This window comes from Ranitomeya variabilis, chromosome 3 (genome assembly GCF_051348905.1).
Source record: "Ranitomeya variabilis isolate aRanVar5 chromosome 3, aRanVar5.hap1, whole genome shotgun sequence".
Taxonomy (NCBI): domain Eukaryota; kingdom Metazoa; phylum Chordata; class Amphibia; order Anura; family Dendrobatidae; genus Ranitomeya; species Ranitomeya variabilis.
Genome location: NC_135234.1, coordinates 666,915,910 through 667,060,088, shown reverse-complemented (window position 1 = coordinate 667,060,088; position 144,179 = coordinate 666,915,910). Strand labels below are relative to the sequence as shown.

General features: G+C 44.9%; 1 protein-coding gene across 2 annotated transcripts; it reads left to right on the top strand.

Annotated features, from left to right (window-relative positions):
- The first annotated feature begins 27,647 nt into the window (after positions 1–27,647).
- Positions 27,648–108,368, top strand: ENDOU (endonuclease, poly(U) specific). 2 transcript variants are annotated; one of them, XM_077297899.1, is made up of 14 exons: positions 27,651–27,677; positions 29,634–29,879; positions 60,470–60,541; positions 63,697–63,741; positions 63,883–63,930; positions 74,750–74,794; positions 74,935–74,982; positions 76,695–76,865; positions 78,836–78,983; positions 81,317–81,516; positions 95,460–95,573; positions 100,727–100,833; positions 102,203–102,345; positions 107,269–108,363. In XM_077297899.1, the coding sequence occupies exons 2-14, from the start codon at positions 29,804–29,806 to the stop codon at positions 107,378–107,380; spliced, it is 1,329 nt and encodes a 442-aa protein (XP_077154014.1). In that variant the 5' UTR covers positions 27,651–27,677; positions 29,634–29,803; the 3' UTR covers positions 107,381–108,363. The 2 variants fall into 2 exon arrangements, with proteins under 2 accessions (XP_077154015.1, XP_077154014.1); XM_077297900.1 differs by lacking the exon at positions 76,695–76,865 and having other exon boundaries at positions 27,648–27,677; positions 107,269–108,368.
- The last annotated feature ends 35,811 nt before the right edge of the window (positions 108,369–144,179 follow it).

Genomic DNA, 144,179 nt, shown 5'->3' with positions numbered 1-144,179 from the left:
TCGGACAGAACTTCCGCGGTGTGTCTGTTGTCGCCCAAGCACTTCATAGCCAATACAGCCTGCTGACGCTTGGCAGTAGCTGGCCCATAATGGGACAACTGGTGTGCAACAGTGTCATCTGCCGATGGAGTGGTTGGCAGACTGCGTTCTGTGGAAGAGCTGTAGCTTCTGCAGGAGGACGAGGAGGAGGAGGAGGAGGGGGTGCGAACGCCTACAGCCAACTGTTTCCTAGACCGTGGGCTAGGCACAACTGTCCCTAAATTGATGTCGCCTGTGGACCCTGCATCCACCACATTCACCCAGTGTGCCGTGATGGACACATAACGTCCCTGGCCATGCCTACTGGTCCATGCATCTGTAGTCAGGTGCACCTTTGTACTCACAGATTGCCTGAGTGCATGGACGATGCGCTGTTTAACATGCTGGTGCAGGGCTGGGATGGCTTTTCTGGAAAAAAAGTGTCGACTGGGTAGCTCGTATCGTGGTTCAGCGTACTCCATCAGGGCTTTGAAAGCTTCGCTTTCAACTAACCGGTAGGGCATCATCTCTAACGAGATTAGTCTAGCTATGTGGGCGTTAAAACACTGTGTACGCGGATGCGAGGATAAGTACTTCCTTTTTCTAACCAGAGTCTCATGTAGGGTGAGCTGGACTGGAGAGCTGGAGATCGTGGAACTTTCGGGTGTGCCGGTGTACATGCAGACTGAGAGACGGTTGGAGACGGTATTGTTTCCGCCGGTGCCCTAGATGCAATATTTCCTCCTACAAAACTGGTGATTCCCTGACCCTGACTGCTTTTGGCTGGCAAAGAAACCTGCACAGATACTGCCGGTGGTGCGGAAAATGGTGGCCTTACAGTGACGGAAGGGATGTTGCGTTGCTGACTAGCTTCATTGGCCGAGGGTGCTACAACCTTGAGGGACGTTTGGTAGTTAGTCCAGGCTTGAAAATGCATGGTGGTTAAGTGTCTATGCATGCAACTAGTATTTAGACTTTTCAGATTCTGACCTCTGCTTAAGCTAGTTGAACATTTTTGACAGATGACTTTGCACTGATCAGTTGGATGTTGTTTAAAAAAATGCCAGACTGCACTCTTCCTAGACTCGGATCCCTTTTCAGGGATTGCAGACTGAGCTTTAACCGGATGGCAACGCTGTGCTCCAACAGGTTTTGGCTTTGACACGCGTTTTGGGCCAGATACGGGCCCGGCAGATGGAACCTGTTGCGATGTTGATGCCTGCTGCGGCCCCTCCTCCACCTCCGCTTCTGAACTACTGCCGCCTGCACCCTGTTCCCCCAATGGCTGCCAATCGGGGTCAATAACTGGGTCATCTATTACCTCCTCTTCGAGCTCGTGTGCAACTTCGTCTGTGTCACTGTGTCGGTCGGTGGTATAGCGTTCGTGGCGGGGCAACATAGTCTCATCAGGGTCTGATTGTGGATCTGTACCCTGAGAGGGCAATGTGGTGGTCTGAGTCAAAGGAGCAGCATAGTACTCTGGCTGTGGCTGTGCATCAGTGCACTCCATGTCAGAATATACTTGTAATGGGCATGGCCTGTTAAATGTTTCACTTTCTAAGCCAGGGACGGTATGTGTAAAGAGCTCCATGGAGTGACCCGTTGTGTCGCCTGCTGCATCCTTCTCTCTTGTTGTAGTTTTTGCTGAGGAGGACAAGGAAGCGACTTGTCCCTGACCGTGAACATCCACAAGCGACGCGCTGCTTTTACATTTACCAGTTTCGGAAGAGGAGGCAAAAGAGCTAGAGGCTGAGTCTGCAATGTAAGCCAAAACTTGCTGTTGCTGCTCCGCCTTTAAAAGCGGTTTTCCTACTCCCAGAAAAGAGAGCGTTCGAGGCCTTGTGTAGCCTGACGACGAAACTGGCTCCACAGCTCCAGACTTAGGTGGAATATTTTTATCCCCACGACCACCTGATGCTCCACTACCACTACCATCATTACCAGCTGACAATGAACGCCCACGACGACCTCTTGCACCAGACTTCCTCATTGTTTTAAAATCTTAACCAAAGTAACTTTATTTGTTGCTGTCAAACAACTTACACGGTGAGCTATAACTTCAGTATGATTTCAATATCCCTTAACAGGTTGGTGAGACCACAAGGAAAATCAGGCACAATGTTACACACTCTGTTTTCTGTGGCACAAAATCACAGAGATGACACACACGCAGGACTGTCACTCAAGCACTAATGTCAATATTAATCTCCCACCTAATTTATTTTTTTTTTTTTTCAGGGAGACTTTAGAAACCAAATAATAAGAAAAAAAATAAATAAATAAATAGGCTTTCTATAGCCCACTGAATGAGAGATAGCACACACAGCAGTGGCACACAAGCCCTGACTGAGGCCAATATTTTTCTCCCACTGATTGATGTAGTGTTTTTGTGTTGAGGTAGATTTTAGAACACAAATCAAGGAAAAAAAAAAAATGCTTTCTTATGGCCCACTGAATGAGAGAGAGGTGGCACACCCAGGAGTCAAGACTGGCACACAAGCTGAAAGGGCAATATTACTCTCCCACTGTTTTTTTATGTATTTTTTTTTTTTCAGGGAGACTTTAGAAACCCAATAATATTTAAAAAAATAAATAAATAGGCTTTCTATGGCCCACTGAATGAGAGGGAGAGAGGTGGCACACCCAGGAGTCAAGACTGGCACACAAGCTGAAAGGGCAATATTACTCTCCCACTGTTTTTTTATGTATTTTTTGTTTTTTAAGGGAGACTTTAGAAACCCAATAATATTTAAAAAAAATAAATAAATAGGCTTTCTATGGCCCACTGAATGAGAGGGAGAGAGGTGGCACACCCAGGAGTCAAGACTGGCACACAAGCTGAAAGGGCAATATTACTCTCCCACTGTTTTTTTATGTTTTTTTTTTTTCTCAGGGAGACTTTAGAAACCAAATAATATTAAAAAAAAAAAAAAAAAAAAGGCTTTCTATGGCCCACAATTAGAGGGAGAGAGGTGGCACACCCAGGAGTCAAGACTGGCGCACAAGCTGAAAGGGCAATATTACTCTCCCACTGTTTTTTTAAGTTTTTTTTTTATTTCAGGGAGACTTTAGAAACCAAATAATATTAAAAAAACCAAAAAAAAAAATAGCCTTTCTATGGCCCACTGAATGAGAGACAGAGGTGGCACACCCAGGAGTCAAGACTGGCACACAAGCTGAAAGGGCAATATTACTCTCCCACTGTTTTTTTATGTATTTTTTGTTTTTTAAGGGAGACTTTAGAAACCCAATAATATTTAAAAAAAAAAAATAAATAGGCTTTCTATGGCCCACTGAATGAGAGGGAGAGAGGTGGCACACCCAGGAGTCAAGACTGGCACACAAGCTGAAAGGGCAATATTACTCTCCCACTGTTTTTTTATTTTTTATTTTTTTTTCAGGGAGACTTTAGAAACCAAATAATAAGAAAAAAAATAAATAAATAAATAGGCTTTCTATAGCCCACTGAATGAGAGATAGCACACACAGCAGTGGCACACAAGCCCTGACTGAGGCCAATATTTTTCTCCCACTGATTGATGTAGTGTTTTTGTGTTGAGGTAGAATTTAGAACACAAATCACGGAAAAAATAAATAGGCTTTCTATGGCCCACTCAGTGAGAGATGGCACACACAGGGATGGCACTGTAGCAGAAATGCCAATCTTAATCTCCCACAAAAAAAACAAAAAAAAAACAGGGACTGTCCTACAATTACTATCTCCCTGCAGTAATGTAAGCCAGGTATGGCAGGCAGCAATAGGAGTGGACTGATGCACAAATTAAATAAAAAGTGTGGACAAACAAAATAGATAGCTGTGCAGAAAGGAAGGAACAAGAGGATATGTGCTTTGAAAAAAGCAGTTGGTTTCCACAGTGGCGTACACACAGCAATACAGCTATCACGGAGCCTTCTAGGGCAGCCCAATGAGCTACAGCGCTGAGGGGAAAAAAAAAAAAAATAGCTTCCACAGTCCCTGCACTCCGAAGGTGGTGTTGGACAGTGGAAATCGCTGCAGCACAAGCGGTTTGGTGGTTAGTGGACCCTGCCTAACGCTCTCCCTGCTTCTGACGAAGCGGCAGCAACCTGTCCCTAAGCTCAGATCAGCAGCAGTAAGATGGCGGTCGGCGGGAACGCCCCTTTATAGCCCCTGTGACGCCGCAGACAGCAAGCCAATCACTGCAATGCCCTTCTCTAAGATGGTGGGGACCAGGATCTATGTCATCACGCTGCCCACACTCTGCGTTCACCTTCATTGGCTGAGAAATGGCGCTTTTCGCGTCATTGAAACGCGACTTTGGCGCGAAAGTCGCGTACCGCATGGCCGACAAGCACAGGGGTCGGATCGGGTTTCATGAGACGCCGACTTAGCCAAAAGTCGGCGACTTTTGAAAATGATCGACCCGTTTCGCTCAACCCTACTCATTAGAGATGATGCCCTACCGGTTAGTTGAAAGCGAAGCTTTCAAAGCGCTGATGGACTACGCTGTACCACGCTACGAGCTACCCAGTTGACACTTCTTTTCTAGAAAAGCCATCCCAGCCCTCCACCACCATGTTAAAGAGCGCATCGTCCATGCACTCAGGCAATCTGTGACTACAAAGGTGCACCTGACAACAGATGCATGGACCAGTAGGCATGGCCAGGGATGTTATGTGTCCATCACGGCACACTGGGTGAATGTGCTGGATGCAGGGTCCACAGGGGAAAGCAATATTGGGACAGTTCTGCCTAGCCCACCGTCTAGGAAACAGTTGGCTGTAGGCATTCATCCCCCCTCCTCCTCCTCCTCATCCTCCTGCAGAAGCGAGAGCTCGTCCACAGACCACAGTCGCACAACCACTCCATCCGCAGCTGCCACTGTTGCACACCAGGTGTCCCATTATGGGACAGCTAGTGGCAAGCGTCAGCAGGCTGTATTGGCAATGAAGTGTTTGGGCGACAACAGACACACCGCGGAAGTTATGTCCGAGTTCTTGCAGAAAGAAACTCAGTCATGGCTGGGCACTGTACATCTTGAGGCAGGCAAGGTAGTGAGTGATAACGGAAGGAATTTCATGGCTGCCATAGCCCTTTCCCAACTGAAACACATTCCTTGCCTGGCTCACACCTTAAACCTGGTGGTGCAGTGCTTCCTGAAAAGTTATCCGGGGTTACCCGACCTGCTCCTCAAAGTGCGCAGACTTTGCTCGCATATCCGCCGTTCGCCCGTACACTCCAGCCGTATGCAGAACTATCAGCGGTCTTTGAACCTTCCCCAGCATCGCTTAATCATCGATGTTGCAACAAGGTGGAACTCAACACTGCACATGCTTCAGAGACTGTGTGAACAGAGGCGTGCTGTTATGTATTTGTGGGAGGAAGCACATACACGGGCAGGCAGTTGGATGGCAGACAAGGAGTTGTCAGGTGTGCAGTGGTCGAAGGTACAAGACCTGTGTCAAGTCCTTCAGTGTTTTGAGGAATGCACACAGCTGGTTAGTGCAGACAACGCCATAATAAGCATGAGCATCCCCCTAATGCGTCTGCTGATGCAAAGTTTGACGCACATAAAGGAGCAGGCGTCTGCACCAGAGGAAGAGGAAAGCCTTGATGACAGTCAGCCATTGTCTGGTCAGGGCAGTCTACAGGACGAGGTAGCGGGCGAAGAGGAGGAGGACGAGGAGGATGATGGGGATGAGTATTTTTTAAATGAGGAAGCTTCTCCGGGGCCATTGGAAATTGGTGGCGTGGCAAGGCCGGGTTCAGGTTTTTTGAGGGAGACAAGTGACGTAGATTTGCCTGTAACTGCCCCTCAAACCAGCACAACCGCAGATTTGACAACTGGAACTTTGGCCCACATGGCGGATTATGCCTTACGTATCCTCAAAAGGGACCCACGCATTATTAAAATGATGACCGATGACGATTACTGGTTGGCCTGCCTCCTTGATCCTCGCTATAAAGGCAAATTGCAAAATATTATGCCACATGAGAACCTTGAACAAATATTAGCAACCAAACAAGCAACTCTTGTAGACCGTTTGATTCAGGCATTCCCAGCACACAGCGCCGGTGATGGTTCTCACACGAGCTGCAGGGGGCTACAGGGCAGAGGTGTTAGAGGTGCACAAATCAGAAGTGGCATTGGACAGAGGGGTTTTCTGACCAGGTTGTGGAGTGATTTCGCAATGACCGCAGACAGGACAGGTACTGCAGCATCTATTCAAAGTGACAGGAGACAACATTTGTCCAGTATGGTTACTAACTATTTTTCTTCCCTTATCGATGTTCTCCCTCAACCGTCATTCCCATTTGATTACTGGGCATCAAAATTAGACACCTGGCCTGAATTGGCAGAATATGCGTTGCAGGAGCTTGCTTGCCCAGCAGCTAGTGTGCTATCAGAAAGAGTATTCAGTGCTGCTGGTTCAATATTAACCGAAAAAAGGACTCGTCTGGCTACCCAAAATGTGGATGATCTCACCTTCATTAAAATGAACCACTCCTGGATTTCAAATTATTTTGCCCCACCTTTCCCGGCTGACACCTAGCTTTCCTATAAAAAGGTCTTGCTTGTGGACTGGTCTTACTGAGTGTTCCAATCTGTTAATTTGCAGCAGCTGTTTGTCCAGCATACAACATGTTTACACCTCCCCCAATGGGAAAAATCCCCTCACGGAGCCGTTGTCTCGCCACTTGGCGCAAGCACCCGTTACAGTGCTGATTGTCTGAAGAGGTGGGTGTGCCCACTTTTGGTCGACGGCACTGCGACTGGGTCCCTCATAGTACAATAAAGTGTCTCTGGCGGTGGTGGCGCGCAACCAACGTCAGACACACCGTTGTAACATGAGGGGCCCTGGGCCTGTACCGCCGGCCACAAGAGAGTTCCCCTCTCCCCTCTCCCCTCCACAGCTCAAACTGTGCTCTACCACGTGCAAAATTATCTCTCACAGCTCCAACAATGTTTAGTCTATGCGCTGACATCCTTCAATGCCTGGCACTGACAATACCAATTTGTTGACATGTATGATGCTAGTTAAAATAGTCAGGGTCAGTGTCCTATATTGACACCAGTAAATACTTAGTGCCAAATTACTATGTCTGAAACTCAGCAGAGGAGCCCACCCCTGTACCTAAGTATGCCACACTTTTGTTTTTTTGTTTTGTTGTTTTGCGAGACATTAACATCTATTTATTTTTTGGGAGTACTAACTGTGTCAGACACTCCTTCCAATCGTCCTCCGCTGACCACACCAATGCTGCCTGTGTACCCATGTAACCTATTTAAAACTGCATAGAGCCTATTTTATTATTTTAGGCCTAGTAAGTCTGTCTGCGGTCCCTCCTTGCAATCGTCCTCCGCTGACCACAACAATGCTGCCTGTGTACCCATGTAACCTATTTAAAATTGCATAGAGCCTATTTTATTATTTTAGGCCTAGTAAGTCTGTCTGCGGTCCCTCCTTGCAATCGTCCTCCGCTGACCACACCAATGCTGTCTGTGTACCCCTGCGAGATAACTCTAAGTGCCTTGAGCCTATTTTATTATTTTAGGCCTAGTAAGTCTGTCTGCGGTCCCTCCTTGCAATCGTCCTCTGCTGACCACACCAATGCTGCCTGTGTACCCATGTAACCTATTTAAAACTGCATAGAGCCTGCTTTTTTATTTTAGGCCTAGTAAGTCTGTCTGTGGTCCCTCCTTGCAATCGTCCTCCGCTGACCACACCAATGCTGCCTGTGTACCCATGTAACCTATTTAAAACTGCATAGAGCCTGCTTTTTTATTTTAGGCCTAGTAAGTCTGTCTGCGGTCCCTCCTTGCAATCGTCCTCCGCTGACCACAACAATGCTGCCTGTGTACCCATGTAACCTATTTAAAACTGCATAGAGCCTGCTTTTTTATTTTAGGCCTAGTAAGTCTGTCTGCGGTCCCTCCTTGCAATCGTCCTCTGCTGACCACACCAATGCTGCCTGTGTACCCATGTAACCTATTTAAAACTGCATAGAGCCTGCTTTTTTATTTTAGGCCTAGTAAGTCTGTCTGCGGTCCCTCCTTGCAATTGTCCTCCGCTGACCACAACAATGCTGCCTGTGTACCCCTGCGAGATAACACTAAGTGCCTTGAGCCTATTTTTATTTATTTTAGGCCTAGTAAGTCTGTCTGCGGTCCCTCCTTGCAATCGTCCTCCGCTGACCACACCAATGCTGCCTGTGTACCCATGTAACCTATTTAAAACTGCATAGAGCCTGCTTTTTTATTTTAGGCCTAGTAAGTCTGTCTGCGGTCCCTCCTTGCAATCGTCCTCTGCTGACCACACCAATGCTGCCTGTGTACCCATGTAACCTATTTAAAACTGCATAGAGCCTGCTTTTTTATTTTAGGCCTAGTAAGTCTGTCTGCGGTCCCTCCTTGCAATTGTCCTCCGCTGACCACAACAATGCTGCCTGTGTACCCCTGCGAGATAACACTAAGTGCCTTGAGCCTATTTTTATTTATTTTAGGCCTAGTAAGTCTGTCTGCGGTCCCTCCTTGCAATCGTCCTCCGCTGACCACACCAATGCTGCCTGTGTACCCATGTAACCTATTTAAAACTGCATAGAGCCTGCTTTTTTATTTTAGGCCTAGTAAGTCTGTCTGTGGTCCCTCCTTGCAATCGTCCTCCGCTGACCACACCAATGCTGCCTGTGTACCCATGTAACCTATTTAAAACTGCATAGAGCCAGCTTTTTTATTTTAGGCCTAGTAAGTCTGTCTGCGGTCCCTCCTTGCAATCGTCCTCCGCTGACCACAACAATGCTGCCTGTGTACCCATGTAACCTATTTAAAACTGCATAGAGCCTGCTTTTTTATTTTAGGCCTAGTAAGTCTGTCTGAGGTCCCTCCTTGCAATCGTCCTCTGCTGACCACACCAATGCTGCCTGTGTACCCATGTAACCTATTTAAAACTGCATAGAGCCTGCTTTTTTATTTTAGGCCTAGTAAGTCTGTCTGCAGTCCCTCCTTGCAATTGTCCTCCGCTGACCACAACAATGCTGCCTGTGTACCCCTGTAACCAATTTAAAACTGCATAGAGCCAACTTTTTTAGTTAACACATACTACCTTTGTCTGTCTGCGCCCCTAAATCACGCTGTCCTCCACTGAAAAAGCTGAGCTTCAACCTTCAGGCTCTCATTGAGTATTTTTTAATGTCACACTGCAGTTGCCCTACTACTTTGGTTGGGGCCTAGTAACGGTGTCTGCCGCTCCTTGGTGTTCTCCTCCACTGAACAAAGCAGTGCCGCCTGTTTAGTCCTGTTACCAATTTTGAACTTCATTTGGCCCACTTAATAACTTGGGCCTACTAACTGGGTCAGCCTCTCATTACAGTTGTCCTCCACTGAACAAATCAATGCCGCCTGGTTAGTCTTGTTACCAATTTTGAACTGCATTTAGCCTAGTTTATTATTTGGCCCTATATCTGTGTTTCCTCCTCATCCTGCCCATTGCCCAGCCACTGCTAGATGAGTCTACTGTTACATTGACCCAGACCACTACATCCCCCTTGCACTCTACTCAGCCAGAATCTGACCCTGTTGAAAGTAAGGTTCCCCTTCCCGCATGCTATACCACCTTACACGGGGACAAAGAGGAAGGTGCAGATGAAAGTGCAGGTTCCTTCATCAGGTGGGGGGGGCATACTCATTGGCGACGTCACTGGCACAGGGCCCCTCATAGTACGCAAAAGTGTCGCTGCCGGTGGGAGGCGCCCCCGCCGTGCAAACACACCGCCGTACTTTGAGGGGTCCTGTGCCAGTGCCAATGCCAAAGAGTGGGCCCCCCCTGCTTGCTCAGGATCACAGCACTTGCAAAGTTGAAATACTTACCTCTCCCTGCGCCACTGCCGTGACGTGGTCCAGATTTCCTGGGCCCACAAAATACTTGAGCCAGCCCTACCCCCAACAACTTTAGCCAAATGACCCCCAATTTCCAATGCCTAACTATTATTATGAGGGAAATTAAGATTGACAAGCTTCATTAACAAGAATGGATGTTTTTGCCATTAAAATGGGCACTCTAGGTGTTTTCCTGGCCCCCACTCACTGCCGATTATGCTGCCCCATTGACTTGCATTGGGTTTCGTGTTTTGGCCGATCCCGACTTTACGAGATAATCGTCCGATTTCACTCGACCCGACTTTTGAGATAGTAGAGTTCCGCGAAACTCGACTCGACCCTAAAAAAGTCAAAGTCGCTCAACCCTAATGCTGTGGCCTTGCTGGTCTTGAGGTCTGTTCTACGCCATTGTCGCCTGAAGGCATTACTCCACTTCCTGAATCTGTCATGAATGATGGTGAAATCGATGAGTGGTGGACCGTCCCTGACACAGTAGGGGGTCCTCAGCCGCACAGAGACGGTAATCCCATGGATGTACCAGTACCGCCATGTGAGGACAAGATCAGACAAGAGCTCACAATGTCTCCTGCAACAAGTGTCCCTCTGGAAGATAGTGAAGCCTTGCCTGACAGCCAAGAGCTTCGGAGATCCCAGAGGTCTAATGCAGGGGATCCACCAGTCCGATACGTAGAACAGTGTGCTCTGTCTATTTTTGCAACTTTTATTGCCTCCTTTCTAGGTGCTGTTTCCGCATTGAATGTTCCTCCATTACACTTTGACCCTGATGCTGTGATGGTCGAGGACGACCATCATTAAGAAGGGAGGCATGTAAGAGGCTGGTGCTGTTATGGACAGTAAGGAACACGCTGTCACTTTAAGAGGCTGCATCCCCTTCTCTGGCATGATGGAATGTTGTGCTTCTCCCCTGCAATAGTCGGTGTGATTAACTGGTCTGGCAGAGTGCAGGTGTGGAGCTGGAGCAGCATGTGTGAGCTGAGGCTTCTGCAGAAAGGACTTTTTGTGCTGATAGCTGAAAAAGAGAAGAACTGTGTCCTGATATAACTGCAAGAGAGCCACGAAGATACAGAGGAAGGGATTTACAGTTTCCAGGAGCATCCCTAGGATCCAGAAGCAAGGAGAAGACCACGCTTCACAGAGCCGACAGAAATCCATGCGCACCACCATATTAGCCTGCTGGGGGCCCCCCCTGGGACTGGAGCTGATTTTCCAACATCACCGTGAGTTTGTTCCTGTTTGGTGCACCTGTTAGGGCCTAGTGTAGGCTTCAATAGTCAGTACACGGGAGCCGTGTGGCCTGCTTAGTAAAGGCCAGGAAGGTTATACGTAGAGTAGCATCATCACCTGTTTATTGTTTACATTTGCTGGTTAGACATATTTTGAGTCTGTAATAGTTGGAGCACCGTGCTATTTTATGGGAAAGATAACGTTTATAACTCTTGTAAATTGTCTTTTGCCATTGTATACCCCTGTTTGCATCTTCCTCATTCACTTCATCCCTTGCCTTCCAATAAATCTACCCTTTGTTGTTTGCACCTTATCTTGTGTACAGTAGTCTTCCTGCACCGTGGTGGTCCCCCGGCCATCGCTTCACTGACATATCAGCTTATATAGTTCAAAGTATCAGATACTGAGCCCCAGGTAAGAAGTCTGAGGCTCATGCTAGCAACATAACTTCCAACTGCACTATACCAAGTACATACCATCATATCGGGCCTGACTCATCAAAACCTGTACACCAGAATTTTGAAGAGTTGCAAAATTTTGGCCCAGCTCAAGGTTGCACTAACATTTTATGACTTTTAGTGTTCTTGTGTCAGTTTCTCCCAGCACCAAGAAAGTGGGCAGGGCAGGGGCATGGCAACCGCCACTTGTCAAATTCATGACCAGTGGCGGCACTTACTGCAACATAAGTACCAGCATGGACTTGTGTAGGATTTGTGGCATGTCGCACATAGAGGAGCACATTACTTGTCAGGCACTCCAGATTAATTGAGGCACTCGAATCTTAATGAATCTGGAGCCTTGCACTCCAGCCCATCCCCTCATCAAGATCGGTGTAAAGATCGGCAATCTAATGATGGTGCTATCACTACTTCTATACAATCCATCATAAAATTCAAGAGGTTACAAGCTTCCTGAGGCAGGCCTTCCCAACCTCCTTCTTCTGGCTCTTCTAGTGCCCTTTTCAGATTCCCCTAGTCTGTTGCCCTGTATCAGCAACTCCATACTTTTGGATACTAATTTGTTACGCTTTAGGATTGCAATTTTTTGTTTTGACCTGAATACTTTGCCACCACTATCACGATTAACCCCTGACTGGTTTGACTCTTTGAAAGCCTAACTTCTCTGTGCCTTTAATTCTGCCTGACCCCCTATACACTGACCCCAGTATACATGACTACTTACTGAATCCAATTCTGTCCTTTTCCCTTATGGTATTAAAAAGTCTTCATTTAATATTTCCAAATGAAGACTTTTTAATACCAGATGAACTGTGTCGCTTGCGCTCCATATGACCGGTCCATTTTAACTTCATCTAGTCTTATCCTCTTCCGCGGCATCCGGACGAAGCTGCAGCGTGCTATCTGCACTAAAAAACTCCCATCACCAGCTTGGCGCTCCTGTGAAGCCTCCTATTCTGACTCTGTTCATTATAAATCATTGGAATCTATGAGGATTTCCGGTAATTGTGATCTGTTGGGCAATAGATCAACTATAGCTGTCATCACTATGTTACTAGTGTGCACAGAGTATTGTATGGCTGAAAATGTGTCCTAGCAGAAATGACTAACATTCAACATTATGTAATGTAAAAATAATAAGAGTTATTATTAATAATAATAATAATAATAATAATAATAATAAAAAGCCTTGTGGATTTCCGGCATTAATCAAATGCATACTAGTAATATTTCTGAAATATGTTGCCGGATGTCATTTGGTCATCTGGAAATATCAGAGACTCAATAATAAATTAGCATTATGCACCCCACTGCAAATCAGCCAGGGAAATGGAGGATTAGAATACATGCACCGCACACAGAAGTTGTCATAATCCCCTGTCAAATAAATTAGGTTAATTAAACAGTATTATATAAATGTGCCCAGGTGACACGGAAATGTATGGTAACTGCAGAGCACAGCGACATATGTCAAGGAGAGATGGGAAAAGATAACACAGCGCATTAGGCAATAAGTATGTAACAGGGGAATTTGGCCGACATCTATTTCCAAGCCCACAAACGCCTTACATAGTGGTCCCTGGGTGCGTGCATGCGGTTGCAATTCGGTTACATTCCATTTCAGCTGGGTTTCTATCCATTTCATTGATTTTTTGCACCCCCCCCCCCCCCCCAGACATTGTGGCAAGATCTGCTGCCAGAAAAAAATCAATTTCCCATTGACTTCCATTATCCTCGTTACTCGAAATGAGCACCGGGGCATTACGAATTGCTCGATTTAAGTATCGAGCACCCTGAGCATTTTAGTGCTCTCCGTTCACTAGTTACCGGTAGATGGCGTTTGATGAACATGGCATGATTGCTGTGCGATCTGGACCCTGCCAGATGCTACTGAGCTCAACTTAAAGCATCAAACGAAAGTGGTTTTAGGTGCTATCAGTTCAGTTCCAGTAGAAACAAGTCTGATCTTTAAACTATAGTGAATAAATGGAAGATTCACTCATTTCTATTCCCCAAATTAGGTTTAGAACCGTTGAATGTGATAAGCAATCTAGTTGTACCAATGTTTCAGATCCTCAAACACCATTAAGATGTGACTATTTCATGTATCATTATCATGTCAGGTGTCCATAATTATACGGTATGAAGAGCAATATGACAGACAAACCTTATGTGAATAATAAGTTTATTAGCATTTCATACCTTGTAATGTGGATATAATAATACAATGTACAGTAATATATCAGAATTGTAGTTATGTCAGTGATAAACTGAGTGCAGTAAGGAAACACCAGCCCTTATGAGCAAGAACCAGTCTGACAGAGGTGCAGTAATTGCAACATATAAGAACATGGGGCATCCAAAGAATACATAAGTCAGGTTTTGGGTGTGTATAAACTGATTGCGTCAACATCATTAATAAGGGCTGAGCCAGTAATATTTCTATACTGTCAAAGCTTACACTATGCAGACAAGTTAGCGGGGTTCTCCAGTATTAGAAAACAATGGCTTTTGTCCTAATAACAGCGCCACACCCTTCTACAGATTGTACCTGGTATTATAGTCCAGCCCCACTCAGTTCTATATACCGGGCACAATCCATTGACAAGAATGGTGCTATTTCTGAATTAAATTTTATGTCCAAAAATCCTTGGCAAAGTTTCAAATCGAAAGCAAAGCACAGGAGCGGAAGGGGATACTCAATTGAATTCTGTCATCAGAATTTTACAGCCCCTACCTATTTATATGAGCATGCAGCTCTTTAAATAACAACTCCAGCGATACTTTTACATGGCCAGTCTATTCCTCTGTTACTGAGAAATCAGTGTTTGAATTTATATGCAAATGAGACTGACAAACTATTTAAAGAAGTGAAGCCTCTGTCACTCCAGCTCTATTCCCCACCCAGTGCTGTCTCCTGCTATTGCCTGCCCTTGAACAACAAATAAGAGTAGGCCAAACACTTTGGGCTTATTCAGATGTCAGTGAATTTTCTCATTCACAAAAAATGGTCTGAACTTTATCAGGGTTTTTTACATAATTTTCATCAGATTTTCATCAGCGAGTCAGTTTTTACCATCAGTGTTTCATTAGTTTTTTGTATGAAAAAAAAAAATGATGAAAGTTTCTCAAACTTCTCTTATCAAACAGTCCGTGAAAAATTAGACAGCACACAAATGGCATAGGAGAGCTGTCCGTTTTTTTTCACAGACCCATACACTAGAATTGACGAGTTTGGTCTATGAATCAGATCAAAATCTGACATTTCTCCTTGTTTTTATGCAGACCACTTGGTCCACAAAAAACAGACATGTGAACAGCCTCATAGATTAAAATTGTTACATGTTCTATCTGTGAAAAACATAGAAAGAACTTGTATGTGAAAACTTCATGTCTGAACAAACCCTTCATCTCCTCACATATACATGAACGCTCCAGAGTACCATTGTCAATTTAAGGGGGGAGAGTGGAACAGAGTACTTATAAGGGGTGATTCAAAGCTTTTTGCCAGATTGCTACTAAAAACAAGTTTGCAATAGTCACATTTTTTTTTCACAATGTGAGGTTGCTGTCACAATTCCTCCCCTCAGTGTGTCATGGGCGATAGCTTTGTCATCCAATTGGGTGCAGGGTCATACTAAGCAATTAGTGTTTTGATTGACAGCTCAGTCATCCAATCAGAGACTTGGAGGTGCTGGGCTTCTGGAAGGTGCTCCCTGTTTCTAATTAATTCCTTGCTACTTAGCTGAGTTCTCAGCCTCTCAGCCCAGATCTCTGCCAATCATAGCATTCGCTCTGTGGTGTTTTTGCCTGGTATTCTGTGGTCTGTTCATTGATTTATTGCTGCCTGACTTGGACCTAATTCTGATTATCCGCTTGCTCAACCCCTTTTCTTTGATCCACTTTTCTCCTGATATTCTGACTTCAGATCTGACCTGACTTTGCTTGTTCCCTTTTGCTGATGACATGCTCTCTTGGTATCTGACCCCAGAACGTTTGACTATTCAGCCTCACAGCTTGTCTGTGAATGGTGACTTGTGTTTTCACTTCATTTTCACCCCAGCTTGAACAAAGTGAATGGACCTGGGGTAGGAAAGTGCTTGGCATCCTCCTTTCATCACAAATCTCACTCCACATAGTGGTGCACGCCACTTTGCACCTTGCCACTCTTAATGAATCAGTAGTATCAAAACCGGTAAGCGAATTGCTGATCTAGAAACCACCAGAGCACTAAGCAGAGGAGGACATGACTTTGGGAGGGGTGGACCTTTAACTCCTGCAGCTTTGTATAGCGGTGCAGACTTTAAGCAAGAGTTATGTTACTTTAAGAGGAAGGAGCACAGTATGTCTGTGCCCGATGTGTTACTGTGAGGGTGGGGCTTATACAGAGGAGGTAACTCTCTGTCTTTCTCTCCCTCTTTCTCTCACCGGGCAAACTTGAGGAAATGCAGCGCCCCAGAGTCCTGGTCGTTGCAGTACTGTGGCTCCGCCACTAAGGGGAGCCATGGTGCGTTCGATGGCACTGAAGGAGTTCCTCCAATCAGGTATCACAGACACCAATATGTTTCACAGCTGGGCCTCCGGGGGGAGCTAAGGGTGCTATTCATTAGGCCACTCCCCACCATAGTGGGTAAACTGGGGGTCAGGCAGGAAGTTAGTAGAGAAAGCTGACTGGATCGAACGAAGCAACACCTAGTGAGAGAGGGTGTTGTGGAGGAAGAGACAGTAGGGTCTCTGCCAGGGGTGGGATCCTGGCAGAGGCTTGGCATTGAAAGAACGTAACGGGACCGTGCCTGCTCAGAATAGCGGCGGTGCCCTAAGAAAGGATTAGAAGCGAGATAGATTGTGCTGAGTGAGAAACGAAATCAAGCAGAAGGAGAATACCAGCAGGGGTTTTGTTGAAAGAGGCAGCACCTTGCTGAGGCGCATTACCGGTGGCCGGAACGCCGAGGGAGTGGAATAATATACAGCTTTAAGCCATACTCCAAACAGCGGCAGGACAGTCAGTCTCAGGTGGGCTGTCTACCACATATCACCTATGAAGTCTTGGGGGGCAATTGCGGGAGAGGGGCGTCTCTAGGGTCCCGGAAGAACTCCAGGCCTACCTGACAAACGGGTGCCGTTCTTACTGTAACATCAGGAAGGGACGGAAGATTAGCAGAAGATCAGTTAATCGAGTTGTGAGGGAACTTAAGAAACAGACACAACAGTTGTGGGGTACTTTCCGTAAGCACAGCAGGGAAGGACTACAACACAAAGCACTAAGAAGGAAGGCACTGATTTCCACCTGTGAGGAGAACTCTGGAAGTGCCATTGGACCGGCCGGACTTGCGCAGCCTGGTGGACCGGATTCTGGACTGAGGACCGAGAGATCTCCAGTAAAGAGGTAAAGAGACTGCAACCTGGTGTCCTCGTTATTTACCGCGACCTGCACCCCACAACTGCACCGCTATACCACCGTTAACAGCACCTATTTGCAACGGACGTCCCCCACTGACAGACACGGACCGGGTCTAGCCACCGTGACAACCCCAGGACTGAGATCCCAGAGGCCCGGCTCCGGGTACCCCTCGGCCCTGCGGCGGTGTGGGGGCGCTCCAAATCTTGGCGTCACGAACAGGATCTACTTAAGCCTGAAGAATCAGGTCATGTGTGCCTAGAGACTGTGATTTGTTGTGCATGAACTGTAGCTTTATTGAGAGACTGTGTGCTACCACTGACCAATAGAAGTTCCCGCCAAAAGCCGCCGCCATTGCTACTTTGGAGAAGAAGGAGGGCGTGCTATGGGAGGAGACTACCAGAATGGCGCGAGAAATGGATACCGCCCTCTGCGCTTCGGGCTGCAAGGAGATGACCTGCCCCAAAGCAGAAGACAACCTCCTGATTTGCGACGGCGGGAAGCAGGAGATGGAGAAGCCCGACCTCGGAGAAATGGCGGAGTCAGGTGCATGCACTGCCACCGACTATCAGGCAGCGATGATGAACAGCAAGTGCCTGAGCGAGGAAGATGCGACTCCGGCTTGCCCCTCTTCACCGGAGACGGACTTATGTCCCCTGCAGCCGGAGGACCTGAAACCCCTGGAACAGATAGCAGAGCTGAGTCCACCAACCCTGACCTTGGAGTCCGTGGAGGAGGAACCACAGCGAGCGGAGCAGCGTTCGGGGGCCGCATCGGAAGAGCCGCGGTCCGAGCAGCAGCCGACTCCAGCGTTCTTGTCAGCGGACCGGATCGACATCGGTGGAACCACATCAGGCGTAGGTACGGAAGACGCCCCTGCTCCCCCTCACGAGTCCGCTTCCACGACCCACCTCCATCTCAGTAAAGGTCGACCCTTCTCGGCAGGGTTAATGGTGTTATCCCCTGGTGACCTGGGGAGGATGGTGCCACCGCTGTCGACTAGAGTGGGAGAGCCCATGGATGTGAGTCTAGATGGAGTAGTTCTTCGGTGGGACAGCCCCTGGGTTGGGACAGATGGATCCCAGGAGAACGGGTCCACTCTTGCGGTGCTTACGTGGGAACAATATAGACAGTGCTTGATTCTACAGTGGAAAGGCCGGAAAGAGGCCGAGCCGATGGGTCCATCGAAAATACAACAATCCCCTCCGGCATGGGATGACAGAGACGTGATAAGGCGGGGCACTGTGTTGGCCTACCATGCAAGAAGGGGGTGGGGCCTCATACACGAGCCGGGATTGGATACTGACGTTTTTGTTGCGCACTGTAACGTGAGGGCTCCCTGCTGTGGCCGAAGTGGAGAACCATTGCAAAAGGGGGATCAGGTGACCTACAGCCGCCACCAGAACCCGCTCGGGTGGTATGCACGGAATGTTCGGCGGTGTATGTTTGGAGCCGCGATCCTTACCACCTCGGACCTGGTCCCAGGAGCACCCGACCTTGTCACCATCGCGACAGTGCACCTGGTAGCGGCCACCGAGTTGGCCAGTCGAGTTCATCTGCACGTTCGAACCGCGGACACTGGCACCACAGTGGCCGGGGGGCAGGAGCCCAAGCCACCTGAGCACGAGTAAACCTCGGAAACCTGAAAATGTAAATAGTTACTGTTTGTTCTTTAAGTTGCTGCTAAACCCGTCCAGGGTAAACTTTAAAAAGGTGACCCCTTTGTTGACCCGGGGTCACTATTGTTGTTTTCTTGAAGTTTTGCACAAAGTTACACAAACTGCGAAATCATGGACTGTGCATGATTTGAACTTTCTTGTAAATAGTTTACACCTTCTTAAAGGTGCTTCCTACTGGTTTTGTTTAAAGACATTTTGCGAAGATACCATTCCGGAGCCTTTACATGGACTGGTAGGCTGAGAAGAAGAGCTACCTCAGAAAGACTTGATCTCCTCTTAAAGGGGAGGTTAGAATTGAACTTGAAAGTGATACTGTTTTAGAACAGTAATGTCAAGATAATGCTTTGAAGGAAATGTAACTGTTTTTCATGGAAAAGTTATGTGTGTTTAATTTGTTTAAAATGTGAAACCTAGATAATGTTCTTTAAAGAGAAAGATGTAGAAAGCCCGTAGGGGTAGATGTAACTGAAAGTAAAGAAGTAATAACGAAGGTGAGGATAGAAGGTAAACCCTGCGTCCCCATAGAAAGTTAGTTCGTTACTAAGGACAGAAAGTAGACCCGTAGGGGTTAGTGAGTGAGTCCTTATAGGAGCCAAGCAGAGTGTGCTCCATGCTCTCAAATTGAAAGGAATGTTATGTCTATACTATGTATAGTAGAGAAAGGCAGTAGGCCCTGGCTGAACGGGGCGGTCCTGTAAAAGAAAGGAGAGGCAGTAGGTCTGGTGCCATAGGGACAGGCGGTCCTGCAGGTTCAAAGTAGGAGAATGTGAAGTTACCTTGCCCTGTAATGTGATTATAGGAAGGCCTTTGATAAACTAAGAGTGTATGTTTCTTAAAGGCAATGTTAATTTACTGTTCCAGCATTTGCACTTAGTAGAATACCCGGTTGGGTAATGAGAGTTAATTGTAGCCTGTTGCTATGATATTTGATTATGTTTTGTAACGTTAAAGTGTCCTCACCTCCCATAAAGGGAAGCCTGTTCAAGTATGCTTATTGTTTTGCACTCAACAAATTTGTATGTCTTTTTGCTAACCTGTATTGTTGTTTTCTTCCCAGTCCCGGAGTACTGTGTTTAACCAGGGGGGAGTGCAGCGCCCCAGAGTCCTGGTCGTTGCAGTACTGTGGCTCCGCCACTAAGGGGAGCCATGGTGCGTTCGATGGCACTGAAGGAGTTCCTCCAATCAGGTATCACAGACACCAATATGTTTCACAGCTGGGCCTCCGGGGGGAGCTAAGGGTGCTATTCATTAGGCCACTCCCCACCATAGTGGGTAAACTGGGGGTCAGGCAGGAAGTTAGTAGAGAAAGCTGACTGGATCGAACGAAGCAACACCTAGTGAGAGAGGGTGTTGTGGAGGAAGAGACAGTAGGGTCTCTGCCAGGGGTGGGATCCTGGCAGAGGCTTGGCATTGAAAGAACGTAACGGGACCGTGCCTGCTCAGAATAGCGGCGGTGCCCTAAGAAAGGATTAGAAGCGAGATAGATTGTGCTGAGTGAGAAACGAAATCAAGCAGAAGGAGAATACCAGCAGGGGTTTTGTTGAAAGAGGCAGCACCTTGCTGAGGCGCATTACCGGTGGCCGGAACGCCGAGGGAGTGGAATAATATACAGCTTTAAGCCATACTCCAAACAGCGGCAGGACAGTCAGTCTCAGGCGGGCTGTCTACCACATATCACCTATGAAGTCTTGGGGGGCAATTGCGGGAGAGGGGCGTCTCTAGGGTCCCGGAAGAACTCCAGGCCTACCTGACAAACGGGTGCCGTTCTTACTGTAACATCAGGAAGGGACGGAAGATTAGCAGAAGATCAGTTAATCGAGTTGTGAGGGAACTTAAGAAACAGACACAACAGTTGTGGGGTACTTTCCGTAAGCACAGCAGGGAAGGACTACAACACAAAGCGCTAAGAAGGAAGGCACTGATTTCCACCTGTGAGGAGAACTCTGGAAGTGCCATTGGACCGGCCGGACTTGCGCAGCCTGGTGGACCGGATTCTGGACTGAGGACCGAGAGATCTCCAGTAAAGAGGTAAAGAGACTGCAACCTGGTGTCCTCGTTATTTACCGCGACCTGCACCCCACAACTGCACCGCTATACCACCGTTAACAGCACCTATTTGCAACGGACGTCCCCCACTGACAGACAGGGCCACGGACCGGGTCTAGCCACCGTGACAACCCCAGGACTGAGATCCCAGAGGCCCGGCTCCGGGTACCCCTCGGCCCTGCGGCGGTGTGGGGGCGCTCCAGAAACATCACCCGTCCTGTTATAATCACTGTCCTAAAACACTTTATTTAACCATTACTTGTATAATGATGAATGCTTTATTGTATTTGTCCAATGTTATCATTACTATAAAGAGTTATCATTAGCATTAACCTCTAAGCCCAAGGGAAGGGCAGTCCTTTAGCCATGGTTCTCTAGAGGTTTCTTCCACAGGGTTTTTTTCCTCTTCTGAGCACTGTAGGATGACTCTTTGTGAGTCGGAGGTTTGCCAAGTTTAGTCCCCTTAATTGTTTTGCAGTGACTTCTACGTTAGAAGTTTACTAAAGTGATGTATAAAAAAAAGAATCGCTAAAAGTGTCAAATGTGACCCATCACAGATTCGTGGTTTAGGAGTCAGGTGGAAGTTGCGGACAAGTTAAGGTAGACTTGTTTTAACTAACAGAGGATGTAAAACCTCATGGTGGTGAACAGGCTCGGCTTTGGAGGCCAGCCTTAAGGATATTGTAATGGTAACGTCAATTAGGGGAGGACATGGTGGTTAAGCACAAGAGTGAGGATAATAGGGTCACTGGTGCCATGAAAGTTTACTGGCTCTGCTTGAATGGCCCCCAGTGCGTGCCACTCCTTTATGGCTGTCTGTCCTGGTGCTATATGTCAGACAGCTGGGGATATCACAGTACTTTTGAATCCCAATGTACTAGCACTTCACCTGACTCCTACTGTGATTGTTTTAATCCTGTGATTAAATAAAGCTGTGGCCATTTTGACAACCAAAATAATGTGTTTAGTGTATTTATTCCAGTGTCTAGGTTTACTGTAGTTATGGTTGTTTTTAGATGGAGTTGGGGGTCCGTCCCATATCCAAAAGTCATGATTAATAACCCTCATAGTATATTTGATTGTTGGCTTATCCTGATGCAATCAGTGTGTTTGGCTATAGTCATTTAACAAGTTTGTTCATGTAAACAGATGCTCACTGAATTTGATGTGTGTGGGTTTGGGTTAAGACATCTGAAGGTTGATGGTTGTCAGAATGAGATCAGGTGAGTTAGCTAGGAATTACATACTATGGTAACTGCCTAGTAACCTGGTGTCAACATGTCATCTGCACAGTCTCTATGTGTAAGTGTAATTAATCTCGTATGATGCAGCTAAAATACCTCAAAGACTGAAATTCTGTGTATGAAACATATTTGACTAGTTCAATGTTAGGGGCCTAAAATGTAACATGAAGGTGGAGCAGAGTTGTAGAGTTCTATTGTTTGAATGAAGGTTAAATGGTCACTTTACTTTCAGAAAATTTGATCTCATTCAAAAGATAATGTGATACATAGACAATTAACAATTAACAAATTACCTTATTTAAAAATGTCAGCGATGCCTCGGTACTCATCGTTAATTGGTTCTGGGAGGTTTGACATGTACCAAAAATTACAAGAATCAAACATAATTTTCTAATAAGTAATAATGTTAAGAAATGTAATGAACTATCAAACCAAAGACAATGAATATTTTAAGGCAATATATACACATAGAATTGTATATCATTTCTTGAGAAATAAACATTTATAAGTGCTTAGAATAAATGCAATTTTAAACGTTACTTTACCTATACTGAGAAGAGTCCATGTCCTAATGGGATGTCGGGAGGAAAGTGGTGACAAGGAGCAGTTACAAGGAGTGTTACTCCCCCTCCTATGGAACATCGGACACTTGCACTTTAGGTATTTTTCTCTTTTCTGCCATTTTTCAATTTGCAACACAGGCTCTGATGCACTTTCTCACCTTCACTAAAAAGTGAGGTCTGCTTCTGTTTGTTTTCATAATTCCTCAAAAATATGAAATTGGTTAGTCAATAAATTCACATTTCTGTTTATCAGAGCTTAGTACAGATTGTACTTCTCTATAAGAGAACCTCTGCCCATTTGCAGACATTTCTTTTATTAAGGTGCTCTTATCTCCTTCTCACCTGAAGGAATCTCTTCAGCAACCTCTTGTTGCTATTCCTTCTGTATTTCTGGCAGATAGTACTGAGCTCTTCATAACGTTCCTCTACGAACTCCTCAACATCAGCAGCATCGACCTCCACCAATGGATTGGCTAACAAATACAATGTCACATCTGTACCCTCTGTAATTGCAGGCTTATGGTTGTAGGCAATGAAGGGTGTCAGCTCACCAGGTGCGGTATCTGCAATTAGCTGCAGAAGGAGACTTTGCATGGACCAGCCAGGGTAGCTTCATTGAACATGGGTACTTGAAAAGAATATCCAGCAAGAGGAGCTCTACAATAAAACTTCACATTAATTAGATGCAGTTAAAACTCCAAGGATAGATGAATAGAACCTAACTATACTAACTAGTGATGAGTGAATATACCCGTTACTCGAGATTTCCCGAGCACGCTCAGATGTCCTCTGAGTATTTTTTTAGTGCTCGGAGATTTAGTTTTTATTGCTGCAGCTGAATGATTTACATCTGTTAGCCAGCATAAGTACATGTGGGGGTTGCCAGGTTGCTAGGGAATCCCCACATGTACTTATGCTGGCTAACAGATGTAAATCATTCAGCTGCAGCAATAAAAACTAAATCTCCGAGCACTAAAAAATACTCGGAGGACATCTGAGCGTGCTTGGGAAATCTCGAGTAACGAGTATATTCGCTCATCACTAATACTAACCCTTCAACATCAGCAACATCAACCTCCACACCAATGGATTGGTTAAAGACATAATATCCTGCACATCCGTAACTTCTGTACCTGCAGGCTTATGGTCGTACACAAGGAAAGGTGTCAGCTCACCAGGTGCGGTATCTGCAATCAGCTGCAGCAGGAGACTTTGTATAGACCAGCCAAGGTGTCTTCATTGATCATAGGTACGTGAAAAGAATGTCCAGACAGAGGAGCTCTACAATAAAGCTTCACACTTATTAGATGAAGTTAAAACTCCAAGGATAGATGAATAGAACCTAACTACACTAACGCTTCAACATCAGCAACATCGACCTCCACACAGATAGATAGTTTAAAACTTTAACAAACCCTCAAGCACTTCGTAGTCTTTAAATTCACTGGCAAATTCATCAGCAGCCGTTTTATTAGCACTCACTGCCAGGACATGACTCACAATACTACTGGTCCTCCTTTTAAAATTATCAAACTATCCATGTCTGGCCTTAAAAACTTCAAAAAACTTCAAAACTCTCATCACTCAATCCCAGTTTGTTTTTCCAAAGATTGGCATGCAACTCTTTCCCTTTATCACATATCATGGCTTCAGCTAACTGCTTTTCATTTGCCCAAATTGACAGCTTTTCAACTTGAGTGTTTGAGAATGCTGCTTTATTACTGCTTTAAACACTTTCACAACTTCTGTCTTTTTTTTAGCTTTTTGATTTTTAATGATGGTTCAGACCATTGTACTAGACATAACGTATTCTCTAGCAAGATCAGTATTGCGTATACCACTCGCTAATTTGCCTGTTAGTTTTTTTGCTCAGTGGTGGTGTGAAGCAATTTTCTTTTCTGCTCAGCACTATCACTGTTCATTTTCTTAGTACCCATGAGCAGAAAAAAAGCAAAAATACACAAAATTACTATAAAGCTAAAAAAAGACAGCAATAATTCTGTAAAAAGTACAGTGATTGGACTTCAGAGGAGTGGGGTAAAATTATTTTCTAGGAAGCCCCCTTCAGAATGTTTGGAACAACTAGTAGAATGATTATCAGGAGAAGTAAAAGTGAGCACTACTGTAAGTCCTGTGTCATGCCAATAGTAAAACATCCTGGGACTATTCATGTGTGGGGTTGCTTTTCAGCAAAATTTTGCCTAAGAACACAGCCATGAATAAAGAATGGTATTTTAGCATCCTCCAAGGGCAATTTCTTCCAAAGATTCATGATCAGTTTGATTATAAAAAAATGCTTTTTCCAGCATGATGGAGTAACATGTCACAAGGAAAAAATGATAACAAAGTGACTTGATAATCAAAAATTGAAATTTTCGGTTTAAGATCTGGAAAGTCCCCAGATTTCAGTTCCATTTAGAACCTCAAAAAGTGGATATAAAAACAAAAACACAACACTGGTGATAGACTCCCAAGATATAGAGTCTTTATATAAATTTGAAGTATTTGTCTATAAAAGTTTCAAAACATGACTTTGAAATGCTTTTAATCTTACTAAATGCAGATGAAATGCTTATACTGATCACGGAAGCTGCAAACTTGGTAAAAAAACAAAATTTGGATCAGTCTCAAAAGTTTTAGCCTCCACTGTATGTTGTCTTACCTCTGAAAAATCACACTAAAGTGCTGACCATTAAGTCTCTCCCCTTTGTGCAACTTGCTGTCCACTGCCTGTTGTCAAGTATAATCCGTCACTACCAATGGAGATGCTAAGGCCTCTTTCAGACTTCAGTCTTTTGGCGTCAGTTTGAATCCACCGTTTTCTTTAAATAGCGGATCCGCCATTTTTTTTGGCGGATCCGCTATTTTCCCATAGACTTGCATTAGCAACAGATTGTGGCGGATGGTCGTCCGTTCCATCCGCCATGTGACGGATCCGTCGAGATTTGGCGGATGTCATCTAGACATAGACGAACATTGGAACGTTTTTTGTCTACGCCGAACTGGCAGTTCGCGGTGGATCCGTCGCGTCCGTCATTCCATAGAATGGCCGCCTATGGGCGACGGATCCGTCTCGACCGTCATATCAGCGGATCCGTCGCCCCAATCCGCTTTTTCAATTGCGCACGCTCCAAAAAGTAGATACTTTTCCCAGACAACCCCCAAGTAACGGATCCGTCAAAAAAACGGATCCGTTAGAACCGTTTTCTCAACAATTGTGACGGATCCATCGATCCGTAACGATGTCGGAGCTGACTGATGCCAAACAACTGAAGTGTGAAAGAAGCCTAAGATGGATGACAGGAAATGGGTTTTGTCTTTGTTTCTCAGTTCCTGCTCTCCTCCTGTTTCTGTGCTTTCAGTTCTAACTAGGTAAAGTCTCGGACAATGGTAAGCGCAATGCATGCTGTGAAGAAAGGGCATGGTAGATTCAGCACCTATGGTGTTGGCAGAACATTAATGAAGAGAATCCACTCACTAAAAGAGGAGATGGGAAGTCACTGAGCATGAGATTCAGGACAGCTCCTACATATAGCAGACTGTTATGTGAACCAAAACAGCTTTTCATTTGTTGTGGGGATTGAGGCAGACAGGACCATGCATTTTCTAGTTTGGGGTGCAAAGACTGGCACGCTTCAATATTTCATTGAAACTAAAATTGATTTTATTCCTAAATCTTTATCTATTTAATTGCATACCTTATATACTCGAGTAAAAGCCGACCCGAGTATAAGCCGAGGCACCTAATTTTTGCCACGAAAAACTGGGTAAACTTATTGACTCGAGTGTAAGCCTGGTATGCATTGTCCCCTCATCCCTATCCTGGTATGCATGGCTCCCCCGTCCCTGCCCTTGTATGCATGGCTTTCCAGTCCCTGTCCTTGTATGCATGACTTCCAGGTCCATGTCCTTGTATGCATGACTTCCAGGTCCATGTCCTTGTATGCATTGCTCCCCTGTCGCTGTCCTTGTATGCATGGCTCCCCATCCCATCCTTGTATGCATGGCTCCTTATCCCCTATCCTTGTATGTGTAGAAATCGCAGGAACATGGGATGTCATCACGGACAGGAGGCAAATCAAGAGTTAAAAGTTTTATTTAACAATAAGTGCACTCCATGCAGGGAGTGATAGGTTGCAGGATTGTGATAGGGAATGGTACAGAACTGGAAGAGTGGCAGGTTAGGACAGGGGCAAACAATAGTTCAGTAATTAAAGAGGTGAAACTTATCAGACTGTAGTATTCTTGTGTGCAGCGTCTCAGGGTTCCAATGGTGGCACCGACACGTGACGTCTCAATGAAGTCTGTGATGGACGGTGATCCAACGGTGGCACAGACAACAGGGGCGGCACGTGACGTCTTGAGGAGAGAGTAACTTTCCTGTGCCCACATGTGTCTGGCACGGTGCTGATTCCAATGTGTGAGACTGCAGGAACAAGACTTCCCTTCGTGGTGTACACGAATCCTGGGTAGCAGAGCACTGGTCTAGCCGTCTGTCTCTCACGGTGTCACACACCCGGTGAAGTCTCCGGCATCAAGTCTGAGTCACATCCAGGCTCGGAGGATAGCGGGGGATTGCCGGTTAGTCGTCCACCAAAGGTGGACCTGTATGCAGGGGTACTGTCGAGTCGGCCTGTGCAAACAGATTGCTCTGCCCTCACAGCGGACACAGAACCCGATTCATCACTCAGCTTTCCCACCCGAGCTCTGGCTCTTTTCCCGCACACAGCGCTAATTATCTTGGCCCCATCTACTACAGTCACATGCAAGGGTTCGTCCTGGAATGAAAGTCTTTCCCCCTGCAACATGGGTGATAGCCCCGGCAGTTCCGGAACCGCCGTTGGAAAGGTACCCCCCGTTCTGGTTCTTCCTCTTACATATGCATTGCTGCTTATCCCCTATCCCTGTATGCATGGCTCCTGTAAAAAAAAAACCATCCTAATTACTTTGCCTGCGTGCCCTCGCTGCATCTCGTTCCAGCGCCAGCAGCTCTTCCTGCTGAGTGATCACATGGCCACGCTCATTAAGGTAATGAATATTAACTCCACGCCTATGGGAGTGGAGAGGCATGAATATTCATTACCTTAATGAGCAGAGCCACATGATCGCTCGGCCAGAAGAGATGCTGGTGCTGGAACAAACGAGATGCAGCGAGAGCACGCAGGGAAGGTACGTAGGATGTGTTTTGTGCTGGAAGCTGCGTCTGTAACTGCGCGCTATAAGAGAAATGAATATTCACTGCCAGCGCAGTGAATATTAATTTCTCTTTAGCAGCGACACAGGCTTTAGCCACAGCCGCCAGGTCCTGCCTCTATGACCCACTGCTCCCCCTCCCCTGCTGTCTTTCTGGGACAATTGACTTGGGTATGAGCCGAGGGGGGTGTTTTCAGCACAAGAAAATGTGCTGAAAAACTCTGCTTATACACAAGTATATATGATAATCTAATCTATTTTCTAATATATTTACAGGTAAAAAAAATATTACCCTGATAGCCAATGCACCAAGGCAATCCGGAAGAGCTGGGCAAAGTGCCAGAATTGGCACATCTATAGTGATGCACCAATTCTCGGGCGACTGTGGGCTGGTATTTTTAGGCTGGGAAAGGGCTAATATACATGGACCTTCCCAGCCTGATAATATAAGCCCCCAGCTGTCTGTTTTATCATGGCTGGTTATCCAAAATAGGTGGGACCTTACGTTGTTTTTTTAAACTATTTCATAGGTTTAAAAAAAGGTTAAAAACACCCTTTACTGCCACATGAAAGGCACTAAAGGGTGCAACTTTATAATATTTATTGGTGGGGGGTAGACATTAATCTAAGCTCTCCCTCCTATAGCAACTCTCCCTGTACAGTGGACAATCCCCATATGTTTATTGGCTGTCTAACAGCCACTAAACATGTGGGCTGGGAACTCGAGTATGGCGCTTAAGCACCCGCAATACTTGAGCGAGTAACAAGCATGCCCGAATATCGAGCAGTGGTGAGCATACTTGCTCATCACTATAGATTGTGACATTAAATAGATAAAGATTTAGAGCTGAAATATTTTATTAACCAAGCACGTTAAACAAATTATAACCTCCGATCTATGTACTGCAGCATAATCAGGTCAATTAAATTCCTCTTCATTTGGAAATAGTCATTTTACCCTTTTATGTGAATTGTTGATTACTATAATTTCCTGTTGCTTTTGTAGAGCTAATTTATCCGGCACCGCTGTACAAAGATTGGCACCATTCTCATCAGCCCTTGTTCCCAGTGTTGCTCAGAATCTATTTCCCTTACCTAAAGGTACCGTCACACTAAGCGACGCTGCAGCGATAGCGACAGCAATGCCGATCGCTGCAGCGTCGCTGTGTGGTCGCTGGAGAGCTGTCACACAGACCGCTCTCCAGCGACCAGCGATGCCGAGGTCCCCGGGTAACCAGGGTAAACATCGGGTTGCTAAGCGCAGGGCCGCGCTTAGTAACCCGATGTTTACCCTGGTTACCAGCGTAAAAGTTAAAAAAAACAAACAGTACATGCTCACCTGCGCGTCCCCCAGCCTCTGCATCCTGACGCTGACTGAGCTCCGGCCCTAACAGCAGAGCGGTGACGTCACCGCACCGCTTTCACTTTCACTTTAGGGCCGGATCTCAGTCAGAGCAGGAAGCAGACACTGGGAGACGCGCAGGTGAGTATGTACTGTTTGTTTTTTTAACTTTTACGCTGGTAACCAGGGTAAACATCGGGTTACTAAGCGCGGCCCTGCGCTTAGTAACCCGATGTTTACCCTGGTTACCAGTGTAAAATATCGCTGGTATCGTCGCTTTTGCTGTCAAACACGGCGATACACGGCGACCTAGCGACCAAATAATGTGCAGACCTTCTAGCAGCGACCAGCAATTTCACAGCGGGATCCAGATCGCTGCTGCGTGTCAAATACAGCGATATCGCCATCCAGGTCGCTGCAACGTCACGGATTGCTGGCGATATCGCCTAGTGTGACGGTACCTTTATACATAAACTAGGGGCAATTCCATAAGAAGCCAATTACCCCATCAGTATGATAATGGTAGTCATCCTCAGGAATATGGTGTATGTACTTAACACCATCCTACTTGCTCTCAATTTTCATTACAGCCAGAAGAAGAAATGCAGGCAGGAAGAACCTATACAGGTCATGTCTTGATTATAACCTTCAGAGTCTCTCCTCTTCGACAAATTAGCATAGCAGACACACCCGACCTTATAATGATCATCTCACTATAACTCGGAATCAGAAGAAGACTGGTACAACCTTGTCATCCACTATGAAGACGCTGCTCATTGCACTTTTGCTGCATGGAATTGTAGTCCTTCACGCCTTCGATACCTGCTCCAGTCACAGTAAGTAAACAGGTTAATTTCAGGCTCGCTTTGCTGTGGTCCTGTCTTATTGCAAACTATTGTGTCCAGATGTGAACATTTACAGTAGTTTTGTTCTATAGTACAAGGTAAACTCTATGTAATTAACATATAACACAAAGAATATTTTTTCGATAATTGAAGTTAAATTGAATTCTTTTTGCAAAAATACAGGACTTAATGAATGGTGCAAAATAAAAAAAATACTGGGTATTGTAATACCACTGACTCAAATATAATAAATTGTAATAATGATATTCATTAATTATTGGAAATTTTAGTAGTAGTAATAATATGTCTCCTGTACAAACATTTTCTTATTTATTATATTATTTTTATAATAACGATACAAGAAACCAGAATGCCACTGATTTACTAGCTAGCGGAATTTACAATGACATAGATATATGAAGGGTGCAGAGGTCGACCAAAGGACCCCACATAAGTAGTAGCAGATGTTTTCGGGGGACAACTTGCTCAGTAAAAAAGTCACAATTTATTTCCTTACATGTACAGTTAAAAAAAACATTCTTAGCCAAAACGTTTTTATGGATAGTTTTCAGAACTGTTGAGATGGGAGCAAAAAAAGTTAAACCCTTGTCCATTTGAGCAAATTATCACATTATGTTTTGATTCTCTCACTCTCAGCAGGATTTACTAATGGACACACAATCTGGGCACAATTTATTAGCTCTTGTCACACTATGTTCTAGGTCAGCACATAAATATGTCATCAACAAATAATACTTGATGGTCATTATCATGTGATGAGTGATGTGATAAATGTTTTCATGCATATCATTATTAGATGTTATCACATAACCCGAGTGTGGATGTTTATTCCATTAAGGAGATGTGTAGTTCCAGGGGAATAATGAGTGTCACTATACATCAATCTTGTTTGGTGAGCTTGGATGCGCTGTGTATAGACAACTTTAGCTCTAAACACCTCCAAAATCTGTTGGCCTAATTTAAGTTACTTTTCTTGCTGCACCCCCCACTCCATACACGTGTGCTTATTGAAGAGGGGGATAAGATGCTGCCACATTCTCCAATGAGAACAGAGGATTGGATATGTTGAAATCCAATATACCTAATTCTTCTTTCCCTTAATATTATCTGGTAAGAAAGAGTCAGGAGTAGAGATGAGCAGATTGCTTCTCGCAACCCCGGTACATGGTCATCATGCCAGTTAGAGGAATTAAAGAAGCACTCCCATCAAAGTTTTTTACTTAATACATTGCAATAATCCTAGTATACAGCACTGTGTACTTACAATTGTTCATTTTGCCCTTCAACCCAGATAATTCTTCTCTTTTTCATTAGGTCTATGACATCACGTGATTAGCTGAATCACTTTAAGCTCTACAAAGAAACAGGAAGTCATCATTAGAACTACAATTATACTCATTGAAAAGTCCTTGATAAGGAGGAAAAGTGGAGCAGCTGGGACAAAAGAGGTGGCGTAGAACTGGGCTTTCAGGGACATTCCAGTCATATGTAATTGTTCCAATGATGACTCATGCAGAGAAAAGAGACGTCTTGTTACTACATAGAGCATAGAACGATTTGGCTAGTCTGTTTTTAATCACGTGATGTTATAGACCTAATGGAAAAGAGAAGAATTAGCTGGGTAGAAAAGCAAAGTGAGCAATTGTAAGTACACAGTGCTAAATAATAAGATGGGAGTGCTTCTTTAAACGCCGTCCCAGGGGACCCAGAAACTCAGAAAATTCGTACCGCTACTGTCTATAACTAGAGAGCACTGATCTGAACCGTGGAAAGGAGTTGAGCGAAGCAATCTTCTCATCTGTAAGGAGGATCCGCCACACATGATACAATCAGCAGGTCCTGTCAAAAACAGTTCAGATGACTGTGGCCTTACTGTGAATACGTTTTTTGTACATCTGTTCGGAGCTCTTCCTCCTGAAGAATAACATTGTTAGGATACCTAGGAAAAGAAAATAAATAGGTTCAGAGGTCACATTCCAACAAAAGATCATGCTAGGTGCTGCATTACAACAAAGCTGATTTTATTATGTGCACTGATAACCCCTCTCCCCTATGTACAGTATTCAGTAACTATGATATTTAAGAGAAAACAGCCTTCAAGATGTCATACTCGATATTATTTGCAATTTTGGAAAATGAGACGCTTAAATGATTAGAATAAACTTTGCTCATATGTTTTACAAAGTATCCCAATTTGTAAACTTTGGAAAAGCCACCCTATAACAGATCACTTTTATTGCTTAATCCCTTAACATATTCAGTTTTTCAACAAGCAGTGTAATAAATACTAGTAACTATCTTGTAAAATTAGATTATGTCAACAATAGGGATTTAGAATCTGTTGTCATATGTGTCAGAGCTTTCATTGTCCAATATGTCTCAATAGTAAAACATTTTGGCTCATATTTTAACAAAGCTACAAGTGGGAAGATGAAAGGCTTAAATGAGATATTAATGGATAGATTCATACTTATATAGTGAGCTAACAGGTAAAAGAAGGTATACAGTACTACCTAGATTCCTAGAATGAGTCAGTGGACATCAACTATTAATTCATATTTGTTTCCCATACTTATTTTACCCATACAGTAGGAAAGCATATATACATATACAGTGGGTACGGAAAGTATTCAGACCCCTTTAAATTTTTCACTTTTTGTTTCATTGCAGCCATTTGGTAAATTCAAAAAAGTTCATTTTTTCTCATTAATGTACACTCTGCACCCCATCTTGACTGAAAAAAACAGAAATGTAGAAATTTTTGCATATTTATTAAAAATGAAAAACTTAAATATCACATGGTCATAAGTACTCAGACCCTTTGCTCAGACACTCATATTTAAGTCACATACTGTCCATTTCCTTGTGGTCCTCCTTGAGATCGTTTTACTCCATCATTGGAGTCCAGCTGTGTTTAATTAAACTGATAGGCCTTGATTTGGGAAGGCACACACCTGTGTATATAAGACCTCACAGCTCACAGTGCATGTTAGACCAAATGGGAATCATGAGGTCTAAGTAATTGGACAAGGAGCGGAGCTCAGAGACAGAATTGTGGCAAGGCACAGATCTGGCCAAGGTTACAAAATAATTTTTCTACAGTACTCAAGGTTCCTAAGAGCACAGTGGCCTCCACAATCCTTTAATGAGAGAAGTTTAGGATCACCAGAAGTCTTCCTAAACCTGGCCGTCCAGCCAAACTGAGCAATCGTGAGAGAAGAGTCTAGGTGAGAGGTAAAGAAGAACCCCAAGATCACTTTGGCTGAGCTCCAAACATGCAGTAGGGAGATGGGAGAAATTTCCACAAAGTCAACTATCACTGCAGCCTTCCAAAAGTCAGACCCTTAGGGCAGAGTGGCCAGATGGAAGCCTCTCCTCAGTGCAAGACATATGAAAGCCCGCATAGAGTTTGCTAAAAAACACATGAAGGACTCCCGGACTATGAGAAATGATATTCTCTGGTCTGATGAGACGAAGGCAGACCTTTTTGGTGATAATTCTAAGTGGTATGTGTGGAGAAAACCAGGCACTGCTCATCACCTGTCCAATACAATCCCAACAGTGAAACATGGTAGTGGCAGCATCATGCTATGGGGGTGTTTTTCAGCTGCAGGAACAGGACAATTGGTTGCCATTGAAGGAAGCATGAATGCGGCCAAGTACAGAGATATCCTGGATGAAAACCTCTTCCAGAGTGCTCTGGACCTCAGACTTGGCCAAAGGTTCACCTTTCAACAAGACAATGACCCTAAGCACACAGCTAAAATAACAAAGGAGTGGCTTCAGAACAACTCTGTGACCATTCTTGACTGGCCCAGCCAGAGCCCTGACCTAAACCCAATTGAACATCTCTGTACAGATCTGAAAATGGCTGTTCACCAACATTCTCCATTCAACCTGATGGAACTGGAGAGGATCTGCAAGGAAGAATGGCAGAGGATCCCCAAATTCAGGTGAGAAAAACTTGTTGCATCTTTACCAAGATTCATGGCTGTACTAGCTCAAAAGGTGCTTCTACTCAATACTGAGCAAAGGGTCTGAATACTTATGACCATGTGATATTTCAGTTTTTCTTTTTTAATGAATTTGCAAAAATTTCTACATTTCTGTTTTTTTCAGTCAAGATGGGGTGCAGAGTGTACATTAATGAGAACAAAAATTAACTTTTTTGAATTTACCAAATGGCTGCAATGAAACAAAGAGTGAAAAATTTAAAAGGGTCTGAATACTTTTTGCACCCACTGTATATTACACACACATATATATATATATATATATATATATATATATATATATATATATTAGTATGGAAGGTAGATGTGTCGGTAATGTAAACTGCACCAGTAAGGCCGGGGTCACACTAGACCGTAATACGGACGGTGCTATGCGATAAAAAATCGCATAGCACTCGGCCCAATGTTAATCTATGGTTCAGCTCCCATCATCCGATATTTTCTCCACCGTATTTCGGATCCGAGGGAACTCGCAGCAGGCTGCGATTCTCAGCGTATCTCGGCCGAGACTCACCAATGCAAGTCTATGGGTGCGAGAAAAAATCGGATTACACAAGGACCATGCGTGTGCATTGCGAGAAATACGCAGCGGTGTTCTCTAGAAAAGCCGGTAATTCAATTGCCGGCTTTGCATTTCTCCTTCACAAACCCGACAGGATATGAGACATGGTTTACATACAGTAAACCATCTCATATCCCCCTTTTTTTTGCATATTCCACACTACTAATGTTAGTAGTGTGTATGTGCAAAATTTGGCCGCTGTAGCTGCTAAAATAAAGGGTTAAATGGCGGAAAAAATTGGCGTGGGCTCCCGCGCAATTTTCTCTGCCAGAATGGTCAAGCCAGTGACTGAGGGCAGATATTAATAGCCTAGAGAGGGTCCATGGTTATTGGCCCCCCCGTGGCTACAAACATCTGCCCCCAGCCACCCCAGAAAAGGCACATCTGGAAGATGCGCCTATTCTGGCACTTGGCCACTCTCTTCCCACTCCCTGTAGCGGTGGGATATGGGGTAATGAAGGGTTAATGCCACCTTGCTATTGGAAGGTGACATTAAGCCAGATTAATAATGGAGAGGCGTCAATTATGACACCTATCCATTATTAATCCAATTGTATGAAAGGGTTAAAAAACACACACACACATGATTTAAAAGTATTTTAATGCAATAAACACAGCGGTTGTTTTAATAATTTATTGCTCTCTCAATCCATTTTCAGACCCTCGCTTGGCAAAACAATAAACACACAATATACATACCCTCTCTGATGTCCTATCACGTCCCACGAGGTAATCCATCTGGAGGGGTTAACTAATATTACAGGCACGAGCTGCGATAAACCACTCGCTCGTACCTGTAATCCCCGGGTGCTGAAAGGAAAGCCGTGATCTATACTTACATTCAGTCGCGGTGATGCGCCCTCTGGTGGATGTTCTCATGAACTGCAGCCTGGGAACTTTTTCCCACGCTCCAGGTCATATGAGGACATCCACCAGGGGGCGCATCACCGCGACTGAAGGTAACTATAGGTCATTGACCTACATTTCCTTCAGTCGCGGTGATGCGCCCCCTGGTGGATGTCCTCATATGACCTGGAGCATGGGAAAAAGTTCCCAGGCTGCAGTTCATGAGAACATCCAGCAGGGGCGCATCACCGCGACTGAATGTAAGTATAGATCACTGCTTTCCTTTCAGCACCCGGGGATTACAGGCACGAGCGAGTGGTTTATCGCAGCTCGTGCCTGTAATATTAGTTAACCCCTCCAGATGGATTACCTCGTGGGACGTGATAGGACATCAGAGAGGGTATGTATATTGTGTGTTTATTGTTTTGCCAAGCGAGGGTCTGAAAATGGATTGAGAGATCAATAAATTATTAAAACAACCGCTGTGTTTATTTCATTAAAATCCTTTTTAATAATGTGTGTGTGTGTTTTTTAACCCTTTCATACAATTGGATTAATAATGGATAGGTGTCATAATTGACGCCTCTCCATTATTAATCTGGCTTAATGTCACCTTCCAATAGCAAGGTGGCATTAACCCTTCATTACCCCATATCCCACCGCTACAGGGAGTGGGAAGAGAGTGGCCAAGTGCCAGAATAGGCGCATCTTCCAGATGTGCCTTTTCTGGGGTGGCTGGGGGCAGATGTTTTTAGCCACGGGGGGGCCAATAACCATGGACCCTCTCCTGGCTATTAATATCTGCCCTCAGTCACTGGCTTTACCATTCTGGCGGAGAAAATTGCGCGGGAGCCCACGCCAATTTTTTCCGCCATTTAACCCTTTATTTTAGCAGCTACAGTGCTGAAATTTTGCACATACACACTACTAACATTAGTAGTGTGGAATATGCAAAAAAAAGGGGGATATGAGATGGTTTACTGTATGTAAACCATGTCTCATATTATGTCGGGTTTGTGAAGGAGAAATGCAAAGCCGGCAATTGAATTACCGACTTTTCACAGATATCGCGCTGAATGAAATATAAATACAGAATATATATATATGTGTCTCAATGACATATATATATATATATATATATATATATATATATATATATATATATATATATATATATATACTGTATATATGTTTTCCCGAACATTTGAGCACATACAGTAAATCCATTAGATGTCGGTTTTGCAAGCTTGCGAGAAAATCTCGGCATACGGATGACACACGGATGTCACACGGATCATTTGATGCGAGGAAATCGCATCCTCGCACTGCACACGGATCACTGTTTTTGAAACATTTGTGCGATTCTCGGCCGTGAAAAACGGACCTTTTTTTATACGTTAAGTGTGTCCCCGGCCTAACACTAGATTACTGAGAGGGTTTAAAGAGGTACTGCATTAGGTATGGGTTTCAGAATATCCAAAAGAGCTTGGCTGGGAAAAGTCTATCCTCTGATCCCATGCGGGGTTTACAGGACTATTAAAAGCAGCTCGGTTAGTTCAGCAGTGTGGAGTGTGTTGAGAGTGAAGAAAGGCAGAGCTGCTGATTAGTTCACTCTGCTAAGTGAGGTGTGCTGAAGCCAAACAGAGAGGTGTTTGGTGAACACATTTAATACAAGTGTGAGCTGCTACTGGGAATACCGAGGTTGGCGAGGCTGCTACATTTATGTTATTTCATTCTGCCTGAATAAAAGGACTTTTTATGTTATACATTGATACTGAAGAGAGGTTGTTTTCGTTTCAGATATATAACATTTATGATGGACAATAAACTACATGCTGTTTTGATAAAAACCCTGCGCACGAGTATGTCTACTGATGTAGGAGCATGTGACCAGATGTGTCCATCAGCCACCTTCAATTAAAGACAGCTTTTCTATGTGCAGTGTTTTTTAATTGGAGCATGTTGAGGGTCGGGGTCTGGTCATACGTCCCTCCACCAGGAGCCATTTTGAGAAAAGGAGCAGTCCGTGCAGTCCGTGAGGATGGATGCACTAACAAGTGCAGGAAAAGAACCTGGAATACTAATTTATATATGAAAATCAAAATCATGCCCCCAACACTATTTGTTAAAATAAAGTTAGAGGCCAACCCCTTTATGTACCCAATTAACCAAAGTAAAGGCTTCCATACATATTAAACTTTTTGAGTTTTTCCAAGGAGTAAAAAATAAATAAAAATTATTTTCCAAATAAGTACTTAAAACTGAATTGGAAAAGGGAATACACTGGCGCTCGGAAGACAAAAGTAAGGGGGAAGGGCGGGGGAAAAAAAGAGTGGTAGCTGCTGGTGATGAGAGCGGGGTTTGTGCGTACCCTGTATACTAGAATAAGAGAAACAATGATAAATCACCTGCGCTTGTATGTGGGGACTATCAGTTCCCCTGCGAATTGTGCTACAGCGTGAATAGTAGGCAAATACAGGGCTTGCAGGATTGTTGTACTTACTGCGTGCCAGTAAGGTGGTGTGGCTGCAGGTCCTCCTGTTGCTTTGGAGTCCGGTTCACTGCTGCAAAGTTTAGGGGCTCAGGGGAGCTCGACTAACTGCGCGCGAGGTTTGCTAGGAGGACGCAGGAGTCAGATGGAAGCCGCTCACTTCTGGCGTGCCCCGGCCGGAAGCAACGCTGAAGCGGTAGCGGCGTTGAGAAGGGGCGTGGTAAGCAGCGTGACGTCACAGCTAGTGGGCGGGCGCGTATGTGGATTAACCAATCCAACGCGTTTCGAAGGATACGATCCTTCTTCGTCAGGGCTGGAGTCCTCATAGAGCCCTGCCTCCTATATAGCCACTGCTGTGCCATCCCCTTCTAGAAAAAATGCCCAGCGTCCTTAATTTACGTGACTCGCAAAGGGTATTTGAAGTTGCAGCATCGATTAGTGTACTGATTAGTCAAATGTAATTAACGATGTATTACTTGAATGGTGCAGACTGCATTGAAGCCATATGTAAAACTGACATTATAAAGAGGGTTTACATGATGGGGGTAATGGTTGGAGACCCTATTGTGGCATTGCCAGAAAAGAATAATACAATATATACAAATAGATAAAAACTCCGACAACTTTATTAATGGAGTAATAAAATATAAAATATAGAAATGGAAAGAAAACCGTTCCATTTTAATAACATTTTTAAAAGGAAACACAAACTCGAACCTAAAATTGACTGGAAGGATGACTAAAAATATAGATTATAAACATACGCTCAAAAATAGAGGGCGAATTAGGTGATTAATAACCCAGGATGGAATAAAACTGTAAATAGGTCACTAAAACAATCCTATATAAAAAGGGGGGTTTTTAAAGGGTTGATTAAAAAGCATATAGCTCAATTTCATAATTAAGTCCTTTTGGGGCCAAGCTGTCCAGCATATAAATCCATTTGGACTCGACCCTGGACATTGCTTTAAGAAAATCTCCACCCCTTGGATTTTGCTGGACTATTTGAATTCCAAAAAAGTGAACACCTCCACACGATTTGTTGTGTTTATCTAAAAAGTGGCGGGAAAGAGGGTGGCCTTTGAAGCCCTTCTGAATATTATCTAGGTGCTCCTTGATCCTGACCTTAAGAGGTCTTTTAGTACGACCCACATAGATCTTATTGCAGGGGCACTGCAGTATATAGATTACTCCTGTCGATTCACATGTTATGGAGTTTTTGATATGAAATTGCATGGTGCCACTGGAGTCTGTAAATGTGGTTTGGGCTAGCTTGCCACTAGATGTACGTTTGCAGCATGAACATCTGCCACATGGCCTAAAACCCCACCTTAGGGGGTCTGATGATTTCGCAAGTGCCCCTTGTCTAGCGAGAACTGGTTTTGTTGTTGGCGCTAAAAGAAGGCCCAAATTCTGCGCCTTCGTATACACAAATCTGGGGTTGTTGGGTATTAGGTCCCCAATGCTCTTGTCGCATTGAAGAATGGGCCAGTATTTTTTGACTATATTAATAAATTTATTGTGTCCTGCATGGAATTGGGTAATTATGGGTAGATTCTTTATTTGTGTTTGGATATCTTGAGGATTGTTGGTGCTTCTGGTTTTATGGATGAGACTTTCTCTAGGTATGAGGCTAACGGTATGTTGAGCCGTATTAAGGGTTTGTGTGTGATAACCTTTGGCTTCAAACTGTTTAGTAATATATGTGGACTCCTCATAATAGTCCTTCAAGTCGGTACAGTTTCGCCTAATGCGAGTATATTGTCCTCGAGGAATGTTCGTTAGCCAAATTGGGAGATGACAGCTTGTTAGGTGTATAAAGCTGTTTGAATCCACTGGTTTGCGGAAACACCTGGTTTTCAATTGACCGTGTTCCACATAAATTGTGAGACCCAGGAAATTGACCTGGGAATTACTGATGGTAGGGGTGAATTCTAGACCGAATTGATTAGTGTTTAGATTTGTGATGAAGGAATTCAGATCGGTTGTAGATCCCTCCCAAATGAACAGGATGTCGTCAATAAAACGACGCCAGAATTTTAGTCCTGGGTGTAGTGTGCCTTCCTTCATTATATGTTGGTGCTCCCAATACCCCACGTACAGGTTGGCGTAACTTGGCGCAAAACGTGTGCCCATCGCGGTGCCCCACGTTTGCAGGTAGTACTGTTTTTCATATTGAAAGAAATTATGTTCTAATATGAACCCAATGCTATCGATTATGAATTTAATCTGGGGTTTTTTGTATGTTCCCAGGGTATGTAGGAAAAAATTAGCCGACTCACACCCTTTTTTATGGTTAATTATTGTATAAAGGGATTTGATGTCCAACGTTCCCAGGATATAATTACTTTGCCAAATAACGGGTTCCAGAACTTGTATGGTGTGAGTGGTGTCCTTCAAATAAGCTGGGATTAAGGACATGCATTTTTGTAAATGTAGATCAACATATTTGGACAAATTGGCGGTCAAGCAATTGATACCCGATATAATTGGGCGGCCTGGAGGATTGGTCGCATCTTTGTGCATTTTAGGTATATGGTAAAACATGGCTGTAGTTGGTGTTTTATTATTTATAAACTGAAACTCTTTCTTATTCAATATACCTAGGGTTTTGCCTTTTTGGGCTAGGATATTTAATTGTTTTATGTAATTTACAGTGGGATTAGTGTTATGGTTCTCAATGGCAAGAGAACATAGCCCAGCATACATAGGAACTAGCTCTTGGAAGGATGGAAACTTAAACTGACCATGAACTAAACCTGCCGCACAACTAACAGTAGCCGGGTAGCGTAGCCTGCGTTTTATCCCTAGACGCCCAGCGCCGGCCGGAGGACTAACTAATCCTGGCAGAGGAAAATATAGTCCTGGCTCACCTCTAGAGAAATTTCCCCGAAAGGCAGACAGAGGCCCCCACATATATTGGCGGTGATTTAAGATGAAAATGACAAACGTAGTATGAAAATAGGTTTAGCAAAATCGAGGTCCGCTTACTAGATAGCAGGAAGACAGAAAGGGTACTTTCATGGTCAGCTGAAAACCCTATCAATACACCATCCTGAAATTACTTTAAGACTCTAGTATTAACTCATAACATCAGAGTGGCAATTTCAGATCACAAGAGCTTTCCAGACACAGAAACGAAACTGCAGCTGTGAACTGGAACAAAATGCAAAAAACAAACAAGGACAAAAGTCCGACTTAGCTGGAAGTTGTCTGGTAGCAGGAACATGCACAGAAAGGCTTCTGATTACAATGTTGACCGGCATGGAAGTGACAGAGGAGCAAGGTTAAATAGCGACTCCCACATCCTGATGGGAACAGGTGAACAGAGGGGATGATGCACACAAGTTCAATTCCACCAGTGGCCACCGGGGGAGCCCAAAATCCAATTTCACAACAGTACCCCCCCCTCAAGGAGGGGGCACCGAACCCTCACCAGAACCACCAGGGCGATCAGGATGAGCCCTATGAAAGGCACGGACCAGATCGGAGGCATGAACATCAGAGGCAGTCACCCAAGAATTATCCTCCTGACCGTATCCCTTCCATTTGACCAGATACTGGAGTTTCCGTCTGGAAACACGGGAGTCCAAGATTTTTTCCACAACGTACTCCAACTCGCCCTCAACCAACACCGGAGCAGGAGGCTCAACGGAAGGCACAACCGGTACCTCATACCTGCGCAACAATGACCGATGAAAAACATTATGAATAGAAAAAGATGCAGGGAGGTCCAAACGGAAGGACACAGGGTTAAGAATCTCCAATATCTTGTACGGGCCGATGAACCGAGGCTTAAACTTAGGAGAAGAAACCCTCATAGGGACAAAACGAGAAGACAACCACACCAAGTCCCCGACACAAAGCCGAGGACCAACCCGACGCCGGCGGTTGGCAAAAAGCTGAGTCTTCTCCTGGGACAACTTCAAATTGTCCACCACCTGCCCCCAAATCTGATGCAACCTCTCCACCACAGCATCCACTCCAGGACAATCCGAAGATTCCACCTGACCGGAGGAAAATCGAGGATGAAACCCCGAATTACAGAAAAAAGGAGACACCAAGGTGGCAGAGCTGGCCCGATTATTGAGGGCAAACTCCGCTAAAGGCAAAAAAGCAACCCAATCATCCTGATCTGCAGACACAAAACACCTCAAATATGTCTCCAAAGTCTGATTCGTCCGCTCGGTCTGGCCATTAGTCTGAGGATGGAAAGCAGACGAGAAAGACAAATCTATGCCCATCCTAGCACAGAATGCCCGCCAAAATCTAGACACGAATTGGGTTCCTCTGTCAGAAACGATATTCTCCGGAATACCATGCAAACGAACCACATTTTGAAAAAACAGAGGAACCAACTCGGAAGAAGAAGGCAACTTAGGCAGGGGAACCAAATGGACCATCTTAGAGAAACGGTCACACACCACCCAGATGACAGACATCTTCTGAGAAACAGGAAGATCCGAAATAAAATCCATCGAGATGTGCGTCCAAGGCCTCTTCGGGATAGGCAAGGGCAACAACAATCCACTAGCCCGAGAACAACAAGGCTTGGCCCGAGCACAAACGTCACAAGACTGCACAAAGCCTCGTACATCTCGTGACAGGGAAGGCCACCAGAAGGACCTTGCCACCAAATCCCTGGTACCAAAGATTCCAGGATGACCTGCCAACGCAGAAGAATGAACCTCAGAAATGACTTTACTGGTCCAATCATCAGGAACAAACAGTCTACCAGGTGGGCAACGATCAGGTCTATCCGCCTGAAAATCCTGCAAGGCCCGCCGCAGGTCTGGAGAAACGGCAGACAATATCACTCCATCCTTAAGGATACCTGTAGGTTCAGAATTACCAGGGGAGTCAGGCTCAAAACTCCTAGAAAGGGCATCCGCCTTAACATTCTTAGAACCCGGTAGGTATGACACCACAAAATTAAACCGAGAGAAAAACAACGACCAGCGCGCCTGTCTAGGATTCAGGCGTCTGGCGGACTCAAGATAAATTAAATTTTTGTGGTCGGTCAATACCACCACCTGATGTCTAGCCCCCTCAAGCCAATGACGCCACTCCTCAAAAGCCCACTTCATGGCCAAAAGCTCCCGATTCCCAATATCATAATTCCGCTCGGCGGGCGAAAATTTACGAGAAAAAAAAGCACAAGGTTTCATCACGGAGCAGTCGGAACTTCTTTGCGACAAAACCGCCCCAGCTCCGATTTCAGAAGCGTCGACCTCAACCTGAAAAGGAAGAGCAACATCAGGCTGACGCAACACAGGGGCGGAAGAAAAGCGGCGCTTAAGCTCCCGAAAGGCCTCCACAGCAGCAGGGGACCAATCAGCAACATCAGCACCCTTCTTAGTCAAATCAGTCAATGGTTTAACAACATCAGAAAAACCAGCAATAAATCGACGATAAAAGTTAGCAAAGCCCAAAAATTTCTGAAGACTCTTAAGAGAAGAGGGTTGCGTCCAATCACAAATAGCCCGAACCTTGACAGGATCCATCTCGATGGAAGAGGGGGAAAAAATGTATCCCAAGAAGGAAATCTTTTGAACCCCAAAAACACACTTAGAACCCTTCACACACAAGGAATTAGACCGCAAAACCTGAAAAACCCTCCTGACCTGCTGGACATGAGAGTCCCAGTCATCCGAAAAAATCAGAATATCATCCAGATACACGATCATAAATTTATCCAAATAATCACGGAAAATGTCATGCATAAAGGACTGAAAGACTGAAGGGGCATTTGAAAGGCCAAAAGGCATCACCAAATACTCAAAGTGGCCCTCGGGCGTATTAAATGCGGTTTTCCACTCATCCCCCTGCTTAATTCGCACCAAATTATACGCCCCACGGAGATCTATCTTAGAGAACCACTTGGCCCCCTTTATGCGAGCAAACAAATCAGTCAGCAGTGGCAACGGATATTGATATTTAACCGTGATTTTATTCAAAAGCCGATAATCAATACACGGCCTCAAAGAGCCATCTTTCTTAGACACAAAGAAAAAACCGGCTCCTAAGGGAGATGACGAAGGACGAATATGTCCCTTTTCCAAGGACTCCTTTATATATTCTCGCATAGCAGCATGTTCAGGCACAGACAGATTAAATAAACGACCCTTAGGGTATTTACTACCCGGAATCAAATCTATGGCACAATCGCACTCCCGGTGCGGAGGCAATGAACCAAGCTTAGGTTCTTCAAAAACGTCACGATAGTCAGACAAGAATTCAGGAATCTCAGAGGGAATAGATGACGAAATGGAAACCAAAGGTACGTCCCCATGCATCCCCTTACATCCCCAGCTTAACACAGACATAGCGTTCCAGTCGAGGACTGGGTTATGAGATTGCAGCCATGGCAATCCAAGCACCAACACATCATGTAGATTATACAGCACAAGAAAGCGAATAATCTCCTGATGATCCGGATTAATTCGCATAGTTACTTGTGTCCAGTATTGTGGTTTATTACTAGCCAATGGGGTGGAGTCAATCCCCTTCAGAGGTATAGGAGTTTCAAGAGGCTCTAAATCATACCCACAGCGTTTGGCAAAGGACCAATCCATAAGACTCAAAGCGGCGCCAGAGTCGACATAGGCATCCGCGGTAATAGATGATAAAGAACAAATCAGGGTCACAGATAGAATAAACTTAGACTGAAAAGTGCCAATTGAAACTGACTTATCAAGCTTCTTAGTACGCTTAGAGCATGCTGATATAACATGAGTTGAATCACCACAATAAAAGCACAACCCATTTTTTCGTCTAAAATTCTGCCGTTCGCTTCTGGACAGAATTCTATCACATTGCATATTCTCTGGCGTCTTCTCAGTAGACACCGCCAAATGGTGCACAGGTTTGCGCTCCCGCAGACGTCTATCGATCTGGATAGCCATTGTCATGGACTCATTCAGACCCGCAGGCACAGGGAACCCCACCATAACATCCTTAACGGCATCAGAGAGACCCTCTCTGAAATTCGCCGCCAGGGCGCACTCATTCCACTGAGTAAGCACAGACCATTTACGGAATTTTTGGCAGTATATTTCAACTTCATCTTGCCCCTGAGATAGGGACATCAAGGCTTTTTCCGCCTGAAGCTCTAAATGAGGTTCCTCATAAAGCAACCCCAAGGCCAGAAAAAACGCATCCACATTGAGCAACGCAGGATCCCCTGGAGCCAATGCAAAAGCCCAATCTTGAGGGTCGCCCCGGAGCAAGGAAATCACAATCCTGACCTGCTGAGCAGGATCTCCAGCAGAGCGAGATTTCAGGGACAAAAACAACTTGCAATTATTTTTGAAATTTTGAAAGCAAGATCTATTCCCCGAGAAAAATTCAGGCAAAGGAATTCTAGGTTCAGATATAGGAACATGAACAACAAAATCTTGTAAATTTTGAACTTTCGTGGTGAGATTATTCAAACCTGCAGCTAAACTCTGAATATCCATTTTAAACAGGTGAACACAGAGCCATTCCAGGATTAGAAGGAGAGAGAGAGAGGAAGGCTGCAATATAGGCAGACTAGCAAGTGATTCAATTGAAAGCACACTCAGAACTGAAGGAAAAAAAAAATAAATAAATTTTTTCAGCAGACTTCTTTTTTCTCTCCTTTCTCTGCCAATTAATTTAACCCTTTGTGGGCCGGTCAAACTGTTATGGTTCTCAATGGCAAGAGAACATAGCCCAGCATACATAGGAACTAGCTCTTGGAAGGATGGAAACTTAAACTGACCATGAACTAAACCTGCCGCACAACTAACAGTAGCCGGGTAGCGTAGCCTGCGTTTTATCCCTAGACGCCCAGCGCCGGCCGGAGGACTAACTAATCCTGGCAGAGGAAAATATAGTCCTGGCTCACCTCTAGAGAAATTTCCCCGAAAGGCAGACAGAGGCCCCCACATATATTGGCGGTGATTTAAGATGAAAATGACAAACGTAGTATGAAAATAGGTTTAGCAAAATCGAGGTCCGCTTACTAGATAGCAGGAAGACAGAAAGGGTACTTTCATGGTCAGCTGAAAACCCTATCAATACACCATCCTGAAATTACTTTAAGACTCTAGTATTAACTCATAACATCAGAGTGGCAATTTCAGATCACAAGAGCTTTCCAGACACAGAAACGAAACTGCAGCTGTGAACTGGAACAAAATGCAAAAAACAAACAAGGACAAAAGTCCGACTTAGCTGGAAGTTGTCTGGTAGCAGGAACATGCACAGAAAGGCTTCTGATTACCGGCATGGAAGTGACAGAGGAGCAAGGTTAAATAGCGACTCCCACATCCTGATGGGAACAGGTGAACAGAGGGGATGATGCACACAAGTTCAATTCCACCAGTGGCCACCGGGGGAGCCCAAAATCCAATTTCACAACAGATTAGAGTTTAATTTTTTATAAGTGACAGTATCATTCAAGAGTCTCAGTGATTCGTTGTGGTATGTAGTACTATCCAAAACTACAATTGAAACAATGGTTACAGCAGATCTTAGAAAATTTTACACAAACAATCCCAAACAAATGTCATACAATCTTAGTTTTAGCGAAAAACAATCCATCATAAATCTCCAAAAAAATCATGCCATTGTTATCCGCCCAGCCGATAAGGGTGGGGGAATTGTAGTTTTGGATAGTACTACATACCACAACGAATCACTGAGACTCTTGAATGATACTGTCACTTATAAAAAATTAAACTCTAATCCCACTGTAAATTACATAAAACAATTAAATATCCTAGCCCAAAAAGGCAAAACCCTAGGTATATTGAATAAGAAAGAGTTTCAGTTTATAAATAATAAAACACCAACTACAGCCATGTTTTACCATATACCTAAAATGCACAAAGATGCGACCAATCCTCCAGGCCGCCCAATTATATCGGGTATCAATTGCTTGACCGCCAATTTGTCCAAATATGTTGATCTACATTTACAAAAATGCATGTCCTTAATCCCAGCTTATTTGAAGGACACCACTCACACCATACAAGTTCTGGAACCCGTTATTTGGCAAAGTAATTATATCCTGGGAACGTTGGACATCAAATCCCTTTATACAATAATTAACCATAAAAAAGGGTGTGAGTCGGCTAATTTTTTCCTACATACCCTGGGAACATACAAAAAACCCCAGATTAAATTCATAATCGATAGCATTGGGTTCATATTAGAACATAATTTCTTTCAATATGAAAAACAGTACTACCTGCAAACGTGGGGCACCGCGATGGGCACACGTTTTGCGCCAAGTTACACCAACCTGTACGTGGGGTATTGGGAGCACCAACATATAATGAAGGAAGGCACACTACACCCAGGACTAAAATTCTGGCGTCGTTTTATTGACGACATCCTGTTCATTTGGGAGGGATCTACAACCGATCTGAATTCCTTCATCACAAATCTAAACACTAATCAATTCGGTCTAGAATTCACCCCTACCATCAGTAATTCCCAGGTCAATTTCCTGGGTCTCACAATTTATGTGGAACACGGTCAATTGAAAACCAGGTGTTTCCGCAAACCAGTGGATTCAAACAGCTTTATACACCTAACAAGCTGTCATCTCCCAATTTGGCTAACGAACATTCCTCGAGGACAATATACTCGCATTAGGCGAAACTGTACCGACTTGAAGGACTATTATGAGGAGTCCACATATATTACTAAACAGTTTGAAGCCAAAGGTTATCACACACAAACCCTTAATACGGCTCAACATACCGTTAGCCTCATACCTAGAGAAAGTCTCATCCATAAAACCAGAAGCACCAACAATCCTCAAGATATCCAAACACAAATAAAGAATCTACCCATAATTACCCAATTCCATGCAGGACACAATAAATTTATTAATATAGTCAAAAAATACTGGCCCATTCTTCAATGCGACAAGAGCATTGGGGACCTAATACCCAACAACCCCAGATTTGTGTATACGAAGGCGCAGAATTTGGGCCTTCTTTTAGCGCCAACAACAAAACCAGTTCTCGCTAGACAAGGGGCACTTGCGAAATCATCAGACCCCCTAAGGTGGGGTTTTAGGCCATGTGGCAGATGTTCATGCTGCAAACGTACATCTAGTGGCAAGCTAGCCCAAACCACATTTACAGACTCCAGTGGCACCATGCAATTTCATATCAAAAACTCCATAACATGTGAATCGACAGGAGTAATCTATATACTGCAGTGCCCCTGCAATAAGATCTATGTGGGTCGTACTAAAAGACCTCTTAAGGTCAGGATCAAGGAGCACCTAGATAATATTCAGAAGGGCTTCAAAGGCCACCCTCTTTCCCGCCACTTTTTAGATAAACACAACAAATCGTGTGGAGGTGTTCACTTTTTTGGAATTCAAATAGTCCAGCAAAATCCAAGGGGTGGAGATTTTCTTAAAGCAATGTCCAGGGTCGAGTCCAAATGGATTTATATGCTGGACAGCTTGGCCCCAAAAGGACTTAATTATGAAATTGAGCTATATGCTTTTTAATCAACCCTTTAAAAACCCCCCTTTTTATATAGGATTGTTTTAGTGACCTATTTACAGTTTTATTCCATCCTGGGTTATTAATCACCTAATTCGCCCTCTATTTTTGAGCGTATGTTTATAATCTATATTTTTAGTCAACCTTCCAGTCAATTTTAGGTTCGAGTTTGTGTTTCCTTTTAAAAATGTTATTAAAATGGAACGGTTTTCTTTCCATTTCTATATTTTATATTTTATTACTCCATTAATAAAGTTGTCGGAGTTTTTATCTATTTGTATATATTGTATTATTCTTTTCTGGCAATGCCACAATAGGGTCTCCAACCATTACCCCCATCATGTAAACCCTCTTTGTAATGTCAGTTTTACATATGGCTTCAATGCAGTCTGCACCATTCAAGTAATACATCGTTAATTACATTTGACTAATCAGTACACTAATCGATGCTGCAACTTCAAATACCCTTTGCGAGTCACGTAAATTAAGGACGCTGGGCATTTTTTCTAGAAGGGGATGGCACAGCAGTGGCTATATAGGAGGCAGGGCTCTATGAGGACTCCAGCCCTGACGAAGAAGGATCGTATCCTTCGAAACGCGTTGGATTGGTTAATCCACATACGCGCCCGCCCACTAGCTGTGACGTCACGCTGCTTACCACGCCCCTTCTCAACGCCGCTACCGCTTCAGCGTTGCTTCCGGCCGGGGCACGCCAGAAGTGAGCGGCTTCCATCTGACTCCTGCGTCCTCCTAGCAAACCTCGCGTGCAGTTAGTCGAGCTCCCCTGAGCCCCTAAACTTTGCAGCAGTGAACCGGACTCCAAAGCAACAGGAGGACCTGCAGCCACACCACCTTACTGGCACGCAGTAAGTACAACAATCCTGCAAGCCCTGTATTTGCCTACTATTCACGCTGTAGCACAATTCGCAGGGGAACTGATAGTCCCCACATACAAGCGCAGGTGATTTATCATTGTTTCCCTTATTCTAGTACTTAAAACTGTACCAAGCCAAAATTAGTAATCCTGAAGTATTTAGCAGAACGCACTTTGCCGTACCAAATGAAATTCCGACAGAGGCAAGAAAAAGTTTCAATCCATTATACTGGTATGGGTTTGAAGGCAAGACTATGAGGTTCTAGAGTGCCACAAAAAGTTGGTGATTGTAGTCAAAGGTTTGATCCGAGTTGATTTAAAAATTTGATTGGCCAATCATGAAATATATTAAAAAGTGCAAGTAAAAGAAATCTAAAGCAGACAGAACTAGATGACAGGGAAGAAAAAAGACAAAAGAACCTAAAGAATAAAAAAACACATGATCAGAATAGCAAGAGTATTTATTAACCCATTGACACAAGAATGATAGAACTGGAGCTGAAACATGGTTAAATAAGGGTACGCTCCCACTTTCAGAAAATGCTGCAGGTTGGACGCTGCGTACATCCGCAGCGTCCAGATGTTATAGCATAGTGGATGGGATTTCAAGAAATACCATGCCCACTATGAGTGCACAGATGCCCGCGTATCACCCTCGGAGTCGGACATGCGGTGTGTCTTTCCAGACCACAACATGTCTATTTATCTTGGGGAGATGCGAGTCTCCACAAGATAAATTTCACCCGTAAAATGTATTGGACGCGGTGAATCCGCGCGGCTTAGTGATCACATGCGGAATCACCTGCGTTCAAAAGCCACCAGCGCTTTGAATGGAGCGGACATGTGCTGCGCCCAAAGTGCTGCCAATTACTGACCGTGTGCACCTACCCTAAGTGTTCAGCACTTACATATTGCTAATGTATATGAACACATTTAAGGGCAATTTTTTTTACATAAATGCATGTTTTTTGGGCTAAAAATATTTTTTGCATTTGGGTTAATTAAAAATTGGGCACTGTTTTGCTTTCACAAGCTTGTTGTTCCACTGCACATTACTGGCTATTAAATGAGTTAACTAAGTTTACATCTGTGAGCTTGTTTGGACAGGATAGTTTGTAACTCTTTTATCTTATTTTGAGCTCCTCTGAGCTGATTTATTTAATGTGTTCTATGGTTATTAGAGGAGCACAGTAAAAGTGTCACATCTCCATCTAGACCAGCTCTAGTGAAATCTGCTTCTTTCCAGTAGCTCAACAGGACTTATCAGCTGCCTACCATGGCCAATGGGGGAGTACCACCTGTGGCGCCCCAGGGTCCTGGTCGTCACAGTAACATTGCTTTCCTCATGGGGAGAGTAATGTTACACTTGGAAGCAATGAAGGATATCTCTTTATCAGGTAACCACAATGCACACAGCATGTTCACACTCCAGGCCACAAGGGGGAGCTTTTGATCCTATTCCTAGGTGACTCCTCTATATATATTGTGGTTTGAAGGGAAAGTCAGACAGAAAGTGCCAGGAAGCAGACTGGAGCAGTCTGAGGCAGGAAGAACGTATGAGGAGCCGTGCAGCCACCAGAAAGTGCTGCAGCTCCTGGACAGAGATAATACCAAAAACAGAACAAATTGTAGCGAGCGTGAAGGAGAGCGAAGCACAGGAGAGTGACATCAGGGGAGGACAGCTGCAAATGAACTATCTCCCTCTGAGGTGCAGATAACCATTAGCCGGAACACCGAGGTTGTAAGGGACTCTAAGACTTACAGCAGAGACCGGCAGGACAGCTGAACTGCAAGTTACCTGTCCACCACACACACCTGAAGACACAGTAACACATAGAGCCTGGGGCATGATAGAGTCCCTGTAAAAAGGCTCGAGTTACCTGTCATACAGGTATTGTCCTATCCTATATGGGGGATAGAGAGAAGAACTGTGAGGACCTTATCTGAAGCCATAGCCAGTAAGTGACTACAACACCACCACGCTAGAGGAAGGCTTTTAACTCCACCTGGTAAAGGGAACTCTGGATTCGCTTCCAAGTCAGCCGGACTCTGCCTGCCCTGTGATCTGGTACCCTGGACTGTGGCTGCCTGAAGTCTTCAGTAAATCAGGTAAAGAGACTGCAAACCTGTGTCCTCATTCTTTACTGCACCATTCACCATCCTCCATCTACACACCGGGAGCCCTGGGGACATACTTCACCTGTGGGAAGTTATACCATCTAGCAGCCAGATGACCCCTTAAAGCAGTGTCGGTCCCTACTGACCGAATACAGGTGGCGTCACGAACATAAACTTTATTCAATATCCCTTTTACATGGGCGCCAGGGCCATGGACCGGGTTGTCACCGTGACATCCCCCTGTGAACACCGGATCTGGTACCGGGTACCCCACGGCCCTGGTGGGCGACTCACCACCCATTACTTATCTCCAAGCATACTGCAAGGAGATGCCAGCTATATTTTCTATTGATACTTGTGATTCTTTACCTGATCCGGTTGCTGGTATTTGTTGCTGGCCCTGGACTGACTTTACCTTTCGCCTGCCTGACGATTCTGCCTCTGATCCCGTCCTCCTGGTTCTCAGCTCGCGACCTCCTGACTTCCTTTCTGCCTACTGATTTCATCATGTATCTGCCCTTTCGGTTTTTTTCCCAGAAAGTCAACGTTTTTGTACCAGCTCGTTCTACAGGCTTTCAGCTTCTTCTAGGATGCAACCCAGGGGACTGTGTTGTAAATACTGATCCCCATCTAGGGGTTTGAGGATGAAGGCTGGGGTTTCTCTGGTGCTTACTAACTTGTGTAAAATGAGTCCGCTGAGACCCTATTCAGATTTGCCTGGTTTCGACATACAGTTTACCATTACAAAAAGGCGATAAAAGAGCTACAGAATTAGCTCACTGATATATTCTTAGGGCTTACTCACACAAGCGTATTTTTGGTCTGTTTGCCAAAGAGACTCCACACTTAAAGCCAAAAATCAATTTAAGTGAATGGGGTAGTTCAGTAGAATGTTTTTACATATAGACCGAAGCATTCACTAGTCTGATACTTTATTCAGATAAAATTTATGCATTAAACGCAATGATTGAATAAAAATCAGATCTCATACTGATGTCGCTGGCAGGGCCGGATTTACACATTTCTATGCCCTAGGACAAAGCACATAATTCTGCGCTCCAACATCAAAAAGTCGACTGGAAATGTATTGATTCGAAAGTTGACACTTAAAAGAACTTCACCATCACGTCTCTCATCAGACTGAGGTTTCCTGAGGATCGAACTTGTTTCATCACGCTCATATACTTTCTTTTCAGACATATTGAGAGCTATAAAGAGCTTTTTCCTCATATTAATGAAACTGTTCTTGTAGCTCTGTGAAGAACTTTTCTAGCGATTGGAGAACTTCAACACCTTCCAAAATATCAATTACCAAGATTTGCACATACTTGTTCACTTGGTGTAATCTGAGCAGCATCGTTCCTCAAAAGTGTGCCATGAACACCATTTTAGCTTGATGAGTATACCACTAGCTTCTGCTTCTTCCTGATTTTGGGGTTTCGGAACTTTTGATATATTTTAGAGAATCTATGATGGCAGTAGATATGTGGAAATCACATGATATGAGCTTAATGCATCACTTGGAACCACTATTCTAATGCCAACTCTGGAATTTTACTTTAATGTTAGTTTACGCTGACTGTTTCAATAGTTCATAGTTTTGAGGTTGACGGTAGACTTAAGTCCATCAAGGTCAACCTATAGCTAAACATGCTGATCCAGATGAAGGCAAAAACCTCACTGGGCAAATATTAATAGCTCCATATTAAGGGAACAATTCCTTCCCGACTTCATATGGCAATCAGACTAGTTCCCTAGATTAACGTTCCATCAGATAATCTGGTGCCCATAACCTGTAATATTATATTTATCAACAAATAAATCCAGACATCTCTTGAAGTTTAGTAGTGAGTCAACCATTACAGCATCATGTGGCAGACAGTTCCATAGTCTTACTGCTCTTACAGTAAAGAATCTGCACTGAGAGAGAAAAAGCAAATGCTTTTTGACTGTGATTGAGCAAGACAGCACAAGCTAAAGAGATGGGAAACAAATGTACCGCTCAATTTATTTAATGTATATGGGTGTAGATTTAATAAACAGCCTTTTATATGGCCTTTTCAAAATAATACTGAAAAATGTGTAAATATTTTGCTGTTATTTCTTCTGTATATACGCCCCCCCGACTGTTGTGCCCTAGGCCATGGCCTAGGTTGGCCTTATGGTAAATCTGTCACCGATCATCGGTATGGCATCAGTTTTAAATGGATCCCATTGCACCTCTTAACATAGAGAACTGTATTTACCAGATGTTATACAGATGACGATATGGATAAAATAATCATTAGGTTTTTCTGGATGAAAAGATGATTTTACATACTCTCGTCTGAACTTGGCTTAATCTTATTCTGCAGCCAGCAATATTCAGGGAAACAAACAACTTCAAAAATCAAATGCTGCAAAACGTTTAATAAAACCCAATTACAAGAATATTTTTTTTTACTTTAGCCTCAAGCACAAATGCATTTGTCTAAATTCTGTAAGCAATACAAGGTGCTAAGGATTTGATTTCCCTTTGGCTACACTTGTTTTTACATTGCACTACTTACATACAGGACCTATAGAGGCAACTGAATTTGCCATATTCGTGCCATATTGGTACCCTATTCATGCTGAATTTATGTTTGATGATCGGTTCCGAACATATTCGTTCATTTCTACTCCCATTGACTCCAGTGACATTCGGCTGTGTTCGGTGAATATTGCAAATACAATATTCACCACCGATCATAATCGGGGCCAAATTTTGAAAAATTCGCTCAACTCTACATACGAGCACTGATGCAAAATACTGACCAAATGCTGACGTGTGAATAAGACCTTAAACTAACAAGCTCGCTATGGCAAACTATTTGGCACAACTGAAGCTAGTACTGTGCCATCTTCAGACCTCATGTGAACCGGCTCATTCACTTACATTGCCCACGGGTAGTCCGCTGTGCACAAGTGCGGCACATGGAGCAAACCCATGTTCTTTTGAATTGTTGCAGAGTAATGTAGGGAACGTGTCTATCAAGTGTTGCCTTTTCCAGTTATCTTAATATGGCACCTGAGATTTATAGGCATAAACATGAGATAATATATTTGCGATAGTGTGCCATTAAAATCGGTTCTCTGCTTTTACGTGAGTGATAAAGGATGGCACGCCTTGTTATACTGGATCTAGTATTGTTTGTAGCCTGAATACATCAGTCTATAATTATTCCGTATTAGGCAAAAAGCAACAGAGGATGCATGTTCATTAACTAATTGTGTTCCCTTAGAGAACAATGTACTGGGAAACAAACGTGTGGAGCGCGCAGGCTCCTCTGCCAATCCCAGGTAGAGCGTCAGAATGTCTTATGTATGGGCTCGCAGCCAAATCCGGAGCCATGCCCTGAGAGGACTCGCTGACTGAGCGCTGCCCTACATTGCTGCACAGCACAGATCCCCAGATGTGTCCGTCCAGCTGTTCTGGCAGATGGGGCCTGGGGTCTCCCTGTGCCTTATGCAGCAGCAGTTAGCGTCCCCCTGTACACTGAGATTTATTATCCTTGATGGTCTCCTCTGTCATAATTCACAATGGGCACTGCTTGTTATGAGCGACATTTCACTTCTAGTCTTTACTAGTTACAGGGTTTTATTCACATCTTCATTGGGATCTTCATTGCTCGTAGCGTAGAGTGATAGATAGAAAAAGACAGAAATATGGCAGATGACAGACGGCCACCAGGGAGTGAAGTATAGAAAACCCAACAGATCCTAATGGCACTCAATGAATCTGAAAGAGAGCATTTCAGAACACAGAAGCCGTGACGTTGTGCAGCCAGGAGGAATAGGTAATGTGCCAGGTAACTGGGTACAAAGACTACTCATAAGTGCAAGAAAACTTCTCAGAAGAGACTCAGAAGCATATAAGTCAGCACTTCGCACTTCATGGCATTCACGGAGGAGAAGCACAATAATTATAGTCAAAATGTATCACAAGAGGAGTTTTTGTGGTTAGTTTTGCCTGTGTTTATGTTACTGATGCCAATTTTTTTAAAATGTTTCACAATGTTTGATGTATTTGTTCCATCTTTAAATACAGAACCAGTAGGATACCAATTACCTGGGTGCAAGGCCTTTGAAACCTAGGGAGTAAGATATTTCCTTCCTAAGATAGAGATATTTTAAGGGAATCTGTCAGTAGGATCAACCTTCCAAAGCCGCCTATATGGGCATGTAGGTCATAGGAAGCTGAATAAAATGATACCTTGATATCTGCAATCCGATGTCTTATTCCAGAGAAATCCACTTTTTTATATGTAAATGAGCTGTTTAGGACTATGGGTCGAATTCTGATCTGTATGAGAGTCTGCCTCCAGAGGTTGTAATAAATGACAGGGAACATTACCAGTGTGAGACATGTAATGCTCTCCTGATCTACACTTTTAATGCCACCTTTCATTTATAACAATCTCTGGAGGCAGGTTCTCAGGAAGCTCAGTGTCAGGTCCATACATCTCAACAGTTCATTTTTTTTTTTTTTAGCAAAGTTTGGAATTTTTTTTCACCACTTACATAAAGAGTAACCTAGACATGTTTGTTGTCTATGAACTCTTAATGACCTGGAGAATCATAATGGCAGGTCAGTTTTAGCATTTAGTGAACCTAGCAAAAAAGCCAAACAAAAAACAAGTGTGGGATTGCAATTTTTTTTTGCAATTTCACCGAACTTGGAATTTTTTTCCCGTTTTCTAGTACACGACATGGTAAAACCAATGGTGTCGTTCAAAATTACAACTCGTCTCGCAAAATATAAGCCCTCACATGGTCATATTGACAGAAAAATAAAAAAGTTATGGCTCTGGGAAGGAGGGGAGTGAAAACCGAAAACGCAAAACCGAAAAAAGCTCTGAGGGTTAAGGGGTTAAAATTTGCTGGGTGTGATGCCGAGTCACTACTCACAGGCAAGCCATGAGACAAGGTACTCAGGAGGTCGAGGTCATTTACCAGGAGGGCTCGTAGTGAGAGGGGTGAGACAAAGATGTTGTCAGGTAACAGTTTGGAGTAAAATGTCAGAAGAGTATGTAAAAACCAGGGGGTACAAAAAAACGGATAGTCAGAGGCCAAGTCCAGGGTCAGATACCTAAAGTTAGAGAGGGTCAAAAGCAGAAGGTATAATCCACAAGAGTAGCTCTACAAAATCCAGGGTGATCAACAAGATTGAAGTCAGGCACAGAGCAAGCATACACATCTAAGGCTACTTTCACACTAGCGTCGTGCACTGCACATCGCTATGCGACGTTGCAGTTCACCAACGCATAGTGTGGAAGCGCCGCACAATGGGGGCAGCGGATGCTGTTTTTCCACGCATCCGCTGCCCCATTCTGAGCTCCAGGGAGGAGGGGGCGGAGTTCCGGCCGCGCAAGCGCGGTCGGAAATGCTGCACACAACGCACAAAAAAAGTTACATGTAACGATTTTTTGTGCCGACGGTCCAACGCAACACGACACAACCATCGCACGACGGTTGCGACGTGTGGCAATGCGTCGCACTGCATCGCTAATTCACGTCTATGGAGAAAAAACGCATCCTGCAAGCAATTTTGCAGGATGCGTTTTTTCTACAGAACGACGCATAGCGACGTGCAGTGCACGACGCTAATGTGAAAGAGGCCTAACTATAGCAAATCTACAACTGACAATCTGCTGCTCACAGCAAGCCAGTTAAATACCTTGCAAATCATTTGAGGACGGGAGGCACCTGAGGAAACGCTTGCAGTGTAAACCAGATTGAACAGCAGGGCTTTCAGTCAACACGCTGACAAGCCCAGCATGCCCTGGGATCAGATTGGATGACTGGACTGTCACTCGCAAAACCGACAGTCCAGCACCCCACGGATCCCATAGGGTGACTGGGCTGTCACTCACAGCGTCCCTAGGCCACAGTCACATGTGAAACCGTGACCCTGGGTTCAGCAGGTTCCTAAAAATTGGACATAAGCTTATCCCTAGAGGTGACAGGTTAATGGGCTTTCTAATTACATTCACAAAGCTCTCAGCATATATCTGTAAATGATCTGTTGCCACCTGTTCACACCATAGTGTCCTCCATATGGCCTCCACTAGACTGGTATCTGTCCTGATATCTGTTGTAGGACTACAGTATTGTATAGAGGCATCTTGCACTGTATACATGACTGAACTGCTGTGAAGAGCAATAGGTTTTTCCTAGAAGATACAAATGAAATAAGAGTTTGTCTTTTGCTTTCTATTGAAATGTTGGGTAACTTTTCAGGACTTGAAATTAATTGGAGCAAATTTATGCACCTCCTTTCAGATTAGATCTATAAAAGAAACAAGTCAGGCCGGTCGGATAACTCCATATCTGGGTAATTATACTTCCCAGAAAGAATTTGGAATTTGATCGAAAGAATTTGGACTGGATTTCCAATATGGAAGGATAAGACTTGATGGAAGGGCTGTCTAATCTTCATTCTCTAAGCATAATATTTCTTATACTTAACAGTTGGGTGATACCTGACGAATGTTAATATTGCATTCAGCATGCTTGTGTCATGGGAAAAGTGTGGTCTTTTAAGGACACTAGTGACAAATTGTTGCCTTTGCTGTTATCTCATCAGACCCTGTAGGACCAGGTTACATTACTAGTTGCGGAGGGCTTGTCTATTGCATAGAAACGTGTTTCCATGTGTTAAGAATACAAGTAGATGAAACTTACTAATATACTAAACTCTGTTTATTTCTTCTCCAGGAATAATCTCTCATTCTCAAAATTCTCCAAAATCTGTTCTTCAGTGAATACAGACTTTCCCATTCCTGATGGCAGTTGGTGCTCATAAAGTTCTATGGAGATTTGTAACTGTCACTTCAGTAGATCTTGTAGCAGAATGTCTGTGTCTGCCTCTAGCGCCTCCTTCTCCCTTCCGACTCCTCTCTCCATAGAATCTTATAAGCACCAACTGTTGTCTCCTATCTCTGTAATGTGAATATCTGTCTTCACCAGATATAGCTTTCGCCCATGAATTGAAAGTAAATTATGCATTTAGGAGAAAGAAGCAGATTTCTCTGATAAGATATATTACAAAGTTGCTTGTTTTCAAGTGTAATATTGATTTAAGAAATAAGAATTAAAACAAAGGTTACTCTTTAAATATGGAGAATATGAGGAGCTTGCTTTCTCTAAACCATCACCCTATAAGAATGCATATAAGTATATAATATATAATAGTATAATAAGTGGTATCACAAGCTGGTGAAGGCTTTTAAGTAACACGTGTTGGAGCACCAATAATTCTGGTTAATCACATCATTTTTTTCTTTTAAAATATATGAAACTTTGCAAACTAAAGTTGGTAATCTGTGGGGTTTACGGTTCAGGGATGTATAAATTAAAAGTTCAGTTACAAAGATTATAAATCAATATCTAACATAAAATGTTTCCAATTAGGTGCAAAAAGTTAAGAACGGTAAAATAAAACTTACACTGTTCTACAAAAAGGGAGTGTGAGATTTCAGAGTTATTGGCTTGGCATCAGATACAGGCGTGTACTAACAGTGACAAGTATCTTATGGGCAGGATACACAGCATTATACACATTGTTATGACTCGGTATATATTACACCACCTTGGAACTGAGCGACAGTGTGTCTGCTGGACCGCTGCTTCATTCATCTCTTCATGGACTGCCGTACAAACCCGTGCACAGCCCGCCACAGTCCCATAGAGAATGAATGGAGCAGCGGTCGAGCATATGCACTGCCAATTCATTCTAATTGAGATGTATGTGACCCCCTCTGGAAATTGATGGGGGCCCAGTATTCTAAAAGTTATGACCTATTTTGTAAATATATGATCATTGCTTTTCACTGGCCAAACCTTTGTAAGTTTTGCTCCTTTGTATTAAGGGGTTGTGCAGTTTCACTGAAAAATGGGGAACATGCAATATTTACTTTTGAAAGTTCCTGCCACTCCAGGGTCTTTGCTTACAGTGATGCAGTGTTACAGTCCCATCTACAACATGTGACTTCTGCAGCTTCTGAGCTCAGCAGTGAGGCCCAGATATCTACTACTAAGTTCAGAGACTGGATGTAGCGGCCATGTATTGTAGAATGGATGTAACTATTCCATCCCTGTCAAGAAAGATTGGCAGAAAGAAGCAATGAGGAAGCTCTGGAGCAGCAATGAGGAAGCTCTGGACAACAGGGAGGGCGCTCTGGAACAGCAGGGAGGGAGCTCTGGAACAGCAGGGAGGGAGCTCTGGAACAGCAGGGAGGGAGCTCTGGAGCAGCAAGGAGAAAGCTCTGGACAACAGGGAGGGAGCTCTGGAGCAGCAAGGAGGAAGCTCTGGACAACAGGGAGGGAGCTCTGGAACAGCAGGGAGGGAGCTCTGGAGCAGCAAGAAGGGAGCTCTACAGCAACAGGGAGGAAGCTCTGGACAACAGGGAGGGAGCTCTGGAGCAGCAAGGAGGAAGCTCTGGACAACAGGGAGGGAGCTCTGGAACAGCAGGGAGGGAGCTCTGGAGCAGCAAGAAGGGAGCTCTACAGCAGCAGGGAGGAAGCTCTGGAGCAGCAAGGAGGGAGATCTGGACAACAGGGAGGGAGCTCTGGAACAGCAGGGAGGGAGCTCTGGAGCAGCAGGGAGGGAGATCTGGAACAGCAGGGAGGGAGCCCTGGAGCAGCAGGGAGGGAGCTCTGGAGCAGCAGGGAGGGAGCGCTGGAGCATAAGTATATTGGCCTCAACAGGTTTAAGAGATATAGTTAATAAAATATACAGTTTGTGTGGTGAAAGCTTGTGACACATCCATCTTAAACACTTAAAAAAAAGAGTAGCTGACAATTGTATTCTATATGAAGTCATATAGTAAAATTACACATAATATGAAGTATACATTTGTAGTATGGTAGCCGGGGGTGACATATGCTGCCATGGGCTGTACAGTGTCATGTGTCAGAGGTATCCATGGAAGGTGGTGTCCTGATGAAGCACCACTGACAAGCATAATCTAGATGCCCCATAATGGGCTGAGGACATTATGGTAAAAGCTATAGAACAACATGGCAATCAGGCCAATTTCCATACTTAGGAATCCCTGAGCCATTGGCTTTATGGAAGTCAAAATTTATGTTCTTGAACCAAACTAATATTTCTTTCCTTTTGTTTCTCAATGTTAAGAATGTGAGCATTCATGTAAAAATCACTGCGAGAGGTTCGGAGACTGCTGTGACGACTACTCCATCTGCTCCTGTAAGTAAAAACCCAACGCGAAATATCCATGTCTGCACTGATACTGGGGGAGAGAGAGAGTGAGACCCCAGAATGGAAATTTTGCATGATTGTATGAAGAATGCATGAAAAACCGGATTCATCAGTTCAGATGTCAGTTTCATCCTTTTATTGCTGGAACCGTTGCTTGGCATTTTTTCGCCGGACAGAAAAAGTGTTACTATGAACGTTTTTTTTTTTTTAAGCTATGTGCACACGTTGCGGATTGGGGTGCAGAATTTTCCGCACAAAATCTGCATCTCCTGGCAGAAAACGCAGGTGCAGATTTGCTGCGTATCTTGTGGGTTTTTGTTGCGGATTTGATGCGGATTTTGTGCGGATTTCACGCGTTTTTTACCACTGCGGATTTCTATAATTGAAGGGGTCAGAAATGCTGCAGTTCCACACAAAAGAAGTGACATGCTACTTCTTTTGATCCACAGCGGTTTTCATGTGGATTTTTCCGCACCATTAGCACAGCATTTTTTTTCTATTGATTTCCATTGTACTGTAAATCGCTTTGCGGGACTCCAGCGTTTCTGCGCAGAAAAAAACGATGCGGATCCGCAGTAAATCCGCATCGAGTTCACACAGCATAGACTTTTCCGGCAAAAAACGGATGAAACTTGTGGCAATCAGGCGCAATCCAGCGGAAAATAAACAGATCTGTTTTTTTCAAAGCTTGCCGGATTGTGCCTGACAGCAAAAACCTGATGTGTGAAAGTAGAGATCAGTGTGTTACTAGACTTGGATGTAACTAAGTTAATAAGTGTTATACAATTCATGATTACCAAGTTTTAAAGGAAATTTGTCATCAGGCTTTTGCAATATAATCTGAAAGCAGCATTGTGCAGGAGCAGAGCCCCTGATTCCAGTCATGTGTCACTTACTGGGCTTTGCTTTGCTGCTTTAACGAAGTCACGGTTTCATCAGAAGGAGATTATCACTACAGGACTAGGTGTCTCGTGCCTGCTGGTCCAGACATGGCCCAGCGCTGATTAGCAGCTTTCTGTCAATATATAGCTACCAATCAGTGCTCTGTGGGCGGAGTTAAACACAGTTTAGCATTTTGAGCTCTACTACATCTGCAGGAGAGAAAACTGTGATTCAATCATAACTGCTACACACAGTAAACAAAATAATACATTACTGAAAATCAGGTTCTCTGCCCCTACATCATGCTGCTGCCAGATTCCACAGCAAAAACTTGCAGAAAGATTCCCTTTAACAATCCCATGATTTCATCCAGGAGCAGAGGCTGCCCATAAGATGAAAAGTTCCCAAAGGGAAATAGAGTTGACAATGGCAGGTTATTGTTTTCTGCCTTCACGTTCTATTTGCTGTGAAATGAACACTGATGAGATTGTACAAGAAGTGACTTTGCAGAAGCATCGAATTCAGTTACTCAAGGAGTCGTCCTCCCTCTAGTGGACAGATGTAGGAACTACAAGCTCTGCATTTTTCTATTTGATAAACTCTAATTGTCACCTAATCTTTGAGCTGATCCACGGCCAGATTGCTGTTTCTTCCTCATTTAGTTTCAGCTTTTAATCATTAATCTTTTTGAATGAAACTACATTTTTTTCATACTGTAGGTGATCTCTGGATTCATCCCAGCATTTTTTACAACCCCATCTAACAATATATTGCACCCTCTTACCAGTACATACTGAACAACAGGTACGGACTGGGGCTGAAATTCAGTCCTGGCATTTGAGATCACACCGGCCCATGCTGTCCCCGTCTCCAAGCACCAGACGGGATATATTACTAATATTACCCTGGATGGAGGAAAGCAAGATTTACTGCAAGACCAATATTTCTAATGATACCGGTGGCATGCTGGGGTAAGTGATGGAGTCAGCGACTTTGCGCTCCATCACAACTCTATATGTATGGATGTCTTGAGAGCATGAATTCTCTTAACAACGTAGCAGACAAGGTGGCCACGACCAGACAGGCCCTTCTGGCATTTGCCAGATGGCCAGTCCAGCCCTGCTGAACAACATTGTTGTTGGCTAAAAAGGATATTTAATTTATCCTGCAAGGGAATACCCCACCCCCTTCCCATCTGAATATGCCTCCTGACATAAACCCATAACACTCCTTGAATATACTAGGTTTGAATTTCTAGTGTTCTACGGTGGGTATAGCAACACACTGTCCTCCCAAGATCCTCCCATTTTGGTGGCGCTGCTTCAAACTGACATGAAAATGCAAAAAGTTGAAAAATTGCTGTAATTTTGGAAAAAAAAATACTTTAATGAATCATCCCCAAAGAGCCCCATTTTGTCTCCTGTCCTAGACAGTGTAACATGACGGCTCTATAACTGGGGTCTGGCACATTCTAAGGAGTTCTTATCTCTCAGAGAGAGTTCATTACAGACATTTTGGCAAATCAGGAGTATACTGCGATCGCATCAGGACTTGGCATTTATAGGCTTACAGAGCGAGTCTATCCAATCTGCAAAACCATGTTAGTATTACTGCCATTATTAAAGGGGATACCCGGGACTATAGAAAAAATGGCATGTAAATGCTAACAGAGGCAGCTACCTGTCTGTTGTATCTGGCGCCGGTCATTGACCGCTCCTGCCAGAGAGTCAGCTACCTGTCAACAGAGCAGCAGTTTCTTTTCCTGTTGACAGAACAGGACTACTGGTGTCATGCTGATTGACAGCTGACTCCTGCTGCCTAATTGTGGGAAACCAGCTGTCCATCAGCATGACACAAGTAGTCCCACCCTGTCAACAGGATGAGAAACTGCTGCTCTGTGGACAGGTAGCTGAATCTCTGGCAGGAGCGGTCAATAACTGGCACCGGATACAACAGGGAGGTAGTTGCCTCGGTTAGCATTTACATGACTTTTTTTCTAAGGCTCGGATATCCCCTTTAACTACAGCATTGGGATTGTTAGAAGGCTGCAGGGAGTCAGTTGTATGTTACAGCGAACACCCACTATGGATGCCACAATCACATCTCTAATCATGTCCTCGGCATAATAGTATGACATCCTGCAAAAAAGAGTTAGTTGTGTGTATAATTTATAATAGCAGTGAAATATTGGCAAACGGTCTTTCGTGACTGTATATATAAAAAAACACTTACTGATTTACTGCTTATTTTATCTTTAACAGACATTGATCCTCAGCTGAATGAAGTAACTCATGATGACGGTCCAGGTAGTGCTGGATTCCTGCTCACAAATACTTATCTGTTATGGTGTTTCTGGTCTTGGGTGACTTGAGCTAAATTGATTGTTTATATTACATATATATTTTATTAAATATTTGTTCCATTTTTTTGCTATTTTATTTCAACAGATACCGATTCTAAGTTACACAAGACTCATAAGAATAATGATAAATCAGGTACTGCTGCATCCTGACTTTTTAACACTGTATAATGTTATGGGCGCCCAGGTCTCATTGATGCATGTGGGGAGCAAATTCCAGTCCATACGGTCCAATTTCACATAAGAGCTAGCGTAACACAAATTGCTGCTAAAGCCCATGGTGGTCATGGTAGAAAGATATCAGAACACACAGCGTGGTGTATGGCAACGAACAGCCTTAGACCAGGGTGCCCACGTCATGAGCTCTGTATAATGCTGAAGCCGGGCACATAAGCATCATATCTGGACCATGGAGCAATGGAACAAAGTGTGTTACTTGGAAACTAGGAGATGGCCCCAGGATTCACCATGGGAAAAATTCCAGCAGGTGGAGGTAGTATCATACGCTGGGCAATATAGCGCTGTGTAACCTTGGGTGCTGGCACATACCACCTACCAATGCTATCCGGCTGCCTTACTGAACATGAAAGTAAGCTTTATCGCTCCAGGTAGCTGCCAGCTTTTAGTTATAAAGGTGTGTTTGGAGCGGTTACTAGGGTTGAGCGAAACGGATCGATCATTTTCAAAAGTCGCCGACTTTTGGCAAAGTCGGGTTTCGTGAAACCCGACCCTACCCCAGCGTGGGATCGGCCACACGGTCGGCGATTTTCGCGCCAAAGTCGCGTTTCGTATGACGCTTTCCCCGCCATTTTTTTCAGCCAATGAAGGAGTGTGTGCAGCGTGATGACATGGGTTCCGGCTTGCTTTGTGCGGCGTCACAAGGGGTAAAACCGCCATCTTAACGTTTGGGATATAGCGATTCCCACAGTGAAACACAAATTTTGCAGGGACGGAGGGGAGAGAGAGAGAGAGAGAGAGAGAGAGAGAGAGAGAAAACACCGGATTACGTACCGGTAATGCTCTTTTATAGAGCCACGACAGCACCCACTGAGAGAGGGGATCCGCCCCTAGGAACAGGAAACCCTACGGAGAGATAAAAGGGGCGGTCCCCCTCGCTCCCACAGTTTGGGTTACAGAGATTGCGAGGAACCGCCCACCAGTATTAGTAGGCAATTTTATATTAACATTTTATCTTAACTACTAATATTTACAAGAACCAACCACCCTTATCCGTGCTCATATGCAAACTAATATATAAGGGAGGGAAGTGAAGGGGTGCTGTCGTGGCTCTATAAAAGAGCATTACCGGTACGTAATCCGGTGTTTTCTCTTCGCCACGACAGCACCCACTGAGAGACTTTCAGAGATAGTTATTTGGGGGGGATTATCGTGTTAAGAACTGATCTACCGAAACACAAGTCAGTGGAGGCAGACAAATCTAGTCTATAGTGACTATAGAAGGTAGTAGGAGACGACCAGGTTGCGGCCTTACATATGAGTTCTATTGGAACCTCTGCTCGCTCTGCCCAGGATGATGCTATCGCCCAGGTGGAGTGTGCCTTTACAGTCTCAGGTGGATCTTCCCCTTTAGACGAATAGGCCAGGTATATCGCCTCCCGAATCCATCGGGATAATGTGCCTTTTCTAACACCAGCTCCTTTCCTTTGACCCTGGAAGGAAACAAAGAGAGCCCTGCTCTTCCTCCAGGGACTAGTCCTGTCTAGATAGGTTATCACAGCCCTTCTCACATCTAAAGTATGGTACTTTTCTTCTTCCTGATTTGTAGGGTTATTATAGAAGGTAGGAAGAAGAATTTCTTGAGATCTATGGAATTTCGTACACATTTTAGGTAAGTAGGAAGGGTCTGTTTTTAGGACAATCCTATCTGGCAATATTGACATAAATGGGGGATCTACTGATAGTGCCTGTATGTCACTTACCCTTCTTGCCAATACTAAGGCGACAAGAAGAGCAGTCTTGAGGGAGACATGTTTAATGTGAGCAGAATGTAGAGGCTCAAATGGGTGATCTGTCAAGGCTTCAAGGACCAGATTAACATCCCAAGGAGGTGAGTGGGGAATATGGACTGGTTCTGCTCTCTGGCAGGCTGAAATGAATCTGGATATCCACCTATCTCCCGCAACGTTGTGACTATACAAAGCCCCTAGCGCAGAAACTTGCACTCTTAAGGTATTAACTGAAAGGCCTAAATCACGTCCTCTTTGGAGAAATTCAAGAATAATAGAGACTGGAATTTCCTTTGACAGGGCTGAGGGATAGAGGCTTAAAATTTTTTTCCATACTTTTACATAGATCGATGTAGTGGATCTTTTCCTACTCAGCAATAGGGTATCAATTACTTTATCAGAGAAGCCCCTTAGTTTTAACAGCTGCCTCTCAAATCCCAGGCTGTCAACCGTAGACCCTTCACATGAGGGTGGTTGAAGGGCCCCTGGAAAAGCAGATCTTGATTCTCTGGGAGAATCCACGGATCCGAGATGGACATGGCTCTGAGCAGGGAAAACCATGGTCTCTTTGGCCAGAACGGGGCAATTAAGATTATATTCGCTCTGTCCTCTCTTATCTTCCGGATTACTGTTGGAAGAAGAATCATCGGGGGAAAGGCATATGCTTTCTGAAACGTCCACGGAATCTGGAGGGCGTCGAGAACATCGGGGTTGTCGGTTCGGAACATTGAGGTGAATGTTTTTACTTGCCTGTTGTCTCTTGTAGCGAAGAGATCTATGTCGGGTATACCCCATTTTAAAGTTATCATTTTGAATATCCGACGATTTAACACCCACTCCCCCTGATGGAGGGTATGACGACTGAGAAAGTCTGCTTTTGCGTTGTCTATCCCTCGGACATGTAGTGCTGATAAGGACAGAAGATGATTTTCGGCTATAGTCAAGATGTTTTTGGTTATAGACATGAGAGTGCCTGATCTCGTTCCGCCTTGATGGTTGACGTAAGCCACTGATGTCATGTTGTCTGAGAGTACCCTGGTATGTGTTCCGTGCAACTGTGGGAGGAATTCACATAGGGCATGATAGATGGCTTTTAGTTCTTTTTTATTAGACGAGTCGTCTAATTCCGTAACCGACCACAGCCCCTGGACAATCTGGTCCCCCAAGTGTGCCCCCCAACCATGAGGGCTGGCATCCGTAAATATTATGTTTGAGGGTTTAACCTCCCAGGGAACCCCGCTAACTAGATGATCTGGTTGTAGCCACCAGGTTAGGGATTGGATTACGTCATTAGAAAGGGAAATTTTACCGTCTAATCGCCCTTGTAATTTTATCTCCTCATGTAAAATTGTATACTGTAAACACCTCGAGTGGAACTGGGCCCATGGAACCGCTGGGATACATGACGTGAAGGAGCCAAGTAAGGACATGCCTTCCCGGAGGGAAATTTTAGGTTTATCCAGTATAGACTGAACTTTATTCCTAACTGTTATTTGTTTAGATTCCGGGAGAAAACATTTTTGACCTATAGAATCTAATATAATTCCCAAAAATACCTGCCGAGTTGTCGGGATCAGCCTAGATTTTTCCCAATTAATTAACCATCCTAAGTTCTGCAAGGATGAAATCATATGACATAATCTTTGCTGACATTGTGAGGGGGATTTTCCCACTACTAGAAGGTCGTATAAGTATGGGATTATGAGGGTGCCTTTTAATCTTAGATAAGACATGACCTCTGACATTAGTTTAGTGAATACCCTTGGAGCAATTGATAGTCCGAAGGGCATTGCCGTATACTGAAAGTGCCGTATACATCCATTCAATACAACCGCTAGGCGGAGAAACTGTTGATGTTCTTTAAAGATTGGTAGATGGTAATACGCATCTTTCAAGTCCAGAACCGCCATAAAGCAATGGGGAAACAGGAGTTTTACTGTGGATCGAATAGATTCCATTTTAAAGGTTTGATTTTCTAAGAAGGTGTTCAGTTTTTTAAGGTTTATGATGGTTCTGAATGATCCATCAGGTTTTGTAATTAGAAATAGCGGGGAATAGAACCCTTTCCCCTCCTGAAGAAATGGAACCTCCAACAAAACTCCTTTGGATAGAAGATTCATTACTTCCTGCTGTAATGCCTCCTGTTGAGACTGTGACTTTAAAGAAGTCAATAGAAATGAGTCCGAAGGGACTCGGGCAAATTTTAACTTTAAGCCAGAGGTGACGAGACTATTTGCCCAAACGTTCGATGTTATTCTTCTCCATTGGTTTGAGAAGGAGGATAATCTACCTCCCACAGGTAGATCTGCTCTAACGGGGCTTGTCTTCAGTTTTAAAAGGGCGCTTCCCAAAGAATGCACCCCTTTGTTTGGCGTCTCTAGGGGTCCAGCGATCTTGGATTTTAAAATCTTTTCTTTTATTAAATATGGGCTTCCGGAACGCTTTCCTATAGAATGGAAGGTAATTATTATTAGGGAAGCCCTTCTTTCTTTCTCCCGCTTTAGTTAAGATTTCGTCCAGCTTGGTACCAAACAGGTACTCACCCTGACATGGGAGGCCACATAATTTGGACTTCGTCTGGGGATCGCCTTTCCAGCCCTTAAGCCATAGGGCTCTGCGTGCCGCATTTGTGAGACCTGCCGATTTGGCCGCCAAGCGTATAGAGTCGGCAGATGAATCCGCCAGGAAAGCTGTAGCCCCTCTAATTAAGGGGATAGAGGACAACAGTTTGTCTCTAGAAAGACCATTTTTAAGTCCTTCCTCTAAGTCACTCAGCCAGACCAACATGGACCTAGCGGTGCATGTAGCAGAGATAGATGGCCTGAAGGCTCCCGTACACAACTCCCAGGCTCTTTTTAATAGTGAGTCGGCTTTACGGTCTAACGGGTCCTGTAATGAGCCTGAATCCTCCACAGGTAGCAAAGATTTTTTGGATGTGGATGCTACCGCAGCGTCCACTTTTGGCGCTTTTGTCCATGTCGAAAACTCTTCATCATTGAAAGGATACCGCCTTTTTGAGGATGGAGGTAATCCTCTTTGGCCCTGGCTTTCCCACTCTTTTTTGACTAAAGTTTTTATTGCTGCTATCACCGGAAAAGAAGGCCTTTTTTTTTCCGATAAGCCGGCAAACATAATATCCTGCTGTGTTTTGGGGATTTTAGAATCCTCGATGCCCATCGTATTACACACGGACCTGACAAGGTTGTCAATACTGTCGGTGGGAAAGCATGTATCCTGGTCCTCATCAGAGGATACATATTCGTGGGAAATATCAGAGTCTGCTTTCTCCACGTCAGAAGATGGATCAGATATAGGGGATTCGTATCCTTTTTTACCCTTGGCACGCGGTTCTTTATCTGAACTATATAAGGCCTGTATCTCTTGTCTTATCATAAGTCTGATGTCCTCTGGTTTAACTGAGGCTTCCTCCCGCAAGGTGGAATCAATACATGACTTACAAAGCCTCTTTTTGTAACTATCCGGGAGGGGCTGGAGACATAACGCACACTGTTTGTGTTTCGTTTTTTCAGTTTTCTTTCCCTAGTATAGAAGGAGAGGGAACAATAGTCAGCCTATGAGGGTAGATGCACACTCACCCCAGTGAAGCTTGAACAGTACCGACTGACGAGGGGGAGACGGGGGCGGAGAACCAGCCTGGTCCGACTTTTTCCTTGAGGATCCGCTCTGCTTAGAGCGACTGCTGCTGCCACGTGTACGTGGGGTAGATGCGGTGTCTTCTATAGAAAGCATCGCAGGGTTCTGCGATGAATCCATTGTGGACGCCGGAGCAATTGCGCCGGCGTCCTTTTCATATGGGGGCCGCCATCTTCTTCCGGTTGAACCCGGAAGTGCTAACCACTTCCGGGTCGGGGCCCTGCACTATGCGCCTGCGCTGCCACCGGAATCAGCGCAGGTGCCGTCTGTCTCCTCCCTCACCCCGGAGGATACCGCAATCCTCCCGGGGAAACAGTGGACCTCCACGCTGCCAGAGCGCTTACCTAAGCGGTCCTCATATGTCGCGCTTGGTCCCGCAGGCGTCTCCGGGTGGACCTCCATGAGCCAGAAACTCCCACAGTTCCGGCCTCACGGCGCCTGCCAGCAGAGGGGGGAAGCTGAGAAGGAACCCCCGACGCTGCATCCAGCTCTGGAGCCCTTGCCGTCCTCTCAGGTAAACCGCGCAAGCGGCATCCAGGCTAGGCATCCTCTTCTCCGTGGATTCCCATAGGAACAGGAAACCAAACTGTGGGAGCGAGGGGGACCGCCCCTTTTATCTCTCCGTAGGGTTTCCTGTTCCTAGGGGCGGATCCCCTCTCTCAGTGGGTGCTGTCGTGGCGAAGAGAAAAAAATATATATATACAGTATATCAATCCCCATTGACTTGCATTGGGTTTCGTGTTTCGGTCGGCCCCCCGACTTTTCACAATAATCGGCCGATTTCACACGATCCGACTTTCGAGACAGTCGGGTTCCACGAAACCCGACTCGATCCTAAAAAAGCAAAAGTCGCTCAACCCTAGCGGCTACCACTCAATGCACAGTGAGCGGCCGCTGTCAGGACGCACCGGCAATCTGATTGACAGCTCAGTGTGCATAGCAGTGCTATAGAGATGGCAGCCAATCAAACTTACAGTGGCCGCTCACTGTGCGCCAAGTGGTAGCCGCTCTGGACACGCCTTTATGACTGAAAGCTGGCAGCTCCCTGGAGGAATAAAGTTCACTGTGCTTTCAGTACCTGCAGGTTAACCCTATATCTGCAGGCTAATAGTAATTGGAGACATGACAGGATCCATTTAATCTAATTACGCATCTGTGGATGTGCTGGAAAATCAAGTTTGATCTATGGAGACCGCACGAGTAAATTTATATGACCTATAGAATCCGCTGCTGATGTCTTGGTGCCAGATATAAGAAACCAGCAAAGATTTTGTGGAGTCCATGCTCCAATCTATCAGAATTTATTAATGGCACACAGGGCACCTTTACAATAACAGACTATCCCTTTCACGACCATTGACATACATGTACGTCATCGGCTGTGTGCCTGCCTTTGATGAGGGCTCACATGCTGAGCCCGCATCTTTCTCCACACTTGATGACTGATTTAATCATCCACTAAGTGCCTCTAACAGCTGCGGGAGGGTCGGAGATCCACTAATGGCTGTTAACCAGTTAAATGCCGCTGTCAGTGACTGACAGCGGTATTTAACATGACAGGAAGGAATCACATCATTGATCCCGCCCATCAGCATGCCTGTCATGTGATCCCTGGCACCGATGGGTTGTCATGACAGCCCTGGGTCTGCAGGAGACCCCCGTGACTGTCATTGTGAATCTCCAGTGAACGCCGGCCCGTGACCAATGTTCATAGGAGATTATGATTTCTGCTATACATAGCTGTGCTGAAGATCTGGTATGTATAGCACTCGTGATTGGACGATCGCAGCTTCAAGTTTCCTATGAGGACTATTAAATACAGTAAAAAGTAGAAAAAAATATAAAAAAATAAAAAAACAGAAACGTTCCCCTCACCCCTCCTTTTGCCCCATTAAAAATAACACAGTTATACAGATAAAAAGCACACATATTTGGTATAGCTGCATTCAGAAAGGTCCGATCTATCAAAATACACTGTGTTCCAAATTATTATGCAAATTGGATTTAAGTGTCATAAAGATTTAATTGTTTTGTTTTTCAAATAAACTTGTGGATGGTATTGTGTCTCAGGGCTCAATGGATCACTGAAATCAATCTTAAACACATGTGATAATTAGTTTTCCAGGTGATTCTAATTAAAGGAAAACTACTCAAAAATGATGTTCCACATAATTATGCAGGTCACAGGTTTCAAGCAATATGGGAAATAAAAAGGATCTCTCTGCTGCTGAAAAGCGTTAAATAGTGCAATGCCTTGGACAAGGTATGAAAAAATTAGATATTTCACGAAAACTTAAGAGTGATCATCACACTCTGATGAGATTTGTGACTGAAACAGAGCACAGACAGAGTTCATGCAAATAAAGGCATAATGAGGAAGTTTTCTGCCAGACAAATTCATTGGATTAAGAGAGCAGCTGCCAAAATACCATTACAAAGCAGCAAACAGTTATTTGAAGCTGCTGGTGCGTCTGGAGTCCCTCGAACCTCAAGGTGTAGGATCCTTCAAAGGCTTGCTGTGGTGCATAAACCTACTATTCGGCCACTCCTAAACAGTGTTCACAAGCAGAAACGGTTGCAGTGGGCTCACACATACATGAAGACTAATTTTCAAACAGTCTTGTTTACTGATGATGAGTGTCGAGCAACTCTGGATGGTCCAGATGGATGGAGTAGTGGATGGTTGATGGATGGCCACCATGTCCCAACAAGGCTGCGACGTCAGCAAGGAGGTGGAGGAGTCATGTTTTGGGCTGGAATCATGGGGAACCAGCTGGTAGGGCCCTTTAAGGTTCCTGAAGGTGTGAAAATGACCTCAGCAAAGTAAATAGAGTTTCTGACTGACAACTTTCTTCCATGGTCTAAAAAGCAGAAACGTGCCTTCAGGAATAAAATCATCTTCATTAGTGTTGAGCGATACCGTCCGATACTTGAAAGTATCGGTATCGGAAAGTATCGGCCGATACCGGCAAAGTATCGGATCTGATCCGATACCGATACCCGATACCAATACAAGTCAATGGGACTCAAGTATCGGAAGGTATCCCTGATGGTTCCCAGGGCCTGAAGAAGAGGAAACTCCCCTTCAGGCCCTGGGATCCATATTAATGTGTAAAATAAAGAATTAAAATAAAAAATATTCATATACTCACCTCTCCGACGCAGCCTGGACCTTACCGCTGTGAACCGGCAGCCTTCTTTGCTTAAAATGAGCGCGTTCAGCACCTTCCATGACGTCACGGCTTCTGATTGGTCGCGTGCCGCTCATGTGACCGTCACGCGACCAATTAGAAGCCGTGACGTCATCCCTCAGGTCCTAAATTCCTAGAAGGGAATTTAGGACCTGAGGGATGACGTCGCGGCTTGTGATTGGTCGCGTGGCGGTCACATGAGCGGCACGCGACCAATCAGAAGCCGTGACGTGATGGAAGGCGCTGAACGTGCTCATTTTAAACAAAGAAGGCTGCCGGTTACCAGCGGTGATGTCCAGGGGCCTCCGGACAGGTGAGTATATCAATATTTTTTATTTTAATTCTTTATTTTACACATTCATATGGATCCCAGGGCCTGAAGGAGAGTTTCCTCTCCTTCAGACCCTGGGAACCATACACTGGAAACTTCTGATTCCGATTCCCGATACCACAAAAGTATCGGATCTCGGTATCGGAATTCCGATACCGCAAGTATCGGCCGATACCCGATACTTGCGGTATCGGAATGCTCAACACTAGTCTTCATGCATGACAATGCACCATCTCATGCTGCAAAGAAAACCTCTGAGTCATTGGCTGCTATGGGCATAAAAGGAGATAAACTCATGGTGTGGCCACCATCTTCCCCTGACCTCAACCCTATAGAGAACCATTGCAGTATCATCAAGCAAAAGATCTATGAGGGTGGGAGGCAGGTCACATCAAAACCGCAGCTCTGGGAGGCTATTCTGACTTCATGCAAAGAAATACAAGCAGAAACTCTCCAAAAACTCACAAGTTCAATGGATGCAAGAATTGTGAAGGTGATATCAAAGAAAGGTTCCTATGTTAACATGTATCTTGGCCTGTTAGGACTTTGCGCTCCATCACAACTCTTAACAGTATGGATGTCTTGAGAGCATGAATTCTCTTAACAACGTAGCAGACAAGGTGGCCACGACCAGACAGGCCCTTCTGGCATTTGCCAGATGGCCAGTCCAGCCCTGCTGAACATTGTTGTTGGCTAAAAAGGATATTTAATTTATCCTGCAAGGGAATACCCCACCCCCATCCCATCTGAATATGCCTCCTGACATAAACCCATAACACTCCTTGAATATACTAGGTTTGAATTTCTAGTGTTCTACGGTGGGTATAGCAACACACTGTCCTCCCAAGATCCTCCCATTTTGGTGGCGCTGCTTCAAACTGACATGAAAATGCAAAAAGTTGAAAAATTGCTGTAATTTTGGAAAAAAAAATACTTTAATGAATCATCCCCAAAGAGCCCCATTTTGTCTCCTGTCCTAGACAGTGTAACATGACGGCTCTATAACTGGGGTCTGGCACATTCTAAGGGGTTCTTATCTCTCAGAGAGAGTTCATTACAGACATTTTGGCAAATCAGGAGTATACTGCGATCGCATCAGGACTTGGCATTTATAGGCTTACAGAGCGAGTCTATCCAATCTGCAAAACCATGTTAGTATTACTGCCATTATTAAAGGGGATACCCGGGACTATAGAAAAAATGGCATGTAAATGCTAACAGAGGCAGCTACCTGTCTGTTGTATCTGGCGCCGGTCATTGACCGCTCCTGCCAGAGAGTCAGCTAGCTGTCAACAGAGCAGCAGTTTCTTTTCTTGTTGACAAAACAGGACTACTGGTGTCATGCTGATTGACAGCTGACTCCTGCTGCCTAATTGTGGGAAACCAGCTGTCCATCAGCATGACACAAGTAGTCCCACCCTGTCAACAGGATGAGAAACTGCTGCTCTGTGGACAGGTAGCTGAATCTCTGGCAGGAGCGGTCAATAACTGGCACCGGATACAACAGGGAGGTAGTTGCCTCGGTTAGCATTTACATGACTTTTTTTCTAAGGCTCGGATATCCCCTTTAACTACAGCATTGGGATTGTTAGAAGGCTGCAGGGAGTCAGTTGTATGTTACAGCGAACACCCACTATGGATGCCACAATCACATCTCTAATCATGTCCTCGGCATAATAGTATGACATCCTGCAAAAAAGAGTTAGTTGTGTGTATAATTTATAATAGCAGTGAAATATTGGCAAACGGTCTTTCGTGACTGTATATATAAAAAAACACTTACTGATTTACTGCTTATTTTATCTTAAACAGACATTGATCCTCAGCTGAATGAAGTAACTCATGATGACGGTCCAGGTAGTGCTGGATTCCTGCTCACAAATACTTATCTGTTATGGTGTTTCTGGTCTTGGGTGACTTGAGCTAAATTGATTGTTTATATTACATATATATTTTATTAAATATTTGCTCCTTTTTTTGCTATTTTATTTCAACAGATACCGATTCTAAGTTACACAAGACTCATAAGAATAATGATAAATCAGGTACTGCTGCATCCTGACTTTTTAGCACTGTATAATGTTACGGGCGCCCAGGTCTCATTGATGCATGTGGGGAGCAAATTCCAGTCCATACGGTCCAATTTCACATAAGAGCTAGCGTAACACAAATTGCTGCTAAAGCCCATGGTGGTCATGGTAGAAAGATATCAGAACACACAGCGTGGTGTATGGCAACGAACAGCCTTAGACCAGGGTGCCCACGTCATGAGCTCTGTATAATGCTGAAGCCGGGCACATAAGCATCATATCTGGACCATGGAGCAATGGAACAAAGTGTGTTACTTGGAAACTAGGAGATGGCCCCAGGATTCACCATGGGAAAAATTCCAGCAGGTGGAGGTAGTATCATACGCTGGGCAATATAGCGCTGTGTAACCTTGGGTGCTGGCACATACCACCTACCAATGCTATCAAAGATTTTGTGGAGTCCATGCTCCAATCTATCAGAATTTATTAGTGGCACACAGGGCACCTTTACAATAACAGACTATCCCTTTCACGACCATTGACGTACATGTACGTCATCGGCTGTGTGCCTGCCTTTGATGCCGGCTCACATGCTGAGCCCACATCTTTCTCCACACTTGCTGACTGATTTAATCATCCATTAAGTGCCTCTAACAGCTGCGGGAGGGTCGGAGATCCACTAATGGCTGTTAACCAGTTACATGCTGCTGTCAGTGACTGACAGCGGTATTTAACATGACAGGAAGGAATCACATCATTGATCCCGCCCATCAGCATGCCTGTCATGTGATCCCTGGCACCGATGGGTTGTCATGACAGCCCTGGGTCTGCAGAAGACCCCCGTGACTGTCATTGTGAATCTCCTGTGAATGCCGGCCCGTGACCAATGTTCATAGGAGATTATGATTTCTGCCATACATAGCTGTGCTGAAGCCCTGGTATGTATAGCACACGTGATTGGACGATCGCAGCTTCAAGTTTCCTATGGCGACTATTAAATACAGTAAAAAGTAGAAAAAAATATAAAAAAAATAAAAAAAGAGAAACGTTCACATCACCCCTGCTTTTGCCCCATTAAAAATAAAACAGTTAAACAGATAAAAAGTACACATATTTGGTATAGCTGCATTCAGAAATGTCCGATCTATCAAAATATAAAGCAAATTAATCCAATCGGTAAACAGTGCAACAAGAAAAAAATCAAAGCTGCAGAGTTACATTTTTTTTTGTAGCCGCAACATTGCAATAAAATGTATTTACTCCAAAATGGTATCAGTAAAAATGTCAGGTCAGAGATTAAAAAAAAAAAGCCCTCACCCAGCCCCAGATCATGAAAAATGGAGATACTACGGGTCTCAGAAAATGGCGACAAAAGTGAATTTTTTTTTAGCAGATTTCAGATTTTTTTTTTTCTCCACTTAAAGAAGAAACTATACATGTCTGGTATCTGTGGTTATACGGCTGGGAAAATAAAAAAAATAATGCCTCTCGGAAGAAGGTGAGAAAAGACAAAAATCGGGAAATTGCCTGGGGGTTAAGTGGTTAAGGACACCACAATACTTTGACTATAAGGAAATAAAATGCGAGATGGAGCATGAGGCCTGTCACATTCAAAGTCAGTGGCACGCGATGGAAATCTGATATTTCATGTACATCCATGTACAGCACTGTGCAGTCTTATGGTGTGGTATAAATAGTGACTGCTTCTATCCTTGCCTTCATTGCCGATACGTCCTGTCAAGGAAGATGTGGCGGAAGATTTAACAAGAAAGATCCCTGTCATTGTAACAAAAAATGTGAAAAGTTCGAAAATTGCTGCAGTGACTACAATAAAGTGTGTGGTGGAGGCGCCAGTAACAAAGTGGGAGGAGGCCAGAGTGAGAGCAAGCACCAAACAGGTGGGATCCTTCAGAGTATGGGGTGGTCTCATGTAGGATTAATTAGCTCATATTCATATGTACATTATTGAGCTCATTGCTCAGTTTAATGGGTCTGTTTCAGATGCAGGCAAAAAAGATTTGTCATATACCTGATACATGTGTGATAAAGCTGAACTACGGAAAAGAGATAGATAGATAGATAGATAGATAGATAGATAGATAGATAGATAGATAGATAGATAGATAGATAGATAGATATGTAAAACAATTGCCTGAATGCAACGTATAGCGATTACGAGGCGGAAGCAGCCAGGGGTTGATATATTGGTATTTTTTATACAATAACCTCTAAACAATTAGGGTTAGTAAATATGCAATTTAACAATAGAGGATCATAACAGGTTATGAACAAGCTGAAAAGTCTCTCAGTACTTAACGTTAGTACAGCGCCCAGTCTTGGGAGTCACCACGTGAGTTCTCACTTGAAGCTCTGGCCCTAGCGGGGGTCACCGGGTTTTCCCACTAGGCCACAAGTCTCTTCCTGACGTAGTCTATTAAAGGCCTTTGAGCTTCCCGTGCACCAATCGGCCCCCTCCCAACCTGTCATCCTAGTCCCAGCCAACCCCGGTACCGTAGGTGATAGCTGGAAGTGACGGTGCTACTCACTCGCACTGTTCGGCCTCTCTCGCAAGCATGCCTCTCTTGTCACAGTCGCCGCATGGCTCTTTTTGGCTTGACCGTCGGAGAAAGTCTCTAAGGCTTGGAGCACAGAGGACCGGGCCTCAACTCTTGATAACTCTTGACAGGAGTAGTCGGACCTTGGAGGCTTGACCAGTGCAGGGCACCAATTATGGCTCTGACCAGCGTAAACCGTACTTGGCGATATCTTCCAGGTGATCCGCACCTTGCCAGGTGGTGACCTACACCCGGGTAGCACAGACTCCCCGCTGAGGCCTGTCACGTTGGTTTCAGCAGAGTCTCTGGAGCACATCTGCCCGCTCTCTTTCCTGGTGCCAAATCTCCTTGTGGTCTTGTATGCAGGAATTTTATATCAGGGAAGTTTTTACAGCGGATCACCTGATCTGGTCCAACACACAAGGTCCTTCCCTCTGCAAATGTTTCAGCACACTTTGGTTCCGCTTGATTTTGGCTGGCCAGCAGATGGCAGTCTCTCCTCATTAATGGCACATCTTGCACATCCTGCACTAATTTTCCAGAGGGCTCATGTTTTCTTGTGATAGACAGATAGACCTGTGCCACTAGGGTCTGATTCCTGCTGTTTCTGAATCTAAAGACAGGTTCCCTGTTCTCTTAAAATGCATGTGGCTGATCACACAATTCATTTATCATAAAAAAAAAAAATGTTCTATTCAAGTTAAAGGGTAGGTAAATATTTGATTAGGACTTTTCCACCTTTAACTTTTTTAATTTTGCAGGAATGCCCTGTGTACAAACTACAAAATCCGCCTTACTCCAGTGCGGCCTCTCGGTGTTTGTTTACATGGCTGCAGTGGTGACATCACAGCTACAGTAGTGACCGCTGCAGCCAAACTCTAGGCTCAACTTTCTCATTTCACCTGCATCGGCACGGCTGATGAGCCATGCGAGTGGCCGGATGTGCAGCAGTCTCTGCCGATGCTAAGTAAAGGAAGACTAGGATCAGCAATGGAGAGGCTAACATACTTCTCACACTATAGGAAGGCAGGGGACAGAAGGTCCAGACTGCACATCTCATATATGATAGTGGCCATGGCGGAGCGCCATTCTGCCAGGTACCACCAGTGCCTGAGGAATAATTGCTTCTATCAGTTTCCACTAAGGCTTTTTTGCTCTTGATGGAAATAATGACGCACAATAAAGCACAATTCTTAACAAAAAAATTGAAAAATCTTTGAGCCTCTATGGCATGAAGTGAAAAATCAAGAAACTTACAAATATGATCATTTTGATCCAGATGCATATTTTAATTAGTTATTTTCTCTTTCTAGGAAACGATATCAGCAAAGATGAGATAAAGGCTGTGTCTGAGATCTTGTATAAGTCAGACGTGAACAAAGCAGCAGAATCGGATATTACGTTAAATAAACAAGAAATGTCACAAAATACCAGAGAAAAAGAAGATCTGTGTGATAAGCCGTAAGTCCTATCAACATCGGGGGAGTAGGGGGTAGTTATCATGAAACTATGTAAGTACAACCCTTGTAGGCCATGAAGGTTTAACACAAACCATAGAAAATGCATAAAAGAATTACCAGGATCCCAGCACTTAATCTTAATCTCCTCCTTTTCTATGATCCTACTTTGTCTCGTATTAGAATCAAAGCTGAGAGATATATAAAGAAATCTTATCTATGTATCTCAGGCGCTAGGCCATGTCCTCCTCCTCCTTCTCACCTTCCTGTGTTTGACTGAAAGACAACCGACTGCAGAAGAAGCCTCCATGATGTGTCCTGTCTGCACTAGGACAAAATGTTACCAAGTCCCACCCCAATGACCAAGTGTGACTTCACCTGCCCACCAGCCAAAGATGGGACTGTTCATCAAGAAACTAACCCCTGCGCTCTCTGCAGGATATTAAAAAATGATTTAAAAAAATACTCGCCTCTCGAGCCGCTCATTCACACCTAGTGATGCATCTAGAAATGAGCAGATCAAGCAGAATTTTGTGGTGTAAACTGCTGCCGGGTGTCTCGGGTGGCAGCTTGTATAACCTAACAACAAAAGATTTGAGCGTTGAAATTCTGCATGCTTGATCCTTATTTTGCCTAACATCATCTGTTAGGGAAGACTCAATTCAGACAAGATAATTGGCCTTTGCCACCAAAATTACAGAATTGGGCACATTTTGATTTAATGTCTATGGGCACCTTAAAGAGTTCCAATCTTTATTAATGGGAAAGTGCTTGTAAAAACACAGGCACTTTTGCACTCAACTGTTTATTAAAATTCCGCTCCATTTCCTTGATAATTATAGTAATATTTTTTATTGTATCCACTTGATACCTTGGTTGCCTGACACTTAGGCTTTCCAGCAACGGCGTCTGAACTTTCACACTGCTTACAAGTTCTTTCCAATAGAGCTTGTAAACACTACACTGACACTTGCCAAGATTGCTGCAGTGCACTCTTAGCTCCTGATCCTAACCGGCTTTATTCCCTTTGCATATTCAATGCTGCATAGTCAAAGCTGCGTCATATAACAACATTGGGAGAGCACAATTCAGGCTAGTGTTGCCATAATGACAATCAAGCAGGAGCGCCGTTCCCCAGAAATTGGCAGCCTGGGAGCTGTACACTCCTGAACAGAAAACACGGGACCAAACCTTTAAAGCATAACCATTGTTTTAATTTCTATTTCATAAATATATAATACTTGTGAACAGCTCTATTAGCAGAGAAATAAAAAAAGCTATAGCACTCAGAATACAGAAACACAAAAACAAATCTTTTTCTTATAAAATAGTTTTTATTGTGTAAAAGTGGCAACACATCAAAAACATTACATAAAATTCTTTGTAATCGTACTGATCCAAAGAATAAATAATATGCCTTATCACGTTTACCATATGGTGAACAGCATAAAAAAAATCATTCCTGCTGGTTTTTGTTCATTCTGCCTACCAAAAATTGAAATAGAAAGCGATCAAAAAATGCTATGTGCCTGAAAATGGTACCAGTAAACATCAACTTGTCCTGCAGGAAGCAAACCCTAATAAGACTTAGTTGGCACACATATAGAAAAATTATAGCTCTCAAAATATAACAATTCAAAAACTTGTTTTTGCAAAAAAAATTGGTATTTTCACTTATCCTTGTACATTTTCCCTTGTTAGTCTGGCTTGTGTATTGTTCTACACTACAACTCCTCACTTCCCTGGGTGGGGGAGGGGACAGATAAAGGCTGATTTAGGAGCTCAGCAAGGCATGTGGCCCCGGCATCTTCACCATTAGAAGTAATCTGAGGAGCAGGGATAACTAGGGCACCCCTAGCTTTAGGAATAAGGAAGGAGCCCCTAACTCTGGGATATATGGCAACAGTGCCATGACAGGTATAGTGAAAACAGACCAAAGAAAAATAACAAAATTGATCCAATTAGTTTGTATAGTTTTGTGTCCAGTGGTGCCATGTGAGAGTCTCAACTGGTGTGCACAGAATGGCATCTGTTGTGACCATACCCAATTAATACATGTGAACCAAGCCTGATGGGCCGCCCAGCTATCATATGCCATTGGTGGTAGGTGGGCTATTGGGTTCCATGAGTTACCAGATACAACTGCTATCACTGCAGCAGCTTTTGCTCAGCCCTTGCTGGTGATGGTGGATATGCCACTGATAGTCCATATTTTGTAGTTAGTTACTTCTAAGGCTTTATTTTGCTAATAATTACTGACAAGAAAAAATGCAAATCTGCTTATCTTGTGGTGGTTGATGATGATGTTTCATAACACAGAGTCTTTGATTTTATCAGATTGTACCAGTTTGTCAATGAAAATATTTTTAAAAGGCCAACATACAAAGCTTTTATCGCCCTGCTGGACAATTATGACAGAAAGACTGGAACTGATGAAACATTCACAGAGAAAGAAATTGAGGAGCATGATAAATTCTTCCAAGAGATTCTGAAAACAAAAGTTATGAAGGAATTGTTTGCGTTTTTCCACAAAAAAGGTAATTCCGAAGATCAAAATAATTAACAAGATTAATATATTTATATTGGAAAATTTGTGTGCAGAAAAAGATTTAACAACTAGAATGAAATTGGAATAAACTGTTGATACCTGTAGGGAATCAGAATTGGTGCCTAAATCAATAGCCAAATGTCCCTCATTTATCAACGCATAAGAGAGTTTCCATCAGGGGTTAGTGATCTAATCTAAAGTGCTCAGTGTACTATGTAATATGAAAGTCAGAAAACACAAATTGTGAGGGTACGTTCGTAAGGGTTGGATCTTCTGGAGTGAAAATGTACTGTATGTCATGGTGCCAAGTGTTAGATACAGTGACATGTACTGTACAAATTCTCCAGTATAAATCCACTTGCCATTGTTGTTCTTCTTAACTTGTGGATGAAATTTCAAAATCTGCAGCCGGTCAAAATCACTTTCTATCTACCAAATCATGCTTTATTATAAAAACAATAACCAGACAGACAAAAAGAGTAAACATAATTGGTATCACCACTATCGTAAGGACACAATCTATTTTAAAATGGGTTCTGCTGTGTTGACCAACCGATGAATCACTTCTTGAGCTGAACGAGCCCTGTTGTCTTGGACCACGGTTTTGTCTCCAACACCCTGTGGTGGAGAAATATATATACTCTGTTGTGGATGTAGTCCTCCATGTCCCTCTGGAATTTTTGTCTCTTTCTTTATTGCAGAATTCTGTTCCCGCAGGATGCAGTCCGTCACTTCAGATTGGTCAACTCAGTGGAGGCTAGAATAGGAGAGAGTTGCAACTCAATGGCAGAGAAATTTTGCTGTGACTTGGCAATGACTTGAAGGAATTCCACCATGAGTGTGATGATGTCCAAAGAGTAGGGTTGAGCGACTTTCATTTTTTTAAGATCGAGTAGGGTTTTGGGAAACCCGATTTTGTCCAGAGTCGAGTCGAGTGCAGTCGGCCGATTATCGCTAAAAGTCGGGGATCGACCGAAACACGAAACCCAATGCAAGTCAATGGGGAAGCATAGTCGGCAGTGAGTGGAGGCCAGGAAAACACCTACAGTGCCCATTTTAATGCCAAAAACATCCATTCTTGTTTCTGAAGCTTGCCAATCTTAATTAACTGTATAATAATAGTTGGGCATAGGGAATTGGGGGAAAGTTGTGGGGGGAGTAGGGCTGGCTCAAGTTTTTCGTGGGCCCAGGAAATGCGGACTACGTCACGGCGGTGTTGAAGGGAAAGGTAAGTATTTAAACGTTGCAAGTGCTGTGATCCTGAGCAAGCAGGGGGGGGGCCCACTCGTTCGCATTGGCACTGGCACAGGGCCCCTCAAAGTACGGCGGTGTGTTTGCATGGCGGGGGCGCCTCCCACCGGCAGCGACACTTTTGCGTACTCTGAGGGGCCCTGTGCCAGTGACGTCGCCAACGAGTATGCCCCCCCACCTGATGAAGGAACCTGCACTTTCATCTGCACCTTCCTCTTTGTCCCTGTGTAAGGTGGTATAACATGCGGGAAGGGGAACCTTACTTTCAGCAGGGTCAGATTCTGGCTGTGTAGAGTACAAGGGGAATGTAGTGGTCTAGGTCAATGTACCAGCAGACTCATTTAGCAGTGGCTGGGCAATGGGCAGGATGAGGAGGAAACAGATATAGGGCCAAAGAATAAAGTAGGCTAAATGCAGTTCAAAATTGGTAACAGGACTAAACAGGCGGCATTGCTTTGTTCAGTGGAGTAGCAAACCCAAGAGCAGCAGACACTGTTTCAAGGGCCTAACCACACTAGTAGGCCAAATGCAGTTTAATATCTGATAGTATAGGGCGAAAGCCAGAATGTGGAAGCTCAGCTTTGTTCAGTTGAGGACAACACCAGGGAGGGGCAGACACCTTTAGTAGGCCGGAAAAGCCTATTGCATTTTTTAAAATGGTAATTTGGAGCAGAAGGTTGAAGCTCAGCTTTATTTAGTTGAGGACAACACCAGGCAGGGGCACACAGACAGACACCTTTAGTAGGCCGGAAAAGCCTATTGCATTTTTTAAAATGGTAATTTGGAGCAGAAGGTTGAAGCTCAGCTTTATTTAGTTGAGGACAACACCAGGCAGGGGCACACAGACAGACACCTTTAGTAGGCCGGAAAAGCCTATTGCATTTTTTAAAATGGTAATTTGGAGCAGAAGGTTGAAGCTCAGCTTTATTTAGTTGAGGACAACACCAGGCAGGGGCACACAGACAGACACCTTTAGTAGGCCGGAAAAGCCTATTGCATTTTTTAAAATGGTAATTTGGAGCAGAAGGTTGAAGCTCAGCTTTATTTAGTTGAGGACAACACCAGGCAGGGGCACACAGACAGACACCTTTAGTAGGCCGGAAAAGCCTATTGCATTTTTTAAAATGGTAATTTGGAGCAGAAGGTTGAAGCTCAGCTTTATTTAGTTGAGGGCAACACCAGGGAGGGGCAGAAGCCGTTAGTAGGCCCTAACCACCATTTTGTTTTTTAAAAACCACTTAATGAGAGCCGGAAGGTTGAAGCTCAGCTTTATTCAGTTGAGGACAACACCAGGCAGGGGCACACAGACAGACACCTTTAGTAGGCCGGAAAAGCCTATTGCATTTTTTAAAATGGTAATTTGGAGCAGAAGGTTGAAGCTCAGCTTTATTTAGTTGAGGGCAACACCAGGGAGGGGCAGAAGCCGTTAGTAGGCCCTAACCAAAGTTGAAGGCCAAATGCAGTTTAATTTCTGATACTATAGGCCGAAAGCCAGAAGGTGGAAGCTCCGATTTAGACAGTGGAGGACAATTTGAATTAGGGACTGCAGACAGACTTAGTAGGCTGTCCCCTGTGGACCATGCATCCAACACATTAACCCATTGCGCCGTAATGGACACGTAATCTTCCGTGGCCATGCCTACAGGTCCATGCGTCTGTTGTCAGGTGCACCTTTGTACTCACAGATTGCCAGAGTGCATGGACAATGCGGTCTTCTACATGCTGGTGGAGGGTTGGGATGGCTTTTCTCGCAAAAGAAGTGTCGACTGGTTAGCTTGTAGCATGGTACAGCGTAGTCCATCATGGCCTTATTAATAGTAAATAAAATATATAACTAGGCTCTATGAACTTTTAAATAGGTTCCAGGGGTACACGGGCAGCATTGGTGTGGTCAGTGGAGGAGTATTGCAAGTAGGGGCTGCAGACAGGCTATCAAAGGCCTAAAATACCAAACAGTAGGCACTCATGGCAGTTTTACATCGGTTACATGGATACACAGGCAGGCACTCCAGGCAGCATTGTGGTCAGTGGAGGAGTATTGCAAGTAGGGGCCGCAGACAGGCTATCAAAGGCCTAAAATAACAAACAGTAGGCAGTCATGGCAGTTTTACATCGGTTACATGGATACACAGGCAGGCACTCCAGGCAGCATTGTGGTCAGTGGAGGAGTATTGCAAGTAGGGGCCGCAGACAGGCTATCAAAGGCCTAAAATAACAAACAGTAGGCAGTCATGGCAGTTTTACATCGGTTACATGGATACACAGGCAGGCACTCCAGGCAGCATTGTGGTCAGTGGAGGAGTATTGCAAGTAGGGGCCGCAGACAGGCTATCAAAGGCCTAAAATAACAAACAATAGGCTCATTGCAGTTTTACAGCGGTTACATGGATACACAGGCAGCTAGGTGGTGAGTGGAGGAGTATTTAAAGTAAGGACCGCAGACAGGCTATCAAAGGCCTAACATAACAAACAATAGGCTCATGGCAGTTTTACAGCGGTTACATGGATAGACGGGCAGGCAGCTTGGTGGTGAGTGGAGGAGTATTTAAAGTAGGGACCGCAGACAGGCTATCAAAGGCCTAACATAACAAACAATAGGCTCATGGCAGTTTTACAGCGGTTACATGGATACACGGGCAGGCAGCTTGGTGGTGAATGGAGGAGTATTTAAAGTAGGGACCGCAGACAGGCTTCAAAGGCCTAACATAAGAAAATGGGCTGGCTGTAGGCACTTTATAATTGGTTCCAGGGGTACACGGGCAGCAGTGGTCTGGCCAGTGGAGGACTAGTGGAAGGAGGGACCGCAGACAGGCTTCAAAGGCCTAACATAAAAAAATGGGCTGGCTGTAGGCACTTTATAATTGGTTCCAGGGGTACACGGGCAGCAGTGGTCTGGCCAGTGGAGGACTAGTGGAAGGAGGGACCGCAGACAGGCTTCAAAGGCCTAACATAAAAAAATGGGCTGGCTGTAGGCACTTTATAATTGGTTCCAGGGGTACACGGGCAGCAGTGGTCTGGTCAGTGGAGGACTAGTGGAAGGAGGGACCGCAGACAGGCTTCAAAGGCCTAACATAAAAAAATGGGCTGGCTGTAGGCACTTTATAATTGGTTCCAGGGGTACACGGGCAGCAGTGGTCTGGTCAGTGGAGGACTAGTGGAAGGAGGGACCGCAGACAGGCTTCAAAGGCCTAACATAAAAAAATGGGCTGGCTGTAGGCACTTTATAATTGGTTCCAGGGGTACACGGGCAGCAGTGGTCTGGTCAGTGGAGGACTAGTGGAAGGAGGGACCGCAGACAGGCTTCAAAGGCCTAACATAAAAAAATGGGCTGGCTGTAGGCACTTTATAATTGGTTCCAGGGGTACACGGGCAGCAGTGGTCTGGCCAGTGGAGGACTAGTGGAAGGAGGGACCGCAGACAGGCTTCAAAGGCCTAACATAAAAAAATGGGCTGGCTGTAGGCACTTTATAATTGGTTCCAGGGGTACACGGGCAGCAGTGGTCTGGCCAGTGGAGGACTAGTGGAAGGAGGGACCGCAGACAGGCTTCAAAGGCCTAACATAAAAAAATGGGCTGGCTGTAGGCACTTTATAATTGGTTCCAGGGGTACACGGGCAGCAGTGGTCTGGTCAGTGGAGGACTAGTGGAAGGAGGGACCGCAGACAGGCTTCAAAGGCCTAACATAAAAAAATGGGCTGGCTGTAGGCACTTTATAATTGGTTCCAGGGGTACACGGGCAGCAGTGGTCTGGCCAGTGGAGGACTAGTGGAAGGAGGGACCGCAGACAGGCTTCAAAGGCCTAACATAAAAAAATGGGCTGGCTGTAGGCACTTTATAATTGGTTCCAGGGGTACACGGGCAGCAGTGGTCTGGTCAGTGGAGGACTAGTGGAAGGAGGGACCGCAGACAGGCTTCAAAGGCCTAAAATAACAAACAATAGGCTCATGGCAGTTTTACAGCGGTTACATGGATACACGGGCAGGCAGCTTGGTGGTGAGTGGAGGAGTATTTAAAGTAGGGACCGCAGACAGGCTATCAAAGGCCTAAAATAACAAACAATAGGCTCATGGCAGTTTTACAGCGGTTACATGGATACACGGGCAGCTTGGTGGTGAGTGGAGGAGTAGTGGAAGGAGTGTCTGTCGCAGTACTCCCAAAATATAAATAGATGTTAATGTCTCGCAAAACAACCAAAACAAAAAAAAAGGTGGCATACTTAGGTACAGGGGTGGGCTCATCTGCTGAGTTTCTGACATAGTAATTTGGCAGTAACTATTTAATGGTGCCAATATAGGACACAGACACAGACTACTTTAAGTTGCATCATAGATGTCTACAAATTTGTATTGTCAGTGCCAGACATTGAATGATGTCAGCGAATAGACTAAAGATTGGTGGAGCTGTGCGACATAATTTTGCATGTGGTAGAGCACATTTTGAGCTGGGGTAGGGGGGAACTCTCTAGAGGCCGGCGGGACCGCCCCAGGGCCCCTCATGTTACAACGGTGTGTCTGACGTTGGGTGCGCACCACCACCGCCAGAGACACTACATTGTACTATGAGGGACCCAGTAGCAATGCCGTCAACCAAAAGCGAGCACACCCACCTCTTCAGACAAACAGCAGTCTCACGGGTGCTTGCGCCAAGTCGCGATACCACGGCCCCGTGTGGGGAGTTTGGCCATTTAGGGAGGTGTAAACATGTCGTATGCTGTACAATCAGCTGCAGCAAATTAGACATTAGAAAAGTAATTCACAGGCAAGAGCCTTTCATAGGAAAGCTAGGTGTCGGCCGGGCAAGGTGGGGCAAAAGATTTCGAAATCCAGTTGTGGTTCATTTTAATGAATGTTAGATTGTCAACATTTTGGGTAGCCAGACGAGTCCTTTTTTCGGTTAATATTGAACCTGCAGCACTGAATACTCTTTCTGATAGGACACTTGCTGCCGGGCAAGCAAGCTCCTGCAATGCATATTCTGCCAATTCTGGCCAGGTGTCTAATTTGGAGGCCCAGTAATCAAATGGGAATGACGGTTGAGGGAGAACATCGATAAGGGATGAAAAATAGTTAGTAACCATACTGGACAAATGTTGTCTCCTGTCACTTTCAATTGATGCAGCAGTACCTGTCCTGTCTGCGGTCATAGCAAAATCACTCCACAACCTGGTCAGAAAACCCCTCTGTCCAACGCCACTTCTGATGTGTGCACCCCTAACACTCCTAGTCTGCTGCCCCCTGGAGCTCGTGTGAGAACGATCACGTGCGCTGTGTGCTGGGAATGCCTGAAGCAAACGGTCAACAAGAGTTGATTGTTTGGTTGCTAATATTAGTTCCAAGTTCTCATGTGGCATAATATTTTGCAATTTGCCTTTATAGCGTGGATCAAGGAGGCAGGCCAACCAGTAATCGTCATCGTTCATCATTTTCGTAATGCGTGTGTCCCTTTTTAGGATACGTAAGGCATAATCCGCCATGTGGGCCAAAGTTCCAGTTGTCAAATCTCCGGTTGTGATTGGTTGAGGGGCAGTTGCAGGCAAATCTACGTCACTTGTGTCCCTCAAAAAACCAGAACCCGGCCGTGACACGCAACCAATTTCCTGTGCCCCCGGGAAAGGTTCGGCATTAAAAATATACTCATCCCCATCATCCTCCTCGTCCTCCACCTCCTCTTCGCCCGCTACCTCGTCCTGTACACTGCCCTGACCAGACAATGGCTGACTGTCATCAAGGCTTTCCTCTTCCTCTGGTGCAGACGCCTGCTCCTTTATGTGCGTCAAACTTTGCATCAGCAGACGCATTAGGGGGATGCTCATGCTTATTACGGCGTTGTCTGCACTAACCAGCCGTGTGCATTCCTCAAAACACTGAAGGACTTGACACATGTCTTGTATCTTAGACCACTGCACACCTGACAACTCCATGTCTGCCATCCTACTGCCTGCCCGTGTATCCTCCCACAAATAAATAACAGCACGCCTCTGTTCGCACAGTCTCTGAAGCATGTGCAGTGTTGAGTTCCACCTTGTTGCAACGTCTATGATTAGGCGATGCTGGGGAAGGTTCAAAGACCGCTGATAGGTCTGCATACGGCTGGCGTGTACAGGCGAACGTCGGATATGTGAGCAAAGTGCACGCACTTTGAGGAGCAGGTCGGAGAACCCAGGATAAGTTTTCAATAAGCACTGCACCACCAGGTTTAAGGTGTGAGCCAGGCAAGGAATGTGTTTCAGTTGGGAAAGGGAGATGGCAGCCATGAAATTCCTTCCGTTATCACTCACTACCTTGCCTGCCTCAAGATCTACTGTGCCCAGCCACGACTGCGTTTCTTGTTGCAAGAACTCGGACAGAACTTCCGCGGTGTGTCTGTTGTCGCCCAAGCACTTCATAGCCAATACAGCCTGCTGACGCTTGGCAGTAGCTGGCCCATAATGGGACAACTGGTGTGCAACAGTGTCATCTGCCGATGGAGTGGTTGGCAGACTGCGTTCTGTGGAAGAGCTGTAGCTTCTGCAGGAGGACGAGGAGGAGGAGGAGGAGGGGGTGCGAACGCCTACAGCCAACTGTTTCCTAGACCGTGGGCTAGGCACAACTGTCCCTAAATTGATGTCGCCTGTGGACCCTGCATCCACCACATTCACCCAGTGTGCCGTGATGGACACATAACGTCCCTGGCCATGCCTACTGGTCCATGCATCTGTAGTCAGGTGCACCTTTGTACTCACAGATTGCCTGAGTGCATGGACGATGCGCTGTTTAACATGCTGGTGCAGGGCTGGGATGGCTTTTCTGGAAAAAAAGTGTCGACTGGGTAGCTCGTATCGTGGTTCAGCGTACTCCATCAGGGTTTTGAAAGCTTCGCTTTCAACTAACCGGTAGGGCATCATCTCTAACGAGATTAGTCTAGCTATGTGGGCGTTAAAACACTGTGTACGCGGATGCGAGGATAAGTACTTCCTTTTTCTAACCAGAGTCTCATGTAGGGTGAGCTGGACTGGAGAGCTGGAGATCGTGGAACTTTCGGGTGTGCCGGTGTACATGGCAGACTGAGAGACGGTTGGAGACGGTATTGTTTCCGCCGGTGCCCTAGATGCAATATTTCCTCCTACAAAACTGGTGATTCCCTGACCCTGACTGCTTTTGGCTGGCAAAGAAACCTGCACAGATACTGCCGGTGGTGCGGAAAATGGTGGCCTTACAGTGACGGAAGGGATGTTGCGTTGCTGACTAGCTTCATTGGCCGAGGGTGCTACAACCTTGAGGGACGTTTGGTAGTTAGTCCAGGCTTGAAAATGCATGGTGGTTAAGTGTCTATGCATGCAACTAGTATTTAGACTTTTCAGATTCTGACCTCTGCTTAAGCTAGTTGAACATTTTTGACAGATGACTTTGCGCTGATCAGTTGGATGTTGTTTAAAAAAATGCCAGACTGCACTCTTCCTAGACTCGGATCCCTTTTCAGGGATTGCAGACTGAGCTTTAACCGGATGGCAACGCTGTGCTCCAACAGGTTTTGGCTTTGACACGCGTTTTGGGCCAGATACGGGCCCGGCAGATGGAACCTGTTGCGATGTTGATGCCTGCTGCGGCCCCTCCTCCACCTCCGCTTCTGAACTACTGCCGCCTGCACCCTGTTCCCCCAATGGCTGCCAATCGGGGTCAATAACTGGGTCATCTATTACCTCCTCTTCGAGCTCGTGTGCAACTTCGTCTGTGTCACTGTGTCGGTCGGTGGTATAGCGTTCGTGGCGGGGCAACATAGTCTCATCAGGGTCTGATTGTGGATCTGTACCCTGAGAGGGCAATGTGGTGGTCTGAGTCAAAGGAGCAGCATAGTACTCTGGCTGTGGCTGTGCATCAGTGCACTCCATGTCAGAATATACTTGTAATGGGCATGGCCTGTTAAATGTTTCACTTTCTAAGCCAGGGACGGTATGTGTAAAGAGCTCCATGGAGTGACCCGTTGTGTCGCCTGCTGCATCCTTCTCTCTTGTTGTAGTTTTTGCTGAGGAGGACAAGGAAGCGACTTGTCCCTGACCGTGAACATCCACAAGCGACGCGCTGCTTTTACATTTACCAGTTTCGGAAGAGGAGGCAAAAGAGCTAGAGGCTGAGTCTGCAATGTAAGCCAAAACTTGCTGTTGCTGCTCCGCCTTTAAAAGCGGTTTTCCTACTCCCAGAAAAGAGAGCGTTCGAGGCCTTGTGTAGCCTGACGACGAAACTGGCTCCACAGCTCCAGACTTAGGTGGAATATTTTTATCCCCACGACCACCTGATGCTCCACTACCACTACCATCATTACCAGCTGACAATGAACGCCCACGACGACCTCTTGCACCAGACTTCCTCATTGTTTTAAAATCTTAACCAAAGTAACTTTATTTGTTGCTGTCAAACAACTTACACGGTGAGCTATAACTTCAGTATGATTTCAATATCCCTTAACAGGTTGGTGAGACCACAAGGAAAATCAGGCACAATGTTACACACTCTGTTTTCTGTGGCACAAAATCACAGAGATGACACACACGCAGGACTGTCACTCAAGCACTAATGTCAATATTAATCTCCCACCTAATTTTTTTTTTTTTTTTTCTCAGGGAGACTTTAGAAACCAAATAATATTAAAAAAAAAAAAAAAAAAAGGCTTTCTATGGCCCACTGAATGAGAGGGAGAGAGGTGGCACACCCAGGAGTCAAGACTGGCACACAAGCTGAAAGGGCAATATTACTCTCCCACTGTTTTTTTATGTTTTTTTTTTTTTTTTCAGGGAGACTTTAGAAACCAAATAATATTAAAAAAACCAAAAAAAAAAATAGCCTTTCTATGGCCCACTGAATGAGAGAGAGAGGTGGCACACCCAGGAGTCAAGACTGGCACACAAGCTGAAAGGGCAATATTACTCTCCCACTGTTTTTTTATGTATTTTTTGTTTTTTAAGGGAGACTTTAGAAACCCAATAATATTTAAAAAAAAAAAAAAAAAAAAAAGGCTTTCTATGGCCCACTGAATGAGAGGGAGAGAGGTGGCACACCCAGGAGTCAAGACTGGCACACAAGCTGAAAGGGCAATATTACTCTCCCACTGTTTTTTTATGTATTTTTTTTTTTTTTCAGGGAGACTTTAGAAACCAAATAATAAGAAAAAAAATAAATAAATAAATAGGCTTTCTATAGCCCACTGAATGAGAGATAGCACACACAGCAGTGGCACACAAGCCCTGACTGAGGCCAATATTTTTCTCCCACTGATTGATGTAGTGTTTTTGTGTTGAGGTAGATTTTAGAACACAAATCAAGGAAAAAAACAAAAAAATGCTTTCTATGGCCCACTGAATGAGAGAGAGGTGGCACACCCAGGAGTCAAGACTGGCACACAAGCTGAAAGGGCAATATTACTCTCCCACTGTTTTTTTATGTTTTTTTTTTTTTCAGGGAGACTTTAGAAACCAAATAATATTAAAAAAAACAAAAAAAAAAAAAGCCTTTCTATGGCCCACTGAATGAGAGAGAGAGGTGGCACACCCAGGAGTCAAGACTGGCACACAAGCTGAAAGGGCAATATTACTCTCCCACTGTTTTTTTATGTATTTTTTGTTTTTTAAGGGAGACTTTAGAAACCCAATAATATTTAAAAAAAAAAATAAATAGGCTTTCTATGGCCCACTGAATGAGAGGGAGAGAGGTGGCACACCCAGGAGTCAAGACTGGCACACAAGCTGAAAGGGCAATATTACTCTCCCACTGTTTTTTTATGTATTTTTTGTTTTTTAAGGGAGACTTTAGAAACCCAATAATATTTTTAAAAAAAAATAAATAGGCTTTCTATGGCCCACTGAATGAGAGGGAGAGAGGTGGCACACCCAGGAGTCAAGACTGGCACACAAGCTGAAAGGGCAATATTACTCTCCCACTGTTTTTTTATGTTTTTTTTTTTTTTTTCAGGGAGACTTTAGAAACCAAATAATATTAAAAAAACCAAAAAAAAAATAGCCTTTCTATGGCCCACTGAATGAGAGAGAGAGGTGGCACACCCAGGAGTCAAGACTGGCACACAAGCTGAAAGGGCAATATTACTCTCCCACTGTTTTTTTAGGTTTTTTTTTTTTTTCAGGGAGACTTTAGAAACCAAATAATATTAAAAAAAAAAAAAAAATAAATAGGCTTTCTATAGCCCACTGAATGAGAGATAGCACACACAGCAGTGGCACACAAGCCCTGACTGAGGCCAATATTTTTCTCCCATTGATTGATGTAGTGTTTTTGTGTTGAGGTAGAATTTAGAACACAAATCACGGAAAAAATAAATAGGCTTTCTATGGCCCACTCAGTGAGAGATGGCACACACAGGGATGGCACTGTAGCAGAAATGCCAATCTTAATCTCCCACAAAAAAAACAAAAAAAAAACAGGGACTGTCCTACAATTACTATCTCCCTGCAGTAATCTAAGCCAGGTATGGCAGGCAGCAATAGGAGTGGACTGATGCACAAATTAAATAAAAAGTGTGGACAAACAAAAAAGATAGCTGTGCAGAAAGGAAGGAACAAGAGGATATGTGCTTTGAAAAAAGCAGTTGGTTTCCACAGTGGCGTACACACAGCAATACAGCTATCACGGAGCCTTCTAGGGCAGCCCAATGAGCTACAGCGCTGAGGGGAAAAAAAAAAAAAAAATAGCTTCCACAGTCCCTGCACACCGAAGGTGGTGTTGGACAGTGGAAATCGCTGCAGCACAAGCGGTTTGGTGGTTAGTGGACCCTGCCTAACGCTCTCCCTGCTTCTGACGAAGCGGCAGCAACCTGTCCCTAAGCTCAGATCAGCAGCAGTAAGATGGCGGTCGGCGGGAACGCCCCTTTATAGCCCCTGTGACGCCGCAGACAGCAAGCCAATCACTGCAATGCCCTTCTCTAAGATGGTGGGGACCAGGATCTATGTCATCACGCTGCCCACACTCTGCGTTCACCTTCATTGGCTGAGAAATGGCGCTTTTCGCGTCATTGAAACGCGACTTTGGCGCGAAAGTCGCGTACCGCATGGCCGACAAGCACAGGGGTCGGATCGGGTTTCATGAGACGCCGACTTAGCCAAAAGTCGGCGACTTTTGAAAATGATCGACCCGTTTCGCTCAACCCTACCAAAGAGCATTTATTGAGGATTTTCTGAAACGTCTCACAGTATTCTCAGTAGTCAAAGAGAATAGTAGGTTGCAGGTGACTCTTTAGTTTCCTGCTGATTTTGTTCTGTTGATGGTGTTCTGCAAGGATGGTACACTGTAGATTGCACGAGACGAGTTTGCGTCTTTCGTTCTTGCAATCTCTGGTAAGGAAGTCATTTGTTGGAATATTGAGGAAATTGCTGAAGGTTGTAACAAGTAACTCATTGCTGTTACTGGTTGTAGTGTCGTATGCAAAGGTATCTGATGTCACTGGGTCACTGGAGCAACTGTAAGGTTCTAGCAGGAATGCAGGATGCAGAGACCGTCTGGATGCAGAGCAAGGGTTAACAGGTTTATTTACAGGGGAGATACTCCATGCAGGGAGGTAAAGAGTTAAAGGTACAGCAAATTGCAACAGTTCAAAACACAATAATTAGGTGGCAAGAGTATAAGGTAGTCCTCACACTGCAACTCCTACTGCACATTAAATAGCGCCGGCAACGGTGGGTGCAATGCCTCCTCCTAGATGATATTGTAGTCACTGGCTCCATCTTGTGGCGGCAGTGGTCGGTCTCCGTACCTCCCACTGCTAGTTGTCCATATACCTTACTAATGTGGCTATTAAAGGCACAGGCCACAGTCTGGAGCGAGCCCAACATGGCTCTTTAACTACATTAGCTGGAGATAGTCGGGTAACAGACGGTCAGGACAACTCTTGGGTGTCCACATCAGGGTGCAAGTGTCAGTCCTATGTGTGAGCTCTTTTGGGCAACGTGTGTGTGGTATTCACGGTCACATCCTGTACAGCACCTGGTACTCCCTGGCTGTCACTGGGCACACACCGCACGTCCCACTCTCCTGGGTCCCCTCTGTTGGTGGCGTGCGATGCTGGTCTGTTTGGCGCTAGTCCTTCTGGCCGGAGCACTCCTCTCAATGTCTGCTGTGATACCCGACTCTGCTATGTGTGCATGACTCTAATTTACTATGTATAAGGCTCCTGAGATCACAGTCTGTACTCAGAGCTAGTTATGAGCGAGTATACTCGTTGCTTGGGTTTTCCCGAGCACGCTTGGGTGATCTCCGAGTATTTGTTAGTGTTCGGAGATTTAGTTTTCATCGCCCACAGCTGAATGATTTACTGCTACTAGATAGGCTGAGTACATGTGGGAGTTGCCTGGTTGCTAGGGAATCCCTACATGTAATCAAGCTGGCTAGTAGCTGTAAATCATTCAGCTGCAGTGATGAAAACTAAATCTCCGAACACTAACAAATACTTGGAGACCACCCGAGCGTGCTCGGGAAAACCCGAGCAACGAGTACACTCGCTCATCACTACTCAGAAGAATTACAGGTGTGTGAAATTGGCTTAATAATTGCAGTGAATAAAAATGATTCACATTTTGGAGAATCAATGAAGAAGAAATGAATTTAAAGATCTGCTAGTAGTTCCACTGCATTAACAAGCATTTTATTGTATATACTGTATATTACCAATATTTAGGAGCCTGTATATTTTATAATATCTGTAGGAATGTACAGTAAGGAGCAGGAGTTTGTTGATGACCTGAAGAAGATGTGGTTTGGGCTTTACTCAAGATCTTCAGGGGAGCAAGACTCCAGTGGCTTTGAACATGTGTTTGTAGGTATGTATGATCTATCTTCCAAAAAAGGAATATGTACATATAAAAATATAGAAGGGAGAATAAGACATTGAGTTCTATGGTGAAATCGATTACAAATGAACAGAAAAATAATGTTGCTGTCCAAGAATGGAAACAAATTTTTTTTATCCATAACCACATAGAATATATTTATAGTTTCCGTATCATTCACCATGACTGCTTTTACATTATACCCTTATTTACAGATCATATAATGTTAGTCTAGACAACATGTGCCACATTTATCACAATGGCTCATGCTGGATGATAAATTAGTGCATCTTTTCACTTTTTATTCCACCTGTTGTGTGGGTTAGTTTATGCCAATATTTTGCACCTGAATTGTAAAGCATTGTTGCCACTAGTTGTCACATTTAAACCATGACCCTTTTTTTAAATCCTCACTCCCACCTTAAGTGTACTTGACCTTTGTCTATGTCAGTGATGGCGAACCTATGACACGCGTGTCAGTGCTGACACGCGTAGTCATTTTCAGTGACACGCGGCCGCCGGCCGCGGCCCCATAGAAATTGCATCCTTAAATTGCATGGCAAGCCGTTCCGATTTTTTATCAGATCGGATGCCATGCAGGAGGCCTGTAGGCCGAAACAACAGAGCTCCGGTGCAGAGCGTCTAGGCCTGGGACTTCCGGTAGACCCGGCGCAGCTCCTGGAAGTCCCAGGCCTAGACGCTCTGCGCCGGAGCTCTGTTGTTTGGGCGGCGTTGCAGCGTTGCGCTGCTCCCTGCTGCGCCGGCCAGAAGTTCGGAAGTCTGCTGGAGTGTACACGGCATGGATCCACCCTAGAAGCAGAAAGTCAGCGCCAGTGAGCAGGAGGTCGGCGGCGGCACAGGCAGGCTGGCTGCACAGCAGGGGGGTGGCCTGCTGCAGAGCACGGCCGGCGGAGAGCACGGAGCGGAGCCGCGGAGAGCTGCTCATCGCGCTTCACTCTCCGTCACTGCAGCCAGCAATGCATGGCCTCCCAGCGGCAGGAGGAAGCAGGCGGACTCTGGCCACGGCTCACGCTCCCAACCCCCTCCCGGGGGGGAAACACACACGCACTTGAGCCATTACTGACGGAGCTACGTGTGCTACGAGGAAGTGATCCCAGGCCAGTTCAGAGGAAAGGAAGTGAACAAAAATCCTCAGAGGAGCTCATCACACGCTATGTATGGAGGGCGCCTGCCATTGTCGCACACTGCCCCTGGTGCCGCCACTAGAATGACTGGGGGTATTGTAGAGTACACCAAGGGCCGGAGGGAGAAAAGCAAAGGACTTTCACTAATGTCCTGGACAGTCACAGGACACTTCTAATTATAAGCTAGTGATTAGCATCTGCCCTGCACCCCAGCATCAGTGTACAGGAGGGACCCATCATCTGCCCTGCACCCCAGCATCAGTGTACAGGTGGGACCCAACATCTGCCCTGCACCCCAGCATCAGTGTACAGGAGGGACCCATCATCTGCCCTGCACCCCAGCATCATTGTACAGGAGGGACCCATCATCTGCCCTGCACCCCAGCATCAGTGTACAGGAGGGACCCATCATCTGCCCTGCACCCCAGCATCAGTGTACAGGTGGGACCCAACATCTGCCCTGCACCCCAGCATCAGTGTACAGGAGGGACCCATCATCTGCCCTGCACCCCAGCATCATTGTACAGGAGGGACCCATCATCTGCCCTGCACCCCAGCATCAGTGTACAGGGGGGACCCATCATCTGCCCTGCACCCCAGCATTAGTGTACAGGGGAGACCCATCATCTTAGTTCACAGCACCCCACACAAGTTAAATAATAGCAAGACCAACAAAAGAAACCAACTGACAGATGAACAAAGATGTCACTAAGCAAGTAAGTTAATTATAATTATACATATTTGTTATTTAAACTATACATGTCGCAAAATTATGGTTTTTTTATCAAGGTGACACACCACCCAAGTTATGTTCGTTTTTTTGGCGAATTTTGACACACCAAGCTCAAAAGGTTGCCCATCACTGGTCTATGTGCTGGGTCTATAAAATTTCAATTACAGTGGCATGTAACCGTTTGGTCACCCCTGGTCAAGATTACTGTTATTGTGATCTTAACTGCAATTTGAAGATTAAATGATCTCTCAGGGTATGTGCACACGTAGTTTGGAGCTCTGCGGATTTTTGCCGCAGCGGATTTGAGAAATCCGCTGGTAAAAGGCACTGCGTTTTACCTGCGGATTTACTGCGGATTTACACGCAGTATATGTAAACCACAGCAGAATCCACACAAAGAATTGACATGCTGCGGAATGTAACCCGCAGCGTTTCCACTTAGTTTTTTCCACAGCATGTGCACTGCGGAGTGCGTTTTCCATAGGTTTACATTGTACTGTAAACGCATGGAAAGCTGCTGCAGATCTGCTGCGGATCCGCAACGTGTGCACATAGCCTAAAACGCCTAAAGTTAAAGATTAAACATTTCCTTCTATTTTAGGCAATAAATATACGGTATATATTTTTTTCTTTTACATTTTAAAAATTACAAAAAGGAAATTGCTGAAATTTCATTTAGTCCATTTTTCCCCATGCCTTTGGCTGTAACTCAACCCCAAAGCCTGATTGATCTATGCACATGCTCAATGGTTGGCGAGATGTTCTTTTCCTGAATTTCTGTGCCCTTTTTTCTCCACACATTACTTTGATCATTGTTGCCAAAGAGTTCTGTTTTAACCTCACCGGTCCACAGGACTTGTTTCCAAAATGCATCAAGCTTTTTTAGATGTTCTTTTGCATACTTCTGATGCTGAATTTTATGTTGAGGACACATCAGAGGGTTTCTTCTGATGACTGCTCCATGAAGGCAGGTGTCTCTGAACAGTAAAACAATGTACTACAACTAGTGTTGAGCGATACCGTCCGATACTTGAAAGTATCGGTATCGGATAGTATCGGCCGATACCCGAAAAGTATCGGATATCGCTGATCCTGATACCCAATACCAATACAAGTCAATGGGACACCAAGTATCGGAAGGTATCCTGATGGTTCCCAAGGTCTGAAGGAGAGGAAACTCTCCTTCAGGCCCTGGGATCCATATTAATGTGTAAAATAAAGAATTAAAATAAAAAATATTGATATACTCACCTCTCCGGAGGCCCCTGCACCTTACGGCTGTTAACCAGCAGCCTCCTTTGCTTAAAATGAGTGCGTTTAGGGCCTTCCATGACATCACGGCTTCTGATTGGTCGCGTGCCGCTCATGTGACCGCCACGCGACCAATCACAAGTCGCGACGTCGTTCTCAGGTCCTAAATTCCTAGAATGAGGAGTTTAGGGCCTGAGAATGACGTCGCGGCTTGTGATTGGTCGCGTGGAGGTCACATGAGCGGCACGCGACCAATCAGAAGACGTGACGTCATGGAAGGCCCTAAACGCGCTCATTTTAAGCAAAGGAGGCTGCCGGTTAACAGCGGTAAGGTGCAGGGGCCTCCGGAGAGGTGAGTATATCAATATTTTTTATTTTAATTCTTTATTTTACACATTAATATGGATCCGATACCGATTCCCGATACCACAAAAGTATCGGAACTCGGTATCGGAATTCCGATACCGCAAGTATCGGCCGATGCCCGATACTTGCGGTATCGGAATGCTCAACACTAACTACAACCCCAGAGTCTGACAAATATTTTTGTAGGTCATTTGCAGTCAAGCAGGGGTTCTGTATTGCCTCTCTAGCAATCCCATGATCAGCTGTCACTGAGTATTTGCTTGGTCCTCCAGTCCTCATCTTGACCTCTACTGTTCCTATTAACTGCCATTTCTCAAATACATTTTGAACCGAGGAAAGATCAACTTGAAAATGCTTTGCTCTCTTATAGCCTTCTCCTGCTTTGTGGACCTCTGCCATTTTCATTTTCAGAGTGCTAGGCAGCTGCTTAGAAGAAACCATAGCTGCTGTTTTTGGTCACAAGGTTGGAGGTGGCTGGGTTTTTTATAAAGCTGGGAAATTTGCATCACTTGGCCTTTCCCAACGATGATAGTGAACAAGCCATAACCCTAAACCTTGGTAAAAGTTATCAGAGCACATACATCTCCAAGGGTGCCCAAACTTTAGAATCAGCTAATTTTCCTTTTTGCAATTTTTAAGATGTAAAAAATAAAAATATATATTTTTTGCTTAAAATACAAACAAAATGTGTCATCTTTACCTTGATGTCTTTTTGAGATCATTTCATCTTCAACTTGCTTAACTGTTCACAATAGCAATAATTTTGACCAGAGGTGCCCAAACTTTTACATGCCACTGTATGTGTGGAGAAAAAAGGGCACAGAATTTCAGGAAAAGAACATCTCGCCAACCATTAAGCATGTGGGTGGGTCAATCATGCTTTCCGTTGTGTTACAGCCAATGGCACGGGGAACATTTCACGGGTAGAGGGAAGAATAGATTCAATGAAATTCTTGATACAAACATAACACCATCTGTAAAAAAAGATGAAGTTGAAAAGTGGATGGCTTATACAAATGGGTAATGACTCTAAACACAAAATCCACTATAGACTACTTCAAAAAGTCACAAGCTGAAGGTTTTACAATGGCCCTCACATTCCCCTGATCTGAACATTATTGAAAATCTGAGGCTAGACCTCAAAATGGATGAAAATCCCTCAAACAAGAATTGAAAGTCTGTTGGCTGGCTACAAAAATCATTTACAAGTTGTGATACTTTCAAAAGTGGGTGCTACTAGGTACTAACCATGCAGGATGCCCAAACTTGTGCTTTGACCGTTTTACCTTTTTGCAAGTTTTAAAGAGTAAAATGTGAAAATATATTTGCCTAAATTCAAGGGAAATGTGTCATATTTAACTTTAAGAGATCATTTTCATCTTCGACTTGTTAACTGTTCACAATAACAGTAATTGTGACCAGGGTGCCCAAAACTTTACACGCCACTGTAATTGTGAATGATATGTAATGCCAGATGAGAATCATTCACAAAACTAGTAATGTCAGTGGCCTGCCTCTTACTTAATTACAATAAATCTTTAGGTTAGCTTGTTATAAAAATGGGTATTTTATTGTACCCAGATAGAGTAAAGCTATTATCTACTATTATATAAAAGTTTTTACAAATGAAACCAATTCCTCTTGTCCAGGTGAAGTGAAGAAAGGCAAAGTATCTGGTTTCCACAGTTGGATCCGGTTCTACCTCTTAGAAAAGAAAGGAATGATCGATTATCACAGCCATAATTATGATGGTCCGGTGAGTTCTATAATTAATCATACATGTGATCCAGCAAAGTGTATACAAGAGATACAGGATGAACAGGAGAGATACAGACCTGTCATCCAGGGAGGCGATGTAATGGGCATTTGGACTGACATTGTAAAGGAACGGCTAGTGACATCCATTATCTTACCAATAATCTGTTCTGTTTGCCTCTACAATTATGCTCGGTCTCACCCTGTGTGTCCAGTCCTCATTGGCGATCAGTTATTCAGATGATGGTTGTATCCTCCTAATGGGTCACGCAGAGAACCCACAGCCTTTTCTACTTTACATAATGACATTAACTCCTACAAATTCCTTTCACTACAAACTATTCCTATATCCATGAGAATGGCAGCAGAGCAAACAAGACAATTGAATTTAGACCCGAATTGTGGAGACACAATCTAATTATGAACCACCAGCACCTTGCCTTGTTGACACTTCAGATATGGTCATTTGGCAGGACAAATTAGGTTACATAGACTGCATTCATTGTCACAGGACAACATGCCTGACCAGCTGCAGGGGGGCTGAACTGGGGTCATCAAAGAAATCCTCCCCCATACCCTCAATGCTCACCCACCAGCCTTTTATGCTTTATCTATTTAACCATTTTATTGAAGAAGGGAAGTGTATGATTGATTGGCTTCTACTAGAAATGATCGAATCTGCAGAGATCTGAAGTCAGCAAATCACACTTTTTTTTTATATCCCCAGACTCCATAGCATAGTAAACGTAGGATGTAAAAACAATAAAATACTATTCACCTCACCACTCACCTGCCTTTCCACCCTCACAAGCTGCTGTGTAGTTCACAGCACCTCTTCCTTTCACCTTCCACCATAGCGTAAATCTTCTTTGGCCTGCTTCATTCTGGGCCATGGCTTCCAGTGTGACTAGGCCTCTGACTTCTCTGTGCATCATGCCATCGTGGTGCACATTGTGACATCATGGCTATATGAAGATAATTGCCCGAGGCCTAGTCAACACATTGAGGGATGCATGTCACCATAACGTGGCACACAGGCACGCTTAGAGATAGTGGAGCCCATAGCCACTGCCCAGTGTGAAGCTGGACCAAAAAGATGTGCAAGACGGAAAAATATGAAAAGATAATAGTAGCAAAGAGCTAGCCACTATTTTGCTAAATCCACAAGGAATGAATATAGATAACACAGATTTTTGTACATTTCAGAGAATTCAATTTCTCTCAAATAAATGTACACATCTCCAGCCTCTACTATTTCTAATATAATCCAAGCAACAAGTTCTAAGAAAATAGTTTCAATGGACAGTAATATATCATGAAGCATAATACAGTGTTCTTTTTTATTTTTATCCTTATTTTTAACTTGACAGTGGACTAATTATCCAGATGTGTTGGGGAAGCAGTTTAATTGGGAAGGTTTCCATAAAGAAGTTGGCACCCAAATAATTGGCTCAAGTCCTGAGTTTGACTTTGCACTTTATAGCCTGTGCTTCATCAGTCGTCCTGGTAAAAAGTAAGTAAATCTTCCAGTTAAACTTACATTACATCAAGCATACTGCCAAATTATGGAACTTTACAACCACTGAGGTGCAGAGCAATGATAAAACCTTCAAAGCCAAATTCATACTACATCAGTTAGAAACTTGTGGAGCGCTCAATCACATCCTGTATTGTGCAGCCATTCGCCCCTAGATGCATTGCTTCTATGGGAATAACTTTACAATTCATGCAGTGCAGCGCATGTGACAACACCTCGACTACAAATTTTTTTACTCATGGGAGAAATTTTGTATTCCTTATTTAGGGATAAAAATTACTAATCCAAGCTACGAAATCTTAGATGAAAATCTACGTAATATTCAGTACTCCATACATGATGACCTTGACAACTTTGATAAATGCAATACATCTTGGTTAGACAGGATTATTATTTTTAAGATGATGATCCTTCCTAAGCTCCAATGCATATTTCGTACTATCCCCATCCAAATACCTGACCATTGGATTAATAAATTGCAGAAACAACTAGATGGGTATTTCCTGAAGGAACTACAGATAGTGCTTTGGAATGGTGCCCGGGCTGCCCCTGCAAGACTTTCACACTTGGGTGCCCCTCAGGCGCTGGTTTGGTAGTTGTAGCCCCTCAGGGTTGAGGCCACTCTGGGTCCGATTTGGCGGGCCGGGTCACTCTGGGTCCGATTTGGCGGGCGGCGCCACTCTGGGTCCGATTTGGCGGGCGGCGCCACTCTGGGTCCGATTTGGCGGGCGGCGCCACTCTGGGTCCGATTTGGCGGGCGGCGCCACTCTGGGTCCGATTTGGCGGGCGGCGCCACTCTGGGTCCGATTTGGCGGGCGGCGCCACTCTGGGTCCGATTTGGTGGGCGGCGCCACTCTGGGTCCGATTTGGCGGGCGGCGCCACTCTGGGTCCGATTTGGCGGGCGGCGCCACTCTGGGTCCGATTTGGCGGGCGGCGCCACTCCGGGTCCGATTTGGCGTTGGCATAGTAACTGGGCCTGACTGCGCATATCAATGAGCTAATCAGCCAGGTGGCAAGTGGCAGGTACATTTCAAATTGCCTCAGAAACCCGGCCATTATAACCTATGGGAAAATTTCCCTATTGAAATGCATTACAATGAGGGGAAAAAACATTTTCAAAAGCAAATTGCGCCAAAACTACAAATCCGATCGACACGAAAAATACTTAGCACACCTCTTGGGGACGCTGGCTTCGAAATGACACCTCACTGGAGTCTGTGAGTGAAGCGGTTCGGGCCGCATTACGCGCGGACTGAATAATAATAAGAAGAAGAGTATGAAGAAGTTATCCACGATGGAATAACAGTATAGTGCTTTGTTCCAAAGCACTATAATTATCCAATTTTATATGGCAATTTAAACCTGCAAGGATCCCAGAACTTTCACTGTTTAAACATAAGAGAAATGGTGGAATCGGCCTACCTAATATCTATGCCTACCATGCTTCTAATATCATTATTCAAAGTAGATATTGGTTCCTTGAATCTGGCAAACCTAGCTGGACAGAACTTGAAAAACCTTCTAATAATAATTCCTCTTTATCATCATTGATAATATTCCATTTATTGGATCCATCTCTTTCTTTACCTAATCACTCTTTGATAAAATCTTCTATCTCACTTTGGAAAAAGCTATATAATATCTCAAAAACTAATAAATGTAACATTAATCCCAAAAACTTCCTATCTCAATTTTTCATACAGCTCTACAAATTTTCCATGTAAAAAATGGGAAAAGTTTGGAATTATAGAATGTTCTTCACTTGTAACGGGGCCAAAATTAGACTCGATTATAAACTTTCAGTCGTTGAAAACCCCTTACAATCTTCCTGACGAAGAATTCTATAATTTTCTAGAGTTAAGGAAGTATATTAGAAATAAATTCACTTTACCTTTGACCCTTTCAAGAGAAATTGTTACTCTTTTAGAGAATCCTATGAATAACTCAATTTGGAATATGAGGAATATCTATTCGATTTTTAACTCTGATGTCTCTTTTCAAAAACTGAATTATATGTGGAGATGGGGAAAAAGATCTCAATAATAATTTCCTCCTAAATAAATGGGAAAAAGCAGTAAAACTAGGGTACAAATCTTCTATTACCGCAAACTTACATGAAAATTATTTTAAAATTTTATCTCGGTGGTTCTACACTCCTGCTAGACTTCAAAACGCATTTCCCGATCAATCCAATTTATCTGGAGGAATTGTGGTCAAAGAGATAATCTTCTTCACATATTCTGGGAATCTCCCAAACTTTCAATACTTAGAAAAGATTTGTCTTTACTATTGAATAAAATAAATGAGTCTCCCGTCAAAATTTCTACTAAATTGGCTCTCCTTTTTCTGGAGGCTGATGACCTCCCTCAAAAAATTAGACAAGTTTCTTTACATATTTTTTCTGTCATAAAAACCTGTATTGCATCAAAGTGGAAATGGATGGATACTCCCTCTATTTCTGATATACAGTAATTGATATTATGTTCTCTCATAACTCCTTTGAAATGTCCTTAGCTTTAAGGAATAACTCTCTACCTAAATATAATTCCAAATGCTCCTGTTGGAACGTAATTTTTTCTCCAGGCGAGAAAAGCCAGAATATTTTTAATCTATACTTTATGTTATGTTGTTTTTGCACTTGATTTATTGTTGTGGTGCAACTATGTTAATATGATCTTCATTTCCCTTCATTTTCCTTCTCTCCTCTTCCTCCCTAACCTCTTTCCTCTTTTCCTTTGTATGGATTCCTTCCTTTCCCTTCATTACTTTCCTAACCCATTATCCCCTATATTGTAAAAATCCCCTAATAAAAATAATTTTGAAACACCTCGACTACAGATGTCTCTGTCGCACACAGCCGTAGGTACAATGTGTGCTGATATACAGCCGTATATGTGCAGCATTTGTGATATTAGTGTTCACTGTAAATTTCATAATGGACGTCGGTAAGGTCTCCCAAGCCTCCCAAATCTTAACCATTAAAGGGGTTGTCCGGTCCAAATCAATAAGTCTGCAGTCACTCTGTGACCGGAGGGTATGTATGACTTACACATGCTGCCAGCCAGTGGGCATGGCCTCGCTCCATACATTTGTACCGAGCCAAGTCCACTCCCCAACCAGTGAGGCGTACGTCCAGTGTGCGTGTCCGAATAAAGAGAGAGGCCTTGTTCCATACAAGTGTATGGAGAGCAAGGCTGCGCCCACTTTCCAGGAGTGTGTATAACTCATACATACCCTCCAGTTCGGGGTTCGAAACCGGCGAATCGCCGCAGCACACAGTGCGAGCGCTGGGGCTGAAATCAATAAGTCTGCAGTCACTCTGGGACCCTGGGTATGTATGACTTACACATGCTCCCAGCCAGTGGGCATGGCCTCGCTCCATACATTTGTACTGAGCCGAGTCCACTCCCCAACCAGTGAGGCGGACGTCCAGTGTGCGTGTCCAAATAAAGAGCGCGGCCTCGTTCCATACAAGTGTATGGAGAGCAAGGCTGCGCCCACTTTCCAGGAGTGTGTATAACTCATACATACTCTCCAGTTCCGGGTTCAAAACCGGCGAATCGCAGCAGCACACAGTGCGAGCACTGGGGCGGAAATGATAAGTCTGCAGTCACATTGTGACTGCACGCTTATAGATTTGGACGAGGGCAACCACTTTAAGCTTTAGTACTTTATTCGTGCTGCTAAATCTTCATCTTGGTGCCACGATAGCTAATATATTGTTGATCGTCATATGCAAATTAATTAGTCCAGGTGATCGTTGCCTCATCCAGACTAGTCTGGCTTCAGATGCAGAAATCACTGCCCCCGGGCATGATTGTCACCCTCCCCACTTGCTATGTCATTTCTAGAGCGGAGTCACCATGCCTTCCTGAGCGTGCTCTGTGAAATTGGGTGTACTCTCCCTCACTTCATCAGTGCACTGAGCAAGTTATGGATGTGACCTCATTTTAGCGATAACATGGACAGTGGAAATGGCATAAATTACAGCATCAGAAGCCATGATAGTCTCAATGTATTGAATCTCACCCATGCTAGTTGTGGCTAATTAGCATATTATGATCCCCGCTGTATGGGCGCAGACAAACATCGTATTTTTTGGTCCGACACCTCCCCTGACCTGAGCATGACAGCTGCATAGAAATACATCAAACTTGTCACACTCAGGTCAGTAGAGGTGCCAGGCCAGTCCAAGCACTGCAATGCGATCCTCGCATGAGAAGTACGACCATCTCTCTGTGTCCTATTAGTTATTTTGGCATTCATATGAAGATTTGTCTGGGACATCAGGGCTATTTGAAAGCAGAAGTAGGGCTCTCAAACTTAATGGTGGTAGTTTGAAAGATTTGGCGCACCTGATAGGTTCGCTGTAATAGAGAGACTGTTGTGGCCACTAATTTTCATTTTCACACTCTGTGTTTTGTTCAGTTTTAAAGAGGAGTGGGGGTGACAATGACAATGGGTGTAACTGGCCCAACTCTCCAATACCAAATTCATGGCCTAGTTCTAGAATTCTTTGGCTATTAATCAACATCAGCCTTAGTAAAGAAAATAAAAGAAATGTAGATAGATCTTACATGCAGATATACATTATTTCTATTTAAGTATTTTTAGTATTTTTTTAATTCTAAATACCTCTGAAAAGGATATATATCAGATAAAACATTTCTCTGTATGAAATCCAAGATGTACAGAGGTACAGTAGGGTCTAAAGTAAGTCCATGGGTACCATATTACAGCTCCTCAAATTGAAGGTTGTATAGAGCAATTGCACCCCTGTGGTATGAGGTCTTATAATGACATAATATTATATAATATCCTAGTAATTAAATTCATACAATATCACACACTATAAAATGGTCTAAAAATCAACTAACTTCTCTTCCATTCCTCTGCAGATGTACCATCAGCATGGGAGGACATGAAATAGCCATACAAACGTACGAATGGACCAAGACCTCCTATAACAATTGCAAGAAGTACATCGCTACAGCCTATTGTACATTTTAGAATAGTCGTACAAACCATTTTACATTTTACAAATAATATTCTGACAATTAAAAATTATCTGTTAGACAATAAATCATAAAACATCCATCAATACCTGAAAATAACAATCCTAATGAACTTGGTGTAACCATTTATGTCAAGGGGAAGATATGAGGGGGTGATGTATGGCACAAGGATCCTACAAAAACGTATTGCCGCGGCCCTACAAGGTTTCAATTTCCCCACAACCTTCTCCTCTATTGCTTCTATCACCATCGCCTTCATATCACTCCTCACATACAGACATACTCCTCCTTTCCTATTTGCCCTGTCTTTTCGAAAGATCCAAAACCAGGAACATTTACAGCCCAATCGTGTGAAGTTTCCAACCATATTTCGGAATAAAAACTACGTCAATAATTTCCTCCATTACCAAGGCTTCAGGCTCTCCCATTTTGATTGTTAGACTCCTGGGATTTATGAACACACTTTAGGTTTCCATTTATTTTCCCACAGTTACCGTCAGAGATGGCAATTCCTAAAATTTTGTGAGCACATTTGTGTTCACTTTTTATAATACATGGATCACCCTATCCACTGACCTAATCCTCCCCGCACTGTACACTTCTTCACCCTCTAATATAGTCTGACCCCCTGAAATGGAAAGAAACTTTGACCCGATTCATCAAAACATTTACGCCACAATTCTTTCACAACCCAAAATGGGGGAAGCTGAGGCAGAAAAAGTGTACTGCGGTGGTGCGATGCCACAGCTCATCTAATTTATGAAGAGCTATGGCATTCCTTACTCCAGAAAACTTACTTTAGTCCCTGGACTGGCATAAGATTTGTAGCAAGGCGCACAGAGGCCAGCACAAAGAATCCAGCACATTCCATCATCTGGCATGAAAATCTCTGGTCTTCATGAATCAGGGTCTTTATTTTTTTCTGCTGCAGCACAACAACATAGATTTGTTTAAACTTGAAGTTGTGTGAGAAGTTTAGTAGAGCAAATTGTGCTGATGGACGCTGTTCTGTCCTCACTAAATGAGGCAGGCTCATTGTAGCTATCCAGTCAGCTAAACCGCTATACCGGGGTCCAATAAGGAGACTGTGGTTGAGTCTGTGCTTTATTAAACGTAGTGGTATATTGATGCGGTGAAACTGTGAACAATGATATACATGGAATCAGTACATGGTATAGAACGATACATACTACACATGATAAACATTATGCATTACATTTAGAAGGCTAGTAACTGAACTAGGAGTGCAACTGGTTAAGCTAGGCTAATATAGAGCAGAAATATCTAGAGAAAAAACATAAAGACATACCGGCAATGCAATCGCAAGGGGAATGAAGTGTAAGCGTCTTCCCTGGAAGGCAAACTAGAGGAAGTGAATGAAAACTGGAGGGAAATGTGGGCTGAGCTACCATAATGCATTGCAAAGGAGGATCAGACATAAAAAATACATAGCAGAAAAATAGAACAGTCAACATATCTCTGACCGCTAGAGGGAGCCAAAGCACTACAGATGAATAAAGGCATGAATATATCAATACTGTATACTGAGAAACTGCGATTATGCAAACAAATAATTGGAGGCAACAAATTAGATGGCGGAGACAGAACACTCCCCATCTGACATCAACGGATGTCACTACTCCTTTCTTCCGAAGGCAACAATAGGACCAGTTCAGATACCGGTCTGGAAAATGTCTTAGGTTCATTCCCTTTGGTCATCCTTAGTTCAACTTTGCGGACATTGCCATCCTTGCTGGGGAACGATGCGGTAACTAGACCAAGTGGCCACTGGTTCCGGTGAATTTGACAGTCCTTCACAAGAACAAGGTCACCTACGTTCAGATTAGGTTTAGTAGATTGCCACTTCGTACGTGGCTGCAGAGTAGACAAATATTGTTTGCGCCACCTGTCCCAGAAAGTATTTGCAAGACTTTGTACCTGTCTCCATTGGCGCTTGTAGAGGTCCTTAGCGTCGAATCCTCCTGGAGGGGCACTGGACAGTCCCGTTTTCTGGGTAAGTAGAGTAGCTGGAGTCAATAACAAGGGCTCCTCAGGGTCGTTAGGAACTGGAACCAGGGGTCTTGCGTTAATTATAGCTGCAGCTTCTGCCATGAAGGTGATGAGGCTTTCATGGGTGAGCCTCGCTGCCCCTTCTTGAAGAAGAGTGGAGTCAAGAATTCTCCGTACTAGACCAATCATTCGCTCCCAAGATCCTCCCATATGTGAAGAATGAGGTGGGTTGAATGACCATGTGCAACTTTGGTCACTGAGGAACCTCTCAAGAGTCTTATAGTCTAGATTTGAAGGTATTCCCAATTCCTTTGCTGCACCGACGAAGTTGGTACCTCTGTCTGAGCGTATGTGCTTGATAGGACCACGGATGGCAATAAAGCGTCTTAAGGCATTGATGAAGCTTGACGTGTCGAGGGACTCAATGACCTCTATGTGGACGGCTCTGATTGACATGCAAGTGAACATGACTGCCCAACGTTTACTATTGGCTTGGCCGCCTCTAGTACGACGTGTAACAACTGACCAAGGCCCGAACACATCGAGACCAACGCTGGTAAAGGGAGGGTCTGGGCTGAGTCTATCTGCTGGTAGGTCAGCCATCTTTTGAGTTTGAGTCGAACCACGAAGCTTACGGCAGGTAATACATTTGTAGATGACACTACTGATGAGTCTCTTTGCACCAACGATCCACACACCGGCAGACCTGATGGCTCCTTCAGTAAATAGTCTTCCTTGGTGCTTGACCAGATTGTGGTAATGTTGTACGATTAGGTAGGCAACATGACATTTTCCGGGAAGTATAAGAGGGAATTTCTCCACAAACCCCATCTCAGCTTCTTTGAGTCGGCCTCCTACTCTCAGTAGGCCACTGTTGTCGATGAATGGGTCGAGTTTTCTCAATACGCTGCTCACTGGTATTGGAGCTTTGTTGATAAGACATTGGATTTCTGCAAAGTAGGATTCTCTTTGAACAGTGAGGATGATGTGATTTCTAGAGAACTCTAAGTCGGAGGTAACATAGGTATTTTTACAAAGATGCCAACCTTTACATTTTTCTGTGCCACAAGTTCTGGTGGTCTTGAATGAGCGAGCTATATGAGTCAGGCAGGTAATAGCTCGAGTAAGTGACTTCCAACTTGAGAATCTGTCGAACCTGCAAGATCCAAGCTGGATGACAGAGGTCATTGTATGAAGTGTAGACACCTGAGGGCGGATTTCAACATCTGAGTCCTCTCCTACTAGTTCAAAGGTGTCTGGAAAACATTCCTCAATGTGCAATAATTTTGGTCCTGACAGCCACGTTGTGCTTCCTAGTCGACTTGCGTCAACTGCTCTAGTTGCATGATCTGCAGGATTCTGGTCTGTGGGTATGTAATGCCACTGCTTTGGATGAACTGATCTCCTGATTCGTAGCACTCTGTTATTGACATAAACGTAGAATCGCCTGGTTTCGTTGTGGATATATCCCAGGACTACTTTGCTGTCCGAGTAGAACTTGGCCTGTGTCAGGTCGATATCCATTTCGGATGTGATGAACTCTGCTAACTCAATGGCTAGGACTGCGGCACAAAGCTCTAACCTGGGTATAGTGTGCTCTGGTTGTGGTGCGAGTTTGGCCTTTCCCATAATGAAACCAATGTGGCACTGACATTTGGAATCTACAGTTCTCAGGTAGGCAACAGCGGCAATCGCTTTGACAGAAGCATCTGCAAATACGTACAGTCTTTGGCTTTGTATTTCAGTAGATGGCACAGGGGCGTATGGTCTTGGCACATTCAGGTTGGAGAGTGCCGCTAACGAGTTCTTCCACTCTTCCCACTGGATCCTCTTATCAGGTGGCAGAGGTGCATCCCAGTCAGATGTTTCCCTAGTTAAGTCTCTTAGTAGGGCCTTGCCTTGTATAGTAACAGGAGCTGCGAAACCCAAGGGATCGTACAGACTGTTGATGGTAGACAGGACGCCTCTACGTGTGAAAGGCCTTTCTTCCTGGTTGACCTGAAAGGTGAAAGTGTCTGACTGTAGATTCCAGAGAAGCCCAAGGCTGCGTTGCATTGGTGCGGGGTCTGACCCCAGGTCCAGGTCTCTGAGACCATTACATAGGTCCTAAAGGGAACGCTTCCATGAGTTCTTGGCTGTTTGAGGCTATTTTATGAAGCCTAAGGTTCGAGCAGGCAAGCATGTCCTGGGCTCTCCTGAGAAGACTGATGGCAGTCTCAATTGAAGGCATTGCTTTGAGACAGTCGTCGACATAAAAGTCCTTTTCTATGAATCTTCTGACATCTTCTCCGTATTCTGCTTCTCCTTCCTGAGCTGACCTTTTGAGTCCGTAAATGGCGACGGCAGGGGAAGGACTGTTGCCGAAGATGTGCACTCTCATGCGGTACTCTGTGACTTCTTTAGTAGGATCATTGTCTCTGTACCAGAAGAATCTTAGGAAGTTCCTGTCTCTCTCTCTCACAAGGAAACAATGGAACATTTGCTGGATGTCAGCGATGAAGGCAATGGAATCCTTACGGAAGCGCATAAGTACTCCCAGCAGTTTGTTATTGAGGTCTGGTCCTGTTAGTAGAACGTCATTTAGGGAGACATCATTAAATTTGGCACTGGAATCGAACACGACTCTAATCTGGCCTGGTTTCTTAGGGTGGTATACTCCGAACATGGGTAGGAACCAGCATTCTTCAGAGTCTTTGAGAGTGGGAGCTAGTTCTGCGTGACAGTTTTCAAAAATCTTTGACATGAAGGAGAAAAAGTGATCTTTCATCTCTGGTTTCTTTTGCAGATTACGTTTGAGAGAGGAGAAACGTTGTAATGCCTGATTTTTGTTGTTCGGTAGACGTGGTCTGTGGGTTTTGAAGGGAAGAGGTGCGACCCAGCTGTTGGTCTCATCTTTAACGAGTCCCTTGTCCATTACCTCTAAGAACAACTTGTCCTCTACCGACATTGCCACTTGGTTGTCCTGTTTAGTTCTCTGGAAGACTGTGCACCCTAACTGATCCTCATAGCTTCCCGACACTATACTGCTGTCGTGAGTAAAGTCTATTAAATGATTGGGCAGTTGGATGCTGTGTGGCAGTTCCCTGACATGGAACTCATTGTTGCAAGGTTGAAACAGAGATGGTCGTCCTTTCTCCAATGTATTTGTCAGCATGCTTGTCACAGAAGATGGGGCGTGCATGTGTCCCAAGCATACGTTGCCAATTATGACCCATCCTAGGTCTAGCTTTTGGGCATAGGGAGCATTGTGGAGTCCATTGATATGACGTCTCACTTTATGAACCTGCAGGATATCTCTCCCCAACAGCAGAATTATCTGGGCCTGATGGTCGAGTTCTGGTATAAGGTGTGCTATTTGCTTTAAGTGAGCGTGATGGATTGCTACATCTGGCATAGGGATTTCAGATCTGTTGTCTGGGATCTGGTTACATTCGATGATCGTAGGTAGTGGTAGGCAGAATTGTCCGTCTAATGACTCGATTTGGTAGTCTGTAGCTTTCCTGCCTGCTGTTGTCACAGTACCTGCACATGTCTTTAATGAGTAGGGAGTGCTTGGCCCTTTGATGTTGAATAGGTCAAAGAAAGTTGATCTAGCCAAGGATCGATTACTTTGATCATCCAAGATAGCATACAGTCTTACAGCCTGGTCTCTATGGCCTATTGGGTATACTCTGACAAGGCATATTTTTGAACAGGACCTACTGTCTATTGTCCCTTTGCAGACCTCGGTACATTGTGAAGTGATCTCTGGCGTAGCTGTATCAGTGTTCCTTTCCTCCCCGCCATGCTCACTGTCAGCTGGCGTGTTTTGTGCACTCCATGGAGCTGGGCCTGGGTGTAGAGCAGTGTTATGGTCTGTGGTGCCACATTCTGTGCATTTTACACTGACCTTGCAGTCCTTGGCGAGATGAGTTGTGGACGAGCAGCACTTGTAGCAGATACCGTTCTCTTTCAGGAAGCTTCTGCGGTCTGGCATAGATTTTCCTCTGAAGGCTCTGCATTTCAGGAGAGGATGAGGCTTCTGATGAAGTGGGCACTGCTTGTCAGGGTCCTGCACCTTTGTCTCTGATTGGGAGCAGCCAGCAGACCTGTAATTAGAACCTGGAGAAGAAACATAAGTCTTGTGTACTGCCACAGATGTTCTGCGTGGATTTGCAGGTGGTGACGGTGTGGCATATGGCATTGCAAAGTCAAAGCTGGGATCGTTTCTAATTCTCGCTTGTTGGTGTATAAAGTCTACAAAAACGGAGAAGGGGGGAAATGGAACACTGTGTTTGTATTTGTACGTGGAACCATGTGTGAGCCACCTCTCCTGTAGATTGTAGGGCAACTTCTGGACTATAGGGTTAACACCTCTGGCTGTGTCGAGAAATGCAAGTCCCTGTAGGTCGTCCTCGTATTTAGCAACTTGGACTTCCTTTAGTAGGTCGCTTAGCTCTCTAAGTTTCTGGAGACCTTTGTTAGAAATTTTAGGAAAGTCATCGATTCTTTTGAACAAGGCTCTTTCTATTACTTCTGCTGAGCCGTAACACTCATCCAGCCTCTTCCAGATCTCTTTGAGGCCGGTCTCAGGGCGGTTTATATTAATGTCTCTGATCCTTACTGCGTGTTTGACTGACTCTCCTCCCAGGTATTTGACTAACAGGTCTATCTCTTCCCTGTGTTGTAGCCCCAAGTCTCTAATGACATTTTGGAAGGAAGCTTTCCAAGCTCTGTAACCTTCAGCTTGGTCAGTGAATTTCATGAGTCCCTTGGCAACCAGTTCACGTCGTGTGAAGAACTTGGCAAATTCTGTTGTGAACCGGTTGTCGGTGGAGTACACTGGTGATGGATCGCCCTGATAGTGATGTGAGGTGCGTTCATACCTGTTAGTGTCCTCAGGGTGGCGCCAGCCGGTGTCGTATTGCTTCGGTCTGACGTACGGTGTGTCAGCAGGGTGATCCACGTTGGTTACCTGGTGAGGGGCAAGGTAGTCATTAGCAGAGTCGTTTTGTCTCACGTTTTCGAGTTTGTTTCTGTCCTGGAGCTGAGCCTCGTGGTGACTCTCGCTCACTTCGCTGGAGACGTCGTATTCTCGTTCTGGTGCTGGTTCAGGGTTATAGTTTGGATCAGGAAGTTCATTAACATACTGAGATGTGCGTTGTGGTGTGTCTTGTAGTGGAAACTCCAGACTTGACGTACTGCTTTGGCTATGCAGCTTGGGGCTTTGCGCGGCTTCTAGCGATTCCGCTTCAGCGAGGGCTGCGGCAGCTTCCCTTTTTGCTGCTAGGCTTTCTAAGGCGGCATCCACACGTGCCTTTTCTAACTGCATCCTTCTCTCTTGATCGGCTCTCTCATGATCTATGCGTGCTCTCTCTAAGCGTGACCTTCTCTCTTCATCATCTAGGCGTGCTTTTTCTAATTTAAGTTGCATCTCTTGGTCAGCAAAGCTCGCTCGCATTTTGGCGGCTTCAGCATTTGCGCGGGCAATGGCAACCGCGCTGGTGATGGATGTTGTCTTTGAGGAAACGGAAGTAACAGATCTTGTTCTATGCGATTTGTGAGACATTGGGAAAGTGCTTGGCTGTGCAGAGATTGCTGTAGCTGTATTTAGTCTCTGAGTAGCCGGTGACTTGAATCCCACTAGTTGGATGGCTGCCGTTTCACTGTTCTGTCCTCACTAAATGAGGCAGGCTCATTGTAGCTATCCAGTCAGTTAAACCGCTATACCGGGGTCCAATAAGGAGACTGTGGTTGAGTCTGTGCTTTATTAAACGTAGTGGTATATTGATGCGGTGAAACTGTGAACAATGATATACATGGAATCAGTACATGGTATAGAACGATACATACTACACATGATAAACATTATGCATTACATTTAGAAGGCTAGTAACTGAACTAGGAGTGCAACTGGTTAAGCTAGGCTAATATAGAGCAGAAATATCTAGAGAAAAAAACATAAAGACATACCGGCAATGCAATCGCAAGGGGAATGAAGTGTAAGCGTCTTCCCTGGAAGGCAAACTAGAGGAAGTGAATGAAAACTGGAGGGAAATGAAATGTGGGCTGAGCTACCATAATGCATTGCAAAGGAGGATCAGACATAAAAAATACATAGCAGAAAAATAGAACAGTCAACATATCTCTGACCGCTAGAGGGAGCCAAAGCACTACAGATGAATAAAGGCATGAATATATCAATACTGTATACTGAGAAACTGCGATTATGCAAACAAATAATTGGAGGCAACAAATTAGATGGCGGAGACAGAACAGACGCCTTTTAAGTTTGCCCATTCACCCCTTTCTGACATTGGGCATAATAATACACCGATGTTGGACTCCCTCCCTTTGATGTGGGCTCCGGCGGTGAACCCACATATTTTCCGGCACATGTCAGCTGTTTTGAACAGCTGACATGTGCCGCTAACAGCCGCGAGAGGAATCACAATCCACCCGGGGCTTTAAACCCATGAAATGCCATTGTCAAACTGACAGCGGCAGTTAACACGTGCTTCTGGCAAGGGCGCCGGAAAATCCCGCCTTTCGGCGCCCGTGTCACATGACCGCTGGTTGCCGTTGGGTTGGCATGACAACCAGAGGTCTCCAGCAGACCTCTATGGTTGTCACTGCCGGTTTGTTATGAGCGCCACCTTGTGGTCGGCACTAATAGCAAGTGAGCAATTCTGCTACATACATCTGGGATGCATTTACAAGAGATGATCTCAGACCATTAAACAGGTGCTGATCGACTATATTCAAGTCATTCAGTGCTTGCTTAATGGCCTTTTTATACAAGCTGATGAACAATGATGCAGAAGACGATCACTAATGTATTATACTGTCCCCACACGTATCATGTTATCAGCAGCATATCTCCTGTTTACACCAAGCAACGTGTCCCCAGGGCTGAGGATATTTGTTCCTGCATAAACGATCCAATCACCCGACCAATGAGCATTGTGAACATTTGCTGAGTGATTGCTGACAATTTTGCCCCCTAACTACCCCATAAGTACTGGCCTTGAATGGTGGAGTGGGGAACTAAAGCTCCTCATTCTACTCTAATATCTGAACCTTAAAGATGCAGAAACGATTAAAAGTGGGACATAACGTCAACTATCCTGGAAATCAGGACCTTTCCACAAACCCAGGACTATCCCATTGGATCCAGGTAAGTTGGGGGGCAAGGTATACAACCGATGCATCCTGAGGCTTACAGAAATTTTTATTGCAACATATGCTATCAAATATCATATTGATGAAGCACTGATTCTATGGGAGAATATGTCTATATTATGGTGCTGTATGGAGCATCATGTGGCAGCACATAGGATGCCGCACCTCTTTTGTGTGTTGAGAGCACTTATGTAGGACATTCGTTAACTCAACCCTGGACATTGTTGATCTGCTAAGTTTTGCAGTAATAGACTACTTAAGAACATGGAGGTGTACAGTGTTTGCTAAGTTAAGTGATATTAAACAGTTCTCTTCTATAGTTGGCTCAGTATGATTCTCGGTGAGTGAGCTATTAGTCTAAGGGAGGTGAAGTTTAGGAAATCAGCTTTTTTCATGTTTTTTGTTGTCAGACTGAAAATAAACCGATGATAAAATCCAAAAAATGACATGTTGAGCAAAACAAACAATAATATGTCCTCAGAATATTTCCCCTGCTGGAAGAGAGGGAAGGAGACTCTCTTTCCGGTGTAGATGACACATGACTGCTGCACCATTAATAGGCTGTAGTGGTCATCTCACGATTCCTGCCATTAGGGGAAGTGAGAAGACTCATGGTGGACACGGCCATGCTGATGAGCGCTGTCATCCCTACCCTGCGCCTGCGTCATTTACTGCTATTCACAGTCGCTGGACACATCAGGGAATGTGGACTACATGCGAGTTTCAATTTTGGGTAATAAATTGGTGAACTAGGGACTGTCTATTGTTTTCATTTCTGTCTTTTTCTGTTTTTCAACAGCGGCAGAGACATTTACCAGAATGGGAGATATATATACCAGGATGGGGAACATACATACCAGGATGGGATATATATATATACTAAGATAAGAGCCATATATACCAGGATGGGACCCAGGATAAGGGACATATATACCAGGATCGGACCCAGGATAAGGGACATATATACCAGGATGGGACCCAGGATAAGAGACATATATACCAGGATGGGACCCAGGATAAGGGACATATATACCAGGATCGGACCCAGGATAAGGGACATACAGTGGGGCAAAAAAGTATTTAGTCAGTCAGCAATAGTGCAAGTTCCACCACTTAAAAAGATGAGAGGCGTCTGTAATTTACATCATAGGTAGACCTCAACTATGGGACACAAACTGAGATAAAAAAATCCAGAAAATCACATTGTCTGTTTTTTTTATCATTTTATTTGCATATTATGGTGGAAAATAAGTATTTGGTCAGAAACAAACAATCAAGATTTCTGGCTCTCACAGACCTGTAACTTCTTCTTTAAGAGTCTCCTCTTTCCTCCACTCATTACCTGTAGTAATGGCACCTGTTTAAACTTGTTATCAGTATAAAAAGACACCTGTGCACACCCTCAAACAGTCTGACTCCAAACTCCACTATGGTGAAGACCAAAGAGCTGTCAAAGGACACCAGAAACAAAATTGTAGCCCTGCACCAGGCTGGGAAGACTGAATCTGCAATAGCCAACCAGCTTGGAGTGAAGAAATCAACAGTGGGAGCAATAATTAGAAAATGGAAGACATTCAAGACCGCTGATAATCTCCCTCGATCTGGAGCTCCACGCAAAATTCCACCCCGTGGGGTCAGAATGATCACAAGAACGGTGAGCAAAAATCCCAGAACCACGCGGGGGGACCTAGTGAATGAACTGCAGAGAGCTGGGACCAATGTAACAAGGCCTACCATAAGTAACACACTACGCCACCATGGACTCAGATCCTGCAGTGCCAGACGTGTCCCACTGCTTAAGCCAGTACATGTCCGGGCCCGTCTGAAGTTTGCTAGAGAGCATTTGGATGATCCAGAGGAGTTTTGGGAGAATGTCCTATGGTCTGATGAAACCAAACTGGAACGGTTTGGTAGAAACACAACTTGTCGTGTTTGGAGGAAAAAGAATACTGAGTTGCATCCATCAAACACCATACCTACTGTAAAGCATGGTGGTGGAAACATCATGCTTTGGGGCTGTTTCTCTGCAAAGGGGCCAGCCCAGGACGACTGATCCGGGTACATGAAAGAATGAATGGGGCCATGTATCATGAGATTTTGAGTGCAAACCTCCTTCCATCAGCAAGGGCATTGAAGATGAAACGTGGCTGGGTCTTTCAACATGACAATGATCCAAAGCACACCGCCAGGGCAATGAAGGAGTGGCTTCGTAAGAAGCATTTCAAGGTCCTGGAGTGGCCTAGCCAGTCTCCAGATCTCAACCCTATAGAAAACCTTTGGAGGGAGTTGAAAGTCCATGTTGCCAAGCGAAAAGCCAATAACATCACTGCTCTAGAGGAGATCTGCATGGAGGAATGGGCCAACATACCAACAACAGTGTGTGGCAACCTTGTGAAGACTTACAGAAAACGTTTGACCTCTGTCATTGCCAACAAAGGATATATTACAAAGTATTGAGATGAAATTTTGTTTCTGACCAAATACTTATTTTCCACCATAATATGCAAATAAAATGATAAAAAAACAGACAATGTGATTTTCTGGATTTTTTTTTCTCAGTTTGTCTCCCATAGTTGAGGTCTACCTATGATGTAAATTACAGACGCCTCTCATCTTTTTAAGTGGTGGAACTTGCACTATTGCTGACTGACTAAATACTTTTTTGCCCCACTGTATATACCAGGTTGAGACCCAGGATAAAGGACATGAATACCAGGATGGGACCCAGGATAAGGGACATTATCCATATATACCAGGATGGGATCCAGGATAAGGGACATATATACCAGGATCGGACGCAGGATAAGGGACATATATACCAGGATGGGACCCAGGATAAGGGACATATATACCAGGATGGGACCCAGGATAAGGGACATATATACCAGGATGGGATCCAGGATAAGGGACATATATACCAGGATCGGACGCAGGATAAGGGACATATATACCAGGATGGGACCCAGGATAAGGGACATATATACCAGGATCGGACCCAGGATAAGGGACATATATACCAGGATGGGACCCAGGATAAGGGACATATATACCAGGATCGGACCCAGGATAAGGGACATATATACCATATACCAGGATGGGAACCAGGATAAGGGACATATATACCAGGATCGGACCCAGGATAAGGGTCATATATACCAGGATGGGACCCAGGAAAAGGGACATATATACCAGGATGGGACCCAGGATAAGAGACATATATACCAGGATGGGACCCAGGATAAGGGACATATATACCAGGATGGGACCCAGGATAAGGGACATATATACCAGGATGGGACCCAGGATAAGGGACATATATACCAGGATCGGACGCAGGATAAGGGACATATATACCAGGATGGGACCCAGGATAAGGGACATATATACCAGGATCGGACCCAGGATAAGGGACATATATACCAGGATGGGACCCAGGATAAGGGACATATATACCAGGATCGGACCCAGGATAAGGGACATATATACCATATACCAGGATGGGAACCAGGATAAGGGACATATATACCAGGATGGGACCCAGGATAAGGGTCATATATACCAGGATGGGACCCAGGATAAGGGACATATATACCAGGATGGGACCCAGGATAAGGGACATATATACCAGGATGGGACCCAGGACAAAGGACATATAAACCAGGTTGGGAACTAGGATAAGGGACATATATACCAGGATGGGACCCAGGATAAGGGACATATATACCAGGATGAGACCCAGGATAAAGGACATGAATACCAGGATGGGATCCAGGATAAGGGACATATATACCAGGATGGGACCCAGGATAAGGGACATATATACCAGGATCGGACCCAGGATAAGGGACATATATACCAGGATGGGACCCAGGATAAGGGACATATATACCAGGATGGGATCCAGGATAAGGGACATATATACCAGGATCGGACGCAGGATAAGGGACATATATACCAGGATGGGACCCAGGATAAGGGACATATATACCAGGATGGGACCCAGGATAAGGGACATATATACCAGGATGGGACCCAGGACAAGGGACATATAAACCAGGATGGGAACTAGGATAAGGGACATATATACCAGGATGGGACCCAGGATAAGGGACATATATACCAGGATGGGACCCAAGATAAGGGACATATATACCAGGATGGGACCCAGGATAAGGGACATATATACCAGGATGGGACCTAGGATAAGGGACATATATACCAGGATCGGACCCAGGATAAGGGACATATATACCAGGATGGGACCCAGGATAAGGGACATATATACCAGAATGGGACCCAGGATAAGGGATATATATACCAGGATGGGACTCAGGATAAGGGACATATATACCAGGATGGGACCCAGGATAAGGGACATATATACCAGGATGGGACCCAGGACAAGGGACATATAAACTAGGATGAGACCCAGGATAAAGGACATGAATACCAGGATGGGACCCAGGATAAGGGACATATATACCAGGATGAGACCCAGGATAAGGGACATATATACCAGGATCGGACGCAGGATAAGGGACATATATACCAGGATCGGACCCAGGATAAGGGACATGAATACCAGGATGAGACCCAGGATAAGGGACATATATACCAGGATGGGACCCAGGATAAGGGACATATATACCAGGATGGGATCCAGGATAAGGGACATATATACCAGGATCGGACGCAGGATAAGGGACATATATACCAGGATCGGACGCAGGATAAGGGACATATATACCAGGATCGGACGCAGGATAAGGGACATATATACCAGGATCGGACCCAGGATAAGGGACATATATACCAGGATGGGACCCAGGATAAGGGACATATATACCAGGATGGGACCCAGGATAAGGGACATATATACCAGGATGGGACCCAGGACAAGGGACATATATACCAGGATGGGACCCAGGATAAGGGACATATATACCAGGATGGGACCCAAGATAAGAGACATATATACCAGGATAGCACCCGGGATAAGGGACATACATACCAGGATGGGACCCAGGATAAGGGACATATATACCAGGATGGGACCCAGGATAAGAGACATATATACCAGGATGGGACCCAGGATAAGGGACATATATACCAGGATGGGACCCAGGATAAGGGACATATATACCAGGATGGGATCCAGGATAAGGGACATATATACCAGGATCGGACGCAGGATAAGGGACATATATACCAGGATGGGACCCAGGATAAGGGACATATATACCAGGATCGGACCCAGGATAAGGGACATATATACCAGGATGGGACCCAGGATAAGGGACATATATACCAGGATCGGACCCAGGATAAGGGACATATATACCATATACCAGGATGGGAACCAGGATAAGGGACATATATACCAGGATCGGACCCAGGATAAGGGTCATATATACCAGGATGGGACCCAGGAAAAGGGACATATATACCAGGATGGGACCCAGGATAAGAGACATATATACCAGGATGGGACCCAGGATAAGGGACATATATACCAGGATGGGACCCAGGATAAGGGACATATATACCAGGATGGGACCCAGGATAAGGGACATATATACCAGGATCGGACGCAGGATAAGGGACATATATACCAGGATGGGACCCAGGATAAGGGACATATATACCAGGATCGGACCCAGGATAAGGGACATATATACCAGGATGGGACCCAGGATAAGGGACATATATACCAGGATCGGACCCAGGATAAGGGACATATATACCATATACCAGGATGGGAACCAGGATAAGGGACATATATACCAGGATGGGACCCAGGATAAGGGTCATATATACCAGGATGGGACCCAGGATAAGGGACATATATACCAGGATGGGACCCAGGATAAGGGACATATATACCAGGATGGGACCCAGGACAAAGGACATATAAACCAGGTTGGGAACTAGGATAAGGGACATATATACCAGGATGGGACCCAGGATAAGGGACATATATACCAGGATGAGACCCAGGATAAAGGACATGAATACCAGGATGGGATCCAGGATAAGGGACATATATACCAGGATGGGACCCAGGATAAGGGACATATATACCAGGATCGGACCCAGGATAAGGGACATATATACCAGGATGGGACCCAGGATAAGGGACATATATACCAGGATGGGATCCAGGATAAGGGACATATATACCAGGATCGGACGCAGGATAAGGGACATATATACCAGGATGGGACCCAGGATAAGGGACATATATACCAGGATGGGACCCAGGATAAGGGACATATATACCAGGATGGGACCCAGGACAAGGGACATATAAACCAGGATGGGAACTAGGATAAGGGACATATATACCAGGATGGGACCCAGGATAAGGGACATATATACCAGGATGGGACCCAAGATAAGGGACATATATACCAGGATGGGACCCAGGATAAGGGACATATATACCAGGATGGGACCTAGGATAAGGGACATATATACCAGGATCGGACCCAGGATAAGGGACATATATACCAGGATGGGACCCAGGATAAGGGACATATATACCAGAATGGGACCCAGGATAAGGGATATATATACCAGGATGGGACTCAGGATAAGGGACATATATACCAGGATGGGACCCAGGATAAGGGACATATATACCAGGATGGGACCCAGGACAAGGGACATATAAACTAGGATGAGACCCAGGATAAAGGACATGAATACCAGGATGGGACCCAGGATAAGGGACATATATACCAGGATGAGACCCAGGATAAGGGACATATATACCAGGATCGGACGCAGGATAAGGGACATATATACCAGGATCGGACCCAGGATAAGGGACATGAATACCAGGATGAGACCCAGGATAAGGGACATATATACCAGGATGGGACCCAGGATAAGGGACATATATACCAGGATGGGATCCAGGATAAGGGACATATATACCAGGATCGGACGCAGGATAAGGGACATATATACCAGGATCGGACGCAGGATAAGGGACATATATACCAGGATCGGACGCAGGATAAGGGACATATATACCAGGATCGGACCCAGGATAAGGGACATATATACCAGGATGGGACCCAGGATAAGGGACATATATACCAGGATGGGACCCAGGATAAGGGACATATATACCAGGATGGGACCCAGGACAAGGGACATATATACCAGGATGGGACCCAGGATAAGGGACATATATACCAGGATGGGACCCAAGATAAGAGACATATATACCAGGATAGCACCCGGGATAAGGGACATACATACCAGGATGGGACCCAGGATAAGGGACATATATACCAGGATCGGACGCAGGATAAGGGACATATATACCAGGATCGGACGCAGGATAAGGGACATATATACCAGGATCGGACGCAGGATAAGGGACATATATACCAGGATCGGACCCAGGATAAGGGACATATATACCAGGATGGGACCCAGGATAAGGGACATATATACCAGGATGGGACCCAGGATAAGGGACATATATACCAGGATGGGACCCAGGACAAGGGACATATATACCAGGATGGGACCCAGGATAAGGGACATATATACCAGGATGGGACCCAGGATAAGGGACATATATACCAGGATGGGACCCAGGACAAGGGACATATATACCAGGATAGCACCCGGGATAAGGGACATACATACCAGGATGGGACCCAGGATAAGGTACATATATACCATATACCAGGATGGGAACCAGGATAAGGGACATATATACCAGGATGGGAACCAGGATAAGGGACATATATACCAGGATCGGACCCAGGATAAGGGACATGAATACCAGGATGGGACCCAGGATAAGGGACATATATACCAGGATGGGACCCAGGATAAGGGACATATATACCAGGATGGGACCCAGGATAAGGGACATATATACCAGGATCGGACCCAGGATAAGGGACATATATTCCAGGATGGGACCCAGGATAAGGGACATATATATCAGGATGGGACCTAGGATAAGGGACATATATACAAGGATGAGACCCAGGATAAGGGACATATATACCAGGATGGGACCCAGGATAAGGGACATATATACCAGGATCGGACCCAGGATAAGAGACATATATACCAGGATGGGACCCAGGATAAGGGACATATATACCAGGATGGGACCCAGGATTAGGGACATATATACCAGGATCGGACCCAGGATAAGAGACATATATACCAGGATGGGACCTAGGATAAGGGACATATATACCAGGATGGGACCTAGGATAAGGGACATATATACCAGGATGGGACCTAGGATAAGGGACATATATACAAGGATGAGACCCAGGATAAGGGACATATATACCAGGATGGGACCCAGGATAAGGGACATGAATACCAGGATGGGACCCAGGATAAGGGACATATATACCAGGATCGGACCCAGGATAAGGGACATGAATACTAGGATGGGACCCAGGATAAGGGACATATATACCAGGATGGGACCCAGGATAAGGGACATGAATACCAGGATGGGACCCAGGATAAGGGACATATATACCAGGATGGGACCCAGGATAAGGGACATATATACCAGGATGGGACCCAGGATAAGGGACATATATACCAGGATGGGACCCAGGATAAGGGACATATATACCAGGATGGGACCCAAGATAAGGGACATATATACCAGGATAGCACCCGGGATAAGGGACATACATACCAGGATGGGACCCAGGATAAGGTACATATATACCATATACCAGGATGGGAACCAGGATAAGGGACATATATACCAGGATGGGAACCAGGATAAGGGACATATATACCAGGATCGGACCCAGGATAAGGGACATGAATACCAGGATGGGACCCAGGATAAGGGACATATATACCAGGATGGGACCCAGGATAAGGGACATATATACCAGGATGGGACCCAGGATAAGGGACATATATACCAGGATCGGACCCAGGATAAGGGACATATATACCAGGATGGGACCCAGGATAAGGGACATATATACCAGGATGGGACCTAGGATAAGGGACATATATACAAGGATGAGACCCAGGATAAGGGACATATATACCAGGATGGGACCCAGGATAAGGGACATATATACCAGGATCGGACCCAGGATAAGAGACATATATACCAGGATGGGACCCAGGATAAGGGACATATATACCAGGATGGGACCCAGGATTAGGGACATATATACCAGGATCGGACCCAGGATAAGAGACATATATACCAGGATGGGACCTAGGATAAGGGACATATATACCAGGATGGGACCTAGGATAAGGGACATATATACAAGGATGAGACCCAGGATAAGGGACATATATACCAGGATGGGACCCAGGATAAGGGACATGAATACCAGGATGGGACCCAGGATAAGGGACATATATACCAGGATCGGACCCAGGATAAGGGACATGAATACTAGGATGGGACCCAGGATAAGGGACATATATACCAGGATGGGACCCAGGATAAGGGACATGAATACCAGGATGGGACCCAGGATAAGGGACATATATACCAGGATGGGACCCAGGATAAGGGACATATATACCAGGATGGGACCCAGGATAAGGGACATATATACCAGGATGGGACCCAGGATAAGGGACATATATACCAGGATGGGACCCAGGATCGGACCCAGGATAAGGGACATATATACCAGGATGGGACCCAGGATAAGGGACATATATACCAGGATCGGACCCAGGATAAGGGACATGAATACCAGGATGGGACCCAGGATAAGGGACATATATACCAGGATGGGACCCAGGATAAGGGACATATATACCAGGATGGGACCCAGGATAAGGGACATATATACCAGGATCGGACCCAGGATAAGGGACATATATACCAGGATCGGACCCTGGATAAGGGACATATATACCAGGATCGGACCCAGGATAAGGGACATATATACCAGGATGGGACCCAGGATAAGGGACATATATACCAGGATCGGACCCAGGATAAGGGACATATATACCAGGATCGGACCCTGGATAAGGGACATATATACCAGGATCGGACCCAGGATAAGGGACATATATACCAGGATGGGACCCAGGATAAGGGACATATATACCGGGATCGGACCCAGGATAAGGGACATATATACCAGGATGGGACCCAGGATAAGGGACATATATACCAGGATCGGACCCAGGATAAGGGACATATATACCAGGATCGGACCCTGGATAAGGGACATATATACCAGGATCGGACCCAGGATAAGGGACATATATACCAGGATGGGACCCAGGATAAGGGACATATATACCAGGATGGGACCCAGGATAAGGGACATACATACAAAGATGAGACCCAGGATAAGGGACATATATACCAGGAAGGAGTCAAAGAAGGGGTACATTACTACATAATGGGGCAGGGGGTGCAACTTGTATGTCCTTAAATGATTTATAACACTACATTTGACCATGTAACCAAAAATCATTGGTTAAAAAAATCTGAACCGTATTGAATACATTTTTTATACTCCAGATTGAAAAAAAACCCTTTCAGCAAATTTGCCCTAATGACTGCTTGCTGACGTTAATACCACTCTGGTTTTCAGCTTTTCAATTAGTGTGCCAAAAAACTATAAAGTAAAATGGTAGAATAGATAGATAGATAGATAGATAGATAGATAGATAGATAGATAGATAGATAGATAGATAGATAGATAGATAGATTATTGTTGTACTCCATTATTACCAATAGAGGTCAGACTCACCACATGCACAAAAGTTCAATTGGAAAGCTCGAGTCAGAAAACAAGGAAGTCCTCAAGCAGTACAGTAGCGAATCTCAATTGTACAACTGATGTTAGGTAAATGATTGCCAATGTTCAACAGACTTTTCTACTCTCAAAGTGAAATGGTTTCTGATCTTCATCTTAAGTATACTGCCAGTCTATGACCTTATGCTGTGGCAACTAACCACAATTTAGACAGAAATTGAAATTTCATTATACAGGAAATTGACAATGATTCCGACTGAGAATGGAATAAAAAAATGTACAGGGCATTTGGACTTATTGGGACTATTTGGGCTCTTTTAAGAACTGGTAAGTTTGCAAAAAAACAAATTAGATTTCTCAAAGTTTTATTTAAGAATACAATAACCAAAAAAAACCTTTAAGAAACTGAAGGCCTCAGTGTTGTAAGGTGGACCTGATGAAATACATGCAACAGACTTATTATACGTTGGAGGAATTACATTGCAGTGTCAGCAGATGGCGCTGTTGTATCTGTTAACATTCAAGTACTGTATGTGTTATCCTGGACAGAAACAAGGAATAACCAGTGCAGAAGTCACTGAGCATTTGTATCATCTCAACACAGTGAAGGACCAGATGAACCTACGTACACATGAACATAATGACTGTATTCACATGTGGCATAGGCGTTTAGGCCATAGGCATCCAGAACGTATAAAGGAACTGCTAAATCGAAATCTGACAAAGGATCTAATGATACCTGCTTGTCCGATCACCATGAGATGTGAATGTTGCATCAAATCCAAAACTACAAGGGCAACTCTTTCTGAAGAAAATCAGAAAAGAGCCGCACGACCACTTGACCTAGTACATACTGATATATGTGGACTGATGGAAGTGTGTACACCCGGAGGTAACAGTTATATGGTGACGTTCATAGATGACTATTCACAATACAGAGTCACCTATTAGGGATGAGTGAACTTGCTTTGTGGTACTCGGATATCACTTGAGTATCTGGGTGCTCAGATGCGCTTGGCAGTTGACGATCATTGTCTGGTGCTCGTATTTGAGGCTTGAATCCCCTCCCCACATGTTTGGTGCCTGTAACACAGCCAATAAGCATGGGGGGATGGCCGACAGTCACTGTAATGCCATAGCCATCTTGGTTGTGGCAGTACTGTGATTGGCTGGCCGCATTCTCATCAGAGGTTATAAAAGGACTGTCGCCCCGCTCGGCTCAGTGACCCAATTGCATGGCTTAGGGACAGTTTTGATTGGAGGGAGAGAGCAGTTTTCCAGGCCTGTATGTGCACAGTTTAACTAATCAGAGTCCTCTAGTGTTGAAAGGGCTAATCTTGTGCTTTGCTGTTTGTATCAGATACATTCTGCATTTAGACTAGGGACAGTTGCGGGAGCAGGGAGAGTGGCAGAATATAGTGTCTAGGCAGGGCTTAGATCTTTGCAGTCCGTTATTAAATATATAGCTACTGCACATGACCACATTCTTTTTTGAGGGGTGAAAAAATGTACTATATTGTCATCCATAGAGTATTACGTGTTTTGTTTTACATTTCGGTGGTATAAAACACTCCAAAAAGAGTTCAAAAATTTTTCTGGATTCAATTAGTCATCCATAGAGTATTACGCGCTTTGCTTTACATTTCGGTGGTAGATAACACTGCAAAAAAGCATTCAAAAATCTTTCTAGTTTCAGTTAATCGTCAATAAGTAATACATACCTTATATACTCGTGGCACGGCTCATTAAGGTAATGAATATACACGCGTTTCCACTCCCATAAGCGTGGAGTGCATATTCATTACCTTAATGAGCAGTGCTAGCGCGGAGGAGGGTGAGTATGATGTTTTTTTTTCAGAATAGGAAGCAAGCATACCGAGATGGGGGGGAGCCATGCATACAACGATGGGACAGGGGGTAAGCCACGCATACCAGGACAGGACAAGGGTGAGCCATGCATACCAGGACAGGACGGGGGTGAGCCATGCATACCAGGACAGGACGGGGGGAAGCCACGCATACCAGGACAGGACAGAGGAGCCACACATAGCAGAACAGGACGGGGGTGAGCCATGCATACCAGGACAGGATGGGGAGCCACGCATAGCAGGACAGTGACGGGAGAAGCCACGCATAGCAGGACAGCGACGGGGGAGCCACGCATAGCAGGACAGGGATGAAGTGACAATGCATACCCGGCTTATACTCGAGTCAATAAGATTACCCAGTTTTCTGTGGCAAAATTAGGTGCCTCGGCTTATACTGGGGTCTGCTTATATTCGAGTATATACGGTACTTTGTTGTACATTTTGGTGGTGTACAACACTCCAAAGAAAGTTGAAACATTTTTCTGGATTCAATTTGTCATCCATAGAGTATTACGTGCTTTGGTTTCCCTTTTGACGGTATATAACACTCCAAAAATGCGTTGACATTTTTTCCGGATTCATTTAGTCATCAATAGAGTATTACAAGCTTTGTTTTGCATTTTGTTGGTATATAATAAAAAGCGTTCAAAAAATTTTCTGGATTGAATTTGTCATCCATAGAGTATTATGTGCTTTGTTTTTACATTTCACTTAATAGCAAAGCCACAAAAAGAGGACTACAATCCTCAAAAATTCAAGAATTAATACAGCAGAAAATGGGCAGCAGTGTTTACCTGCCCAGGTCTCCAAACAAATGCAAGATTCAGCAAACCCATGTAGTAAAGATGGTGGCAACACAGGTGCAAAATACTAATAAAATAACCACTCACAGCCTACCAGTTCATGGAGGGGATGATTGCTAACTATATGATTACACAAAAGAGGCTTGTATAGGGCACTGTTCACATGCAGGTAATGCACAGTGTCTGGTTTACACCTTTTTAGTAATGCCCATACTATTCGATCAGGCGGGCTGACCAGCACTATCTAAATGCATCACATGTGGACACCCCAGTTTACAAGACGTAATGTGCTGGGCTTGACTGCACCCTGAAAAATAAAATGCAAAAAATACATATAAATATATGCGGTATTGGTCGATATTTTTGGCCAAGATATGCAAGCTCACAACAGTGAGTGATAACTGGATTGTGGGGCAATTGGGGGGGCTGTATTACATTCTATGGGGGCTGGCTGTATTACATTCTATGTGGAAGGGCTGTATTACATTCTATTGGGGGGCTTTATTACATTCTATGGGGGCTGGCTGAATTACATTCTATTGGGGGGCTGTATTACATTCTATGGGGGCTGGCTGCATAACATTCTATGGGGGGCTGTGCTGTATTACATTCCATGGGGGCTGTGCTGTATTACATTCTATGGGGCTGGGCTGTATTACATCTATGGGGGCCGTGCTGTATTACATTCTATGGGGGCCTGTATTACATTCTAGGGGGGGATGTATTACATTCTATGGGGACTACATTATAGTCCATGGGGGGTTGTATTATATTCTGTGGGGAGGTGGGAAGTATTACATTCTATGGGGGGCTATATTACATTCTATGGGGGTCTGTATTACATTCTATGGGGACTACATTATATTCCATGGGGGGCTGTATTACATTCTATGAGGTGCTGTATTATATTCTATGTGGGGCTGTATTATATTCTGGATTCTATTTACATTCTATGGGGGCTGGCTGTATTACATTCTATGGGGGCTGTGCTGTATTACATTCTATGGGGGCTGTGCTGTATTACATTCTAAGGGGGCTGGCTGCATTACATTCTATGGGGGCTAGCTGCATTACATTCTATGGGGGCTGTGCTGTATTACATTCTATTGGGGGGCTTTATTACATTCTATGGGGGCTGGCTGCATTACATTCTATGGGGGCTGTGCTGTATTACATTCTATGGGGCTGGCTGTATTACATTCTATGGGGGCTGTGCTGTATTACATTCTATGGGGGGCTGTATTATATTCTATGGGGGGCTGTATTACATTCTATGGGGGCTACATTATATTCCATGGGGGGTTGTATTATATTCTGTGGGGAGGTGGGCTGTATTACATTCTATGGGGTGCTGTATTATATTCTATGTGAGGCTGTATTATATTCTATGGGGGGGCTGTATTATATTCTTTGAGGGCTGTATTATATTCTATGAGGGGTGATTGAATCATACTCTGTGAGGGGGCTACATTATATTCTATGGGGAACTGCATTATACTATATGAGGAGGGCTGCATTATATTTTATGGGGGGCTGTATTATGCTCTATGAGGGGGCTACCATATATATCCAGGGGCTGCATTATACTATATGAGGGGGCTGCATTATATTCTCTGGGAGGTTACATTATACTCAGGGGGCTACAATATATTCTGTGAGTTGGCTGCATTATACTCTGGAGTGGCATCATCATACTATATGTGGGCTGCATTAAACTGTATCGAGGACTATGGGGAATACATTATACTATATGAAGAACTATGGGGTGCTTTATACTATTGGAAGTGAAATGTACTACATGGATGACCATGGCGGTGCATTATACTATATGGAGCACTATGAGGAGTGTATTATACTATTTGGAGGACTGTGGCAGAACATTATACTATATGAAGGACTGAGGAGTGTTTTATACTATATGGAGGACTGAGCAGTGTATTTTAATATATGGAGGAATATGAGGAGTGTATTATACTATATGGAGGACTGAGGAGTGTATTATACTATATGGAGGACTGAGGTGTGTATTATACTATATGGAGAACTGAGGAGTGTATTATACTATATGGAGGACTGAGGAGTGTATTATACTATATGGAGGGCTGAGGTGCACATTATAATATATGGAGGACTATGGGGTGCATTATACTAAACAAACAAAATGCTGCCTATTCATCGAGTGATTGGATTATTTATGTGGCAACAGGAATCCTTGTTCTCAGCAGCACATCGCCGGTGTAGACGTGCTGCTGATAACATGATACTGTATTGGGACAAATTGATCTAATTGTGATGGTTCTGTCCCCATCATTCTTCCTCAGTTGTTGTAAAGAGGCCGGGAAACAAGCGAACGACTTCAGTATTGTCAATCACACTCGTTTAGCGGCCTGAGATCAGTGCATGTAAATACAGCAGAAATGCTTCGCAGGGAGATGAGGCAAGGATGATGACAGTTGTAGTTAGCACCCGACGCCTGGGAATAGCGCTAACATTACTGCTTTTCCCAACCGCCAAAGCATTTAATTCTGGCATGTGTAATGATTTTTAGGGTTGATGTCAGCTGTGTAATGTCAGCTTCTATCAATCCCTGGTGTAAGTAATGGAGAGGTGTCTATCAGACACCCCGAGTACTAGCCCAGACCTGGCGAGATCCAGCGACTCTGAAGAGCGGTGACGGACCGGTAGTAACAGTACCGCTCTTCACAGTCGAAGAGCTCAGCACAAGACCCGGAATATCTGAAGAGCGGTGACGTTACTGATGTCACCGCTTTTCAGAGTCACCGAGTCTCATGCTGCGCATCGGAACCAAAAGTGGCTGTAGGCAAAGTTTATGGAGCATCAGAATGAGGTTCCATAGCCTTTGGTAGTCTCATCCCTTGTCATGACATCTAGTTTTAACCAGAGGGCAGTAGAGACGAGATGGAACACTTGCCTCGAAGGCTGCAAGAGCTGACGGCTGGAACCAGGGTCATGCTCCTCAAAATTGAGAGGCAATTTCGCTGGTGTAATGCATGCGCCTCTGCACCCTTTTCCCTGGCTGAGACAGTGACGCTGTCTCTGCCGCAGCTTCTCACCTCTCCTTCTCCTGTTGTCCCTGCTATGGCTTCAGCATCTCTGCACCCTGCCTCCCTACCCCAGCAAAGACACCTAAATACTCACCACCATGGTCCTGTGCCTCATCCTTATCCTCCTGCGGCTGCCCGGGGTCTGCACATTGCTCACAGACCTCGGGCACTGTGTTTATGGTTCACGTCAACATGCCCGTCATTATTCTGGTCAGCCTGCACACATGACAACTGAAGAGCGGGCATGGATGTCTGACATTTGTGTGGTTCTCCAAGAACTTGACTCCATAAAGATAGTGAGCGACAATGACGCCATCAACAGCACAGTGGCCCCGCTTATGTGTCTACATAAATAGTCGCTGCTGACAATTAAACATGAAGCTTTCCATGTAAACCAGATCGAAATGGAGGAAGACATAAGAGACGGAGATGCTACCCAACCCAGCCTCATCTCATCTGTTCACCACAGATTGGGTAACAATGAGGAGGTGGAGGCTGAGGAAGAGGAGGAGGAGCAGAAGCTGGCTGGTGCTCACACAAGTTTTGTCCCATCTCTCCTACATGGATGGGCTGAGGAGGGGAATCAGGAGGAAGAGATGTAGGAAGAGGAAAAGAAGGAGAGTAGTTATCATGGTGGAGACAGGAAAGTGTTGGCTGTAGAGTGTAGCGCCGGTGTCTCTGCCTTCTGCCTATCTACCCCAGCAGAGATGCCAGCTTACTCACCACTGCAGCCCCCAACTCTCACTGTGTTCTCTTTCTGGGTTGGTGGCTGCACTCTTCCCCTCTTTTAAACGAGCCGCTTGTGTCCTCCTAAAAGTGTCCCTAGCAAATTGCTGGGGGACACATAAAATTTTAGACACCTCTTCCAGCTTGGAGGTAATTGCGCTACATTGCCAGTATGTTCTAACATGCTTGCTAGTTCTCAGGTCCCAGTATTTCTATGCAGTATACCAGTCCTGTATTCAGCCGTGCCCGCCAGCCTGTCTATCAACCGTGCCCGTCTGCCTATGTATCAGCCCTGCCTGCTTGTCTATTAGATGTGCCCGCCTGACTGTCTTTCAGCCATGTGGACCTGCCTGTCTGTAGCGCCCCCACTGCCGCAGGGCCGAGGGGTACCCGGTACCGGGCCTCTGGGTCTCTGCTTCTGGGGTTGTCACGGCGGCTAGGCCCCGGTCCGTGACCCTGCCGTGGGGCGCACAGTGAATGATAGGTGTGGATGTTGGTGGTGCAGTTGTGGGATGCAGGTCGCGGTAAATAACGAGGACACCAGATTGCAGTCTCTTTACCTCTTTACTGGAGATCTCTGAATCCTCAGTCCAAAATACGGTTCACCAGGCTGCGCAAGTCCGGCCGGTCCAATGGCACTTCCAGAGTTCACTTCACAGGTGGAAATCGGTGCCTTCCTTCTTAGCGCTATGTGTTGTAGTCCTTCCCTGCTGTGCTTACGGAAAGTACCCCACAACCGTTGTGTCTGTTTCTTAATTTCCCTCACAACTCGATTAAATGATGTTCTTCTAATCGTCCGTCCCTTCCTGATGTTACAGTTAGAATGGCACCCGTTTGTCGGGTAGGCCTGGAGTTCTTCCGGGACCCTAGAGACGCCCCTCTCCCGCAATTGCCTCCCAAGACTTCATAGGTGATATGTGTTAGACAGCCCGCCTTAAACTGACTGTCCTGCCGCTGTTTAGAGTATTGCTTGAAGCTGAATGTTATGATACTCCCTCGGCGTTCCGGCCACCGGTAGTGCGCCTCAGTAGGGTGTTGCTCCGGTCTTACAGCACGACCCCTACTGGAATTCTCCTATCGCTTGATCTCGTTTCTCACTCAGCACAATCTATCTCGCTTCTAGTCCTTTCTTGGGCCCCGCCGCTTCCCGGAGCTGGCGCGGACCCGTTACGTTCTTTCCAATGCCAAGCCTCTGTCAGGATCCCACCCCTGACAGAGACCCTACTGTCTCTTCCTCCACAACACCCTCTGCCACTAGGTGTTGCTTCATCCAATCCAGTCAGCTTTCTGATCTAACTTCCTGCCTGACCCCCAGTTTACCCACTATGGTGGGGAGTGGCCTAATGAATAGAACCCTTAGCTCCCCCCGGAGGCCCGGCTGTGAAATGTATTGGTGTCTGTGATACCTGATCAGATGAACTCCTTCAGTGCCATCGGACGCACCATGGCTCCCCATAGTGGCGGAGCCACAGTACTGCAACGACCAGGACTCTGGGGCGCTGCACTCCCCCCTGGTTAAACACAGTACTCCGGGACTGGGAAGAAAACAACAATACAAGTTAGCAAAAAGACATACAATTTTGTTGAGTGCAATAACAATAAGTATACTTGAACAGGCTTCCCTTTATGGGAGGTAAGGACACTTGAACGTTACAAACATGGCAAAAATATCATAGCAACATGCTATAATTAACTTTTCTTACCCAACCGGGTATTCTACTAAGTGCAAACATTATTAATCACTAATTTAACTTTGTCTTTAAGGATATACACTCTTAATCCGCTAAAGACCTTCCTATAATCACATTACAAGGTATTTTAACTTTTTCATTCTCCTACTTTGGATCTGCAGGACCGCCTGTCCTATCGGCACCAGACCTACTGCCTCTCCTTTCTGTTACAGGACCGCCCCGTTCAGCCAGGGCCTACTGCCTTTTCAACTACTATACACAGTATAGAACATAACTTTTCTTTCAGTTTGAGAACACCGAGCCGGCTCTACTTGGCTCCTATAAGGACTCACCCACTAACCCTTACGGGTTCACTTTCTGTCCTTAATAACACATTACTAACTTTCGATGGGGAACGCAGGGTTTACCTTCTATCCCCCCCCCTTTTCTTATCAACATTATCAACTATCTTCTTTCCACAATATTAACCCCTTCATGACCCAGCCTATTTTGGCCTTAATGACCTTGCCATTTTTTGCAATTCTGACCAGTGTCCCTTTATGAGGTAATAACTCAGGAACGCTTCAACGGATCCTTGCGGTTCTGAGATTGTTTTTTCGTGACATATTGGGCTTCATGTTAGTGGTAAATTTAGGTCGATAATTTCTGAGTTTATTTGTGAAAAAAACGGAAATTTGGTGAAAATTTTGAAAATTTTGCAATTTTCACATTTTGAATTTTTATTCTGTTAAACCAGAGAGTTATGTGACACAAAATAGTTAATAAATAACATTTCCCACATGTCTACTTTACATCAGCACAATTTTGGAAACAAATTTTTTTTTTGCTAGGAAGTTATAAGGGTTAAAATTTGACCAGTGATTTCTCATTTTTACAACAAAATTTACAAAACCATTTTTTTTAGGGACCACCTCACATTTGAAGTCAGTTTGAGGGGTCTATATGGCTGAAAATACCCAAAAGTGACACCATTCTAAAAACTGCACCCCTCAAGGTGCTCAAAACCACATTCAAGAAGTTTATTAACCCTTCAGGTGTTTCAGAGCAGCAGAAGCAACAAATAGGGGAAAAATTAACATTTAACTTTTTAGTCACAAAAATGATCTTTTCGCAACAATTTTTTTATTTTCCCAAGGGTAAAAGGAGAAACTGGACCACGGATGTTGTTGTCCAATTTGTCCTGAGTACGCTGATGCCTCATATGTGGGGGTAAACCACTGTTTGGGCGCACGGCAGGGCTCGGAAGGGAAGGAGCGCCATTTGACTTTTTGAATTAAAAATTGGCTCCAATCTTTAGCGGACACCATGTCGCGTTTGGAGAGCCCCCGTGTGCCTAAACATTGGAGCTCCCCCACAAGTGACCCCATTTTGGAAACTAGACCCCCCAAGGAACGTATCTAGAAGCATAGTGAGCACTTTAAACCCCCAGGTGCTTCACAAATTAATCCGTAAAAATGAAAAAGTACTTTTTTTTTCACACAAATTTTCTTTTAGCCTCAATTTTTTCATTTTCACATGGGCAACAGAATAAAATGGATCCTAAAATTTGTTGGGCAATTTCTCCTGAGTACGCCAATACCTCATATGTGGGGGTAAACTACTGTTTGGGCACATGGTAAGGCTCGGAAGGGAAGGAGCGCCATTTGACTTTTTGAATGAAAAATTATCTCCATCGTTAGCGGACACCATGTCAGGTTTGGAGAGCCCCTGTGTGCCTAAACATTGGAGCTCCCCCACAAGTGACCCCATTTTGGAAACTAGACCCCCCAAGGAACTTATCTAGATGCATAGTGAGCACTTTAAACCCTCAGGTGCTTCACAAATTGATCCGTAAAAATGAAAAAGTACTTTTTTTTCACACAAAATTTTTTTTAGCCTCATTTTTTTCATTTTCACATGGGCAACAGGATAAAATGGATCATAAAATTTGTTGGGCAATTTCTCCTGAGTACGCCGATACCTCATATGTGGGGGTAAACCACTGTTTGGGTCCACGGCAAGGCTTGGAAGGGAAGGCGCGCCATTTGACTTTTTCAATGGAAAATTAGCTCCAATCGTTAGTGGACACCATGTTGCGTTTGGAGAGCCCCTGTGTGCCTAAACATTGGAGCTCCCCTACAAGTGACCCCATTTTGGAAACTAGACCCCCCAAGGAACTAATCTAGATGTATAGTGAGCACTTAAAACCCCCAGGTGCTTCACAGAAGTTTATAACGCAGAGCCATGAAAATAAAAAAATATTTTTCTTTCCTCAAAAATGATTTTTAGCCCGGAGTTTTTTATTTTCCCAAGGATAATAGGAGAAATTGGACCCCAAATGTTGTTGTCCAGTTTGTCCTGACTACGATGATACCCCATATGTGGGGGTAAACCACTGTTTGGGCGCACGGCAGGGCTCGGAAGGGAAGGCACGCCATTTGGCTTTTTGAATGGAAAATTAGCTTCAATCATTAGCGGACACCATGTCGCGTTTGGAGAGCCCCTGTGTGCCTAAACATTGGAGCTCCCCTACAAGTGACCCCATTTTGGAAACTAGACCCCCCAAGGAACTAATCTAGATGTATAGTGAGCACTTAAAACCCCCAGGTGCTTCACAGAAGTTTATAACGCAGAGCCATGAAAATAAAAAAATATTTTTCTTTCCTCAAAAATGATTTTTAGCCCGGAGTTTTTTATTTTCCCAAGGATAATAGGAGAAATTGGACCCCAAATGTTGTTGTCCAGTTTGTCCTGAGTACGATGATACCCCATATGTGGGGGTAAACCACTGTTTGGGCGCACGGCAGGGCTCGGAAGGGAAGGCACGCCATTTGGCTTTTTGAATGGAAAATTAGCTTCAATCATTAGCGGACACCATGTCGCGTTTGGAGAGCCCCTGTGTGCCTAAACATTGGAGCTCCCGCACAAGTGACCCCATATTGGAAACTAGACCTCCCAAGGAACTAATCTAGATGTGTGGTGAGCACTTTGATCCCTCAAGTGCTTCACAGATGTTTATAACGCAGAGCCATGAAAATAAAAAATTATTTTTCTTTCCTCAAAAATGATTTTTTAACCCACAATTTTTTATTTTCCCAAGGGTAACAGGAGAAATTGGACCCCAAACTTTGTTGTGCAGTTTCTCCTGAGTACGCTGATACCCCATATGTGGGGGTAAACCACTGTTTTGGCACACGTCGGGGAGCGGAAGGGAAGTAGTGACGTTTTGAAATGCAGACTTTAATGGAATGCTCTGCGGGCGTCACGTTGCATTTGCAGAGCCCCTGATGTGCCTAAACAGTAGGAACTCCCCACAATTGACCCCACTTTGGAAACTAGACCCACAAGGGAACTAATCTAGATGTGTGGTGAGCACTTTGATCCCTCAAGTGCTTCACAGAAGTTTATAACGCAGAGCCGTGAAAATAAAAAATGTGTTTTCTTTCCTCAAAAATATTTTTTTAGCCCAGAATTTTTTAATTTTCCCAAGGGTAACAGGAAAAATTTGACCCCAAAAGTTGTTGTCCAGTTTCTCCTGAGTACGCTGATACCCCATATGTGGGGGTAAACCACTGTTTGGGCACATGGCGGGGCTCGGAATGGAAGTAGTGACGATTTGGAATGCAGACTTTGATGGAATGGTCTGCGGGAATCATGTTACGTTTGCAGAGCCCCTGATGTGCCTAAACAGTAGAAACCCCCCACAAGTGACCCCATTTTGGAAACTAGACCCCCCAAGGACCTTATCTAGATGTGTGGTGAGCACGTTCAACCCCCAAGTGCTTCACAGAAGTTTACAACGCAGAGCCGTGAAAATAAAAAATAATTTTTCTTTCCTCAAAAAAGATGTTTTAGCAAGCAATTGTTTATTTTCACAAGGGTAACAGGAGAAATTGGACCCCAATATTTGTTGCTCAGTTTGTTGTGAGTACGCTGATACCTCATATGTGGGGGTAAACCACTGTTTGGGCGCACGTCAGGGATCGGAAGGGAAGTAGTGACATTTGAAATGCAGACTTTGATGGAATGGTCTGCGGGCGTCACGTTGCATTTGCAGAGCCCCTGATGTGCCTAAACAGTAGAAACCCCCCACAAGTGACCCCATTTTGGAAACTAGACCCCAAAAGGATCTTATCTAGATGTGTGGTGAGCACTTTCAACCCCCAAGTGTTTCACATAAGTTTATAACGTAGAGCCGTGAAAATAAAAAATAATTGTTCTTTCCTCAAAATTATGTTTTAGCAAGTAATTTTTTTTTTTTGCAAGGGTAACAGGAGAAATTGGACCCCAATAGTTGTTGCCCAGTTTGTCCTGAGTACGCTGGTATCCCATATGTGGGGGTAAACCACTGTTTGGGCGCACGTCGGGGCTTGGAAGGGAGGGCGCACCATTTGACTTTTTGAACGCAAGATTGGCTGGAATCAATGGTGGCGCCATGTTGCATTTGGAGACCCCTGATGTGCCTAAACAGTGGAAACCCCTCAATTCTAACTTCAACACTAACCCCAACACACCCCTAACCCTAATCCCAACTGTAGCCATAACCATAATCACAACCCTAACCCCAACACACCCCTAACCACAACCCTAACCCCAACACACCCGTAACCCTAAATCCAACCCTAATCCTAACCCTAATCCCAACCCTACCCACAACTGTAACCCCAACACAACCCTAACCCTATCCTTAACCCTAACCACAAGCCTAATCTTAACCCTATTTCCAACCCTAGCCCTAATTCCAACCCTAAGGGTACCGTCTCACATAACGATTTACCAAAGATCACGACCAGCGATACGACCTGGCCGTGATCGTTGGAAAGTCATTGTGTGGTCGCTGGGGAGCTGTCACACAGACCGCTCTCCAGCGACCAACGATGCCAAGGTCCCAGGTAACCAGGGTAAACATCGGGTTACTAAGCACAGGGCCGCGCTTAGTAACCCAATGTTTACCGTGGTTACCAGCGTAAAAGTAAAAAAAAAAAAACGTACATACTCACATTTCGGTGTCCTTCAGGTCCCTTGCCGTCTGCTTCCCGCTCTGACTGAGTGCCGCCATACAGTGAGAGCAGAGCGCAGCGGTGACGTCACTGCTGTGCTGTGCTCTCACTTTCCGGCCGGCAGACAGTCAGAGCGGGAAGCAGACGGCAAGGGACCTGAAGGACACCGAAATGTGAGTATGTACGTTTTTTTTTTTTTTTTTACTTTTACGCTGGTAACCACGGTAAACATCAGGTTACTAAGCGCGGCCCTGCGCTTAGTAACCCGATGTTTACCCTGGTTACAAGTGAACGCATCGCTGGATCGCTGTCACACACACCGATCCAGCGATGACAGCGGGAGATCCAGCGACGAAAGAAAGTTCCAAACGATCTGCTACGACGTACGATTCTCAGCAGGGTCCCTGATCGCTGCTGCGTGTCAGACACAACGTCATGGATCGTACCGTCGTAGCGACCAAAGTGCCACTGTGAGACGGTACCCTAACTCTAATTCCAACCCTAACCCTAAGGCTATGTGCCCACTTTGCGGATTCGTGTGAGATTTTTCCGCACCATTTTTGAAAAATCCGCAGGTAAAAGGCACTGCGTTTTACCTACGGATTTACAGCGGATTTCCAGTGTTTTTTTGTGCGGATTTCACCTGCGGATTCCTATTGAGGAACAGGTGTAAAACGCTGCGGAATCCGCACAAAGAATTGACATGCTGCGGAAAATACAACGCAGCGTTTCTGCATGGAATTTTCCGCACCATGGGCACAGCGGATTTGGTTTTCCTTAGGTGTACATGGTACTGTAAACCTGATGGAAAACTGCTTCGAATTCGCAGCGGCCAATCCGCTGCGGATCCGCGGCCAATCCGCTGCGAATCCGCGGCCAATCCGCTGCGTATCCGCTGCGTATCCGCTGCGTATCCGCGGCCGATCCGCTGCGTATCTGCTGCGTATCCGCTGCGGATCCGCTGCGGATCCGCTGCCGATCCGCTGCGGATCCGCTGCCGATCCGCGGCCGATCCGCTGCGTATCCGCTGCCGATCCGCTGCGGATCTGTGGCCGATCCGCTGCGTATCCGCGGCCGATCCGCTGCGGATCCGCTGCCGATCCGCTGCGGATCCGCTGCCGATCCGCGGCCGATCCGCTGCGTATCCGCTGCCGATCCGCTGCGGATCTGCGGCCGATCCGCTGCGTATCCGCGGCCGATCCGCTGCGTATCCGCTGCCGATCCGCTGCGGATCCGCGGCCGATCCGCTGCGGATCCGCTGCGTATCCGCTGCGGATCCGCTGCCGATCCGCTGCGGATCCGCGGCCGATCCGCTCTGTGTGCACATGCCATAACCCTACCCCTAACCCTACCCGTAACCCTAACCCTACCCCTAACCCTACCCCTAGTTCTAACCCTAGTTCTAACCCTAACCCTAGTGGAAAAAGAAAAAAAAAAAATTCTTTATTTTATTATTGTCCCTATGGGGGTGATAAAGGGGGGGGTTATTTATTATTTTTTTTATTTTGATCGCTGTGATAGAACCTACCACAGCGATCAAAATGTACCTGTAAGGAATCTGCCGACTGGCAGATTCGGCGGGCGCACTGAGCATGCGCCGGCCATTTTCCAAGATGGCGGCGCCCAGCGAGGAGACGGCCGGACACCGGGAGGATCGGTAAGTATGAAGGGGTGGTGGGGGGGGGGTGTCGGAGCACAGGGGGGTGATCGGACCACAGGGGGGCTTTATTCACACAAGGAGGGAGCGGACAGGAGGACGGGGGAGCCGGCAGGCGGACGGAGGGGACCGGAGGACTAACGGAGGACTGGGGGGGCGATCGGTGGGGTGGGGGGGGTCCACTTAAGTATTTCCAGCCATGGCCGATGATATTGCAGCATCGGCCATGGCTGGATTGTAATATTTCACCAGTTTTTTAGGTGAAATATTACAAATCGCTCTGATTGGCAGTTTCACTTTCAACAGCCAATCAGAGCGATCGTAGCCACGGGGGGGTGAAGCCACCCCCCCTGGGCTGAAGCACCACTCCCCCTGTCTCTGCAGATCGGGTAAAATCGGAGTTAACCCCTTCACCCGATCTGCAGGGACGCGATCATTCCATGACGCCACATAGGCGTCATGGGTCGGATTGGCACGGGTTTTCATGACGCCTATGTGGCGTCATGGGTCGGGAAGGGGTTAAACTTTCTCATTACTTCCTTTTACTTTTTCTTTCAGAGAACATTATCAGCATTCCTTTACAATTAACTAATGGCATACATATAACTTTTACATGTAAATATTATCATCATTTTCTTCCATTGACATTATTGCTACCGGTCTTAAAGCAATATCACCATTTACGTGCAACAAATGAACATCCCCTTTAAGAGGGGACCAAATCTCGGTGAGGTAGCACATCTTCTCAAGCTACCAGTCCATACTCATCAAAGGTTCCAGTGCGGTATCTTCGCAAAGAGTCCTTGTTTAAGTAAAACCAGTAGGGAGCGCCTTTAATAAGGTGCAAACTATATACAAAAGAGTTCGGATCATGCACAGTTCATGATTCAGCAGTTTTTAAAACTTGTGCAAAACTTTTGGTAACAAAAAAAACCAAACAAACAATAGGGATCCCGGGTCCATAGAAGGATCCCCTTAAGAGTTTACCCTTAACGGGTGTTAGCAATCATAAAAGCAATAAAACAGTAACTATTTACAAGTAAAAGAAGTACAGTAAAATCTTACTGTGGTGGTCTCCTATCCGGTCTCACCAGGCCCACAGCTCGCACTGGTGAGCCAGGACGCGGTTCTGGTCCCAGCAACGCTAAGATCCCTCGCCGGGAGGCCCTTCTCGCTGGCAGGCGCACACGTCCCTCCGGGGCACGGCGAGGCTGGGCTTCTCGAGGTTCCGCGGGGCCGGGCTCTGCTGCTTTCCCCACGGGAGCATCTTCTTCCGGTTTTCCGGCAGCAGCTTGGAGAGCAATGCATCGCTGCACGCCTCACGCCATCCAGCCAGCCTCTCCCGTAGCCCTCCTCCATCGGGTGTAAGTCACCGCATCCCCGGGTTCCAGATCGCGGGGAAATCTTCCGCTGCAGGGCTCCACCTCTTCCCGATCCACGTGGATTTGTAGCGGCTCCCCGATTTCCTGGATAACCCTGCGTCCGTATTGGGGGTTGAAGGAGATCACTACCCCCCAGTGGGATGAGGGAACCTCCGCGTTGGTGGTCAGGTCAACCTGCACGGCCGGCTGGGGTCGGGTTCGCCATGCAGCCATCAAGCGTCGCAGATGTTCGGCCTCAGGCATGATCTTCAGGCCTGACGTCTGCATCGCACTTTCAGCCGCGGCCGGGTTGGGAGAAGCAGGGGACACTGAAGCCAAACAGATCTCCGTGGGCTGGCCCAGCCTGGCGATCTCGCGGGCGTCGGCCTCCAGGCGGGCGGCAATCTGCCGGGCCTCGGCCGCGGCCATGCTCTCTTCCGACGGCGGCCGGGGAGGTCGGCCCATCGTTGGCCCTGCCAGGGTCAGTCCCCTCAGCGACGGCGTACTCTGAACTACATTGGGCTGTCCAACCTCTCTCCGTGCCCGATCCTTCTCATGTGGGGCTTCTGGCGTGGCCATCTTGGTCTCTTCTCCAGCGTCTTCTTCCCGCGGTCTCTTCCGTGGGCGGCCCCGTCCCCATGGTCTCCACCCTCCAACCAGAATCAGGAGGCGGACCTCGGCTGTTGACGGGCACGTCCTCAGGATCAAGAAAT

Coding starts and splice junctions, on each gene's coding strand:
- ENDOU (XM_077297899.1), top strand. CDS start 29,804: ATGAAGACGCTGCTCATTGCACTTTTGCTGCATGGAATTGTAGTCCTT. Junction 76,866..78,835: donor TGAGAGCAAGCACCAAACAG/GTGGGATCCTTC, acceptor TTCTCTTTCTAG/GAAACGATATCAGCAAAGAT. Junction 95,574..100,726: donor CTTTGAACATGTGTTTGTAG/GTATGTATGATC, acceptor CCTCTTGTCCAG/GTGAAGTGAAGAAAGGCAAA.